Raw genomic sequence first — 142,546 nt, 5'->3', positions numbered from 1 at the left:
CAGTGCAGAGAGATGGAAGGTATCAGCTTGTTGCAGAGAGATGGAAGGTATCAGTGCAGAGAGATGGAAGGTATCAGCTTGCTGCAGAGAGATGGAAGGTATCAGCTTGCTGCAGAGAGATGGAAGGTATCAGCTTGCTGCAGAGAGATGGAAGGTATCAGCTTGCTGCAGAGAGATGGAAGGTATCAGTGCAGAGAGATGGAAGGTATCAGCTTGCTGCAGAGAGATGGAAGGTATCAGTGCAGAGAGATGGAAGGTATCAGCTTGCTGCAGAGAGATGGAAGGTATCAGCTTGTTGCAGAGAGATGGAAGGTATCAGCTTGCTGCAGAGAGATGGAAGGTATCAGCTGGCTGCAGAGAGATGGAAGGTATCAGCTTGCTGCAGAGAGATGGAAGGTATCAGCTTGCTGCAGAGAGATGGAAGGTATCAGCTTGTTGCAGAGAGATGGAAGGTATCAGCTTGCTGCAGAGAGATGGAAGGTATCAGCTTGCTGCAGAGAGATGGAAGGTATCAGCTTGCTGCAGAGAGATGGAAGGTATCAGCTTGCTGCAGAGAGATGGAAGGTATCAGCTGGCTGCAGAGAGATGGAAGGTATCAGCTTGCTGCAGAGAGATGGAAGGTATCAGCTTGCTGCAGAGATATGGAAGGTATCAGTGCAGGGAGATGGAAGGTATCAGCTTGTTGCAGAGAGATGGAAGGTATCAGTGCAGGGAGATGGAAGGTATCAGTGCAGAGAGATGGAAGGTATCAGTGCAGAGAGATGGAAGGTATCAGCTTGTTGCAGAGAGATGGAAGGTATCAGTGCAGAGAGATGGAAGGTATCAGCTTGCTGCAGAGAGATGGAAGGTATCAGCTTGCTGCAGAGAGATGGAAGGTATCAGCTTGCTGCAGAGAGATGGAAGGTATCAGCTTGCTGCAGAGAGATGGAAGGTATCAGTGCAGAGAGATGGAAGGTATCAGCTTGCTGCAGAGAGATGGAAGGTATCAGTGCAGAGAGATGGAAGGTATCAGCTTGCTGCAGAGAGATGGAAGGTATCAGCTTGCTGCAGAGAGATGGAAGGTATCAGCTTGCTGCAGAGAGATGGAAGGTATCAGCTGGCTGCAGAGAGATGGAAGGTATCAGCTTGCTGCAGAGAGATGGAAGGTATCAGCTTGCTGCAGAGAGATGGAAGGTATCAGCTTGTTGCAGAGAGATGGAAGGTATCAGCTTGCTGCAGAGAGATGGAAGGTATCAGCTTGCTGCAGAGAGATGGAAGGTATCAGCTTGCTGCAGAGAGATGGAAGGTATCAGCTTGCTGCAGAGAGATGGAAGGTATCAGCTGGCTGCAGAGAGATGGAAGGTATCAGCTTGCTGCAGAGAGATGGAAGGTATCAGTGCAGGGAGATGGAAGGTATCAATGCAGAGAGATGGGAGGTATCAGCTTGCTGCAGAGAGATGGAAGATATAAGTGCAGAGAGATGGAAGGTATCAGCTTGCTGCAGAGAGATGGAAGGTATCAGCTTGCTGCAGAGAGATGGAAGGTATCAGTGCAGGGAGATGGGAGGTATCAGCTTGCAGCAGAGAGATGGAAGGTATCAGCTTGCTGCAGAGAGATGGGAGGTATCAGCTTGCAGCAGAGAGATGGGAGGTATCAGCTTGCAGCAGAGAGATGGGAGGTATCAGCTTGCAGCAGAGAGATGGAAGGTATCAGCTTGCTGCAGAGAGATGGAAGGTATCAGCTTGCTGCAGAGAGATGGAAGGTATCAGTGCAGAGAGATGGAAGGTATCAGCTTGCTGCAGAGAGATGGAAGGTATCAGCTTGCTGCAGAGAGATGGAAGGTATCAGCTTGCTGCAGAGAGAGGGAAGGTATCAGCTTGCTGCAGAGAGATGGGAGGTATCAGCTTGCTGCAGAGAGATGGAAGGTATCAGCTTGCTGCAGAGAGATGGAAGGTATCAGTGCAGGGAGATGGAAGGTATCAGCTTGTTGCAGAGAGATGGAAGGTATCAGTGCAGGGAGATGGAAGGTATCAGTGCAGAGAGATGGAAGGTATCAGTGCAGAGAGATGGAAGGTATCAGCTTGCTGCAGAGAGATGGAAGGTATCAGTGCAGAGAGATGGAAGGTATCAGCTTGCTGCAGAGAGATGGAAGGTATCAGCTTGCTGCAGAGAGATGGAAGGTATCAGCTTGCTGCAGAGAGATGGAAGGTATCAGCTTGCTGCAGAGAGATGGAAGGTATCAGCTTGCTGCAGAGAGATGGAAGGTATCAGCTTGCTGCAGAGAGATGGAAGGTATCAGCTTGCTGCAGAGAGATGGAAGGTATCAGCTTGCTGCAGAGAGATGGAAGGTATCAGCTGGCTGCAGAGAGATGGAAGGTATCAGCTGGCTGCAGAGAGATGGAAGGTATCAGCTTGCTGCAGAGAGATGGGAGGTATCAGCTTGCTGCAGAGAGATGGAAGGTATCAGCTTGCTGCAGAGAGATGGAAGGTATCAGTGCAGAGAGATGGAAGGTATCAGCTTGCTGCAGAGAGATGGAAGGTATCAGCTTGCTGCAGAGAGATGGAAGGTATCAGCTTGCTGCAGAGAGATGGAAGGTATCAGTGCAGAGAGATGGAAGGTATCAGTGCAGAGAGATGGAAGGTATCAGTGCAGAGAGATGGAAGGTATCAGCTTGCTGCAGAGAGATGGAAGGTATCAGCTTGCTGCAGAGAGATGGAAAGTATCAGTGCAGAGAGATGGAAGGTATCAGCTGGCTGCAGAGAGATGGAAGGTATCAGCTTGCTGCAGAGAGATGGGAGGTATCAGCTTGCTGCAGAGAGATGGAAGGTATCAGCTGGCTGCAGAGAGATGGAAGGTATCAGCTTGCTGCAGAGAGATGGAAGGTATCAGCTTGCTGCAGAGAGATGGAAGGTATCAGCTTGCTGCAGAGAGATGGAAGGTATCAGCTGGCTGCAGAGAGATGGAAGGTATCAGCTTGCTGCAGAGAGATGGAAGGTATCAGCTTGCTGCAGAGAGATGGAAGGTATCAGCTTGCTGCAGAGAGATGGAAGGTATCAGCTTGCTGCAGAGAGATGGAAGGTATCAGCTTGCTGCAGAGAGATGGAAGGTATCAGCTGGCTGCAGAGAGATGGAAGGTATCAGCTGGCTGCAGAGAGATGGAAGGTATCAGCTGGCTGCAGAGAGATGGAAGGTATCAGCTGGCTGCAGAGAGATGGAAGGTATCAGCTTGCTGCAGAGAGATGGGAGGTATCAGCTTGCTGCAGAGAGATGGAAGGTATCAGCTTGCTGCAGAGAGATGGAAGGTATCAGTGCAGAGAGATGGAAGGTATCAGCTTGCTGCAGAGAGATGGAAGGTATCAGCTTGCTGCAGAGAGATGGAAGGTATCAGTGCAGAGAGATGGAAGGTATCAGTGCAGAGAGATGGAAGGTATCAGTGCAGAGAGATGGAAGGTATCAGCTTGCTGCAAGGAGATGGAAGGTATCAGTGCAGAGAGATGGAAGGTATCAGCTGGCTGCAGAGAGATGGAAGGTATCAGCTTGCTGCAGAGAGATGGAAGGTATCAGCTTGCTGCAGAGAGATGGAAGGTATCAGTGCAGGGAGATGGAAGGTATCAATGCAGAGAGATGGGAGGTATCAGCTTGCTGCAGAGAGATGGAAGGTATCAGTGCAGAGATAGAAGGTATCAGTCCATGGACTACAGTCTGCTGAGAGCAGTGAAGAAAGATTGTGTTCAGTAAACCAACTGCCAGGGATCTGACACACCATGTTGTAGAATGTGGTGGTACGGGTTTGTCTGCATTCGTTAGTATGGAGCTAGATTTACCCCAACCAACCAGCCATGCACACTGAAAGAACCAGTCATGCACACTGACAGAACCAGCCATGCACACTGACAGAACCAGTCATGCACACTGAAAGAACCAGCCATGCACTCTGAAAGAACCAGCCATGCACACTGAAAGAACCAGCCATGCACTCTCTGAAAGAACCAGCCATGCACTCTGAAAGAACCAGCCATGCACTCTGAAAGAACCAGCCATGCACACTCTGAAAGAACCAGCCATGCACTCTGAAAGAACCAGCCATGCACTCTGAAAGAACCAGCCATGCACACTCTGAAAGAACCAGCCATGCACACTGAAAGAACCAGCCATGCACACTGAAAGAACCAGCCATGCACACTGAAAGAACCAGCCATGCACACTGAAAGAACCAGCCATGCACACTCTGAAAGAACCAGCCATGCACACTGAAAGAACCAGCCATGCACACTCTGAAAGAACCAGCCATGCACACTGAAAGAACCAGCCATGCACACTGAAAGAACCAGCCATGCACACTCTGAAAGAACCAGCCATGCACTCTGAAAGAACCAGCCATGCACACTGAAAGAACCATGCGACTTCTTTATATGCATATTGGTAGGTTTTGACCCTAAATTACTTTGAAAACATTAATCTATCTCTCCTCCCACTCTCTCTCCCTCTCTTCTCCCTCCCTCTCCATCTCTCTCTCTGCCTCTCTCTTCTCTTCTCTCTCCATCTCTCTCTCTCTCTTCTCTCTCTCTCTCTTCTCGATCTCTTTCTTCTCTTTCTCTCTCTCTCTCTCCTCTCTCCTCTTCTCTCTCTTCTCCCTCTCTCTTCTCCCTCTCTCTCTTTCTTCTCTTTCTCTCTCTCTCTTCTCTTCTCTCTCTCTTCTCTTTCTCTCTCTCTCCCCCCAGTAACACCAATGCTAAGAAGTTGGAGACAGAACTCCAGACTCTACGGGACAGTAATGCTCGGCTGGTAGACGCGCTAACGGAGTCCTCCGCTAACGTAGAGATCTGGAAGAAACAACTTAACACCTGCAAGGAGGAGAGCGACACGCTGAGGGAAAAGGTACTATAGAGGAGCCTACGTAGAGCTGTCTATATAGACACTATAGAGGACCCTACATAGAGCTATCTATATATAGACACTATAGAGGACCCTACATAGCTCTATCTACATAACTCTATGTAGGGTCCTCTATAGTGTGTCTATGTAGATAGCTCTATGTAGGGTCCTCTATAGTGTCTATATATAGATAGCTCCATGTAGGGTCCTCTATAGTGTCTCTGTAGATAGACACTATAGAGGACCCTATATAGAGCTAGCCTCCCAGGTTTTGTATTGAAGTCAATGTAGCCAGAGGAGGATAGAAGCTAGCTGTCCTCCGGCTACACCATGGTGCTACTCTACAGAGTGCTGTTGAGACTACTGTAGAAAATGGTGTGTTTTAATCAGTTATTTGGTGACCTGAATATATTTACTATAGTTTTATCTAAAAAGGATTATGTTTTGTAATGTTTTACTCATTTTATTTGTATGAAATTCACTGAGTAGGATGAGGAGCCTCCACTGATATACACATCAATCCAGAAAATGATCCTGCTGATATCAGGGGAGGGTTCTAAGAGTTCCTAACAAGGATCTCTCCTCCTGCTCCTCTCTCTCCTCCTGCTCCTCTCTCTCCTCCTGCTCCTCTCGCTCCTCCTGCTCCTCCTCCTCCTCCCTCCACCACTTGCTCCTCTCTCTCCTCCTGCTCCTCTCTCCTCCTACTCTCTCTCTCTGCTCCTCCTCCTCCTCCTCTCTCTCCTCCTCCTCCTCTCTCTTCTTGCTCCTCTCTCTCCTCCTCCTCCACTCTCCTCCTGCTCTATATTTCTCTCTCCTGTAGATAGCAGAGTTGGAGTCTCAGTGTGAAAAGGCCAACGTGGAGAAGGAGAGGAACTCTAAGCTGACTGTACGAGTTCAGGAGCTGGAGACGGAGCTGCAGGACAAGGAACAGGTGGACACACACACACACACACACAGGATCACTTATGCGCTCACACACACAAAACTCCTACAGACACACACACAGTCTCATATGACTAGCCTGTAGTTTTGCTGACAGACTATATGCAAATATAACCCCATTATCCCTAAGGGACATGTTATCTCTCTCTCTCCCCTCTGCCTGTCTCTCTCCCCCTCTGTCTGTCTCTCTCCCCCTCTGCCTGTCTCTCTCCCCCTCTGCCTGTCTCTCTCCCCCTCTGCCTGTCTCTCTCCCCCTCTACCTGTCTCTCTCCCCCTCTCTCTTTCCCCCTCTACCTGTCTCTCTCCCCCCTCTCTCTCTCCCCCTCTACCTGTCTCTTTCCCCCTCTACCTCTCTCCCCCCTCTCTCTCTCTCCCCCTCTACCTGTCTCTTTCCCCCTCTACCTGTCTCTTTCCCCCTCTACCTGTCTCTTTCCCACTCTCTCTCTCTCCCTCTCTACCTGTCTCTCTCCCCCTCTACTTGTCTCTCTCCCCCTCTACCTGTCTCTTTCCCCCTCTACCTGTCTCTCCCCCTCTACATGTCTCTTTCCCCCTCTACCTGTCTCTCCCTCTCTACCTATCTCTTTCCCACTCTCTCTCTCCCCCTCTCTCTCTCCCTCTCTACCTATCTCTTTCCCACTCTCTCTCTCCCCCTCTCTCTCCACCCCTCCTCTCTACCTTTCTCTGTCCCTAAGGAGGGGATTATTATCCAATAGAAGGTGGATATTGTTGTGGGACCTTTGATGTCAGAACAATTTTCTGCTGAAGTATTACTCTCTCTCTTCCTCCGCTCTCTCTCTCTCTCAGCTCTCAGCTCTCTCTCTCTCTCAGCTCTCAGCTCTCTCGCTCTCTCAGCTCTCTCAGCTCTCTCTCAGCTCTCTCTCAGCTCTCTCTCTCTCTCTCAGCTGTCTCTCTCTCTCTCCCTCAGCTCTCTCAGCTCTCTCTCAGCTCTCTCTCAGCTCTCTCTCAGCTCTCTCTCAGCTCTCAAATCAATTTCAGTTCAAAGGAATTTATTGGCATGAGAAACATTTCCATTTCCACAGCATGTGAAATAAACTCTCTCTCTCCTCTCTCTCTCTCCTCTCTCTGTGTGTAATGTCACATCAATACCAAGTATCCATCAGTTTATAGGTCTTCTTCTTGTTGAGAACACTCAGAGAAAAGGGGGAAAAATGTGTATTATTCCTAATATTTCCTGCATATAGAAAATGTCTCTGGTAGTGTCAGCTCTGACTCTATACCCGGTGTTATATCAGACCATGTTAATAATGTTACTGTAGTCAGTCTAAATTATACCAGGAACCCCAGGCACTGGGTCTGACTCTATACCCGGTCATTCTACATGATACCAGGAACCCCAGGCATTGGGTCTGACTCTATACCCGGTCATTCTACATGATACCAGGAACCCCAGGCACTGGGTCTGACTCTATACCCGGTCATTCTACATGATAAAAGGAACCCCAGGCACTGGGTCTGACTCTATACCTGGTCATTCTAAATGATACCAGGAACCCCAGGCACTGGGTCTGACTCTATACCCGGTCATTCTAAATGATACCAGGAACCCCAGGCACTGGGTCTGACTCTATACCCGGTCATTCTAAATGATACCAGGAACCCCAGGCACTGGGTCTGACTCTATACCCGGTCATTCTACATGATACCAGGAACCCCAGGCACTGGGTCTGACTCTATACCCGGTCGTGTTATATCAGACCATGTTAATAATGTTACTGTAGTCATTCTACATGATACCAGGAACCCCAGGCACTGGGTCTGACTCTATACCTGGTCATTCTAAATGATACCAGGAACCCCAGGCACTGGGTCTGACTCTATACCCGGTCATTCTACATGATACCAGGAACCCCAGGCAATGGGTCTGACTCTATACCCGGTCATTCTACATGATACCAGGAACCCCAGGCACTGGGTCTGACTCTATACCTGGTGTTATATCAGACCATGTTAATGTTATTGTAGTCATTCTAAATGATACCAGGAACCTCAGGCACTGGGTCTGACTCTATACCCGGTCATTCTACATGATAAAAGGAACCCCAGGCACTGGGTCTGACTCTATACCCGGTCATTCTAAATGATACCAGGAACCCCAGGCACTGGGTCTGACTCTATACCCGGTCATTCTAAATGATACCAGGAACCCCAGGCACTGGGTCTGACTCTATACCCGGTCATTCTACATGATACCAGGAACCCCAGGCACTGGGTCTGACTCTATACCCGGTCATTCTAAATGATACCAGGAACCCCCGGCACTGGGTCTGACTCTATACCCGGTCATTCTACATGATACCAGGAACCCCAGGCACTGGGTCTGACTCTATACCTGGTCATTCTAAATGATACCAGGAACCCCAGGCACTGGGTCTGACTCTATACCCGGTCATTCTAAATGATACCAGGAACCCCAGGCACTGGGTCTGACTCTATACCCGGTCGTGTTATATCAGACCATGTTAATAATGTTACTGTAGTCATTCTACATGATACCAGGAACCCCAGGCACTGGGTCTGACTCTATACCCGGTCATTCTAAATGATACCAGGAACCCCAGGCACTGGGTCTGCCAGTAACATCGTCCCCATGTCACTTCTGACCAGCTGCCAAGCAACTGCGGCCCCAAGATGGCTGGTTTCTACGCACCCTGACAGTCATTCCATTTCGTCCCAATGGGGCTTTGAGCCGGCATGGCCGCGGTGATGGATCAATACTGATTCTGCCTGCAGACACATTTCATTAGCTGGAACCATGTTTCCATCCACAGTTATGCCAGTAAAGAGTCACACTGTATATAAAACGCTGTGATGGAAATAGGACATTTGGGGAACGATTGTATAAATGCAGACAAATCATTTGTTCATTGGATCTTTTAGGTGGGATCTTTCTGTGTCTATAAAATGAATGGAGGTGGAAACGCCTTTATAGAATAACCATCAGAATAACCATCAGAATAACCATCATAATAACCATCAGAATAACCATCAGAATAAAATAATAACCATCAGAATAACCATCAGAATAACCATCAGAATAACCATCATAATAACCATCAGAATAAAATAATAACCATCAGAATAACCATCAGAATAACCATCATAATAACCAGCAGAATAACCATCAGAATAATAATAACCATCAGAATAACCATCAGAATAACCATCAGAATAAAATAATAACCATCAGAATAACCATCGGAATAACCATCATAATAACCATCAGAATAACCATCATAATAACCATCAGAATAATAATAACCATCAGAATAACCATCAGAATAACCATCATAATAACCATCATAATAAAATAATAACCATCAGAATAACCACCAGAATAACCATCATAATAACGATCGTAATAACCATCAGAATAATAATAACCATCAGAATAACCATCATAATAACCATCAGAATAACCATCAGAATAACCATCAGAATAACCATCAGAATAACCATCAGAATAAAATAATAACCATCATAATAACCATCAGAATAAAATAATAACCATAATAATAACCATCAGAATAACCATCAGAATAAAATAATAACCATCAGAATAACCATCATAATAACCATCAGAATAACCATCAGAATAAAATAATAACCATCATAATAACCATCAGAATAACCATCAGAATAACCATCAGAATAATAATAACCATAATAATAACCATCTGAATAAAATAATAACCATCATAATAACCATCAGAATAAAATAATAACCATCATAATAACCATCAGAATAACCATCAGAATAACCATCAGAATAACCATCAGAATAACCTTCATAATATAATAATAACCATCAGAATAACCATCAGAATAACCATCATAATAACCATCAGAATAAACTTCGTAATATAATAATAACCATCAGAATAACCATCAGAATAACCATCAGAATAACCATCAGAATAACCATCATAATAACCATCATAATAACCATCAGAATAAAATAATAACCATCATAATAACCATCAGAATAAAATAATAACCATCAGAATAACCATCAGAATAAAATAATAACCATCATAATAACCATCAGAATAACCATCATAATAACCATCAGAATAACCATCAGAATAACCATCAGAATAAAATAATAACCATCATAATAACCATCAGAATAAAATAATAACCATAATAATAACCATCAGAATAACCATCAGAATAAAATAATAACCATCAGAATAACCATCATAATAACCATCATAATAACCATCAGAATAAAATAATAACCATCATAATAGCCATCAGAATAACCATCAGAATAACCATCAGAATAATAATAACCATAATAATAACCATCTGAATAAAATAATAACCATCATAATAACCATCAGAATAAAATAATAACCATCATAATAACCATCAGAATAACCATCAGAATAACCATCAGAATAACCATCAGAATAACCATCAGAATAATAATAACCATAATAATAACCATCAGAATAACCATCAGAATAACCATCAGAATAACCATCAAAATAACCATCAAAATAACCATCATAATAACCACCAGAATAACCATCAGAATAACCATCAGAATAACCATCATAATAACCATCAGAATCATAATAACCATAATAATAACCATCAGAATAACCATCAGAATAACCATCAGAATAACCATCATAATAACCATCAGAATAACCATCATAATAACCATCATAATCATAATAACCATAATAATAACCATCAGAATAACCATCAGAATAACCATCAGAATAACCATAATAATAACCATCAGAATAACCATCAGAATAACCATAATAATAACCATCAGAATAACCATCAGAATAACCATCAGAATAACCATCATAATAACCATCATAATAAAATAATAACCATCATAATAACCATCATAATAATAATAACCATAATAACCATCATAATAAAATAATAACCATCATTTTGAAGTAAACTTGGGAGTCTCACGCCGCGATATGGTGTGTGGTCCTCCCACTACGATCCTGGAAACGGCACAGTTTACTAGGCTACAGATTAAATGACTTCACAGTTTATTGGGCTACAGATTAAATTACTTCACAGTTTACTAGACTACAGATTAAATGACTTCACAGTTTATTGGGCTACAGATTAAATGACTTCACAGTTTATTGGGCTACAGATTAAATGACTTCACAGTTTACTAGGCTACAGATTAAATGACTTCACAGTTTATTGGGCTACAGATTAAATGACTTCACAGTTTACTAGGCTACAGATTAAATGACTTCACAGTTTACTAGACTACAGATTAAATGACTTCACAGTTTACTAGGCTACAGATTAAATGACTTCACAGTTTATTGGGCTACAGATTAAATGACTTCACAGTTTATTGGGCTACAGATTAAATGACTTCACAGTTTACTAGACTACAGATTAAATGACTTCACAGTTTACTAGGCTACAGATTAAATGACTTCACAGTTTATTAGGCTACAGATTAAATGACTTCACAGTTTACTAGGCTACAGATTAAATGACTTCACAGTTTACTAGGCTACAGATTAAATGACTTCACAGTTTACTAGGCTACAGATTAAATGACTTCACAGTTTACTAGGCTACAGATTAAATGACTTCACAGTTTATTGGGCTACAGATTAAATGACTTCACAGTTTACTAGGCTACAGATTAAATGACTTCACAGTTTATTGGGCTACAGATTAAATGACTTCACAGTTTACTAGGCTACAGATTAAATGACTTCACAGTTTACTAGGCTACAGATTAAATGACTTGCAGCATGATGAATTTCACAGGTTGGTGACAGTAGACAGTGATGGTTCTTTCCAATAAATATTGAGGGTGAGATGATGGTTGATGCTTTGTCATTGCAGTTTCACAAATAAAAAATATTCTGTCTCTTCTCCATAATAACGTCATCATGTAGACTAGCCTCCCTGTATCTGCCTGCTATTGGCTGCGACATGAGCTGGAGAAGGCAACACTTTTTTATTCGGCACATGGAAATGTTTAGGTTGCACTACGTCATCACGCACTGATCTTTATCGGCACCAAGTCAGTTTGCTGGGAAAAATGTGCATATTTTCATTATTAATATTCTCATGAAAACATGTCACCAAATGGATGGAAACTGCTCTTTCTACCCCCCCCCCCCCCCCCTCCTGACCTGCCTGGTTTCTCTCCCCTCCCTGCCCCGGATCCCTCTAATCTCCCACTCTAGAGCTGATGGTCTGTCTGGTTTCTGTCTCTTGGTCACTCCCTCTCTTGTTCTTGCTCTTTCTCTCCACCCTACTCTCTCTCTCTCTCTCATCCTCTCTCTCTCTCTCTCTCTCCACCCTACTCTCTCTCTCTCTCTCTCTCTCCACCCTACTCTCTATCTCTCTCTCTCTCTCTCTCGCTCTGTCTCCCTCCCTCTTGCTCTCTCTGTCTGTCTCTGTCTCTCTGTCTCCCTCCCTCTTGCTCTCTCTCTCTCTCTCTCTCTCTCTCTCTTCAAAATCAAATCAAATCAAATTTATTTATATAGCCCTTCGTACATCAGCTGATATCTCAAAGTGCTGTACAGAAACCCAGCCTAAAACCCCAAACAGCAAGCAATGTAGGTGTAGAAGCACGGTGGCTAGGAAAAACTCCCTAGAAAGGCCAAAACCTAGAGAGGAACCAGGCTATGTGGGGTGGCCAGTCCTCTTCTGGCTGTGCCGGGTGGAGATTATAACAGAACATGGCCATGCTCTCTCCCTCTGTCTCCCTCTCTCTCTCCCTCAGCATGTTTCCCTGACATGCTCTAGACAGGGGGTTTATTCAGCCGTGTGTGTGACTATTAGAAACCTGTTGGTTTGGGCAGTGAATCACCCTGACAAAGACTTTAAAGCTGAAACCAGTTTTGATTTACACCTTGGATTTACTTCCTTCTGTTGATCCTGTTTTCATCATCGTTTCATGAACCCTGGTTGAACTGAGAGGTACAGCGAATGACAGAGAGACGGCGACGGAGCCTGTCTGATACACACACACACACACACACACACACACACACACACACACAGCCCAGGTGCTTTTGCTGTAATTGGGTCCTTTCCTCTGTGTCCTGCTGGGTCAGATGAACAGTCTGACAGATCAGACTCCTGCTAAGTGGTCTCCTCTCTCTCTCTCTCTCTGAATGGAGAGATGATTATGCTAACCAGGAGTGGCTGTGATGATGTCTCTAGGGTGGTGTAGTTCCTCTCTCTCTCTCTCTCTGAATGGAGAGAAGATTATACTAACCAGGAGTGGCTGTGATGATGTCTCTAGGGTGGTGTAGTTCCTCTCTCTCTCTCTCTCTGAATGGAGAGATGATTATGCTAACTAGGAGTGGCTGTGATGATGTCTCTAGGGTGGTGTAGTTCCTCTCTCTCTCTCTCTGAATGGAGAGATGATTATGCTAACCAGGAGTGGCTGTGATGATGTCTCTAGGGTGGTGTAGTACCTCTCTCTCTCTCTGAATGGAGAGATGATTATGCTAACCAGGAGTGGCTGTAATGATGTCTCTAGGGTGGTGTAGGTCCTCTCTCTCTCTCTCTCTCTCTCTCTCTCTCTCTGAATGGAGAGATGATTATGCTAACCAGGAGTGGCTGTGATGATGTCTCTAGGGTGGTGTAGTGCCTCTCTCTCTCTCTCTCTGAATGGAGAGATGATTAACCAGGAGTGACTGTGATGATGTCTCTAGGGTGGTGTCATCCTGTAAAGACAGGAGATGACATCATGATTACTCTGAGAAATAATATGTAATCTTCACGGCTAGTTTAGAAGCATCATGATAGTCTGTAATCTTCACAGCTCATTTAGAAGCATCGTGATAGTCTGTAATCTTCACAGCTAGTTTAGAAGCATCATGATAGTCTGTAATCTTCACGGCTAGTTTAGAAGCATCACACTTCTGTAATCTATAATTTAGCCCAAACAACTACCCTACTGTATTTATTTATTTAGCTCCTTTGCACCCCATTATTTTTATTTCTACTTTGCACATTCTTCCACTGCAAATCTACCATTCCAGTGTTTTACTTGCTATATTGTATTTACTTTGCCACCATGGCCTTTTTTTTGCCTTTTCCTCCCTTATCTCACCTAATTTGCTCACATCGTATATAGACTTATTTTTCTACTGTATTATTGACTGTATGTTTGTTTAACTGTTGTTTGTGTTGCGCTGCTTTGCTTTATCTTGGCCAGGTCGGGTGGCGGAGGCAGGGGGGTCGGGTGGCGGAGGCAGGGGGGTCGGGTGGCGGAGGCAGGGGGGTCGGGTGGCGGAGGCAGGGGGGTCGGGTGGCGGAGGCAGGGGGGTCGGGTGGCGGAGGCAGGGGGTGGAGGGCTGAGACGGGGTGGAGGGGTTGGGGGTACAGTAGAACTGTTGAGGACTGAGGTACAGTAGGACTGATGAGGACTGAGGTACAGTAGGACTGATGAGGACTGAGGTACAGTAGGACTGATGAGGACTGAGGTACAGGAGGACTGAGGTACAGGAGGACTGATGAGGACTGAGGTACAGGAGGACTGATGAGGACTGAGGTACAGTAGGACTGAGGAGGACTGAGGTACAGTAGGACTGATGAGGAGTGAGGTACAGTAGGACTGATGAGGAGTGAGGTACAGTAGGACTGATGAGGAGTGAGGTACAGTAAGACGGAGGTACAGGAGGACTGATGAGGACTGAGGTACAGGAGGTCTGATGAGGACTGAGGTACAGTAGGACTGATGAGGACTGAGGTACAGGAGGTCTGATGAGGACTGAGGTACAGGAGGACTGATGAGGACTGAGGTACAGTAGGACTGATGAGGACTGAGGTACAGGAGGTCTGATGAGGACTGAGGTACAGGAGGACTGATGAGGACTGAGGTACAGGAGGACTGATGAGGAAAGGTACAGTAGGACTGATGAGGACTGAGGTACAGGAGGTCTGATGAGGACTGAGGTACAGGAGGTCTGATGAGGACTGAGGTACAGGAGGACTGATGAGGACTGAGGTACAGGAGGACTGATGAGGACTGAGGTACAGTAGGACTGACGAGGATATTAATATGTGATGTGTGTTCCTTCCAGGAACTGGAGAACCTGAGGAAGCAAGCAGAGATCATCCCTCAACTCATGGCAGAGTGTGAGAGCATCACAGAGAAACTACAGGTACTTGAAGCCTAACCCATACACCCTAAACACTAACCCCTCAACTCATGGCAGAGTGTGAGCGCATCACAGAGAAACTACAGGCACTTGAAGCCAATAAGCTGGAACTGTGAGTCTCTCTCTCGCTCTCGCTCTCGCTCTCGCTCTCTCTCTCTCTGCAGATCCAGATTGTTCCATTACATTATACACACACACCTATTGTTTGTTGTTATTGTTACTGGGTTTATTCTGAATATTCCACATGGTTCTGTATGAATAACAGGTCCATTCGTGTTCTATTTACAACTATGATGAGGATACTGTATATCATGTTCAATGGTTGCTGTGATCCACACTGTTATTAACATGTTGTATTGTCTCCTAGAGAATAGACTGGAGTGGAGAGTTACATTCTCACCAATGGAGACTAGTTGGATCACAGTTCTGTTGGATCACAGTTCTATTTAATCACAGTTCTATTTAATCACAGTTCTGTTGGATCACAGTTCTGTTGGATCACAGTTCTATTTAATCACAGTTCTATTTAATCACAGTTCTGTTGGATCACAGTTCTATTTAATCACAGTTCTATTGAATCACAGTTCTGTTGGATCACAGTTCTGTTGGATCACAGTTCTATTTAATCACAGTTCTGTTGAATCACAGTTCTGTTGGATCACAGTTCTGTTGGATCACAGTTCTGTTGAATCACAGTTCTATTGAATCACAGTTCTGTTGGATCACAGTTCTGTTGGATCACAGTTCTATTGAATCACAGTTCTGTTGAATCACAGTTCTGTTGGATCACAGTTCTGTTGGATCACAGTTCTGTTGAATCACAGTTCTATTTAATCACAGTTCTGTTGGATCACAGTTCTGTTGAATCACAGTTCTATTTAATCACAGTTCTATTGAATCACAGTTCTGTTGAATCACAGTTCTGTTGGATCACAGTTCTGTTGGATCACAGTTCTATTTAATCACAGTTCTGTTGAATCACAGTTCTGTTGGATCACAGTTCTGTTGGATCACAGTTCTATTTAATCACAGTTCTGTTGAATCACAGTTCTGTTGGATCACAGTTCTGTTGGATCACAGTTCTGTTGGATCACAGTTCTATTTAATCACAGTTCTGTTGGATCACAGTTCTGTTGGATCACAGTTCTATTTAATCACAGTTCTGTTGGATCACAGTTCCATTTGAATCACAGTTCTATTTGAATCACAGTTCTATTGAATCACAGTTCTATTTGAATCACAGTTCTATTTGAATCACAGTTCTATTTGAATCACAGTTCCATTGAATCACAGTTCTATTTGAATCACAGTTCTATTTGAATCACAGTTCTATTTGAATCACAGTTCTATTTGAATCACAGTTCTATTTGAATCACAGTTCTATTTGAATCACAGTTCTATTTGAATCACAGTTCTATTTGAATCACAGTTCTATTTGAATCACAGTTCTATTTGAATCACAGTTCTATTTGAATCACAGTTCTATTGAATCACAGTTCTATTTGAATCACAGTTCTATTTGAATCACAGTTCTCATTGAATCACAGTTCTATTTGAATCACAGTTCTATTTGAATCACAGTTCTATTGAATCACAGTTCTATTTGAATCACAGTTCTATTTGAATCACAGTTCTATTGAATCACAGTATTGTAATTACAGATCTCTCCTCTTGAATATGATGAACATTCTTCTCATAAAGACATGGGATGCAACCCAAATGGCAACCTATTCCCTTTATAGTTTTTTATAGTATTGGGGCGGCAGGGTAGCCTAGTGGTTAGAGTGGAGGGGCGGCAGGGTAGCCTAGTGGTTAGAGTGGAGGGGCGGCAGGGTAGCCTAGTGGTTAGAGCATTGGACTAGTAACCGGAAGGTTGCAAGTTCAAACCTGAACAGGGAGTTAACCCGCTGTTCCTAGGCCGTCATTGAAAATAAGACTGACATGCCTAGTTAAATAAAGATTTTTTATAATATAAATTATAAATAAAATAGTGCACTACTTTAGTCCAGACCCCTATGGGCCGTGGTCAAAAGGAGTGCACTATAAAGGGTGCCTTAGCAGAAACAGCTGAAGTTGTCAGATATTGGTAATGGCTGGATGGGAGAGATCCAATGGCATGTTGACAGATATTGGTAATGGCTGGATGGGAGAGATCCAACAGCATGTTGACAGCATGTTGACAGATATTGGTTATGGCTGGCTGGGAGAGATCCATCAGCATGTTGACAGATATTGGTTATGGCTGGCTGGGAGGGATCCAACAGCATGTTGATAGATATTGGTTATGGCTGGCTGGGAGGGATCCAACAGCATGTTGACAGATAGGAAACACCACCTGTACGTTTAACCATTTATTAGAAAAGATTACAATGCATGTCTAGGAGCTAGGACTCTGCTCCTTCAGGGTAGCTCCCTGCCAGAACCAAGCGTTCGGGCTCTGCTCCTTCAGGGTGGCTCACTGCCAGAACCAACCGTTAGGACTCTGCTCCTTCAGGGTAGCTCACTGCCAGAACCAAGCGTTAGGAGTTAGGACTCTGCTCCTTCAGGGTAGCTCACTGCCAGAACCAAGCGTTAGGACTCTGCTCCTTCAGGGTAGCTCACTGCCAGAACCAAACGTTAGGACTCTGCCAGAACCAAGCGTTAGGAGTTAGGACTCTGCTCCTTCAGGGCAGCTCACTGCCAGAACCAAGCGTTAGGACTGCTCCTTCAGGGTAGCTCACTGCCAGAACCAAGTGTTAGGAGTTAGGACTCTGCTCCTTCAGAGTAGCTCACTGCCAGAACCAAACGTTAGGACTTAGGACTCTGCTCCTTCAGGGTAGCTCACTGCCAGAACCAAGCATTGGGATTCTGCTCCTTCAGGGTAGCTCACTGCCAGAACCAAGCATTAGGAGCTAGGACTCTGCTCCTTCAGGGTAGCTCACTGCCAGAACCAAGAGTTAGGAGCTAGGACTCTGCTCCTTCAGGGTAGCTCACTGCCAGAACCAAGCGTTAGGAGTTAGGACTCTGCTCCTTCAGGGCAGCTCACTGCCAGAACCAAGCGTTAGGACTCTGCTCCTTCAGGGTAGCTCACTGCCAGAACCAAGCGTTAGGAGTTAGGACTCTGCTCCTTCAGGGTAGCTCACTGCCAGAACCAAGCGTTAGGACTCTGCTCCTTCAGGGTAGCTCACTGCCAGAACCAAACGTTAGGACTCTGCTCCTTCAGGTTAGCTCACTGCCAGAACCAAGCATTAGGATTCTGCTCCTTCAGGGTAGCTCACTGCCAGAACCAAACGTTAGGAGTTAGGACTCTGCTCCTTCAGGGTAGCTCACTGCCAGAACCAAGCATTAGGATTCTGCTCCTTCAGGGTAGCTCACTGCCAGAACCAAGCGTTAGGAGCTAGGACTCTGCTCCTTCAGGGTAGCTCACTGCCAGAACCAAGCGTTAGGACTCTGCTCCTTCAGGGTAGCTCACTGCCAGAACCAAACGTTAGGACTCTGCCAGAACCAAGCGTTAGGAGTTAGGACTCTGCTCCTTCAGGGCAGCTCACTGCCAGAACCAAGCGTTAGGACTGCTCCTTCAGGGTAGCTCACTGCCAGAACCAAGTGTTAGGAGTTAGGACTCTGCTCCTTCAGAGTAGCTCACTGCCAGAACCAAACGTTAGGACTTAGGACTCTGCTCCTTCAGGGTAGCTCACTGCCAGAACCAAGCATTGGGATTCTGCTCCTTCAGGGTAGCTCACTGCCAGAACCAAGCATTAGGAGCTAGGACTCTGCTCCTTCAGGGTAGCTCACTGCCAGAACCAAGAGTTAGGAGCTAGGACTCTGCTCCTTCAGGGTAGCTCACTGCCAGAACCAAGCGTTAGGAGTTAGGACTCTGCTCCTTCAGGGCAGCTCACTGCCAGAACCAAGCGTTAGGACTCTGCTCCTTCAGGGTAGCTCACTGCCAGAACCAAGCGTTAGGAGTTAGGACTCTGCTCCTTCAGGGTAGCTCACTGCCAGAACCAAGCGTTAGGACTCTGCTCCTTCAGGGTAGCTCACTGCCAGAACCAAACGTTAGGACTCTGCTCCTTCAGGTTAGCTCACTGCCAGAACCAAGCATTAGGATTCTGCTCCTTCAGGGTAGCTCACTGCCAGAACCAAACGTTAGGAGTTAGGACTCTGCTCCTTCAGGGTAGCTCACTGCCAGAACCAAGCATTAGGATTCTGCTCCTTCAGGGTAGCTCACTGCCAGAACCAAGCGTTAGGAGCTAGGACTCTGCTCCTTCAGGGTAGCTCACTGCCAGAACCAAGCATTAGGAGCTAGGACTCTGCTCCTTCAGGGTAGCTCACTGCCAGAACCAAGCGTTAGGAGTTAGGACTCTGCTCCTTCAGGGCAGCTCACTGCCAGAACCAAGCGTTAGGACTCTGCTCCTTCAGGGTAGCTCACTGCCAGAACCAAGCGTTAGGACTCTGCTCCTTAAGGGTGGCTCACTGCCAGAACCAAGCGTTAGGAGTTAGGACTCTGCTCCTTCAGGGTGGCTCACTGCCAGAACCAAGCGTTAGGAGTTAGGACTCTGCTCCTTCAGGGTAGCTCACTGCCAGAGCCAAGCGTTAGGAGTTAGGACTCTGCTCCTTCAGGGTAGCTCACTGCCAGAACCAAGCGTTAGGACTCTGCTCCTTCAGGGTAGCTCACTGCCAGAACCAAACGTTAGGACTCTGCTCCTTCAGGGTAGCTCACTGCCAGAACCAAGCGTTAGGAGTTAGGACTCTGCTCCTTCAGGGTAGCTCACTGCCAGAACCAAGCGTTAGGAGTTAGGACTCTGCTCCTTCAGGGTAGCTCACTGCCAGAACCAAGCATTAGGAGTTAGGACTCTGCTCCTTCAGGGTGGCTCACTGCCAGAACCAAGCGTTAGGAGTTAGGATTCTGCTCCTTCAGGGTAGCTCACTGCCAGAACCAAGCGTCATATGAAGATGATAATATAACAACAGGCAGAGAGGACGATATGCTCTATCAAATCCCCCAAGCCAGGCGATGAACTATATGAAGTCAGAATGCGTTGTTTAATAGACCAGGTCATTCTACCATACAGGACTGACAACTAGTCAATGTGTGAATACTGTGTGTAGTGTGAGCTAATGCAGCCATATGATTATTACACATATGATGCCCTCGAAGAGGCAAGATGAGATGTCATCTTGGTACATGGGAAATATAATTGTATGTACCGTCCTGCCATAGTGACACACTGCCAGGTGCCCTCGAAGAGGCAAGATTAGATGTCATCTTGGTACATGGGAAATATAATTGTATGTACCGTCCTGCCATAGTGACACACTGCCGGGTGCCCTCGAAGAGGCAAGATTAGATGTCATCTTGGTACATGAGAATATTTGACCTATGAACCCAGCCAGCAAAGTAAATGCAGCGCCGGTGTTATATACTGCATCAGATGTGATGCAGAACAGAAGCAACATAGCTACTGGAACGTTAGGCTGACACAATCATGATCATATTAGCACTACTGATGGAACTAATGTAGGCTCCACACTCAGAATTCCAGTACCGATAGAACTAATGTAGGCTCCACACTCAGAATTCCAGTACTGATAGAACTAATGTAGGCTCCACACTCAGAATTCCAGTACTGATGGAACTAATGTAGGCTCCACACTCAGAATTCCAATACTGACGGAACTAATGTAGGCTCCACACTCAGAATTCCAGTACTGATGGACTAATGTAGGCTCCACACTCAGAATTCCAATACTGACGGAACTAATGTAGGCTCCACACTCAGAATTCCAGTACTGATAGAACTAATGTAGGATCCACACTCAGAATTCCAGTACTGATAGAACTAATGTAGGCTCCACACTCAGAATTCCAGTACTGATAGAACCAATGTAGGCTCCACACTCAGAATTCCAATACTGACGGAACTAATGTAGGCTCCACACTCAGAATTCCAGTACTGATGGAACTAATGTAGGCTCCACACTCAGAATTCCAGTACTGATGGAACTAATGTAGGCTCCACACTCAGAATTCCAGTACTGATAGAACTAATGTAGGCTCCACACTCAGAATTCCAGTACTGATGAAACTAATGTAGGCTTCACACTCAGAATTACAATACTGACGGAACTAATGTAGGCTCCACACTCAGAATTCCAGTACTGATGGAACTAATGTAGGCTCCACACTCAGAATTCCAGTACTGATGGAACTAATGTAGGCTCCACACTCAGAATTCCAGTACTGATAGAACTCATGTAGGCTCCACACTCAGAATTCCAGTACTGATGGAACTAATGTAGGCTCCACACTCAGAATTCCAGTACTGATAGAACTAATGTAGGCTCCACACTCAGAATTCCAGTACTGATAGAACTAATGTAGGCTCCACACTCAAGCAGTAGAGGATTATGGCTCATAATCCGTGACCGGTTTGAGAAGCCGTGTCGATGCAGGACTGGGCGGCCCATAGCTCAGTCCTGGCCCTCAAGCGCTGACGAAGGAACAAGAGCCGTGACGAGTTCCAGGATCTTGTCATTGGTTGCCAGCATCAGTGTTGAACAGGGGTTAGCCAGGTGCCGCCCGTGCTCAGCATGCAGGTAGCGTAACAGGAAATTGAGGACCAGGCAGTGCTAGTTCTTGTTATGACGAATGATGTTCCATTGCTAATTCTTCATCGCTGAGTGCATAAGTGCTGTTTACGTGTAAGTGTCCATAATACAATATCATGCTAGATTAAAGGGACTGAAGAACCCATAAAAGCCATCAAACAGACCGCCTCTAGCAAAGGTTAATGTAAAGCCAGCACCATTGCCTTAAGTGAACTCAAACTTGTGCTACTGAGAGAGGAGAGAGATAGTCTTGATATGCATGTTGGTCTCTGTGGTGTGGTAGCTGGTCTCCAGTAGAGACAGATCTGTCAACCAGGTGAAAGAGTTATGGCACGTTCAGATAGTAGAACAGGGGTATTGAACTCTGACCCTACGAGGTCCAGACTACTTCTGGTTGTCTGTCGTACCTAATAATTATTTGCTCCCATCTGGTGTTCTAGGTCTAAATCAGTCCCTGATTAGAGGGGAAGAATGAAAAGTAAAAGAGCAGTGTGACTGGCTTGGAGGGCCAGGTTTAGAATATCGGAGGGCCAGGTTTAGAATATCGGAGGGCCAGGTTTAGAATATCGGAGGGCCAGGTTTAGAATATCGGAGGGCCAGGTTTAGAATTTGATTTGTTTTTAGTCATTTTAAAGTATATTGAGTTAGGATTGGCCTCCCGAGTGGCACAACATCACAGTGCTAGAGGCATCACTACAGACTCGGGTTCGATCGCGGGCTGTATCACAACCGGCTGTGATCGGGAATCCCATAGTGCGGTGCACAACTGACCCAGCGTCGTCAGGGTTAGGGGAGGGTTTGGACTGGGACATTTACTTTGCTCATTGCGCTCTAGCGACTCCTTGTGGCGAGCCGCGCACCTGCAGGCTGGCCTCAATCGTCAGGTGAACGGTGTTTCCTCCGACACATTGGTGCGGCTGGCTTCTGGGTTAAGTGGGCAGGTGTTAAGAAGCGCGGTTTGATGGGCCATGTTTCGGAGGATGCATGAGTCGACCTTCGCCTCCCGAGCCTGTTGGGGAGTTGCAGCAATGAGACAAGATTTGGGGGAGAATTAATTTTGAATTGAACCCCCTGCGGGCCTGATTTTGAGAAACAAGATTCTCTGGTCTGATGAAACCAAGATTGAACTCTTTGGCCTGAATGCCAAGCATCACATCTGGAGGAATCCTGGAACCATACCTACGGTGAAGCATGGTGGTGGCAGCATCATGCTGTAGGGATGTTTTTCAGTGGCAGGGACTGTGAGACTAGTCAGGATCGAGGGAAAGATAAACAGAGCAAAGTACAAAGATATCCTTGATGAAAACCTGCTCCAGAGCACTCAGGACCTCAGACTGGGGCGAAGGTTCACCTTCCAACAGGACAACGACCCCAAGCACACAGCCAAGACAACGAAGGAGTGGCTTCAGGACAAATCTCTGAATGTCCTTGAGTGCTCCAGCCAGAGCCCAGACTTGAACCCGATCGAACATCTCTGGAGAGACCTGCAAATAGCTGTGCAGCAACGCTCCCCATCCAACCTGACAGAGCTAGAAAGGATCAGCAGAGAAGAATGGGAGAAACTCCCCAAATACAGGTCTGCCAAGCTTGTAGCGTCATACCCAAGAAGACACATGGCTGTAATCGCTGAGTAAAGGGTCAGAATACTTAAGTAAATGTGATATTTTATTTTTTATAAATTAGCAAACATTTCTAAAAACCTATTTTTGCTTTGTCATTATGGGATATTGTGTATAGATGGATGATGGGGGGGGGGGGGGGGGAAGTATTTAATACATTTTAGAGTACGGCTGTAACATAACAAAATGTGGGAAAAGTCAAGGGGTCTGAATACTTTCCGAAGGCCCTGTACATGATATATCTAAACAGACTTGTTTCTGTTTAGACTGCTGCTGCAGACCAGAGTATAACAGGGTAAGGCTGTATCGAGGGCCACGCTGTATGGATAGTATATATTTGTGGTTCTGATGTGAGCTCTATGTATCGGTAGTGACAAGGTAATACTACGTGTTTCTGAATGAGATGTGAAACTGTATGTATCGGTAGTGACAAGGTAGCGTGTTTCTGAATGAGATGTGAAACTGTATGTATCGGTAGTGACAAGGTAACGTGTTTCTGAATGAGATGTGAAACTGTATGTATCGGTAGTGACAAGGTAACGTGTTTCTGAATGAGATGTGAAACTGTATGTATCGGTAGTGACAAGGTAACGTGTTTCTGAATGAGATGTGAAACTGTATGTATCGGTAGTGACAAGGTAACGTGTTTCTGAATGAGATGTGAAACTGTATGTATCGGTAGTGACAAGGTAATACTACGTGTTTCTGAATGAGATGTGAAACTGTATGTATCGGTAGTGACAAGGTAACGTGTTTCTGAATGAGATGTGAAACTGTATGTGTCGGTAGTGACAAGGTAACGTGTTTCTGAATGAGATGTGAAACTCTATGTATCGGTAGTGATGCCATGTGGATAGTAGCTGTGTTGTTGTTCTGATGTGATCTATGTGTCGGTAGTGATGCCATGTGGATAGTAGCTGTGTTGTTGTTCTGATGTGATCTCTATGTATCAGTAGTGATGCCATGTGGATAGTAGCTGTGTTGTTGTTCTGATGTGATCTCTATGTATCAGTAGTGATGCCATGTGGATAGTAGCTGTGTTGTTGTGGTTCTGATGTGATCTCTATGTGTCGGTAGTGATACCGTGTGGATAGTAGCTGTGTTGTTGTTGTTCTGATGTGATCTCTATGTATCAGTAGTGATGCCATGTGGATAGTAGCTGTGTTGTTGTGGTTCTGATGTGATCTATGTATCAGTAGTGATGCCATGTGGATAGTAGCTGTGTTGTTGTGGTTCTGATGTGATCTCTATGTGTCGGTAGTGATACCGTGTGGATAGTAGCTGTGTTGTTGTGGTTCTGATGTGATCTATGTGTCGGTAGTGATGCCATGTGGATAGTAGCTGTGTTGTTGTGGTTCTGATGTGATCTCTATGTATCAGTAGTGATGCCATGTGGATAGTAGCTGTGTTGTTGTGGTTCTGATGTGATCTATGTGAGTAGTGAAGCTATATCAGTAATGATGATGATAGATAGATTTTGTTGTAAACTCACCTCCCTCGATCATCTGACAGCCTCACAGCGTATTTCCTCAGCCAAGCTGTCATCGGTGCGGTGCCATGTAGACCGACTATGGAGGGGAATAAAACCAACAATGACATGCCTCAAATTCTTCAGCTTCAGGTCCAACCTGGCTAGATAGAGTAGGGAGGGGAATAAAACCAACAATGATATGCCTCAAATTCTTCAGCTTCAGGTCCAACCCGGCTAGATAGAGTAGGGAGGGGAATAAAACCAACAATGACTTGGCTCTGATGCCTCCTCTCCCTTTAGACACAATGGACACAATCAGAGAACCCCTCAGCAAGCTATTAGACATAGACTCAAATAGCACTGACATTCCTGTTCAAAGCAATATTCACTAGTGGTTGTCATGACAGAATAGCTCAGAACAACACTGAGCAGCGCAGAATGCTGCTCTCTTCTCTGTCAGACACATGCAGCAACAATGGTAACAACCATCGTGATGATCACACGTTAGCATCTGCACCATATTGGATGTATTGTATCACACTAAAGCTTCATGGTCTGAAGGGGTTATATCCATTCTATTAACTCTAGCTCTATACCAGACAGTATCAGTAGTGTCTGGTCCAGTGGTCTCTATTTAAAGCAGGTTATATCCATTCTATTACCTCTAGCTCTATACCAAACAGTGTCTGGTCCAGTGGTCTCTCTATTTAAAGCAGGTTATATCCATTCTATTAACTCTAGCTCTATACCAGACAGTATCAGTATTGTCTGGTCCAGTGGTCTCTCTATTTAAAGCAGGTTATATCCATTCTATTAACTCTAGCTCTATACCAGACAGTATCAGTATTGTCTGGTCCAGTGGTCTCTCTATTTAAAGCAGGTTATATCCATTCTATTAACTCTAGCTCTATACCAGACAGTATCAGTATTGTCTGGTCCAGTGGTCTCTCTATTTAAAGCAGGTCTCCCACACAGTGATCAGGTTTCAACAGTCAGCTGAGAAATGCCACCAGGCACCAGTTTAGACCTCCTATTTTAGCCCTCTCGCTCTCTCTCTCCCTCCCGCTCTCTCTCCCCCTCTCGCTTGCTCGCTCCCTCCGCCTCTCGCTCGCTCCCTCCGCCTCTCGCTCGCTCCCTCCGCCTCTCCCCCGCTCCCCCTTTCGTTCTCTCTCCCCCTGTTCTCTCCCCCTCCATATTCTCCCAAGCTAATAAACTTTCTAAATTAGCGACTAATATACGTTATTGTCTCTTATCTGTAGGCTGAGGTGAAAGTTATAGATATTTACAACATTATGGCAGTATCTAACTTCATATTTCCAATCTCTTTAGACAGCTGAGGTGAATTTAAAACGTTATTATATCAGTCATCTAACTCCATAATCTCTGTGTCTTTAGGCTGCTGAGGTGAAGAGCAAGGACCTGGAGGATAGGATGGAGGGTCTTCAGGCCGACATCGAGGACAGCCAGTCCAAGCAGGGCAACATGAAGGGAGAGCTGAAGAAGTTCATGGACGTCCTGGATGGGAAGATTGATGAGCTGCACGAGTTCAGGCAGGGCCTGTCCAAGCTAGGGGTGGATAACTGAGGGAGGAAGAGACAGAGGAGAGGAGAGAGGGATGGAGGGATGACCGGTTAGAGATGGAGGTTTTATAAATACCTTCAGGACAGGACTCTGTGGCGCCACGCCCCCAAAGTGGAGACCACACTGAACCAATCAGCTGTAAACACACTACACAGTACAGTACAGAGAGGGAGGGATGGGGAGAAAGAGGGGGGGGGGGGGGGGGGTGAGAGAGGCCAGGGCAGGCAGGGGATCACCTGATGGTTCCATCTGGTGTATCAGTCAGTCAGTGTTCTGGAACTAGAACCTAGAGTCTTCTCTCTGGTTACTGCTCTGTCTCTGTGGGGGGGAAGACAGGTTCCAGTTCTAGAACAGGTGACAGGTTCTATAGTTCTGTCTGTTATTTCTACAGGCTGAACTAAGAGGGAAGAAAGGGTTTAAAAAGGGCTACATGTATTTAAACTACAGCTAATGCAGTACAACCACAGATAAGTAATGATCCCACACTATCCTACTGGTCTCTTTATGACGTGAGGGAAATATAGAAGATATATATACTTTTCAAGACCTGTCTTTATATTGTGGCTTCATGTCGATCTCAGGTGTGTTTAAAGACAGTTTGTTACTTGTTAGTTAATATGCGAATACACGACAAATACATGACACGGCGGTGTCATCAAGTGCCTCAGGAGAACCGGCCAAACTAGACGGATGATGACCATGCATCACCATAGTAACGCACTAATTAAATATTGCTATGAAAATTTAAAATGTTTAAACCATTATTTAAGGAATCCTAGTAATGTGACAACCACAACAGGACAACCACCACAACAACAACAGCCAACACAACAACAACAACAATGACCACAACAGGACAACAACGACCATAACAGGACAACAATGACTACAACAGGACAACAATGACTACAACAGGACAACAACAACCACAACAGGACAACAACAACACAACGACAACAACAGGACAACAACAACAACAGGACAACATCAACAACAGAACAATAACAACAACAGGACAATAACATCAACAACACGACGACAACAACGACAGGACAATAACATCAACAACACGACGACAACAACGACAGGACAATAACATCAACAACAGGACGACAACAGCAACAGAACAACAGGACAATAACATCAACAACACGACGACGACAACAACAACAACACGATAACAACAACAGGACAAAATGAGAAGAAGAGGAGAAAAAAGGAGGAAAATCTTGTTTGAAAAAAGTAGTTCTGTTTGATGACGTCATAATGACGATGACGTCATAATGACGATGACGTCATAATGACGATGACGTCATAATGACGATGACCGTGAAAGGGAATGAACAGATGTGGTGGTTTAATAACAGAAGTTTCAAGGAGTTAAAGGGTTTCGGTAAAACGTGAACGTTTTGAATCAGCAGTCATTCTGCAGCACTGTAATGTAATGCGCATAAGAAATGGAGACGAGGCTCCTTTTTAGAAATGTGAATAGATATGAAACCAGGACTTTATAGTCCGAGGAGGCAGAGAAACCCGAAACTATGCTAGACAACCCATTTGCAACGAGTGCAATGTTTTAATGAGGATTTTGCATGTGTAACACTTCATATTTTCTTTCTGTCAGTTTTCTAGAACAAAAGTACGAAGTTAAAATCTGTTGTTCATATAGGATATGTGCTTCCTCCACTACTTTGGTCTGTTTGTTTTATTAGTATGGTCAGTGGGGATATATTAGGGGGGACTTGGTTGTTGCTGCTGGGTGGGTGAACTATAAACTAGGAACTATGGGAAAGAATACTTTATGAGAACAACACATGAGCTGGGCCTTTAAATCAACCCTGTGAGATCTCTTTAGTTTGACTTATTTATGAGAACAACACATGAGCTGGGCTTTTAAATCAACCCTGTGAGATCTCTTTAGTTTGACTTATTTATGAGAACAACACATGACCTGGGCTTTTAAATCAACCCTGTGAGATCTCTTTAGTTTGACTTATTTATGAGAACAACACATGACCTGGGCTTTTCAATCAACCCTGTGAGATCTCTCTAGTTTGACTTATTTTGATGATTTTCTTTGTGTTTGTGCCTATCACATTTAGTCTCTCTCTCTCTCTCTCTCTCTCTGTCTCTCTCTGTCTCTCTCTGTCTCTGTCTCTGTCTCTGTCTCTCTCTCTCTCTATGGAAGTGGCCCCAGTATATATGACAACATTACCTTAATGTGTGGATGTTTCTCTACAGATATATTATATGTACCCATTTTTCTGGGCTCAACTTTTATATAATATAATATTTTGGGAGCGGGTATGGTGTGATGATATTATATAGTCCCTCCGTTTAACAACAAAACGCACCCAGAAGTCTACCTTTTACAGAACGCAGTCATGATGAATTCTATTTGAATATTGTACTACAGACACATCTTGTTGTGGGACATCTGTGAGTAACACCATGATACTGGTGGATAGATTTCTATGACTTGTTTTGAGAAATGTTTTCACAAGATGGGAGTGTGTCTACGGACGGACTGTATAACTTTCCCCTGTTCCTCATGTAACCACGACGTCCTCTGTGTGTACAGACTTCCAATAGGCTGAACCTGATCCATATAGCACCTTCTCCTTCCTGTCAATCAAAATGACTCCACTTCTGTGACTCCTGGTCAATATTGTACCATATAGAATTGACAGTTGTTAAAATATAGTTTAATTACAAATATGTGGTCTGTGACTCTTCTGTCTCCATACATTTCAACAAGGCACTGAATCATGTTGTTTTACGCACTGACGAATCATGCTGTGTCATCTGGTCATTGTGAAGCTAGCCTGATCCCAGATCTGTTTTTGTGGTCAGTGTTTCTTCTCTCTCCATACATTTCAACAAGGCACTGAAGCATATTGTTTACTTAATAAGGCTCGAGGAGGTGCGGTATACGACACAACGCGGAGTGCCTGGATACAGCCATGAGCCGTGGTATATTGGTCATATATCACAAACCCCGAGGTGCCTTATTGATATTATTTATTTTTATTGATTTATTTCACCTTTATTTAACCAGGTAGGCTAGTAGAGAACACCTTTATTTAACCAGGTAGGCTAGTTGAGAACAAGTTCTCATAAACAACTATGACCTGACCAAGATGAAGCAAAGCAGTGCGACACAAACAACAACACAGAGTTACACATGGAGTAAACAAACATACAGTCAATAACACAATAGAAAAGTGTATATATACAGTGTGTGGTAATGAGGTAAGATAAGGGAGGTAAGGCAATAAATAGGCCGTAGGGGCGAAGTAATTACAATTTAGCATTTAAACACTGGAGTGATAGATCTGCAGAAGATTAATGTGCAAGTAGAGATACTGGGGTGCAAAGGACCAAAAATAAATAAATAAATATGGGGATGAAGTAGTTGGGTGGGCTATTTACAGATGGGCTGTGTACAGGTGCAATGATCTGTAAGCTGCTCTGACAGCTGGTGCTTAAAGTTAGTGAGGGAGATATGAGTCTCCAGCTTCAGTGATTTTTGCTCTTCGTTCCAGTCATTGGCAGCAGAGAACTGGAAGGAAAGGCGGCCAAAGGAAGAATTGGTTTTGGGGGTGACCAGTGAGATATACCTGCTGGAGCGCATGCTACGAGTGGGTGCTGCTATGGTGACAAGTGAGCTGAGATAAGGCGGGGCTTTACCTAGCAAAGACTTATAGATGACCTTGAGCCAGTGGGTTTGGCGACGAATATGAAGCGAGGGCCAGCCAACGAGAGCATACAGGTCGCAGTGGTGGGTAGTATATAGGGCTTTGGTGACAAAACGGATGGCACTGAGATAGACTGCATCCAATTTGCAGAGTAGAGTGTTGGAGTCTGTTTTGTAAATGACATCGCCAAAGTCGAGGATCTGTAGGATAATCAGTTTTACGAGGGTATGTTTGGCAGCATGAGTGAAGGACGCTTTGATGTGGAATAGGAAGCCAATTTCTAGATTTAATTTTGGATTGGAGATGCTTGTCCGTACACATCACGGACAAACTGAATTGGTCCACCCACACAGACAGCGTTGTGAAGAAGGTGCAGCAGCCTCAGGAGGATGAAGAAAGTCGGCTTGTCACCAAAAGCACTCACAAACTTCTACAGATGCACAATCGAGAGCATCCTGTCGGGCTGTATCACCGCCTGGTACGGCAACTGCTCCGCCCACAACCGTAAGGCTCTCCAGGGGGTAGTGAGGTCTGCACAACGCATCACCGGGGGCAAACTTCCTGCCCTCCAGGACACCTACACCACCCGATGTCACAGGAAGGCCATAAAGATCATCAAGGACAACAACCACCCGAGCCTCTGCCTGTTCACCCTGTGTGGGTGGACCAATTCAGTTTGTCTGTGATGTGTATGCCGAGGAACTTAAAACTTGCTACCCTCTCCACTACTGTTCCATCGATGTGGATAGGGGGGTGTTCCCTCTGCTGTTTCCTGAAGTCCACAATCATCTCCTTAGTTTTGTTGACATTGAGTGTGAGGTTATTTTCCTGACACCACACTCAGAGGGCCCTCACCTCCTCCCTGTAGGCCGTCTCGTCGTTGTTGGTAATCAAGCCTACCACTGTTGTGGAAGGCGAGGCGAGGTCAGTACAGGTGCATCAAAGCAGGGACCGAGAGACTGAAAAACAGCTTCTATCTCAAGGCCATCAGACTGTTAAACAGCCACGACTAACATTGAGTGGCTGCTGCCAACATACTGACTCAACTCCAGCCACTTTAATAATGGAAATTGATGTAAAAAATGTATCACTAGCCACTTTAAACAATGCTACTTAATATAATGTTTACATACCCTATATTACTCATCTCATATGTATATACTGTACTCGAAACCATCTACTGCATCTTGCCTATGCCGTTCTGTACCATCACTCATTCATATATCTTTATGTACATATTCTTTATCCCTTTGTAGTTGTGGAATTGTTAGTTAGATTACTCATGGTTATTACTGCATTGTCGGAACTAGAAGCACAAGCATTTCGCTACACTCGAATTAACATCTGCTAACCATGTGTATGTGACAAATAAAATTTGATTTGATTTGAGTGAGTCTTAAATGTGAGTCTGGAAGGAGAGTTTACAGTCTAACCAGACACCAAGGTATTTGTAGTTGTCCACATATTCTAAGTCAGAACCGTCCAGAGTAGTGATGCTGGACAGGCGGGCAGGTGCTGGTAGCGATCGGTTGAAGAGCATGCATTTAGTTTAACTTGCATTTATGAGCAGTTGGAGGCCACGGAAGGAGTGTTGTATGGCATTGAAGCTTGCCTGGAGGGTTGTTAACACAGAGTCCAAAGAAGGGCCAGAAATATACAGAATGGTGTCGTCTGCGTAGAGGTGGATCAGAGACTCACCAGCAGCAAGAGCGACATCATTGATGTATACAGAGAAGAGAGTTGACCCGAGAATTTAACCCTGTGGCACCCCCATAGAGACTGCCAGAGGTCCGGACAACAGGCCCTCCGATTTGACACACTGAACTGTCTGAAAAGTAGTTGGTGAACCAGGCAAGGCAGTCATTTGAGAAACCAAGGCTGTTGAGTCTGCCAATAAGAATGTGGTGATTGACAGAGTCGAAAGCCTTGGCCAGGTCGATGAATACGGCTGCACAGTATTGTCTTTTATCGATGGTGGTTATGATATCGTTTAGGACCTTGAGGGTGGCTGTGTTGCACCGCAGCAGCTTTCCAATCTTTGAAGATCTCCGACGATACGAAAGAGAGGTTGAACAGGCTATAAACTGGTTACCAACGTAATTAGAGCAGTAAAAATACATGTTTTGTCATACCCGTGGTATACGGTCTGATATGATGACCACGGCTGTCAGCCAATCAGCATTCAGGGTTCAACCCACCGAGTTTATAAAGACGAACTAATCATTCTGTGTCATCTGGTCATTGTGAAGCTAGCCTGATCCCAGATCTGTTTGTGTTGTCTTGCAAACGGATCAACTCTGAAATCTAACCAGCTAGTGTAGGTTTCTCCAACTCTGGTCTTACTGCTGGGATAGAACAACAGGCTGCCTACCTGGAAGCTCTCCAGGAAAATGGAAACTGACAACTCAGCTTCTCTCTAACACAGCTTGGTACCGCTGTACGGTATCTGTCTGTAACACAGCTTGGTACCGCTGCACGGTATCTGTCTAACACAGCTTGGTACTGCTGCACGGTATCTGTCTGTAACACAGCTTGGTACCGCTGCACGGTATCTGTCTGTAACACAGCTTGGTACCACTGCACGGTATCTGTCTGTAACACAGCTTGGTACCACTGCACGGTATCTGTCTGTAACACAGCTTGGTACCACTGCACGGTATCTGTCTGTAACACAGCTTGGTCCCGCTGTACGGTATCTGTCTGTAACACAGCTTGGTCCCGCAGCATGGTATCTGTCTAACACAGCTTGGTACCGCTGCACGGTATCTGTCTGTAACACAGCTTGGTACCGCTGCACGGTATCTGTCTGTAACACAGCTTGGTACCGCTGCACGGTATCTGTCTGTAACACAGCTTGGTACCGCTGCACGGTATCTGTCTAACACAGCTTGGTACCGCTGCACGGTATCTGTCTGTAACACAGCTTGGTACCGCTGCACGGTATCTGTCTGTAACACAGCTTGGTACCGCTGCACGGTATCTGTCTGTAACACAGCTTGGTACCGCTGCACGGTATCTGTCTGTAACACAGCTTGGTACCGCTGCACGGTATCTGTCTAACACAGCTTGGTACTGCTGCACGGTATCTGTCTGTAACACAGCTTGGTACCGCTGCACGGTATCTGTCTGTAAACACAGCTTGGTACCGCTGCACGGTATCTGTCTAACACAGCTTGGTACTGCTGCACGGTATCTGTCTGTAACACAGCTTGGTACCGCTGCACGGTATCTGTCTGTAACACAGCTTGGTACCGCTGCACGGTATCTGTCTGTAACACAGCTTGGTACCGCTGCACGGTATCTGTCTAACACAGCTTGGTACCGCTGCACGGTATCTGTCTGTAACACAGCTTGGTACTGCTGCACGGTATCTGTCTAACACAGCTTGGTACCACAGCACGGTATCTGTCTGTAACACAGCTTGGTACCACTGCACGGTATCTGTCTGTAACACAGCTTGGTACCGCTGCACGGTATCTGTCTGTAACACAGCTTGGTACCGCTGCACGGTATCTGTCTAACACAGCTTGGTACTGCTGCACGGTATCTGTCTGTAACACAGCTTGGTACTGCTGCACGGTATCTGTCTGTAACACAGCTTGGTACTGCTGCACGGTATCTGTCTAACACAGCTTGGTACCACAGCACGGTATCTGTCTGTAACACAGCTTGGTACTGCTGCACGGTATCTGTCTGTAACACAGCTTGGTACTGCTGCACGGTATCTGTCTAACACAGCTTGGTACCGCTGCACGGTATCTGTCTGTAACACAGCTTGGTACCGCTGCACGGTATCTGTCTGTAACACAGCTTGGTACCACTGCACGGTATCTGTCTGTAACACAGCTTGGTACCACTGCACGGTATCTGTCTGTAACACAGCTTGGTACCGCTGCACGGTATCTGTCTAACACAGCTTGGTACCACAGCACGGTATCTGTCTGTAACACAGCTTGGTACCACTGCACGGTATCTGTCTGTAACACAGCTTGGTACCACTGCACGGTATCTGTCTGTAACACAGCTTGGTACCACTGCACGGTATCTGTCTGTAACACAGCTTGGTACCACTGCACGGTATCTGTCTGTAACACAGCTTGGTACCGCTGCACGGTATCTGTCTGTAACACAGCTTGGTACTGCTGCACGGTATCTGTCTAACACAGCTTGGTACCACAGCACGGTATCTGTCTGTAACACAGCTTGGTACCACTGCACGGTATCTGTCTGTAACACAGCTTGGTACCACTGCACGGTATCTGTCTGTAACACAGCTTGGTACCGCTGCACGGTATCTGTCTAACACAGCTTGGTACTGCTGCACGGTATCTGTCTGTAACACAGCTTGGTACCGCTGCACGGTATCTGTCTGTAAACACAGCTTGGTACCGCTGCACGGTATCTGTCTAACACAGCTTGGTACTGCTGCACGGTATCTGTCTGTAACACAGCTTGGTACCACTGCACGGTATCTGTCTGTAACACAGCTTGGTACCACTGCACGGTATCTGTCTGTAACACAGCTTGGTACCGCTGCACGGTATCTGTCTGTAACACAGCTTGGTACCGCTGCACGGTATCTGTCTGTAACACAGCTTGGTCCCGCTGCACGGTATCTGTCTAATACAGCTTAACCACCTACCATCTCCCAGCAGACCAACAGTGTTCTCTCTAGTACTGGACTGTCTGTCTGACTGGCTCCTATCAACCTCCTCTCTAGGATAGAGAAAGTGGGAGTTTGGACTGAACTCTGTGCTCCCAGGGATGTTTCTCAATACGTTTCCTGTGGCTTCCTCTCCCTCTCCTCCTGTGAGTGTTAGTGCAAGAAAGACAAGGGTTCATCTCAAGTCTTCAGTAGCTTCCTCTACCTTTCCCTCCTCCCCCTTGTCTCTCACCAGGGCAGTCGCTTTCACTCATCCAGTTCTTTCACAGACTGATACAGGTAGAGAAGGTGAGGATCATTCAGGTAGAGGAGGTGATGATCATTCAGGTAGAGAAGGTGAGGATCATTCAGGTAGAGAAGGTGAGGATCATTCAGGTAGAGGAGGTGATATTCATTCAGGTAGAGAAGGTGAGGATCATTCAGGTAGAGGATCATTCAGGTAGAGGAGGTGAGGGTCCTTCAGGTAGAGGATCATTCAGGTAGAGAAGGTGAGGATCCATATTAGATTACTGGACGCGGCTCCTAGCTACTCCCCCACGTCTTCTCATCGTGGAAATGGTTGCAGTGGTGGAATCAGCGGAAAGGTTGCCTAGGCAACTTGATCCACTCACTCGCGTATTGATTTAACTCTTGTTGTAAAGTGGCTATGTGGAAATTATTGACTGTCGTACAGACACCCCTGTCCAGGGATCTCTCCCCCCCCTTCTCCACGCTCTCCCTCTTTCTCTCTCCCTTTCTCTGCTCCCTCTCTTGGATATATTTAATTAGCTCTGAAAATCAATCATCCTTTCACAACAAGTTAGACTCATGGATGTTTTGTTTCCCCTCATATAACCTTGTATTGCACCCAACACTCCAACATGCAAGGAGAGGTCAGCTGTGGTTGTGTTGTCATGGCAAATGTGTAGGAGGTCAACTGAACAGTTCTAGAACATAGAATCCTTTTTTTATGTTATTGCTTCACCAACACTTCCTGGGAGGGGAGTGATGCATTGTGGTTATGTTCTAAGCAAAGAGTATTTGAAATAGAAATTGCAGCACACCAGTAATATTTTATGCTCCATGTTTTTTTTCCAAATATTGATTTTATTTATTCCTCCAATGCAGCTGGATTTACATAATAAACTTCCTGGTCTGGCGACCAAATATTAAGATTGCTCTTTCCATGACAGACTCACCAAGTGAATCCAGGTCAAAGCTATGATCCCTCATTGATGTCACTTGTTAAATCCACTTCAATCGGTGTAGATGCAGGGGAGGAGACGGGTTAAAGAAGGATTTATAAGCCTTGAGACATTCATTGTGTATGTGTGCCATTCAGGGGGTGAAGGGGCATTGTGTATGTGTTGCCATTCAGGGGTGAAGGGGCATTGTGTATGTGTTGCCATTCAGGGGGTGACGGGGCAAGACAAACCGTTTAAGTGCCTTTAAACGGGGTATACTAGTAGATGCGCACAGGTTTGTGTCAAGAACTGCAATGCTGCTGGGTTTTTCAGGCTCAACAGTTTACTGTGTGTATCAAGAATGATACACCAGGTGGTAGTGGTGGTGATAGTAGTAGTGGTGGTGGTGATAGTGGTGGTGGTGGTGATAGTAGTAGTAGTGGTGGTGATCGTGGTGGTGGTGATAGTAGTAGTAGTAGTAGTGGTGGTGGTGGTGATAGTAGTAGTGGTGGTGATAGTAGTAGTGGTGGTGGTGATAGTAGCGGTGGTGGTGGTATTATTATTCGACCATGCTGGTCATTTATGAACATTTGAACATCTTGACCATGTTCTGTTATAATCTCCACCCGGCACAGCCAGAAGAGGACTGGCCACCCCACATAGCCTGGTTCCTCTCTAGGTTTCTTCCTAGGTTTTGGCCTTTCTAGGGAGTTTTTCCTAGCCACCGTGCTTCTACACCTGCATTGCTTGCTGTTTGGGGTTTTAGGCTGGGTTTCTGTACAGCACTTTGAGATATCAGCTGATGTACGAAGGGCTATATAAATAAATTTGATTTGATTTTGATTTGGTGATAGTAGTAGTGGTGGTGGTGGTGGTGATAATAGTAGTGGTGGTGGTGATAGTAGTAGTGGTGATAGTAGTAGTGGTGATAGTAGTAGTGGTGGTGGTGGTGATGATAATAGTAGTGGTGGTGGTGATAGTAGTAGTGGTGGTGGTGGTGGTGATAATAGTAGTGGTGGTGGTGATAGTAGTAGTGGTGGTGGTGGTGGTGATAGTAGTAGTGGTGATAGTGATAGTAGTAGTGGTGATAGTGATAGTAGTAGTGGTGATAGTAGTAGTGGTGATAGTAGTAGTGGTGGTGGTGGTGATGATAGTAGTAGTAGTGGTGGTGGTGATAGTAGTAGTGGTGGTGGTGGTGGTGATAGTAGTGGTGGGGGTGGTGATAGTAGTGGTGGTGGTGATAGTAGTAGTAGTGGTGGTGGTAGTAGTGGTGATATTAGTAGTAGTAGTGGTGATAGTAGTAGTGGTGATAGTAGTAGTGGTGATAGTGATAGTAGTAGTGGTGGTGGTAGTAGTAGTGGTGGTGGTGGTAGTAGTAGTGGTCGTGGTGGTGCTGATACTAGTAGTAGTAGTGGTGGTGATAGTGGTGGTGGTGATAGTAGTAGTGGTGGTAATGGTGATAGTGATAGTAGTAGTGATGGTGGTGGTGGTAGTAGTGGTGGTGATAGTAGTAGTGGTGATTATAGTAGTGGTGGTAGTAGTAGTGGTGATGGTGATAGTAGTAGTGGTAGTCGTGGTGATAGTAGTATTTGGTGGTGGTGGTGGAGATGGTAGTAGTGGTGGTGGTAGTAGTAGTGGTGATGGTGGTGGTGGTAGAGGTGGGTTAGCCTGAATACAGTAATGTTTACATCCCACTTACTGACACTATCAGTAGATATAATGTAGACTAGTGTTTTCCTCGCTAGGCCCATTGTTACTAATTACACTCTCATTGACCCCTGACCTCTCCTATTCATGCCATGACTTTCACACATAACCTACACCAGCAGCGAACTCTCTTTTTAGTGGTCTGTCTCTCTCTCCTCCCCCTCTTTCTACAGTATCTATGTGTGATGGCTGGTGTGTGGGCGACTTGGTAAAACAGGATTGTGTGTGTGTGTGTGTGTATGTGGTTGATTGCAGAGACGGCACTGTGGCCTAGCTACCGTCGAGACTTGCCGTTGCCATAGTTACGACGGCAGCCGGGATTTCTCATTGACGCTAGCTCGGTCGGGGTTTGCCCGACACCTGCGGCGAGTTCCTCTCGAGGTGTGTGTGTGTGTGTCCCCCTTCTGTCACCCAGAGGTGCCAGGATATCACCAGGAGTCATGTGTACACACACACACATACACAGTTAACAGCTAAGAGGATGTAGCGAGGCACAGAGCAGTAGTGCCCTGCTGTAAGTAAGATGTTACTGAATAGCATTACCCTACGGATACTGTGGCACTCGCTTTGTCTAGGGGTCCTAGTCCTAGTTACATGGTCTGTAACCTGAGTGAACATGTGTCTAGGGGTCCTAGTCCTAGTTACATGGTCTGTAACCTGAGTGAACATGTGTCTAGGGGTCCTAGTTACATGGTCTGTAACCTGAGTGAACATGTGTCTAGGGGTCCTAGTCCTAGTTACATGGTCTGTAACCTGAGTGAACATGTGTCTAGGGGTCCTAGTTACATGGTGTGTAACCTGAGTGAACATGTGTCTAGGGGTCAAATCAAATCAAATGTATTTATATAGCCCTTCTTACATCAGCTGATATCTCAAAGTGCTGTACAGAAACCCAGCCTAAAACCACAAACAGCAAGCAATGCAGATGTAGAAGCAATGTGGCTAGGAAAAACTCCCTAGAAAGGCCAAAACCTAGGAAGAAACCTAGAGAGGAACCAGGCTATGTGGAGTGGCCAGTCCTCTTCTGGCTGTGCCGGGTGGAGATTATAACAGAACATGGCCAAGATGTTCAAATGTTCATAAATGACCAGCATGGTCAAATAATAATAATCACAGGCAGAACAGTTGAAACTGGAGCAGCAGCACGGCCAGGTGGACTGGGGACAGTAAGGAGTCATCATGCCAGGTAGTCCTGAGGCATGGTCCTAGGGCTCAGGTCCTCCGAGAGAGCGAAAGAGAGAATTAGAGAGAGCATACTTAAATTCACACAGGACAACGGATAGGACAGGAGAAGTACTCCAGATATAACAAACTGACCCTAGCCCCCCGACACAAACTACTGCAGCATAAATACTGGAGGCTGAGACAGGAGGGGTCAGGAGACACTGTGGCCCCACCCAATGACACCCCCGGACAGGGCCAAACAGGAAGGATACCACTAGAGGGATATCTTCAACCACCAACTTACCATCTTGAGACAAGGCCGAGTATAGCCCACAAAGATCTCCGCCACGGCACAATCCAAGGGGGGGCGCCAACCCAGACAGGAAGATCACATCAGTGACTCAACCCACTCAAGTGACGCACCCCTCCTAGGGACGGTATGAAAGAGCCCTAGTAAGCCAGTGACTCAGCCCCTGTAATAGGGTTAGAGGCAGAGAATCCCAGTGGAAAGAGGGGAACCGGCCAGGCAGAGACAACAAGGGCGGTTCGTTGCTCCAGAGCCTTTCCGTTCACCTTCCCACTCCTGGGCCAGACTACACTCAATCATATGACCCACTGAAGAGATGAGTCTTCAGTAAAGCAACATTACCTCTCCTCGGTCCAGGGAGACAGCAACCTCACCTCTCCTCGGTCCAGGGAGACAGCAACCTCACCTCTCCTCGGTCCAGGGAGACAGCAACCTCACCTCTCCTCGGTCCAGGGAGACAGCAACCTCACCTCTCCTCGGTCCAGGGAGACAGCAACCTCACCTCTCCTCGGTCCAGGGAGACAGCAACCTCACCTCTCCTCGGTCCAGGGAGACAGCTACCTCACCTCTACTCGGTTCAGGGAGACAGCAACATTACCTCTCCTCGGTTCAGGGAGACAGCAACCTCACCTCTCCTCGGTCCAGGGAGACAGCAACATTACCTCTCCTCGGTCCACGGAGACAGCAACCTCACCTCTCCTCGGTTCAGGGAGACAGCAACCTCACCTCTCCTCGGTCCAGGGAGACAGCAACCTCACCTCTCCTCGGTCCAGGGAGACAGCAACATTACCTCTCCTCGGTCCACGGAGACAGCAACCTCACCTCTCCTCGGTCCACGGAGACAGCAACCTCACCTCTCCTCGGTTCAGGGAGACAGCAACCTCACCTCTCCTCGGTTCAGGGAGACAGCAAGCTCACCTCTCCTCGGTCCAGGGAGACAGCAACCTCACCTCTCCTCGGTCCAGGGAGACAGCAACCTCACCTCACCTCGTTCCAGGGAGACAGCAACCTCACCTCTCCTCGGTTCAGGGAGACAGCAACCTCACCTCTCCTCGGTTCAGGGAGACAGCAACCTCACCTCTCCTCGGTCCAGGGAGACAGCAACATTACCTCTCCTCGGTCCAGGGAGACAGCAACCTCACCTCTCCTCGGTCCAGGGAGACAGCAACCTCACCTCTCCTCGGTCCAGGGAGACAGCAACCTCACCTCTCCTCGGTTCAGGGAGACAGCAACCTCACCTCTCCTCGGTTCAGGGAGACAGCAACCTCACCTCTCCTCGGTTCAGGGAGACAGCAACCTCACCTCTCCTCAGTTCAGGGAGACAGCAACCTCACCTCACCTCGTTCCAGGGAGACAGCAACCTCACCTCTCCTCGGTTCAGGGAGACAGCAACCTCACCTCTCCTCGGTTCAGGGAGACAGCAACCTCACCTCTCCTCGGTCCAGGGAGACAGCAACATTACCTCTCCTCGGTCCAGGGAGACAGCAACCTCACCTCTCCTCGGTCCAGGGAGACAGCAACCTCACCTCTCCTCGGTCCAGGGAGACAGCAACCTCTCCTCTCCTCGGTTCAGGGAGACAGCAACCTCACCTCTCCTCGGTTCAGGGAGACAGCAACCTTACCTCTCCTCGGTCCAGGGAGACAGCAACCTCACCTCTCCTCGGTCCAGGGAGACAGCAACCTCACCTCTCCTCGGTTCAGGGAGACAGCAACCTTACCTCACCTCGGTCCTGGGAGACAGCAACCTCACCTCTCCTCGGTCCTGGGAGACAGCAACCTTACCTCACCTTGGTCCGGGAGACAGCAACCTCACCTCTCCTCGGTCCAGGGAGACAGCAACCTTACCTCACCTTGGTCCGGGAGACTAGTCCAAGCAGATTAGTTCAAAATGGTGACCAATATATACATAAAAACCAAAAGGCCCAACTAAAGAGGTTAAGGTCTTTATTCAATCGGATCCGCTTTAGGAAAAATCCACACAGCGGTTGTTTTTGTCGGTGTCTCAGTGGGAACTGGGTTAGAGCTGTCAAATCCACTAGTGGCTCCTGCCATATACCTAAAGCGGACGTAGCCATTGGCTGCACGGTGTCACATGTACAGAAATCCCATGCAGTCTTGTTTACAAATTGGAACATGAGCTGTCATCTACACCTGTTGAATGACATTTCTATATAACCTACACTTTTCTCACTCTGATTATTCTAACGTGGGTGTGGCTTCGTGACAATGATCAAGAGCAGCTTGCTCACCGATTTGACGGCTCCAACACCCCCAGTTAACACGTGATCTGATTGAACCTAGGCCTTACTAACAAAGCCCAGATCAGAGGCTTCTGGCCTCCTCTCTCTCCAGAACTGACGATCACCCTAATTGTCAGCACCGGTCTCCTTATCAACCAGGCTCAGCATCCGGACAACGTTGCTGCTGCCCCCTGGAGGATGGAGTGTATCCTGTAACACTAACCCCCCCCCATATCACAGTAATGATATGTGTATCCTGGATAGTGTGTTGGTCTATGTCCTAACCCTAACCCCCCCCCCCCCCCCCCCCCATATCACAGTAATGATATGTGTATCCTGGGTAGTGTGTTGGTCTATGTCTTAACCCCCCCCCTCCATATCACAGTAATGATATGTGTATCCTGGATAGTGTGTTGGTCTATGTCCTAACCCCCCTCTCCATATCACAGTAATCCTGGATAGTGCGCTTGTCTATGTCCTAACCCCCCCCCCTCCATATCACAGTAATGATATGTGTATCCTGGATAGTGTGTTTGTCTATGTCCTAACCCCCCCCCCCCCTCCATATCACAGTAATGATATGTGTATCCTGGATAGTGTGTTGGTCTATGTCCTAACCCCCCTCTCCATATCACAGTAATCCTGGATAGTGCGCTTGTCTATGTCCTAACCCCCCCCCCTCCATATCACAGTAATGATATGTGTATCCTGGATAGTGTGTTTGTCTATGTCCTACCCCCCCCCCCTCCATATCACAGTAATGACATGTGTATCCTGGATAGTGTGTTTGTCTATGTCCTACCCCCCCCCCCCCCCCCCCCCCCCCGCATCACAGTAATCCTGGATAGTGTGTTTGTCTATGTCCTAACCCCCCCCCCCCTCCTCCATATCACAGTAATGATATGTGTATCCTGGATAGTGTGTTGGTCTATGTCCTAACACTAAGCAGTAATGATATGTGGAAACTGGAATGATCAATTATTAGTGTGTTTCCCCCATTATAAAGAGAATCTCTCCTGGACAAAACAGTTGTAAAAGTGTCCTACAGAAACCTTACTCAACAACAGTTTATTGGTGAACGACAGCTCGTAATAACTTACAGGTCCCCAAGGCACTTGAGCATAATGACACAACGTTCTCTCTTTAAAATAACACTTACCAGTCGAATGGAAACTGGGTTTGACAGTTTACAATAAAATAATTAAAATCAGTGCACTGGCACTCGTTCATACATCTGGCCATGTTCCAGGCCACCTACATCGCAGTCGCGCACCAAATCTTACATAGTCAATCACTCCTTTCTAGGGAGTTTTTCCTAGCCACCGTGCTTCTACACCTGCATTGCTTGCTGTTTGGGGTTTTAGGCTGGGTTTCTGTACAGCACTTTGAGATATCAGCTGATGTACGAAGGGCTATATAAATAAATTGATTTGATTTGGTTCATTTGTCTAAAAGACGCTGCTTTTGCAGGGCAGTCTGGAACACGGCCTTTTGCATCTCCATGACAACCCGGTCAAACCAAGTGCCATGTAATAACGTAGCATCATTAGAAATACTAGGGTGAAGTTGGGCCCCCTAGACACTGACCCAAGGCCAGTTTTAGATTATTCCCCCTAATGGTTAAAGGTTGGGATTGGGGGGGAGAGAGGAGGCTGATCCTAGGGACTGTTGTGCCTACAGGGGTCAACTTCATCCTACTGTTTTAGTTCATGGTGGTAAACTGGGTAAAGCTCTATTCTGTTCATGAAGGGCAGAGGTCATACTTAAAGGGTTATTTTATCGTCACGGCGATTAATATGGCGTTGTAGGACACAGACTGCACAGTCGTCAACATTTCATTTTTCCTCATCAAAGTAAATGTGCCGGAGTTGGCAACACGAGCTCCTGTTCATTCGTAGATAAAAGCATGAAGCAGAAACAAACAGATAAATGATTTCACCTTCAATGGTTTGTCAGTTATGCTATGCAGGGCGGACACCAGTTCCAACTGGCGCTAGACAAACAAAACATTAAGGGAGATTGTAGTGTAACATGATGACAAACTGAACCGCGTTACACGGTAAGGTCTACCACCTGTTCTATTTGAACACGCTGCAGGGGCCTGCAACCATAGATACAATCTATTCCATTCTATTTCTAGGTCTCTCTCTCTCTCACTCTCACACTCACTCAAGTCCTCAGGCTTGTTTGCAAACGGAAGACTAGACAAGCGTACAAACAAGAATTCATGAAAATCTGGAATCGGTGGGAGCTTTTTAGCCAGATAACAGCTAGTTTCAAAGCTTGGTGAAAAAGAGGCTGTAGCCTTGAACCGTGGTAACAGGTGGTGGATATTTGGGCACAGTGCTTTAGTTAAACATTTACAGGGTGTTTAAGATACGATCTCTTCTCTATGGATCAAGTTTTACGTCAAACAGTAAACCTGCATAATCACACGACTAAACCATTGGCAACATAGTTAACCTATTGATTAGTACGTGTGTGTGTGTGTCTATACAGTGGGGAGAACAAGTATTTGATCCACTGCTGATTTTGCAGGTTTTCCTACTTACAAAGCATGTAGAGGTCTGTAATTTTTTTATCATAGGTGCACTTCAACTGTGAGAGACGGAATCTAAAACAAATATCACATTGTATGATTTTTAAGTAATTCATTTGCATTTTATTGCATGACATAAGTATATCTACATCTTCTCCCCGCTGTATAGACACACACACACACACACACACAACGGCTGTTTTATGGATGTGTCCGTGCGCGTCCGAGTGTCTGTCTGTCCGTGCATACGTCTCCTCTCAGCTGTCCCACTCAGCCGAGGGCGTGTTGTCCCCTCCTCTCTCCTCATCTTCATCATCCGAGTCGGAGGAGACCTTCTTCATCCTCTGCATGGCTGCCTTGATGCTCCTCTGTAGATCCGTGTCCCTGCTGTCCTGGGGCAGGGGCACCGCTGGGACCACCTGGAGGGGACATCACAGAGCAGGGTCATCAAGTTAGCCAGTGGGACCGGTTCAGAGGGCTACCCATCGTTTCAAGTGTTTGTCACGTGCACTACTACTAGTGTTTGTCACGTGCACTACTACTAGTGTTTGTCACGTGCACTACTACTAATGTTTGTCACGTGCACTACTACAGTGTTTGTCACGTGCACTACTACAGTGTTTGTCACGTGCACTACAACTCCTTTCTGGGACAGTTCCAGGGTCAGTAGCTATATACAGGGTCAGTTCCAGGGTCAGTAGCTATATACAGGGACAGTTCCAGGGTCAGTAGCTATATACAGGGACAGTTCCAGGGTCAGTACCTATATACAGGGTCAGTAGTTATATACAGGGTCAGTAGTTATATACAGGGACAGTAGCTATATACATGGACAGTTCCAGGGTCAGTAGCTATATACAGGGTCAGTTCCAGGGTCAGTAGCTATATACAGGGACAGTTCCAGGGTCAGTAGCTATATACAGGGACAGTTCCAAGGTCAGTAGTTATATACAGGGACAGTTCCAGGGTCAGTACCTATATACAGGGTCAGTAGTTATATACAGGGACAGTAGCTATATACATGGACAGTTCCAGGGTCAGTAGCTATATACAGGGACAGTTCCAGGGTCAGTAGCTATATACAGGGACAGTTCCAAGGTCAGTAGTTATATAAAGGGACAGTTCCAGGGTCAGTACCTATATACAGGGTCAGTAGTTATATACAGGGACAGTAGCTATATACATGGACAGTTCCAGGGTCAGTAGCTATATACAGGGACAGTTCCAGGGTCAGTAGGTATATACAGGGACAGTTCCAGGGTCAGTAGCTATATACAGGGACAGTTCCAGGGTTAGTACCTATATACAGGGTCAGTAGCTATTTACAGTGACATTTCCAGTACCATATTTAAAATAGAGCCCCACAGTGCAGTTGTGAACACTTAAAATAAGGGCTGTCTTAAGTGTAGGTGTACCCTGTACCCTGGGTGTACCCTGTACCCTCGGTGTACCCAGTCTTAAGTGTAGGTGTACCCTGGGTGTACCCTGTACCCTCAGTGTACCCAGTCTTAAGTGTAGGTGTACCCTGTACCCTGGGTGTACCCTGTACCCTCGGTGTACCCAGTCTTAAGTGTAGGTGTACCCTGGGATGGCGTTCTGATAACCAAGTCTCTCTCAGACAAGGTGATTGTTATCAATATATTCATCTTCATTTACTCTCAGATTCTAAAATGCTAATTAGCATCAAAATACACATCATGCAAAACTACAAATCCCTGCAGGTCGTCTCTGACACCTTTACTAGCAGGTATAGATCCTGTAGGTCATCTCTGACACCTTTACTAGCAGGTATTGATCCTGCAGGTCGTCTCTGACACCTTTACTAACAGGTATTGATCCTGTAGGTCGTCCTGACACCTTTACTAGCAGGTATTGATCCTGCAGGTCGTCCTGACACCTTTACTAGCAGGTATTGATCCTGTAGGTCGTCTCTGACACCTTTACTAGCAGGTATTGATCCTGCAGGTCGTCTCTGACACCTTTACTAACAGGTATTGATCCTGTAGGTCGTCCTGACACCTTTACTAGCAGGTATTGATCCTGTAGGTCGTCTCTGACACCTTTACTAGCAGGTATTGATCCTGCAGGTCGTCTCTGACACCTTTACTAGCAGGTATTGATCCTGCAGGTCGTCCTGACACCTTTACTAGCAGGTATTGATCCTGCAGGTCGTCCTGACACCTTTACTAACAGGTATTGATCCTGCAGGTCGTCCTGACACCTTTACTAGCAGGTATTGATCCTGCAGGTCGTCTCTGACACCTTTACTAACAGGTATTGATACTGTAGGTCATCTCTATCTGAAACCTTTACTAACAGGTATAGATCCTGTAGGTCATCTCTATCTGACACCTTTACTAGCAGGTATTGATCCTGTAGGTCGTCTCTGACACCTTTACTAGCAGGTATTGATCCTGTAGGTCATCTCTGACACCTTTACTAGCAGGTATTGATCCTGTAGGTCGTCTCTGACACCTTTACTAACAGGTATTGATCCTGTAGGTCATCTCTATCTGACACCTTTACTAACAGGTATTGATCCTGTAGGTCATCTCTATCTGACACCTTTACTAGCAGGTATTGATCCTGCAGGTCGTCTCTGACATCTTTACTAACAGGTATTGATCCTGTAGGTCGTCTCTATCTGACACCTTTACTAGCAGGTATAGATCCTGCAGGTCGTCTCTATCTGACACCTTTACTAGCAGGTATTGATCCTGCAGGTCGTCCTGACACCTTTACTAGCAGGTATTGATCCTGTAGGTCGTCTCTATCTGACACCTTTACTAGCAGGTATTGATCCTGCAGGTCGTCTCTGACACCTTTACTAGCAGGTATTGATCCTGTAGGTCATCTCTATCTGACACCTTTACTAGCAGGTATTGATCCTGCAGGTCGTCTCTGACACCTTTACTAGCAGGTATTGATCCTGTAGGTCATCTCTATCTGACACCTTTACTAGCAGGTATTGATCCTGCAGGTCGTCTCTGACACCTTTACTAGCAGGTATTGATCCTGCAGGTCATCTCTGACACATTTACTAGCAGGTATTGATCCTGTAGGTCGTCTCTGACACCTTTACTAGCAGGTATTGATCCTGTAGGTCATCTCTGACACCTTTACTAGCAGGTATTGATCCTGTAGGTCATCTCTATCTGACACCTTTACTAGCAGGTATTGATCCTGCAGGTCGTCTCTGACATCTTTACTAGCAGGTATTGATCCTGCAGGTCGTCTCTATCTGACACCTTTACTAGCAGGTATTGATCCTGTAGGTCATCTCTGACACCTTTACTAGCAGGTATTGATCCTGTAGGTCGTCTCTGACACCTTTACTAGCAGGTATTGATCCTGTAGGTCATCTCTGACACCTTTACTAGCAGGTATTGATCCTGTAGGTCATCTCTGACACCTTTACTAGCAGGTATGGATCCTGTAGGTCATCTCTGACACCTTTACTAGCAGGTATTGATCCTGTAGGTCATCTCTGACACCTTTACTAGCAGGTATTGATCCTGTAGGTCATCTCTATCTGACACCTTTACTAGCAGGTATTGATCCTGTAGGTCATCTCTATCTGACACCTTTACTAGCAGGTATTGATCCTGCAGGTAGTCTCTATCTGACACCTTTACTAGCAGGTATTGATCCTGTAGGTCATCTCTATCTGACACCTTTACTAGCAGGTATTGATCCTGCAGGTCATCTCTGACACCTTTACTAGCAGGTATTGATCCTGTAGGTCATGTCTATCTGACACCTTTACTAGCAGGTTTTGATCCTGCAGGTCGTCTCTGACATCTTTACTAGCAGGTATTGATCCTGCAGGTCGTCTCTATCTGACATCTTTACTAGCAGGTACTGATCCTGTAGGTCATCTCTGACACCTTTACTAGCAGGTATTGATCCTGTAGGTCATCTCTGACACCTTTACTAGCAGGTATTGATCCTGTAGGTCATCTCTGACACCTTTACTAGCAGGTATTGATCCTGTAGGTCATCTCTGACACCTTTACTAGCAGGTATGGATCCTGTAGGTCATCTGACACCTTTACTAGCAGGTATTGATCCTGTAGGTCATCTCTGACACCTTTACTAGCAGGTATTGATCCTGTAGGTCATCTCTATCTGACACCTTTACTAGCAGGTATTGATCCTGTAGGTCGTCTCTATCTGACACCTTTACTAGCAGGTATTGATCCTGCAGGTCGTCTCTATCTGACACCTTTACTAGCAGGTATTGATCCTGTAGGTCGTCTCTGACGCCTTTACTAGCAGGTATTGATCCTGTAGGTCGTCTCTATCTGACACCTTTACTAGCAGGTATTGATCCTGTAGGTCGTCTCTGACACCTTTACTAGCAGGTATTGATCCTGTAGGTCGTCTCTATCTGACACCTTTACTAGCAGGTATTGATCCTGTAGGTCGTCTCTATCTGACACCTTTACTAGCAGGTATTGATCCTGTAGGTCGTCTCTGACACCTTTACTAGCAGGTATTGATCCTGTAGGTCGTCTCTATCTGACACCTTTACTAGCAGGTATTGATCCTGTAGGTCGTCTCTGACACCTTTACTAGCAGGTATTGATCCTGCAGGTTGAGGGGGGGTGTAATCGGTCCAGAGGGGTTCCTATAGAAGTCATGTAGCAGGGGGTGTAATCGGTCCAGAGGGGTTCCTATAGAAGTCATGTAGCAGGGGGTGTAATCGGTCCAGAGGGGTTCCTATAGAAGTCATGTAGCAGGGGGTGTAATCGGTCCAGAGGGGTTCCTATAGAAGTCATGTAGAGGGTTGTGGCTAACTCCTGCACATTGTCATTGATGTGATGTAACATAGCTTCATGGCTAACTCCTGCACATTGTCATTGATGTGATGTAATAGCTTCATAGCTAACTCCTGTACATTGTCATTAAAGTGATGTAACAGCTTCATGGCTAAGTAACATAGCTAACTCCTACACATTGTCATTAAAGTGATGTAACAGCTTCATGGCTAACTCCTACACATTGTCATTAAAGTGATGTAACAGCTTCATGGCTAACTCCTGTACATTGTCATTAAAGTGATGTAACAGCTTCATGGCTAACTCCTGTACATTGTCATTAATGTAACAGCTTCATGGCTAACTCCTGCACATTGTCATTAATGTAACAGCTTCATGGCTAACTCCTGTACATTGTCATTAATGTGATGTAACAGCTTCATGGCTAACTCCTGCACATTGTCATTAAAGTGATGTAACAGCTTCATGGCTAACTCCTGTACATTGTCATTAATGTGATGTAACAGCTTCATGGCTAACTCCTGCACATTGTCATTAAAGTGATGTAACAGCTTCATGGCTAACTCCTGTACATTGTCATTAATATGATGTAACAGCTTCATGGCTAACTCCTGCACATTGTCATTGATGTGATGTAATAGCTTCATGGCTAACTCCTGCACATTGTCATTAAAGTGATGTAACAGCTTCATGGCTAACTCCTGCACATTGTCATTGATGTGATGTAACAGCTTCATGGCTAACTCCTGTACATTGTCATTAAAGTGATGTAACAGCTTCATGGCTAAGTAACATAGCTAACTCCTACACATTGTCATTAAAGTGATGTAACAGCTTCATGGCTAACTCCTGTACATTGTCATTAATGTAACAGCTTCATGGCTAACTCCTGCACATTGTCATTAATATGATGTGATGTAACAGCTTCATGGCTAACTCCTGCACATTGTCATTAAAGTGATGTAACAGCTTCATGGCTAACTCCTACACATTGTCATTAATGACAATGTGATGCCTGATGCTGACCTTGCGTAGTTTGACCCCAAGTCTGATGGCAGACATTATGTTATCCCTGAGGTCGCCCCCGGAGGGCGCCAGGCCGGGACCAGGAGGGGCAAGGGGCTGGACACGACGCAGCCTGACCTGACCACGCTGTAATGATGCCAACACCTCGTCCATAGAACCTGGAGGGAGAAGGAGCAGGGGAAGACAGGTGGGAGAGAGAGAGAAGAAGTAGGGGAAGAAAGGTGGGAGAGAGAGACAAGGGGGGGAGAAGAAGTAGGGGAAGAAAGGTGGGGAGAGAGAGACAAGAGAGAGAGAGGGGGTGGGAGAGAGAGAGACAAGAGAGAGAGAGGGGGGGAGAAGAAGTAGGGGAAGAAAGGTGGGAGAGAGAAACAAGAGAGAGAGAGAAGAAGTAGGGGAAGAAAGGTGGGAGAGAGAGAGACAGAGAGAGAGAGAGAGAAGAAGTAGGGGAAGAAAAGTGGGAGAGAGAGAGACAAGAGGAAGAAAGGTAGGAGAGAGAGAGGGGGGGAGAAGAAGTAGGGGAAGAAAGGTGGGAGAGAGAGAAACAAGAGAGAGAGAAGAAGTAGGGGAAGAAAGGTGGGAGAGAGAGAGACGAGAGAGGGGGGGAGGAGAAGTAGGGGAAGAAAGGTGGGAGAGAGAGAGAGAAGAAGTAGGGGAAGAAAGGTGGGAGAGAGAGAGGGATAGAGAAGAAGCAGGGGAAGAAAGGTGGGAGAGAGAGAGGGGGGGAGAAGAAGTAGGGGAAGAAAGGTGGGAGAGAGCGAAACGAGAGAGAGCAAGAGAGAGAGAGAGAGAAGAAGTAGGGGAAGAAAGGTGGGAGAGAGAGACAAGAGAGAGGGGGGGAGAAGAAGTAGGGGAAGAAAGGTGGGAGAGAGAAACGAGAGAGAGCGAGAGAGAGGGATAGAGAAGAAGCAGGGGAAGAAAGGTGGGAGAGAGAGAAACGAGAGAGAGAGAGAAGAAGTAGGGGAAGAAAGGTGGGAGAGAGAGAAACGAGAGAGAGAGAGAGAGAGAGAGAGAGAGAGAGAGGAATGGAGAAGAAGTGGGAGAGAGAGAAGAGAGGAATGGAGAAGAAGAGTGGGAGAGAGAGGTGGGAGAGAGAGAGGGGGAGGGAGAAGGAGCAGGGGAAGAAAGGTGGGAGAGAGAAACGAGAGAGAGAGAGAGGAATGGAGAAGAAAAGTGGGAGAGAGAGGTGGGAGAGAGAGAGGTGGGAGAGAGAGAGGGGGAGGGAGAAGAAGCAGGGGAAGAAAGGTGGGAGAGAGAGAAACGAGAGAGAGGGAGGGAGAAAGGCAGGGGAAGAAAGGTGAGAGAGAGGGGGAGGGAGAAGAAGCAGGGGAAGAAAGGTGGGAGAGAGAAATGAGAGAGAGGGGGAGGGAGAAAGGCAGGGGAAGAAAGGTGAGAGAGAGAAATGAGAGAGAGGGGGAGGGAGAAAGGCAGGGGAAGAAAGGTGGGAGAGAGAAATGAGAGAGAGGGGGAGGGAGAAAGGCAGGGGAAGAAAGGTGAGAGAGAGGGGGAGGGAGAAGAAGCAGGGGAAGAAAGGTGGGAGAGAGAAATGAGAGAGAGGGGGAGGGAGAAAGGCAAGGGAAGAAAGGTGGGAGAGAGAGCAGATATGGAAAGAGAGTAGAAGCTGTCAAGAGAGCTGTCACAAGGTGCAGCTACAGTAGAAACTTGTAGAAGACAGAGAGTTTCCCTTTTTACAACAGTAGGATAAATAATGAGCCGGGACAAGTAGCTACTGCATCAGAAACAGACCGTCACTGGAAGGTGGATCATCCTCACCTAGGTTCTGCTTCAGGGTCATTTTGGCAGGGAAGGGTGCAGCCTCTCTCTCACTGAGAGGCATAGGGGAGTCCCCTACCTCTGTCTTACAGGGGGTGAGGGCAGGGAGGGGTGGAGGGGGAGGAGGTGGGGGTAGGGGAGGAGGAGGAGGAGGAGGGGGAGGAGGAGAGGAGGTCTGAGGTGGGGGTACAGCTGTAGTGGGAGGTGTAGTTGGCAGAGGCGAAGGAGGAGGGAGAGGAGGAGTGAAGATTTGGACGGGGATGTCTTTAGGTTTGAGTTTCCTGGGGGTCTTTCTGGGGGCGGCCCCATTAGATGAAGAGGAGGGGCCGATGCTAACGATTGACAGAGGCTGGGGGAGGTCGGAACACTGCGGCTCCCTGGCAGCCATCTTGGATCGTGGAGTCTTCAGGACGTAACTTCCCTGTCGCTTCTACAGGAAAGACAGCAGGAAAACACTTCAGCAACACATCCTTCCCTTTAGTCCCTCCATCCATGAGAGGATAAGTGATGGGTTGACTGATTACCTCTCTGAAGGAGCGGAGTCTGCTCAGGGTTCTCTCTCTCTCCTGGTCCATCCACTCCTTCCTCCTCTCTTCATCCTCTCTCCTCTTCTCTCTCTTCTGGAGGGACACGGAGAGAAATAAGACAAGACTGGTGGAATCAACTGAGATAGTTACCTCACTGCTTTAGTAACATTTTAGGTAGCTATAGAAGAGACCGAAACAGAGAGAGAGACACAGGGAGAGAGAGACAGAGAGAGAGACGGAGAGACAGAGAGAGAGAGAGACAGAGATACAGAGAGAGCGACAGAGAGAGAGAGAGAGAGATCATGTAAACTGAGGATGGTGTCTCCAGTGTGGGTGTTTCCGTGGGTGGGTTTGCCCTCGTTACTATGGTAACTCACCAGGGCTACTCCGCGGTGCTGGGTAAAGGGATCCTTTAAGAGCGTGTGTGCATGTTGTCATGGTAACTCACCAGGGCTACTCCGTGGTGCTGGGTAACGGGATCCTTTATGAGCGTGTGTGCATGTTGTCATGGTAACTCACCAGGGCTACTCCGTGGTGCTGGGTAAAGTGAGTGGAGCTGTGCTGGGCCAGACGGTGCTTCTGCTCGTTAGCCTCCACACACTGATCCTGTAACACCACACACCATGTTACACACACACCATGTTACAACACACACACCATGTTACAACACACACACCATGTTACAACACACACACCACGTTACACACAATACAGACACCACGTTACAACACAGACACCACGTCACAACACAACACAGACACCACGTTACAACACAACACAGACACCACGTTACAACACAACACAGACACCACGTTACAACACAACACAGACACCACAACACAGACACCACGTTACACACAATACAGCCACCACGTTACAACACAGACACCACGTTACAACACAACACAACACAGACACCACGTTACAACACAACACAGACACCACATTACAACACAGACACCACATTACAACACAACACAGACACCACGTTACAACACAACACAACACAGACACCACGTTACAACACAGACACCACGTTACAACAACACAGACACCACATTACAACACAACAGACACCACGTTACAACACAGACACCACATTACACCACAACACAGACACCACGTTACAACAAAACAGACACCACATTACAATACAGACACCACATTACAACACAGACACCACGTTACAACACAGACACCACGTTACAACACAGACACCACGTTACAACACAGACACCACGTTACAACATGAGGCGTTAAGATAGAACAGTCTAAATGTTTAGGAGGAACTTTATTACAGGTTTGTCAGGAAGGGGCACACCCCCTGGTACCTTCTTGTTGTGGAGGTAGGTTAACACACACCCCCTGGTACCTTCTCACTGTGGAGGTAGGTTAACACACACACCCCCTGGTACCTTCTTGTTGTGGAGGTAGGTTCAAACACACACACACACCCCCCAGGGTACCTTCTTGTTGCGGAGGTATGCGCGGCGGGCACATATGTTCCCTCTCTTGGCTTCCAGCTGCTGTAGGCGTCGCCCCAGGTGATTGACAGGTGAGTGGGTGGGGTCTAAAGGTGCAGCTGTCTGTGATAGGCTTTGGAGCTCCTCTGGATCCTCACACACATCATAATACACCACCTCCTCTTTCAGCTCTGAAACACACACCATAACACACCACCTCCTCTTTCAGCTCTGAAACACACACTATAACACACCACCTCCTCTTTCAGCTCTGAAACACACACTATAATACACCACCTCCTCTTTCAGCTCTGAAACACACACCATAACACACCACCTCCTCTTTCAGCTCTGAAACACACACCATAACACACCACCTCCTCTTTCAGCTCTGAAACACACACCATAACACACCACCTCCTCTTTCAGCTCTGAAACACACACCATAATACACCACCTCCTCTTTCAGCTCTGAAACACACACTATAATACACCACCTCCTCTTTCAGCTCTGAAACACACACCATAACACACCACCTCCTCTTTCAGCTCTGAAACACACACCATAACACACCACCTCCTCTTTCAGCTCTGAAACACACACCATAATACACCACCTCCTCTTTCAGCTCTGAAACACACACTATAATACACCACCTCCTCTTTCAGCTCTGAAACACACACTATAATACACCACCTCCTCTTTCAGCTCTGAAACACACACCATAATACACCACCTCCTCTTTCAGCTCTGAAACACACACTATAATACACCACCTCCTCTTTCAGCTCTGAAACACACACTATAATACACCACCTCCTCTTTCAGCTCTGAAACACACACCATAACACACCACCTCCTCTTTCAGCTCTGAAACACACACTATAATACACCACCTCCTCTTTCAGCTCTGAAACACACACTATAATACACCACCTCCTCTTTCAGCTCTGAAACACACACTATAATACACCACCTCCTCTTTCAGCTCTGAAACACACACTATAATACACCACCTCCTCTTTCAGCTCTGAAACACACACCATAACACACCACCTCCTCTTTCAGCTCTGAAACACACACTATAATACACCACCTCCTCTTTCAGCTCTGAAACCTTCTACAAATCTCTGTAGACACAATCTGATAAGCAGACATCTGTCGCTTCCCATCTCCTCTTCCTCTGTTGCTCCCTCTCTCCTTCTCCTTTCTCCCCCTCTCCCTCCCCCCGCACTCCTCTCTCTGTCGCTCCTTCTCTCCCTCCCCCCACTGTCGCTCCTTCTCTCCCTCCCCCCTCCTGTCTCTCTCCCCCTCCCCCCCACTCTGTTGCTCCTTCCCTCCCCAGTCTCTCCTTCACTCCCTCCCCCCGTCGCTCCATCTCTCCCTCCCCCCACTCTGTCACTCCTTCCTCCTCTGCAGCTCCTTCTCTCCCTCCCTCCACACTCCTCCTTGTCACTCCTTCTCTCCCTCCCCCCGCACTCCTCCCTGTCGCTCCTTCTCTCCCTCCCCCCACCGTCGCTCCTTCTCTCCCTCCCCCTCCTCCTCCATCGCTCCTTCTCTCCCTCCCCCCACACTCCTCCCTGTCGCTCCTTCTCTCCCTCCCCCCACCGTCGCTCCTTCTCTCCCTCCCCCCTCCTCCTCCATCGCTCCTTCTCTCCCTCCCCCCACACTCCTCCCTGTCGCTCCTTCTCTCCCTCCCCCCACCGTCGCTCCTTCTCTCCCTCCCCCCTCCTCCTCCTCCATCGCTCCTTCTCTCCCTCCCCCCACACTCCTCCCTCTCTCCCTCCCCCCACTCCTCCCTGTCGCTCCTTCTCTCCCTCCCCCTTCTCCTCTATCGCTCCTTCTCTCCCTCCCCCCACACTCCTCCCTGTCGCTCCTTCTGTCGCGCCTTCTCTCCCTCCCCCCGCACTCCTCCCTGTCGCTCCTTCTGTCCCTCCCTCCACCGTCGCTCCTTCTCTCCCTCCCCCCTCCTCCTCCATCGCTCCTTCTCTCCCTCCCCCCACACTCCTCCCTGTCGCTCCTTCTCTCCCTCCCCCCACCGTCGCTCCTTCTCTCCCTCCCCCCTCCTCCTCCATCGCTCCTTCTCTCCCTCCCCCCACACTCCTCCCTGTCTCTCCCTCCCCCTTCTCCTCTATCGCTCCTTCTCTCCCTCCCCCCACTCCTCCCTGTCGCTCCTTCTCTCCCTCCCCCTTCTCCTCTATCGCTCCTTCTCTCCCTCCCCCACACTCCTCCCTGTCGCTCCTTCTCTCCCTCACCCCAATGTCGCTCCTTCACTCCCCCTCTCCTGTCTCTCCCTCCCCCCTCTATCGCTCCTTCTCTCCCTCCCCCCTCTATCGCTCCTTCTCTCCCTCCCCCTCTATCACTCCTCTCTCTATTTTGCTCCCACTCTTTCACCCTCCTCTTTTCTTTTGCTTTCTCTCTCTCTTTTCATCGGGGAAGAACAATGAAGTGGTAGGGGGGTTGCTGCCTTCCTCTCTCATGTTATAAAAAATACATCTAGACTCTAGAGCCAAGTACTGGAAGCCCTGCCAAGGATGGCAGACAGAAACACACACACACCCTTGGAAACAAACAGTCTTTTCCCCATGGGCAGTAATTAAGGGATTCACATGCAGAAAATCTGCTTTTGTGACATGATTTGTCATCCAGTGACGCAGCAGAAGTAGATATCGATCTAGGGACAGTGGAGGATGCCACGCTGCTCTCCTCCAGACCCTCCTAGCTGCCCCCCCCCCCTTTTAGAGCAGCTCTCCACACCCTCTCAGCACCCTCTCACAGAAATCTGATGTCAACATGTCGGACTGTGAGACTGGCATCTTCAGTCATTTGGAAAAAAAAAACGTTGAACATTTTGCATTGCATTTTGAAAAATCTAAATGTATAGATCTGTGTGTGTGTGTGTGTGTGTGTGTGTGTGTGTGTGTGTGTGTGTGTAACCTACCTTTCATCTGGCGTCGCAGGGTGTCGATCTGAGCGACCAATAGGAGCTCTTCGTTCTTGAGGATCTCAAACTTGGCATCGTAGAGTTCTAGCTGAGCCTCATAGTACTGCATCTCTAGGTTATCTACCGTCTCTGGTCCCCTCTGGTCCTGGCCAGACAGACCTCCCATCTAGGATACAATATAGAACACTATGGTTATAACACTACATAACATAGTACTGAAGCTCTAGATTGTCTCTGGTCCCCTCTGGTCCTGGCCAGACAGACCTCCCATCTAGGATACAATAGAGAACACTATGGTTATAACAGCTCCAGTAAAAGAAATCCCAGAACCACACGGGGGGACCTAGTGAATGACCTGCAGAGAGCTGGGACCAAAGTAACAAAGCCTACCATCAGTAACACACTACGCCGCCAGGGACTCAAATCCCCCTGCTTAAGCCAGTACATGTCCAGGCCCGTCTGAAGTTTGTTAGAGAGGATTTGGATGATCCAGAAGAAGATTGGGAGAATGTCATATGGTCAGATGAAACCAAAATATAACTTTTTGGTAAAAACTCAACTCGTCGTGTTTGGAGGACAAAGAATGCTGAATTGCATCCAACGAACACCATACCTACTGTGAAGCATGGGGGTGGAAACATCATGCTTCGGGGCTGTTTTTCTGCAAAGGGACCAGGACGACTGATCCGTGTAAAGGAAAGAATGAATGGGGCCATGTATCGTGAGATTTTGAGTGAAAACCTCCTTCCATCAGCAAGGGCATTGAAGATGAAACGTGGCTGGGTCTTTCAGCATGACAATGATCCCAAACACACCGCCCGGGCAACGAAGGAGTGGCTGTGTAAGAAGCATTTCAAGGTCCTGGAGTGGCCTAGCCAGTCTCCAGACCTCAACCCCATAGAAAATCTTTGGAGGGAGTTGAAAGTCTGTGTTGCCCAGCAACAGCCCCAAAACATCACTGCTCTAGAGGAGATCTGCATGGAGGAATGGGCCAAAATACCAGCAACAGTGTGTGAAAACCTTGTGAAGACTTACAGAAAACGTTTGACAACAAAGGGTATATAACAAAGTATTGAGATAAACTTTTGTTATTGACCAAATACTTATTTTCCACCATAATTTGCAAATAAATTCATAAAAAATCCTACAATGTGATTTTCTGGATTTTTGTTTCTCATTTTGTCTGTCACAGTTGAAGTGTACCTATGATGAAAATGACAGGCCTCTCTCATCTTTTATAGTGGGAGAACTTGCACAATTGGTGGCTGACTAAATAGTTTTTTGCCCCACTGTATGTTTCTGCATATCGATGTTGGATGAAAAGCTCTGATCTCCAAAATATAAACTTTTCAGGAAATGGAAAAAAACGGTTCTATTTTCCCATTTAAGAAACACAGAGTTCTGAAAGTTGAGATGCTATTTTCTTGTTCCTAGAGTTGTGAGATGTTCAGAATCCAGACTAGTGTTGGTAGTTGACACACGTAGACATACAGCTGGAGGGGTAGCGGTCTGTCTGTCTGGGGAATTCTCTGTTCACACTCAGCTCTATAGACAGATCAAAGACCCGGAAAGAGAGAGCGACAGAGCTACAGACACAGCTACAGACAGAGACACAGCTACAGACAGAGACAGAGCTACAGACAGAGCTACAGACAGAGACAGAGCTACAGACACAGCTACCGACACATCTTCAGACAGAGCTACCGACAGAGCTACAGCTACAGACAGAGACCGAGCTACAGACGCAGCTACAGACACCCCCAGGGAATCTGATCAGATAGGAATACCAATCCAGAGAATGGCCTTTTAAAACACACACACACACTACCTTCTCTCTGATGGTGTGTTTCTTGCGGTGCAGACACATCTCAGTTGCTCTCATGTGTTGCAGGGTCTCTTTAGCCAGCAGGAAACGCAGCTTCTCCAGTCTAGGAGCTGCTGAGGCCCAGGAGGCCTGACCAAAACCACGCTTATCCTCCCCCATCACACGTAGCATACCTGGTCACACAGATCAACCACACAGACAGGTACATTTGGCACAGGGTTTGTTTCCTCTATATACAGCTGAGAGGGTCTGTGGAGAGCTGCTCTAAAGGAGGAGGGGGGGCAGCTGAGAGGGTCTGTGGAGAGCTGCTATAAGGGGGGGCAGCTGAGAGGGTCTGGAGAGCTGCTCTAAAAGGGGGGGGGGGGGGGCAGCTGAGAGGGTCTGTGGAGAGCTGCTATAAGGGGGAGGCAGCTGAGAGGGTCTGTGGAGAGCTGCTATAAGGGGGAGGCAGCTGAGAGGGTCTGTGGAGAGCTGCTATAAGGGGGGGGCAGCTGAGAGGGTCTGTGGAGAGCTGCTCTAAAGGAGGAGGGTGGGGCAGCTGAAAGGGTCTATGGAGAGCTGCTATAAGCGGGGGGGCAGCTGAGAGGGTCTGGAGAGCTGCTCTAAAAGGGGGGGGCAGCTGAGAGGGTCTGTGGAGAGCTGCTATAAGGGGGGGGGCAGCTGAGAGGGTCTGTGGAGAGCTGCTATAAGCGGGGGGCAGCTGAGAGGGTCTGGAGAGCTGCTCTAAGAGGGGGGGGGGGGCAGCTGAGAGGGTCTGTGGAGAGCTGCTATAAGGGGGGGGGGCAGCTGAGAGGGTCTGTGGAGAGCTGCTCTAAAAGGGGGGGGGCAGCTGAGAGGGTCTGTGGAGAGCTGCTATAAGGGGGGGGCAGCTGAGAGGGTCTGTGGAGAGCTGCTATAAGGGGGGGCAGCTGAGAGGGTCTGTGGAGAGCTGCTATAAGGGGGATCTTAATGCTTCATACACACACACTCTCTCTCTCTCTCTCTCTCTCTCTCTCTCTACCTCCAAGGGCTTTGGATGTTTCTATGAAGTAGCTGACTGTGATGTCCTGTATGGAGGAGACTGCATCCTCTCCTCTCCTCCTCCACTCCTCTGCCTCTCTCTCCAGTGCTGCTATCCTCTTAGGACCCAACTCCTCCTCATCCAGAGACTTCTGATAGGGGCCAGGAGAGAACAGAAGAAAGGCTTTACATTCTAGAACAGCCACATCGGGGGGGAGGGGTTAGAACAGCGACATGGGGGGGGGGGGGTTAGAACAGCGACATCGGGGGGAGGGGGGTTAGAACAGCGACATCGGGGGGGAGGGGTTAGAACAGCGACATGGGGGGGTTAGAACAGCGACATCGGGGGGAGGGGGGTTAGAACAGCGACATCGGGGGGAGGGGATTAGAACAGCGACATCAGGGGGGGTAGAACAGCGACATCAGGGGGGTTAGAACAGCGACATCGGGGGGGGGGGGATTAGAACAGCGACATTGGGAGGGGGGGATTAGAACAGCGACATCAAGGGGGGGGTAGAACAGCGACATCAGGGCAGCGACATCAGGGGGGGTAGAACAGCGACATGGGGGGGGTTAGAACAGCGACATAAAACACAGTAAGAGGGACACAGACATACACTACATGGTCAAAAGTATGTGGACACCTGCTCGTTGAACATCTCATTCCAAAATCATGGGCATTAATATGGAGTTGGTCCCCCCTTTGCTGCTATAACAGCCTCCACTCTTCTGGGAAGGCTTTCCACTAGATGTTGGAACATTGCTGCGGGGGACTTGCTTCCATTCAGCCACAAGAGTGTTAGTGAGGTCGGGCACTGATGTTGGGCGATTAGGCCTGGCTCGCAGTCGCCGTCCTAATTCATCACAAAGGTGTTCGATTGGGTTGAGGTCAGGGCTCCTGTGCAGGCCAGTCAAGTTCTTCCACACCAATTTCGACCATCCATTTCTGTATGGACCTCGCTTTGTGCACTGGGGGCGTTGTCATGCTGAAACAGGAAATGGCTTTGCCAAACATTTTGCTAGAATGTCATTGTATGCTGTAGTGTTAAGATTTCCCTCACTGGAACTAAGGGGCCAAAACCATGAAAAACAGCTCCAGAACATTATTCCTCCCCCACCAAACTTTACAGTTGCATTCGGGCTAGCGTTAGCGTTAGCCCGATAGCGTTCTCCTGGCATCCCCCAAACCCAGATTGGTCCGTCGGATTGCCAGATGGTGAAGCGTGATTCATCACTCCAGAGAAAGCGTTTCCACTGCTCCACAGTCCAATGGCGGCGAGCTTTACACCCCTCCAGCCGACGCTTGGCATTACCCACTGTGATCTTAGGCTTATGTGTGCGGCTGCTCGGCCATGGAAACCCATTTCATGAAGCTCACGATGAATAGTTTATTGTGCCGACGTTGCTTCCAGAGGCAGTTTGGAACTTGGTAGTGAGTGTTGCAACCGAGGACAGACAATTTTTACTCGCTTCAGCACTCAGCGGTCCCATTCTGTGAGCTTGTGTGGCCTTTGACGAACTGACTTGTTGGAAAGGTGGCATCCTATGACGATGCCACGTTGAAAGTCACTGAGATCTTCAGTAAGGCCGTTCTACTGACAACGTTTGTCTATGGAGATTGCGTGGCTGTGTGTTTTTTTTCGATTTTATACACGTGTCAGCAATGGGTGTGGCTGAAATACCCGAATCCACTAATTTAAAAGGTGTCCACATAATTTTGTTTACATGTTGTGTAAGGGTTTAGGACAAAACCACTGAAAGTCTGGGTGTCTCAAAACCACGATGAAACAACACAGCTTTTCCCCTTCACGTTTCAAAAAGAGAAATGAGCCGTATTCACAAATTAGTTGATTTGGGCACAAAAATGACATGAACATGATAATAGAATTCAAAATGTTGATTATTTGACTTCTGTGAACGTGACAGAGAAATGTGTCTTTGACCTCAGCTTGGTGACAGAGACCAGAGCAGTTGGATTCTGGCTGTATTCCGCCTTGTATCAAAAACTCATGAGCAGACGGTGTGTCTCTGGTTCACGCCAAATTACAATCAATCAGTGTGTGTGTGTGTGTGTGTGTGTACGAGCGTGGGTTTCTGCGTAGTGTGAGTCGGCGTAGTGTGTGTGTGTATGTGTGTGTGTGTCTCTCCGCCTACCAGTATCTTCATCTGGTAGAGCCCTGCCAGTTCTCTCATGTCTCTGAAGGGAGGGGTGTGTGTGTGTGTGTGTGTGTGTGTGTCTCACTCCACCTACCAGTATCTCCATCTTGTAGAGCCCTGCCAGTTCTCTCATGTCTCTGAAGGGAGAGGTGTGTGTGTGTGTCTCCACCTACCAGTATCTACATCTTGTAGAGCCCTGCCAGTTCTCTCATATCTCTGAAGGGGGAGGGTGTGTGTGTGTGTGTGTCTCTCTCCACCTACCAGTATCTCCATCTTGTAGAGCCCTGCCAGTTCTCTCATGTCTCTGAAGGGTTGCAGCAGGTACTGGTAGAAGGTGGTTGCTACGGTGACCAGGTCCTGGTAGGCTAAGTCCTCCTCGTGGTAGATCTGTAGCAGTAGAATCATTCTGTCTGCACCTCCATGACTCTGAAGGATCTGTCAATCAATCAATACATTCTATTATATTAGGCTAATCAATCAAATTATATTGACACGAAACAGACTAGCGTATTACAGTATCTCACGTTTTTAAAAAAAAATACAAAACATTTATTTGTCAGGTGATTGGCCAGTTCACTTTATGACCTGTGGAACAAACTCCGGCCAACGTCAGGTGAAGAAGTTAAAGTCCAAAGTCACTGACCTGTATGAAGTCCTTTATGTACCAATGAACAACATCCCAAAACTATCCCTTAAGTCTTCTCCCAGAGCTAGGCTAATGCCTTTAGCTCAGTGAACTAACACAGTCCTGTAGCCCACAGATGACCATGGCCTGGTTACTGTTCGTTATGATGACAGACAGATATATAGGTCTTGTTTTATTTATCTCTGAAGATCTATTCCACCACGATTTAGTGTCCCACTGTTCTGGATCTATTCCACCAAGACTTAGTGTCCCACTGTTCTGGATCTATTCTACCACGATTTAGTGTCCCACTGTTCTGGATCTATTCCACCAAGACTTTGATGTGGACTTAGTGTCCCACTGTTCTGGATCTATTCCACCAAGACTTTGATGTGGACTTAGTGTCCCACTGTTCTGGATCTATTCCACCAAGACTTTGATGTGGACTTAGTGTCCCACTGTTCTGGATCTATTCTACCACGATTTGATGTGGACTTAGTGTCCCACTGTTCTGGATCTATTCCACCACGACTTGATGTGGACTTAGTGTCCCACTATTCTGGATCTATTCTACCATGACTTGATGTGGACTTAGTGTCCCACTGTTCTGGATCTATTCTACTACGACTTAGTGTCCCACTGTTCTGGATCTATTCCACCACGACTTGATGTGGACTTAGTGTCCCACTATTCTGGATCTATTCTACCATGACTTAGTGTCCCAGTGTTCTGGATCTATTCCACCATGACTTGATGTGGACTTAGTGTCCGACTATTCTGGATCTATTCTACCATGACTTAGTGTCCCAGTGTTCTGGATCTATTCTACTACGACTTAGTGTCCCACTGTTCTGGATCTATTCCACCATGACTTGATGTGGACTTAGTGTCCCACTATTCTGGATCTATTCTACTACGACTTAGTGTCCCACTGTTCTGGATCTATTCCACCATGACTTGATGTGGACTTAGTGTCCCACTATTCTGGATCTATTCTACTACGACTTAGTGTCCCACTGTTCTGGATCTATTCCACCATGACTTGATGTGGACTTAGTGTCCCACTATTCTGGATCTATTCTACTACGACTTAGTGTCCCACTGTTTTGCTCTAACAAAGAAGAACGGAGCATTCCTTCCTAGCTTGCATGCAGGAAGGTGTTACCGAAGGACATTTACATGTCTGAAGCAGAAGACAATGCTACCGGTCAAAAGGACCCTCCTGAAGTGAAGCTGCTCGGACCCTGAACTGCTGTTTCTGAAGACGGTCTACAGTGACTACAGTCCCGTCCAGTTAACACTTCTTTTGTCTGATCCAGAATCAAGGGAGTTCAAGGGAGAATTATGTAGGGCTTCCGAGCCCCCGAATGTGACTCATTACGCTTTATGTAAAAGGTTGTATTGTCTTCTCAGGAATTCAGCCTTCTCTGTGCTGCTCTCAACCATCCTCATTCTGTCAAACCTCTGTGAAGCTGTCATTACATCCTGTAGGTCTGATATCTAATTGGAGGTTAACTTTACAGTAATGCTATTGGTCAACTCTTGGGGCCTTTTAGGAAATGACCCCCTCTCTTCTCTCTCTCTCTCCCTGTCTGATCTAGAATAATGCCTTGTCATGTTAGTATTGTGTTCATTCTTCAGCTGTATGCCTTGGTGGTGAATCCATTCTTTAGACAGAGTAATTACATATCTGCCTTTGATATGGACAATTAGTATTCCTTTCTCGACCTTTATGACAGTGACTTACTGGGTTTGTAATACTCTGTGTGTGTGTGTGTGTGCGTACAAGAGGTGTCACTACAGTCCCTGGTTCGAATCCAGGCTGAATCACATCCGGCCGTGATTGGGAGTCCCATAGGGCGGCGGACAATTGGCCCAGCGTCGTCCGGGTTTGGCCGGTGTAGGCTGTCATTGTAAATAAGAATTTGTTCTTAGCTGACAATAAATAAACATATGGGTCAAAGCTTTCCTTAATTTTGGGTCAGTCAGTGGTCAGGTATTCTGCCACTGTGTACTCTCTGTTTAGGGCCAAATAGCATTCCTTAATTTTGGGTCAGTCAGTGGACAGGTATTCTGCCACTGTGTACTCTCTGTTTAGGGCCAAATAGCATTCCTTAATTTTGGGTCAGTCAGTGGACAGGTATTCTGCCACTGTGTACTCTCTGTTTAGGGCCAAATAGCATTCCTTAATTTTGGGTCAGTCAGTTGACAGGTATTCTGCCACTGTGTACTCTCTGTTTAGGGCCAAATAGCATTCCTTAAGTTTGGGTCAGTCACAGTGGTCAGGTATTCTGCCACTGTGTACTCTCTGTTTAGGGCCAAATAGCATTCCTTAAGTTTGGGTCAGTCACAGTGGTCAGGTATTCTGCCACTGTGTACTCTCTGTTTAGGGCCAAATAGCATTCCTTAAGTTTGGGTCAGTCACAGTGGTCAGGTATTCTGCCACTGTGTACTCTCTGTTTAGGGCCAAATAGCATTCCTTAAGTTTGGGTCAGTCAGTGGTCAGGTATTCTGCCACTGTGTACTCTCTGTTTAGGGCCAAATAGCATTCCTTAATTTTGGGTCAGTCACAGTGGTCAGGTATTCTGCCACTGTGTACTCTCTGTTTAGGGCCAAATACCATTCCTTAATTTTGGGTCAGTCACAGTGGTCAGGTATTCTGCCACTGTGTACTCTCTGTTTAGGGCCAAATAGCATTCCTTAAGTTTGGGTCAGTCAGTGGTCAGGTATTCTGCCACTGTGTACTCTCTGTTTAGGGCCAAATAGCATTCCTTAATTTTGGGTCAGTCAGTGGTCAGGTATTCTGCCACTGTGTACTCTCTGTTTAGGGCCAAATAGCATTCCTTAAGTTTGGGTCAGTCAGTGGTCAGGTATTCTGCCACTGTGTACTCTCTGTTTAGGGCCAAATAGCATTCCTTAAGTTTGGGTCAGTCAGTGGTCAGGTATTCTGCCACTGTGTACTCTCTGTTTAGGGCCAAATAGCATTCCTTAATTTTGGGTCAGTCAGTGGTCAGGTATTCTGCCACTGTGTACTCTCTGTTTAGGGTCAAATAGCATTCCTTAATTTTGGGTCAGTCAGTGGTCAGGTATTCTGCCACTGTGTACTCTCTGTTTAGGGCCAAATAGCATTCCTTAAGTTTGGGTCAGTCAGTGGTCAGGTATTCTGCCACTGTGTACTCTCTGTTTAGGGCCAAATAGCATTCCTTAAGTTTGGGTCAGTCAGTGGTCAGGTATTCTGCCACTGTGTACTCTCTGTTTAGGGCCAAATAGCATTCCTTAAGTTTGGGTCAGTCAGTGGTCAGGTATTCTGCCACTGTGTACTCTCTGTTTAGGGCCAAATAGCTTTCCTTGAGTTTGGGTCAGTCACAGTGGTCAGGTATTCTGCCGCTGTGTACTCTCTGTTTAGGGCCAAATAGCATTCTAGTTTGCTCAGTTTTATTGTTAATTCTTTCCAATGTGTCAAGTAATTATATTTTTGTTTTCTCATGATTTGGTTGGGTCTAATTGTGCTGTTGTCCTGGGGCTCTGTGGGGTGTGTTTGTGTTTGTGAACAGAGTCCCAGGACCAGCTTGCTGAGGGGACTCTTCTCCAGGTTCATCTCTCTGTAGGTGATGGTTTGTTACGAAGGTTTGGGAATCGCTTCCTTTAAGCATCTCTTTTCTGGATTTGGATAATTAGCAGGTATCATCCTAATTCTACTCTGCATGCATTATTTGGGGTATTCTTACAGAATTCTGCATGCAGAGTCTGAATTGCCATTTTGTTTTATCTTGGTTGGTGAGTGTGCCCCAGACTTAACAACCATAAAGGGCAATTGGTTCTAGAAATTATTAAAGTATTTTTTAGCCAGATCCTAATAATTGGGATGTTGAATTTTGTTCCTTTTCATGGCATAGAAGGCCCTTCTTGCCTTGTCTCTCAGATCGTTCTCTCTCTCTCCCTCTTAAACATCTCCACTCTCTTGCCAAACTAATCCAGCCTCGGTGCTCACCTCACACCCACAGGATTAGAGCAGCATGGTACAGGGAATAAGGAGAGAAGAGTACATTTTGTTCTGCCTTTGAAACATCTTGGTTGTTGTGTATACAGACACTGTACAGGCCTATATTCCTGCACAGGGTTGTGCATGGATAATAGGGAGAGAGAAATCAAATCAAATGTTCTTTGTCACATACGCCGAATACAGCAGGTTACCGGGAAATGCTTACTTACAATACCTTAACCAATAATGCAGTTAAAAAATTAGAGTTAATAAAATATGTACTAAATAAACTATATATATATATATAATTTTTTAAGTAACAATAAAACGACATAACAATAACGAGGCTATATACAGGGGGCACCGGTATTGAGTCAGTGTGCGGGGGTACAGGTTAGTCGAGGTCATTTGTACACAGGTAAAGTGACTGCATAGATAATAAACAGCGAGAAGCAGCAAGTGTAAAAACGAAGTCGTGTTTCTGCCGTTTGAACGTCTTTATAAAGCCTATCTGCTTTAACACAGTTCATACCATGGCATTGTTGAATACTTGTCTCTGATTGGCTTGAAGACCATTCTAGAGCGTGCATTATTTTCCTATAACGCACGGTAATATCAGCACAGTAGAATTCAATGTTCTTACTTGCATGTTCTACTGAGATACTTTTTGAAAACAAAAGTCAAATTGGATGGCAATTTATGAGAATTCAGTTTGGGAAAATGACACTGTGAAACAGTAGGCTACCGGGATCAGTAACCGAAACCCCCGAGCTGACGAGGTAAAAATGTGCCCCTGTTCCCCGGTAGGCTGTCATTGTAAATAAGAATTTGTTTTTAACTGACTTGCCTAGTTAAATTAAAATAATTATCCTAAAACTACTGTCAACATAGAAACAGAGAATGAATGACAGGCTAATGTCCCTGTTTCTAGCCAAGACCTCAGGGGAGAACGCCTTGCAGGGTGATAACAACATGAGTAACAGGAATGAAGCCGGACTGGATAATCAACGGATTGGTCATGTTTTCCTTCTCACGTGGTGTCATATTTCGCAACAATAGTGACGACAGTGACACTGCATCTTTATTAAAACCCCTATGTGAACCAGGGTGGAAGGGCATCTATCCCAGTGTCATGAGGAGATTTAAAATGCCTAAATGTTGGACAGACATTTTTAGGGTTTACTCACAGTGACTTGATTACTGGATAGTGGGGGCATCGGTAAACAGAGTAGACTACCGGTATGCCTCATGGGAGCCCCCTGAGACTGCAGGCTTTTGTTCCAGCCCATCAATGTAGCCTACTCCTGATTCAAATGAGCAAGGGCGTAGGCCTAGTGATTGGTTAGTGCTGGGTTGGAACAAAAGTTTGCAACCCATGTGGCTGGACCAGGATTGAAGAACAGTGACAGGCCACAGCTTGTATAGATCACTAATTCAAATTGGCCTAAACTGAACCACTGTATCAGCAAAACATTTACATAATGTACTGACAAATCATATTAAAAAAATAATCACTCTAAAATGGTTAAATATCACCTTTCTAAGGTGATCCTTAGCCCTGGTGACCTCATCCTGCATGGTTTTCCTCTTGAACTCCTGCATGTTCTCAAAGTACTCCTCGACATCTCGCTCGTCCTGCGGGAAAAGCGAGTCTAGCACTATCTTCCTGCCACAGATATCGATCGCAGTGCTGAAGTACTTCTCCAGCTGACGGCAAGGTGTATCCAGATCTCTCTCTTGATCATCTTGGTTGAACGTCCGATTGCTACCGAGAAAGATCATGTCCCAAATGTTACCCTCCTTGAAGTCCGACAGGTCGGGGAAATAGGGTGCGACGACATCCCCGACCCCTGTAAACTGACGGTGGACATTTTTTAAGTCGTTAACAGAGAAGAGTCCGGCCCAGCTGGTTTCGGTTTCGCAGACAGCAAGCTGGTCTTTGCGCTTCTGTCGCTGGAGAGTTCTGTTGTGACAGGTGACCGCGAACTTGGACTCGATCACATTCCACTGAACGATAAAACCGAGTTTGAACGTCTCGTTTTCTTCGAATATGTTCGTTTTGATGGCGACCCAGCCGTCCAAGCTGTCCAAACGTTCGCAGTCTATGCTATTCATTTTTTTTGTGTGGTAAACATGTAGCTAGCTAGCTAGCGAACTAAAACTTGTATTCCTCTGCCTTGTTTACAACGTCGGCCATTTGTAACGATGACGTAGTATTTCCTGCGGCGTTCTCTTTACCTTCAACTTTGACCTTTCCGTCACATGCTCAGGGGGAATTCCACAGCCAATTTCATTCGCTACACTGTATCAGGGATTTATGCCAAGAGATTTGAATATTCAATACAATGTGTCACCTTCAAGAAAATAATGACCACATTCACAATCAAATACTATTGGATTAAATACAATATTATCACTCTTATTAGGCGACTAAAGGCAGATTTTGGCACTAAGTCAAAATACCCATGCTGACACTTGATCTCTGTGCATAACAGTTGGGGTTCCTGCTATATTTGTCACGAACTGTATTTGCTTTGCTTGGTTAGCCTGTCAAAAACACTGTCAATGGTCGCCCTGAATCGACGTTGCTGGGGGAGTTATTGAATAATTTCTCACCAAGGTAAACTTAACCAGTGTTTTTGAATTGTTAGTAACTAGGCTATAATAACTGATATGTCTAGTCATAATTATAGCAAATAAATAGGAAACTCCAGCATAGTTTAAATGGTGTGTTTGAGTTTATGTGTACAGCATGCCGGATCCATGTTTTAACAGAGGTTCCAGGATGTTGTTTATGTGTACAGCCTGCCTGGTCCATGTTTTGACAGAGGTTCCAGGATGTTGTTTATGTGTACAGCCTGCCTGATCCATGTTTTGACAGAGGTCCAGGATGTTGTTTATGTGTACAGCCTGCCTGGTCCATGTTTTGACAAAGGTCCAGGATGTTGTTTGTGTGTACAGCCTGCCTGATCCATGTTTTGACAAGAGGTCCAGGATGTTAGAGAAGCAAACCCTCCTTTAACTGTCATCACTGTGTACAGTTCTTTCTGAACAAGTGTTTGTTCTAAACATTTAAGACTATGAATCATACGTGTTTTGATTGCAAATAATGAACTCTTTGCATGGCTTCCATAAGAAAACAAATTGAATATTTATACTTATTTTTAAAGGTACATAAAGCATATACATTAACACAAGTGAATGACTGGTTGGTTAATGTTGGGTGAATAGAACATCAAAATATTTGACAATACCTAACTCCAGTGGGATCCTGGTCCTCTGTGGAAAAATGTTAATCTGACATGTTTTATTTGATTGCCCTGTCCACTACAGTACCTCCACCACAGTATCTGCACCACAGTATCTCCACCACAGTATCTCCACCACAGTATCTGCACCACAGTATCTGCACCACAGTATCTCCACCACAGTATCTGCACCACAGTATCTCCACCACAGTATCTGCACCACAGTATCTCCACCACAGTATCTCCACCACAGTATCTCCACCACAGTATCTGCACCACAGTATCTGCACCACAGTATCTCCACCACAGTATCTGCACCACAGTATCTCCACCACAGTATCTGCACCACAGTATCTCCACCACAGTATCTCCACCACAGTACCTCCACCACAGTATCTCCACCACAGTATCTCCACCACAGTACCTCCACCACAGTACCTCCACCACAGTATCTCCACCACAGTACCTCCACCACAGTATCTCCACCACAGTATCTCCACCACAGTACCTCCACCACAGTATCTCACCACAGTATCTCCATCACAGTATCTCCATCACAGTATCTCCACCACAGTATCTCCATCACAGTATCTCCACCACAGTATCTCCACCACAGTATCTCCACCACAGTCCCTCCACCACAGTACCTCCACCCTCCTCCTCCCATCATGGACCTGTATGAGGTCTTCACAGGAAGCAGGCTGGATGTCATCACTGAGGAGGTGCTGAGTGGAGACGAGGAGCGTGGGGAGGAGCACCAGGAGGAGGTGAAGGAGGAGGAGGTGAACAGGGATCTCCCTACCAAAGAGGCCTTCGTAGTGGTGTCAGAGAGAACAGAGACTAGAGAGTTGTCCTCTACCATCCAGCGTTTCTCCACAGATACCAACGACTCTCTGAGGTCCGTAATACAACACCTGCTTTATTGGTCCATTTGCACAGATATTATTTTTTTGGTTTGATGCTGTCACAGTACCCAACCTGATACACAACACAAACATCCCAGGCTGACAGGGGTACTTAGGGGTAAAGTGCCTTGCTCAAGGGCACAACTGTAGTAGGTAGTGTACAGAATCCTCCGGCTTCCGGCTCACTCCCTGAAGATTCCCCTTGCGGGCAGGGGTTCAGGGGTTCGAACCGGCAAACCTCTGGTTACTGGCCCGCCTCTCAAACCTCAAGGCTACTGCCACCAAGGTGTCTAATGCACTATGTATATAATCTTTGCATGACATGACGCACGCATCAATCATTTAATAATGGATACAATAAAGTGATCATCATCAGGTTTGAGGCGTATGTCCCGTCTTCAGATGAGGATGGAACTCCATCACCTGACAGCTCTGTGGACGGACACGATGACGTGTTTGAGGAGCACAAGGAGTCGGAGGTAAGGGGAGGGTGTGTGTTGTGTCGGAGATAAGGGGAATGTGTGTGTTGTGTCGGAGGTAAGGGGAATGTGTGTGTTGTGTCGGAGGTAAGGGGAATGTGTGTGTTGAGTTGGAGGTAGGGGAAGGTGTGTGTTGTGTCGGAGGAAAGGGGAATGTGTGTGTTGAGTCGGAGGTAGGGGAAGGTGTGTGTTGTGTCGGAGGTAGGGTGGGGTGTGTGTGTTGTGTCGGAGGTAGGGTGGGGTGTGTGTGTTGTGTCGGAGGTAGGGTGGGGTGTGTGTGTTGTGTCGGAGGTAAGGGGAAGGTGTGTGTTGTGTCGGAGGAAGGGGGAGGGTGTGTGTTGAATCGGAGGTAAGGGGAATGTGTGTGTTGTGTCGGAGGAAGGGGAGGGTGTGTGTTGTGTCGGAGGAAGGGGAGGGTTTGTGTTGTGTCGGAGGAAGGGTGGGGTGTGTGTGTTGAGTCGGAGGTAGGGGAGGGTGTGTGTGTTGAGTCGGAGGAAGGGTGGGGTGTGTGTGTTGTGTCGGAGGTAGGGGAAGGTGTGTGTTGTGTCAGAGGAAGGGGAGGGTGTGTGTGTTGAGTCGGAGGAAGGGTGGGGTGTGTGTTGAGTCGGAGGAAGGGTGGGGTGTGTGTGTTGAGTCGGAGGTAGGATGGGGTGTGTGTGTGTTGAGTCGGAGGTAGGGGAAGGTGTGTGTTGTGTCGGAGGAAGGGGGGTAGTGTGTTGAGTCGGAGGAAGGGTGGGGTGTGTGTTGAGTCAGAGAAAGGGGAAGGTGTATGTGTTAATTCCATGTGAATATACCCTTGATCTAGCCTGAGTGCCAGTCTGTGTGTGCTCTCCTGACAACTTCTACAGGCAGATTTGCACTCAGGCGAACCTTGACCCTCTCTGTAAGAGTTCATTTCTGCTGTGCCTTCAGGACAAGGTGAATAACATCAGGACTAAGCTGGAGGAGAAGGTGGTGGAGATGGAGAACTTTGCAGGACATCTAGAAGAGATCTTCCTCACTGTGGAGGTACAACAACCACTATTACTGACACAACAACTACTATTACTGACACAACAACCACTATTACTGACACAACAACCACTATTACTGACACAACAACCACTATTACTAGCACAACCATTATTACTGACACAACAACTACTATTACTGACACAACAACCACTATTACTGACACAACAACCACTATTACTGACACAACAACCACTATTACTAGCACAACCATTATTACTGACACAACAACTACTATTACTGACACAACAACCACTATTACTGACACAGCCACTATTACTGACACAACAACCACTATCACTGACACAACAACCACTATCACTGACACAACAACCACTATTACTGACACAACCATTATTACTGACACAACAACTACTATTACTGACACAACAACCACTATTACTGACACAACAACCACTATTACTGACACAACAACCACTATCACTGACACAACAACCACTATCACTGACACAACAACCACTATTACTGACACAACCATTATTACTGACACAACAACTACTATTACTGACACAACCATTATTACTGACACAACAACTACTATTACTGACACAACAACCACTATTACTGACACAGCCACTATTACTGACACAACAACCACTACTACTGACACAACAACCACTACTACTGACACAACAACTACTACTACTGACACAACCACTACTACTGACACAACAACTACTACTACTGACACAACAACTACTACTACTGACACAACCACTACTACTGACACAACAACCACTACTACTGACACAACAACCACTATTACTGACATACAACCACTATTACTGACACAACAACCACTATTACTGACACAACCACTATTACTGACACAACAACCACTATCACTGACACAACAACCACTATTACTGACACAACCATTATTACTGACACAACAACTACTATTACTGACACAACAACCACTATTACTGACACAGCCACTACTACTGACACAACAACTACTACTACTGACACAACAACTACTACTACTGACACAACAACTACTACTACTGACACAACCACTACTACTGACACAACAACCACAGTACACATAACAAAGACACATCCACGGGTTTTCAACCATGGATCTGTGAGCCCCGTTTGGGAGCCCCTGATCATCGCTTCATGAAGCGTCTCATGTCTTTCAGGAGAATTTTGGTCGTCAGGAGCAACACCTGGAGCAGCACTGCAACGATGTTCTACAGACGTTGTCCCATCGTTACGACGAGCGAGCCGCTGCTCTGGGGGAGGAGAAGAAGAAGAAGTTGGAGGCCTTGTACACTCAGCTGCTGGGCTGCGGACGCACCCTGGACGCATCCAAGGACCTGATTGAGACCGCCCAGGAACTGTACCGCACCGAGGACAAACGACTCTTTCTACAGGTCTGTTGTGGTGGGTCGGTCGGCACAATGACTTATTCAAGATTAAATCATTGAATTTAGCTTTATAACTTGCAATAACTTTGAAACGTTTAAAAGTTTACGATAACTTTGTTTTGCTCGGAGTTGTGTTTTTTGTTTGTCACACCATTCTGGGTAAACCCGAGAGACTGTTGGGAGTGAAAAGCCCAGGAGGCCGTTCCTGAGATACTGGAACCGGCACACCTGGCAATGACGATTACCACGTTAAAATGTGCTTCGGTCACTCGTTCAGCCCATTCTAACGTTCAATCGAATAGTAACTGAATGCCTCAATGCCTGTCTGCCTGCTTTATATAGGAAGCCACGGCAACGTGACTCACTTTCTGTAGGAGCGAACCATTTTCGCGAGCAGGGTGGTGTGGTGTACCTAATAAACTGGCCACTGAGTGTATATTCTGTGGTCTTTGTGATGTTTTAATCTGCCAGTTAAAGGTTTTATGAACCTTAAAATGTTAATGACCACTGGAGGAGTTGACTTTTGATGTTGTGAACTTTCCCTTGACAGGCTGTTATGCCCACCATGAAGAGGTAAAGTACTGAACGGAGATTAACACTGCTGACTGAGAATACAACTATACTATACTATACTGTAAGGAGACTAACATTGCTAGCCTGAGAGTATAACCGAACTAGCCTGGTTCCAGATCCATTTTATATTTTATCCTGGTTCCAGATCCATTTTATCCTGGTTCCAGATCCATTTTATCCTGGTTCTAGATCCATTTTATCCTGGTTCCAGATCCATTTTATCCTGGTTCCAGATCCATTTTATCCTGGTTCCAGATCCATTTTATCCTGGTTCTAGATCCATTTTATCCTGGTTCTAGATCCATTTTATCCTGGTTCCAGATCCATTTCAGCCTGGTTCTAGATCCATTTTATCCTGGTTCCAGATCTGTTTGTTCTCTTGCCAACACGCTTGATCCATTTGTGTTATCTTGTTGCTTGACCATGACCATAGGAGTTGGCAAGGCACACAGAGATCTGGGACCAGGCTATAACAAAACTACGATAAGTGTTTGATCCATTTGTGTTATCTTGTTGCTTGACCATGACCATAGGAGTTGGCAAGGCACACAGAGATCTGGGACCAGGCTATAACAAAACTACGATAAGTGTTTGATCCATTTGTGTTATCTTGTTGCTTGACCATGACCATAGGAGTTGGCAAGGCACACAGATATCTGGGACCAGGCTATAACAAAACTACAATAAGTGTTTGTTTACAACTGCATGGTAGTGAGTGTGGTTAATAACAGTGTAATCGTGTGATTTGCTGTGAACCGTGTAACAGCCTGATTAGGAGTGTTTCATGAGGATAATATATCAGGTTATGTTTGTCGTGAACGCACATTCTGAAACCAAAATAGCTTCCGATCCTAATTAGCCAACTAATTCAAACTAATTTAAACTAAGCAGTATAATGAATGTGTTTGTTGTTGAATAGGGTTTGTTGCCGTAGCTTATAGCATGACGACGCATGATGCTACATCCCAATGTTCATTTTCAGTGTCGTTTTAGGTGGGCTCTGTTCAGAAGGTTGCGACGTTACAAAACATTCGGATAGAAATCAATTTTGTAAGAACAGGTATGATTTTTCGTGGTGTAGAATCGGGCATCTTGTCAGTTCTATTCATTCCATTTCTATATGCAACGTTCTGAACGTTTCACCTCACTGAATACAGGTCTGTTTGTCCAATCAGAATGGAGAAGTTTGCTGACAGGTGTTTTGTTTGTCCAATCACAATCAAGGAGTTTGCTGACTTGGGTGCGTTTTGTCCAATCAGAATCAAGGTTTTTGCTGATTGATGTTTTGTTTTCCTAATCAGAATTGAGGAATTTGCGAAGGAGAAGCCTGACCTGACGCTGGTGACCCCTCTGGAGTTTGACATGCCCCTCGCTGACCTGTCAGACGTCAAGACCATGATGGACTCCATCAACATCGTACCAGGTCTGATCAATCAATCAACCCATCCTTCCATACACCCACCCACCCATCCATCACAGGAGGTTGGTGGCATCTTAATTGGGGAGGACAGGCTCGTGGTAATGACTGGAGAGGAATTAGTGGAATGGTATCAAACACACCCAACACATGGATTCTATTCCATTCTCTCCGTTCCAGACGTTATTAAGAGCCGTCCTCCCCTCAGCAGTCTCCACTGCCATCCATCCATTCATCCATTCGTCCATTCATCCATCCATTCACCCATCAATCCATCCATCCATCCATCCATCATCCATCCATCCATTCATCCATCCATCCATCCATCCATTCGTCCATTCATCCATCCATCCATCCATCCATTCGTCCATCCATCCATCCATCCATCCATTCGTCCATTCATCCATCCATTCACCCATCAATCCATCCATCCATCCATCCATCATCCATCCATCCATTCATCCATCCATCCATCCATCCATTCGTCCATCCATCCATCCATCCATCCATTCGTCCATTCATCCATCCATCCATCCATCCATCCATCCATCCATCCATCCATCCATTCGTCCATTCATCCATCCATTTGTCAAAACATTTTTATTCAAGTTTTTTTACATCCCCCTCTGATCACATAATTCTATTGTTAAAACCGGTTTATTCAGAATAACGTAGTACATTTAATGTACAGACATTTCCATCCCATGATTTTTGGCCTCGGTTGATACATCTGAGATTTTTATTAACAAACTTGTGGTCGTGATTGGGAGTCCCATAGGGCGGCGCTGGTTTGGCCGGGGTAGGCCGTCATTGTAAATAAGAATTAGTTCTTAACTGACTTACCTCGTTAATTAAATAAAGGTTAAATATTATTATTATATATATATTTTTAAATGCAATTAGATTTAGGCCATGGATGGGCAACTGGTCAATTTACAAAGTCTAAAATAAAAAAGATACATTTTTTGTATTTTGGGTGGGGGACTCAAACATTTCTCTCCATCCTATGCCAAAATGTCTAGAATTGCAGGAAATAAGAAGTAAACCTGCAAATGTTTCTCTTCGCCCCATGGCAATATGAGTAGAATTGCATGAAATGTGTTATACATTTGCAAAATGTTCTCCCCGCCTCATGGCAAAATGTGTAGATTTACCGCATTCTTGTTTTAAAACGGCAAAATGTTCTCTACGCCCCATGGCAAAATGTGTAGATTTACAAGATTCTTGTTTTAAAACGGCAAAATGTTCTCTACGCCCCATGGCAAAATGTGTAGATTTACAAGATTCTTGTTTTAAAACGGCAAAATGTTCTCCCCGCCCCATGGCAAAATGTGTAGATTTGCCGCATTCTTGTTTTAAAACGGCAAAATGTTCTCTACGCCTCATGCCAAAATGTGTAGATTTGCCGCATTCTTGTTTTAAAACGGAAAAATGTTCTCTACGCCTCATGCCAAAATGTGTAGATTTACAGGAACTTTACTCTAAAACGTTTTCTCTCCGTTGTCAAGAGGGGGGGGGGGCCGCTAAAATGTTTATTTTCTGGCAAGGTAGGGGTATGGATGTGGGTACGCAGACCCGCGAGCCACTGCAAGGCCCCCCATGATGAGTTCAGATTTTTTGTGTGGCCCCCACCTCCATCAAAGTTGCCCATCCCTGATTTTAGACCAAGAGTATGAGCGTGGAACAGAGTAGAGCAGAGCCCCAGAGAAATCCTTCCAGTCTCCAAACTCTACCTTTTATATAAATGGAGGTTATCTAGGGGAGTTGGGTTGCTTAGAAACAAATGATTTTGATGCAAAAAGTGATTTCATTTCTCTGAGTATTTAATTACATTGGGCCACTGGAGTGACGAGTCAGGCACTTTTGAGTGATGCTTTCATTCTGCTGAAGTTTGACTGAGTCAATGACTGTGTCCCAAATGGCACCCTATTCCCCATATAGAACACTACGTTGGACCAGAGCCTATTTGTCAAAAGCAGTGCACTACATAGGGAATACAGACAATCTTCATGCTGCTTCTGTAGTTAATGATTATAGAGGCTGGCTGTGATGTCAGTCCGTCTTGAAGAGAGATGATGGCTGTGATGTCAGTCTGTCTGAAGAGAGATTATGGCTGTGATGTCAGTCTGTCTGAAGAGAGATTATGGCTGTGATGTCAGTCTGTCTTGAAGAGAGATTATGGCTGTGATGTCAGTCTGTCTTGAAGAGAGATTATGGCTGTGATGTCAGTCTGTCTTGAAGAGAGATTATGGCTGTGATGTCAGTCTGTCTTGAAGAGAGATTATGGCTGTGATGTCAGTCTGTCTTGAAGAGAGATTATGGCTGTGATGTCAGTCTGTCTTGAAGAGAGATTATGGCTGTGATGTCAGTCTGTCTTGAAGAGAGATTATGGCTGTGATGTCAGTCTGTCTGAAGAGAGATTATGGCTGTGATGTCAGTCTGTCTTGAAGAGAGATTATGGCTGTGATGTCAGTCTGTCTTGAAGAGAGATTATGGCTGTGATGTCAGTCTGTCTTGAAGAGAGATTATGGCTGTGATGTCAGTCTGTCTGAAGAGAGATTATGGCTGTGATGTCAGTCTGTCTTGAAGAGAGATTATGGCTGTGATGTCAGTCTGTCTTGAAGAGAGATTATGGCTGTGATGTCAGTCTGTCTTGAAGAGAGATTATGGCTGTGATGTCAGTCTGTCTTGGAGAGAGATTATGGCTGTGATGTCAGTCTGTCTTGAAGAGAGATTATGGCTGTGATGTCAGTCTGTCTTGAAGAGAGATGATGGCTGTGATGTCAGTCTGTCTTGAAGAGAGATTATGGCTGTGATGTCAGTCTGTCTTGAAGAGAGATTATGGCTGTGATGTCAGTCTGTCTTGAAGAGAGATGATGGCTGTGATGTCAGTCTGTCTGAAGATAGATTATGGCTGTGATGTCAGTCTGCCTTGGAGAGCCCTGTTCCCTATATACTGTTGACCAGGGCCCTGTTCCCTATATAGTGTTGACCAGGGCCCTGTTCCCTATATAGTGTTGACCAGGGCCCTGTTCCCTATATAGTGTTGACCAGGGCCCTGTTCCCTATATAGTGTTGACCAGGGCCCTGTTCCCTATATACTGTTGACCAGGGCCCCGTTCCCTATATAGTGTTGACCAGGGCCCTGTTCCCTAAATAGTGTTGACCAGGGTCCTTAAGGATCTAGTCCAAGGTACTGCACTACAGTAGGGTGTCATTAGAACCGGTCTGTGACGTGTGTCTATCTTTGATCCACTTGGTGACTCACCTCAGACAGCTTTGTTTTGTTTCCCAGAATCTCTGATTCCACGGAAGGACACACATTTGAGAGAAGTTTCAAAATGTTTTAAAAATCCTGTAATAAAATAGTCTTAATCAAGTCCTTTGTGTTTAAAATTGTCTGTGGGGAGAGGCAGTGTGGAAATCAATAGAATAGAGACTTAGTTTTATGTTGTCACAGTCACTAAGAAAAAGGCAGTGTGGAAATCAATGGAATAGAGACTTAGTTTTATGTTGTCACAGTCACTAAGAAAAAGGCAGTGTGGAAATCAATGGAATAGAGACTTAGTTTCATGTTGTCACTTAGAAAAGTGTCAAGACCATGAAATAAACCTCTGTGGAGGAAAATAAAACATCAATGCAGTACAACCTAATTCACATACAGCTATTCCTCTCTCTCTGTAATGTCACAATCATGGTTCATTCCAGCCCCATCTGCCCCGGTCATCAACCCCCAGGTGTCTAACTCGGCCACGCGGACGTCTCTGCGTGTGTGCTGGAGCCTGTTCTCAGACGACTCTGTGGAATACTACGAGCTCTACTACAGACCTGTCCTGGAGGACACGCCGGCTGTAGACAGCACCAAGGGGCCTGACGGTAGCAACTAGTACAACCACCACCAGTACAACTTAGAATCAGGATGTAGAATCAGGACAGAGAATCTGAACTTAGAATCAGGACAGAGAATCAGAACGTAGAATCAGAATGTAGAATCAGAACGTAGAATCAGAATGTAGAATCAGAATGTAGAATCAGAACATAGAATCAGAATGTAGAATCAGAATGTAGAATCAGGACAGAGAATCAGAATGTAGAATCAGAATGTAGAATCAGGACCTAGAATCTGAACTTAGAATCAGGACAGAGAATCAGAATGTAGAATCAGGACCTAGAATCTGAACTTAGAATCAGGACAGAGAATCATAACGTAGAATCAGAATGTAGAATCAGAATGTAGAATCAGGACAGAGAATCAGAACGTAGAATTAGAATGTAGAATCAGAACATAGAATCAGAATGTAGAATCAGGACAGAGAATCAGAATGTAGAATCAGGACAGAGAATCAGAATGTAGAATCAGAATGTAGAATCAGGACAGAGAATCAGAATGTAGAATCAGAATGTAGAATCAGAATGTAGCATCAGGACAGAGAATCAGAATGTAGAATCAGAATGTAGCATCAGGACAGAGAATCAGAATGTAGAATCAGAATGTAGAATCAGAATGTAGAATCAGGACCTAGAATCTGAACGTAGAATCAGGACATAGAATCAGAATGTAGAATCAGAATGTAGAATCAGAATGTAGAATACGAATGTAGAATCAGGACAGAGAATCAGAATGTAGAATCAGAATGTAGCATCAGGACAGAGAATCAGAATGTAGAATCAGAATGTAGAATCAAGGACCTAGAATCTGAACATAGAATTAGGACATAGAATATGAATATAGATTCAGAACATAACATAGAATCAGAACATAGAATATGAATATAGATTCAGAACATAACATAGACAGACATTCCAGTTGAATATTTCATGACATTATGGACCAACACTGAGATAATATATTGGGTGTACTATTTGGAATGTGCAATCTCTCTCTAAGAGGATTAATTTAATCTAATTTAATCAACTATTCCCCTATGAGGGAGACCATGGTTACTTTACTTAGGCTTTAATAAGGCTTTATAATGCATTGTTGTAAATGATTGAAGTGAGTTTCTCTCCTCCTCAGTGTCTAATGTGAAGGTAAAGGAAACCCACTGTAGTGTAGGAGAGCTGCTGCCTAACGTGCAGTATGAGTTCTGGGTCACAGCTACCAATACGACAGGCATCAGCCCTGCCAGTGAGAAGGCTGTCTACGTGACAGGTAAAACCCTGGACCTGTTACAGGGAACACCTCTTTCAAACTGACTAACAGTGGCTTTCAATAGGAATGTGTCAGTGGAAGGCACAACTGAATACAATGGGCTGCACTATGCTCTCTCTCACCTCTTTTTCCTGCTCTCTCTCACCTCTTTTTCCCTCTCTCTCTCACCTCTTTTTCCTGCTCTCTCTCTCCCTTCCTACCTCTTTAAACCCCCTTTATCTCTCTCTCTCCCTACCTCTTTAACCCCCCTGTATCTCTCTCTCTCCCTACCTCTTTAATCCCCCTGTATCTCCCTCTCTCTCTCTCTCTCCCTACCTCTTTAATCCCCCTGTATCTCCCTCTCTCTCTCTCTCTCCCTACCTCTTTAATCCCCCTGTATCTCTCTCCCTCCCTACCTCTTTAATCCCCCTGTATCTCCCTCTCTCTCTCTCTCTCTCTCCCTACCTCTTTAATCCCCCTGTATCTCCCTCTCTCTCTCTCTCTCTCTCTCTCTCTCTCTCTCTCTCTCTCCCTACCTCTTTAATCCCCCTGTATCTCTCTCTCTCCCTACCTCTTTAATCCCCCTGTATCTCTCTCTCTCTCTCTCTCTCTCTCTCTCTCTCTCTCTCTCTCTCTCTCTCTACCTACCTCTTTAATCCCCCTGTATCTCTCTCTCTCTCTCTCTCCCTACCTCTTTAATCCCCCTGTATCTCCCTCTCTCTCTCTCTCTCTCTCTCTCTCCCTACCTCTTTAATCCCCCTGTATCTCCCTCTCTCTCTCTCTCTCTCTCTCTCTCCCTACCTCTTTAATCCCCCTGTATCTCCCTCTCTCTCTCTCTCTCTCTCTCTCTCCCTACCTCTTTAATCCCCCTGTATCTCTCTCTCTCCCTACCTCTTTAATCCCCCTGTATCTCTCTCTCTCCCTACCTCTTTAATCCCCCTGTATCTCCCCCTCTCTCTCTCTCTCTCTCTCCCTACCTCTTTAATCCCCCTGTATCTCCCTCTCTCTCTCTCTCTCCCTACCTCTTTAATCCCCCTGTATCTCCCTCTCTCTCTCTCTCTCTCTCTCTCTCTCTCTCTCTCTCTCTCTCTACCTCTTTAATCCCCCTGTATCTCTCTCTCTCCCTACCTCTTTAATCCCCCTGTATCTCCCTCTCTCTCTCTCTCTCTCTCTCCCTACCTCTTTAATCCCTCTGTATCTCCCTCTCTCTCTCCCTACCTCTTTAATCCCCCTGTATCTCCCTCTCTCTCTCTCTCTCTCTCTCTCTCTCTCTCTCTCTCTACCTCTTTAATCCAACTGTATCTCCCTCTCTCTCTCTCTCTCTCCCTACCTCTTTAATCCCCCTGTATCTCCCTCTCTCTCTCTCCCTACCTCTTTAATCCCCCTGTATCTCCCTCTCTCTCTCTCCCTCCCTACCTCTTTAATCCCCCTGTATCTCTCTCCCTCCCTACCTCTTTAATCCCCCTGTATCTCCCTCTCTCTCTCTCTCCCTCCCTACCTCTTTAATCCCCCTGTATCTCTCTCCCTCCCTACCTCTTTCATCCCCCTGTATCTCCCTCTCTCTCTCTCTCTCTCCCTCCCTACCTCTTTAATCCCCCTGTATCTCTCTCCCTCCCTACCTCTTTAATCCCCCTGTATCTCTCTCTCTCTCCCTCCCTACCTCTTTAATCCCCCTGTATCTCTCTCTCCCTACCTCTTCAATCCCCCTGTATCTCTCTCTCTCCCTACCTCTTTAATCCCCCTGTATCTCTCTCCCTCCCTACCTCTTTAATCCCCCTGTATCTCCCTCTCTCTCTCTCTCTACCTCTTTAATCCCCCTGTATCTCTCTCTCTCTCCCTACCTCTTTAATCCCCCTGTATCTCTCTCTCTCTCTCTCTCTCTCTCTCCCTACCTCTTTAATCCCCCTGTATCTCTCTCCCTACCTCTTTAATCCCCCTATCTCCCTCCCTCCCTCCCTCCCTCCCTCTTTAATCCCCCTGTATCTCCCTCTCTCTGTCTCTCTCTCCCTCCCTACCTCTTTAATCCCCCTGTATCTCCCTCTCTCTCTCTCTCTCCCTACCTCTTTAATCCCCCTGTATCTCCCTCTCTCTCTCTCTCTCCCTCCCTACCTCTTTAATCCCCCTGTATCTCCCTCTCTGTCTCTCTCTCCCTCCCTACCTCTTTAATCCCCCTGTATATCCCTCTCTCTGTCTCTCTCTCCCTCCCTACCTCTTTAATCCCCCTGTATCTCCCTCTCTCTCTCTCTCTCTCTCTCCCTCCCTACCTCTTTAATCCCCCTGTATCTCCCTCTCTCTCTCTCTCTCTCTCTCCCTCTCCCTCCCTACCTCTTTAATCCCCCTGTATCTCCCCCTCTCTCTATCACTCTCTCTCTCCCTACCTCTTTAATCCCCCTGTATCTCTCTCCCTCCCTACCTCTTTAATCCCCCTGTATCTCCCTCTCTCTCTCCTTCCCTACCTCTTTAATCCCCCTGTATCTCCCTCTCTCTGTCTCTCTCTCCCTCCCTATGTCTTTAATCCCCCTGTATCTCCCTCTCTCTCTCCTTCCCTACCTCTTTAATCCCCCTGTATCTCCCTCTCTCTGTCTCTCTCTCCCTCCCTATGTCTTTAATCCCCCTGTATCTCCCTCTCTCTCTCTCCCTCCCTACCTCTTTAATCCCCTGTATCTCCCTCTCTCTCTCTCTCTCCCTCCCTACCTCTTTAATCCCCCTGTATATCCCCTCTCTCTCTCTCTCTCTCTCCCTACCTCTTTAATCCCCCTGTATCTCCCTCTCTCTCTCCCTCCCTACCTCTTTAATCCCCCTGTATCTCCCTCTCTCTCTCTCTCTCCCTCCCTACCTCTTTAATCCCCCTGTATCTCCCACTCTCTCTCTCCCTCCCTACCTCTTTAATCCCCCTGTATCTCCCTCTCTCTCTCTCCCTACCTCTTTAATCCCCCTGTATCTCCCTCTCTCTCGCTCCCTCTTCTCCTCCCCGTCCAGTCCCATCTCCACCAGTCATCAGACAGAGGGAGTGTAGCAGTTGTCCGGAAGCCGCTCTGATTCGCTGGGAGTCAGGAAACACCAACCCAGTCGACTCCTACACCGTAGAGCTGATTGAGACAGGCACTGATGGACAGAGTGGGGTCACTGAGTAAGAATTAACGCACATGCACTCTCACACCCCCCCACACACTCACACCCCCACACACATGCACACTCACCCCCCCACACAAATACACACTCACACCCCCACACCCCCACACACTCACACCCCCACACACATGCACTCTCACACCCCCATACGCCTGCAAGCACACACATACACACTCACACATAAACACACACACAGAAGTTTCAATATAAAATGCACATTTTAATTCACTTCCTATATTGACTAAACTGAAAAAACGTTGACATCAATTCTATTCCCCATTGGCTCTCTCTGCAGGTCTGTAATGTGATTGGTTCTCCCTGCATGTCTGTAATGTGATTGGTTCTCCCTGCAGGTCTGTAATGTGATTGGTTCTCCCTGCAGGTCTGTAATGTGATTGGTTCTCCCTGCAGGTCTGTAATGTGATTGGTTCTCCCTGCAGGTCCATCGTGGCTGTTCCTACCTGTGAGAGTCTGTAATGTGATTGGTTCTCCCTGCAGGTCCATCGTGGCTGTTCCTACCTGTGAGAGTCTGTAATGTGATTGGTTCTCCCTGCAGGTCCATCGTGGCTGTTCCTACCTGTGAGAGTCTGTAATGTGATTGGTTCTCCCTGCAGGTCCATCGTGGCTGTTCCTACCTGTGAGAGTCTGTAATGTGATTGGTTCTCCCTGCAGGTCCATCGTGGCTGTTCCTACCTGTGAGAGTCTGTAATGTGATTGGTTCTCCCTGCAGGTCCATCGTGGCTGTTCCTACCTGTGAGAGTCTGATCCAGCTGGAGTCAGGAAGACAGTACCTCATCTACGTCAGAGCTGTCAACATCGGAGGACCCAGTGACAGGAGCCAGGCTTTTACTGTCTCTACTACAGGTGAGAGGAGACCCCCATGTCCTGACACTGTAGTATGTTTAGTTCAGTGTTTTACTGTCTCTACTACAGGTGAGAGGAGACCCCCATGTCCTGATACTGTAGTATGTTTAGTTCAGTGTTTTACTGTCTCTACTACAGGTGAGAGGAGAGACCCCCATGTCCTGATACTGTAGTATGTTTAGTTGATGTTGTTCAAATATTATTCTGTCTCATAGCACCTTTATAGTTGTCAAGACCAAACAGTGAGGTTGTTACTGTGTGTTTTATAGATGTCAAGGCCAGACAGTGAGGTTGTTAATGTGTGTTTTATAGTTGTCTAGGCCAGACAGTGAGGTTGTTAATGTGTGTTTTATAGTTGTCTAGGCCAGACAGTGAGGTTGTTACTGTGTGTTTTATAGTTGTCAAGGCCAGACAGTGAGGTTGTTACTGTGTGTTTTATAGTTGTCAAGGCCAGACAGTGAGGTTGTTACTGTGTGTTTTATAGTTGTCAAGGCCAGACAGTGAGGTTGTTACTGTGTGTTTTATAGTTGTCAAGGCCAGACAGTGAGGTTGTTACTGTGTGTTTTATAGTTGTCAAGGCCAGACAGTGAGGTTGTTACTGTGTGTTGTATAGTTGTCAAGGCCAGACAGTGAGGTTGTTACTGTGTGTTTTATAGTTGTCAAGGCCAGACAGTGAGGTTGTTACTGTGTGTTTTATAGTTGTCAAGGCCAGACAGTGAGGTTGTTACTGTGTGTTTTATAGTTGTCAAGGCCAGACAGTGAGGTTGTTACTGTGTGTTTTATAGTTGTCAAGGCCAGACAGTGAGGTTGTTACTGTGTGTTTTATAGTTGTCAAGGCCAGACAGTGAGGTTGTTACTGTGTGTTTTATAGTTGTCAAGGCCAGACAGTGAGGTTGTTACTGTGTGTTTTATAGTTGTCAAGGCCAGACAGTGAGGTTGTTACTGTGTGTTTTATAGTTGTCAAGACCAGACAGTGAGGTTGTTACTGTGTGTTTTATAGTTGTCAAGACCAGACAGTGAGGTTGTTACTGTGTGTTTTATAGTTGTCAAGGCCAGACAGTGAGGTTGTTACTGTGTGTTTTATAGTTGTCAAGACCAGACAGAGAGGTTGTTACTGTGTGTTTTATAGATGTCAAGACCAGACAGTGAGGTTGTTACTGTGTGTTTTATAGTTGTCAAGGCCAGACAGTGAGGTTGTTACTGTGTGTTTTATAGTTGTCAAGACCAGACAGTGAGGTTGTTACTGTGTGTTTTATAGATGTCAAGACCAGACAGTGAGGTTGTTACTGTGTGTTTTATAGTTGTCAAGGCCAGACAGAGAGGTTGTTACTGTGTGTTTTATAGTTGTCAAGACCAGACAGTGAGGTTGTTACTGTGTGTTTTATAGTTGTCAAGACCAGACAGTGAGGTTGTTACTGTGTGTTTTATAGATGTCAAGGCCAGACAGTGAGGTTGTTACTGTGTGTTTTATAGTTGTCAAGGCCAGACAGTGAGGTTGTTACTGTGTGTTTTATAGTTGTCAAGGCCAGACAGTGAGGTTGTTACTGTGTGTTTTATAGATGTCAAGGCCAGACAGTGAGGTTGTTACTGTGTGTTTTATAGTTGTCAAGGCCAGACAGTGAGGTTGTTACTGTGTGTTTTATAGTTGTCAAGGCCAGACAGTGAGGTTGTTACTGTGTGTTTTATAGTTGTCAAGGCCAGACAGTGAGGTTGTTACTGTGTTTTATAGTTGTCAAGACCAGACAGTGAGGTTGTTACTGTGTGTTTTATAGTTGTCAAGGCCAGACAGTGAGGTTGTTACTGTGTGTTTTATAGTTGTCAAGACCAGACAGTGAGGTTGTTACTGTGTGTTTTATAGTTGTCAAGGCCAGACAGTGAGGTTGTTACTGTGTGTTTTATAGTTGTCAAGACCAGACAGTGAGGTTGTTACTGTGTGTTTTATAGTTGTCAAGACCAGACAGTGAGGTTGTTACTGTGTGTTTTATAGTTGTCAAGGCCAGACAGTGAGGTTGTTACTGTGTGTTTTATAGTTGTCAAGACCAGACAGTGAGGTTGTTACTGTGTGTTTTATAGTTGTCAAGGCCAGACAGTGAGGTTGTTACTGTGTGTTTTATAGTTGTCAAGACCAGACAGTGAGGTTGTTACTGTGTGTTTTATAGTTCACAAGGCCAGACAGTGAGGTTGTTACTGTGTGTTTTATAGTTGTCAAGGCCAGACAGTGAGGTTGTTACTGTGTGTTTTATAGTTGTCAAGGCCAGACAGTGAGGTTGTTACTGTGTGTTTTATAGTTGTCAAGACCAGACAGTGAGGTTGTTACTGTGTGTTTTATAGTTGTCAAGGCCAGACAGTGAGGTTGTTACTGTGTGTTTTATAGTTGTCAAGGCCAGACAGTGAGGTTGTTACTGTGTGTTTTATAGTTGTCAAGGCCAGACAGTGAGGTTGTTACTGTGTGTTTTATAGTTGTCAAGACCAGACAGTGAGGTTGTTACTGTGTGTTTTATAGTTGTCAAGGACAGACAGTGAGGTTGTTACTATGTGTTTTATAGTTGTCAAGGCCAGACAGTGAGGTTGTTACTGTGTGTTTTATAGTTGTCAAGGCCAGACAGTGAGGTTGTTACTGTGTGTTTTATAGTTGTCAAGGCCAGACAGAGAGGTTGTTACTGTGTGTTTTATAGATGTCAAGGCCAGACAGTGAGGTTGTTACTGTGTGTTTTATAGTTGTCAAGGCCAGACAGTGAGGTTGTTACTGTGTTTTATAGTTGTCAAGACCAGACAGTGAGGTTGTTACTGTGTGTTTTATAGTTGTCAAGACCAGACAGTGAGGTTGTTACTGTGTGTTTTATAGATGTCAAGGCCAGACAGTGAGGTTGTTACTGTGTGTTTTATAGTTGTCAAGACCAGACAGTGAGGTTGTTGTTACTGTGTGTTTTATAGTTGTCAAGGCCAGACAGTGAGGTTGTTACTGTGTGTTTTATAGTTGTCAAGGCCAGACAGTGAGGTTGTTACTGTGTGTTTTATAGTTGTCAAGGCCAGACAGTGAGGTTGTTACTGTGTGTTTTATAGTTGTCAAGGCCAGACAGTGAGGTTGTTACTGTGTTTTATAGTTGTCAAGGCCAGACAGTGAGGTTGTTACTGTGTGTTTTATAGTTGTCAAGGCCAGACAGTGAGGTTGTTACTGTGTGTTTTATAGTTGTCAAGGCCAGACAGTGAGGTTGTTACTGTGTGTTTTATAGTTGTCAAGGCCAGACAGTGAGGTTGTTACTGTGTGTTTTATAGTTGTCAAGGCCAGACAGTGAGGTTGTTACTGTGTGTTTTATAGTTGTCAAGGCCAGACAGTGAGGTTGTTACTGTGTGTTTTATAGATGTCAAGGCCAGACAGTGAAGTTGTTACTGTGTGTTTTATAGTTGTCAAGGCCAGACAGTGAGGTTGTTACTGTGTGTTTTATAGTTGTCAAGGCCAGACAGTGAGGTTGTTACTGTGTGTTTTATAGATGTCAAGGCCAGACAGTGAGGTTGTTACTGTGTGTTTTATAGTTGTCAAGGCCAGACAGTGAGGTTGTTACTGTGTGTTTTATAGTTCACAAGGCCAGACAGTGAGGTTGTTACTGTGTGTTTTATAGTTGTCAAGGCCAGACAGTGAGGTTGTTACTGTGTGTTTTATAGTTGTCAAGGCCAGACAGTGAGGTTGTTACTGTGTGTTTTATAGATGTCAAGGCCAGACAGTGAGGTTGTTACTGTGTGTTTTATAGTTGTCAAGGCCAGACAGTGAGGTTGTTACTGTGTGTTTTATAGATGTCAAGGCCAGACAGTGAGGTTGTTACTGTGTGTTTTATAGTTGTCAAGACCAGACAGTGAGGTTGTTACTGTGTGTTTTATAGTTGTCAAGGACAGACAGTGAGGTTGTTACTATGTGTTTTATAGTTGTCAAGGCCAGACAGTGAGGTTGTTACTGTGTGTTTTATAGTTGTCAAGGCCAGACAGTGAGGTTGTTACTGTGTGTTTTATAGTTGTCAAGGCCAGACAGAGAGGTTGTTACTGTGTGTTTTATAGATGTCAAGGCCAGACAGTGAGGTTGTTACTGTGTGTTTTATAGTTGTCAAGGCCAGACAGTGAGGTTGTTACTGTGTTTTATAGTTGTCAAGACCAGACAGTGAGGTTGTTACTGTGTGTTTTATAGTTGTCAAGACCAGACAGTGAGGTTGTTACTGTGTGTTTTATAGATGTCAAGGCCAGACAGTGAGGTTGTTACTGTGTGTTTTATAGTTGTCAAGACCAGACAGTGAGGTTGTTGTTACTGTGTGTTTTATAGTTGTCAAGGCCAGACAGTGAGGTTGTTACTGTGTGTTTTATAGTTGTCAAGGCCAGACAGTGAGGTTGTTACTGTGTGTTTTATAGTTGTCAAGGCCAGACAGTGAGGTTGTTACTGTGTGTTTTATAGTTGTCAAGGCCAGACAGTGAGGTTGTTACTGTGTTTTATAGTTGTCAAGGCCAGACAGTGAGGTTGTTACTGTGTGTTTTATAGTTGTCAAGGCCAGACAGTGAGGTTGTTACTGTGTGTTTTATAGTTGTCAAGGCCAGACAGTGAGGTTGTTACTGTGTGTTTTATAGTTGTCAAGGCCAGACAGTGAGGTTGTTACTGTGTGTTTTATAGTTGTCAAGGCCAGACAGTGAGGTTGTTACTGTGTGTTTTATAGTTGTCAAGGCCAGACAGTGAGGTTGTTACTGTGTGTTTTATAGATGTCAAGGCCAGACAGTGAAGTTGTTACTGTGTGTTTTATAGTTGTCAAGGCCAGACAGTGAGGTTGTTACTGTGTGTTTTATAGTTGTCAAGGCCAGACAGTGAGGTTGTTACTGTGTGTTTTATAGATGTCAAGGCCAGACAGTGAGGTTGTTACTGTGTGTTTTATAGTTGTCAAGGCCAGACAGTGAGGTTGTTACTGTGTGTTTTATAGTTCACAAGGCCAGACAGTGAGGTTGTTACTGTGTGTTTTATAGTTGTCAAGGCCAGACAGTGAGGTTGTTACTGTGTGTTTTATAGTTGTCAAGGCCAGACAGTGAGGTTGTTACTGTGTGTTTTATAGATGTCAAGGCCAGACAGTGAGGTTGTTACTGTGTGTTTTATAGTTGTCAAGGCCAGACAGTGAGGTTGTTACTGTGTGTTTTATAGATGTCAAGGCCAGACAGTGAGGTTGTTACTGTGTGTTTTATAGTTGTCAAGGCCAGACAGTGAGGTTGTTACTGTGTGTTTTATAGTTGTCAAGGCCAGACAGTGAGGTTGTTACTGTGTGTTTTATAGTTGTCAAGGCCAGACAGTGAGGTTGTTACTGTGTTTTATAGTTGTCAAGGCCAGACAGTGAGGTTGTTACTGTGTGTTTTATAGTTGTCAAGGCCAGACAGTGAGGTTGTTACTGTGTGTTTTATAGTTGTCAAGGCCAGACAGTGAGGTTGTTACTGTGTTTTATAGTTGTCAAGACCAGACAGTGAGGTTGTTACTGTGTGTTTTATAGTTGTCAAGGCCAGACAGTGAGGTTGTTACTGTGTGTTTTATAGTTGTCAAGGCCAGACAGTGAGGTTGTTACTGTGTGTTTTATAGTTGTCAAGGCCAGACAGTGAGGTTGTTACTGTGTTTTATAGTTGTCAAGACCAGACAGTGAGGTTGTTACTGTGTGTTTTATAGTTGTCAAGGCCAGACAGTGAGGTTGTTACTGTGTTTTATAGTTGTCAAGACCAGACAGTGAGGTTGTTACTGTGTGTTTTATAGTTGTCAAGGCCAGACAGTGAGGTTGTTACTGTGTGTTTTATAGTTGTCAAGGCCAGACAGTGAGGTTGTTACTGTGTGTTTTATAGTTGTCAAGGCCAGACAGTGAGGTTGTTACTGTGTGTTTTATAGTTGTCAAGGCCAGACAGTGAGGTTGTTACTGTGTGTTTTATAGTTGTCAAGGCCAGACAGTGAGGTTGTTACTGTGTGTTTTATAGTTGTCAAGACCAGACAGTGAGGTTGTTACTGTGTGTTTTATAGATGTCAAGGCCAGACAGTGAGGTTGTTACTGTGTGTTTTATAGTTGTCAAGGCCAGACAGTGAGGTTGTTACTGTGTGTTTTATAGTTGTCAAGGCCAGACAGTGAGGTTGTTACTGTGTGTTTTATAGATGTCAAGGCCAGACAGTGAGGTTGTTACTGTGTGTTTTATAGTTGTCAAGGCCAGACAGTGAGGTTGTTACTGTGTGTTTTATAGTTGTCAAGGCCAGACAGTGAGGTTGTTACTGTGTGTTTTATAGTTGTCAAGGCCAGACAGTGAGGTTGTTACTGTGTGTTTTATAGTTGTCAAGGCCAGACAGTGAGGTTGTTACTGTGTGTTTTATAGTTGTCAAGGCCAGACAGTGAGGTTGTTACTGTGTGTTTTATAGTTGTCAAGGCCAGACAGTGAGGTTGTTACTGTGTGTTTTATAGTTGTCAAGACCAGACAGTGAGGTTGTTACTGTGTGTTTTATAGTTGTCAAGGCCAGACAGTGAGGTTGTTACTGTGTGTTTTATAGATGTCAAGGCCAGACAGTGAGGTTGTTACTGTGTGTTTTATAGTTGTCAAGGCCAGACAGTGAGGTTGTTACTGTGTGTTTTATAGATGTCAAGGCCAGACAGTGAGGTTGTTACTGTGTGTTTTATAGTTCACAAGGCCAGACAGTGAGGTTGTTACTGTGTGTTTTATAGTTGTCAAGGCCAGACAGTGAGGTTGTTACTGTGTGTTTTATAGTTGTCAAGGCCAGACAGTGAGGTTGTTACTGTGTGTTTTATAGTTGTCAAGGCCAGACAGTGAGGTTGTTACTGTGTGTTTTATAGTTGTCAAGGCCAGACAGTGAGGTTGTTACTGTGTGTTTTATAGTTGTCAAGGCCAGACAGTGAGGTTGTTACTGTGTGTTTTATAGTTGTCAAGGCCAGACAGTGAGGTTGTTACTGTGTGTTTTATAGTTGTCAAGGCCAGACAGTGAGGTTGTTACTGTGTGTTTTATAGATGTCAAGGCCAGACAGTGAGGTTGTTACTGTGTGTTTTATAGTTCACAAGGCCAGACAGTGAGGTTGTTACTGTGTGTTTTATAGTTGTCAAGGCCAGACAGTGAGGTTGTTACTGTGTGTTTTATAGTTGTCAAGGCCAGACAGTGAGGTTGTTACTGTGTGTTTTATAGTTGTCAAGGCCAGACAGTGAGGTTGTTACTGTGTGTTTTATAGTTGTCAAGGCCAGACAGTGAGGTTGTTACTGTGTGTTTTATAGTTGTCAAGGCCAGACAGTGAGGTTGTTACTGTGTGTTTTATAGTTGTCAAGGCCAGACAGTGAGGTTGTTACTGTGTGTTTTATAGTTGTCAAGGCCAGACAGTGAGGTTGTTACTGTGTGTTTTATAGTTGTCAAGACCAGACAGTGAGGTTGTTACTGTGTGTTTTATAGTTGTCAAGGCCAGACAGTGAGGTTGTTACTGTGTGTTTTATAGTTGTCAAGGCCAGACAGTGAGGTTGTTACTGTGTGTTTTATAGTTGTCAAGGCCAGACAGTGAGGTTGTTACTGTGTGTTTTATAGTTGTCAAGGCCAGACAGTGAGGTTGTTACTGTGTGTTTTATAGTTGTCAAGGCCAGACAGTGAGGTTGTTACTGTGTGTTTTATAGATGTCAAGGCCAGACAGTGAGGTTGTTACTGTGTGTTTTATAGTTCACAAGGCCAGACAGTGAGGTTGTTACTGTGTGTTTTATAGTTGTCAAGGCCAGACAGTGAGGTTGTTACTGTGTGTTTTATAGTTGTCAAGGCCAGACAGTGAGGTTGTTACTGTGTGTTTTATAGTTGTCAAGGCCAGACAGTGAGGTTGTTACTGTGTGTTTTATAGTTGTCAAGACCAGACAGTGAGGTTGTTACTGTGTGTTTTATAGTTGTCAAGGCCAGACAGTGAGGTTGTTACTGTGTGTTTTATAGATGTCAAGGCCAGACAGTGAGGTTGTTACTGTGTGTTTTATAGTTGTCAAGGCCAGACAGTGAGGTTGTTACTGTGTGTTTTATAGTTGTCAAGGCCAGACAGTGAGGTTGTTACTGTGTGTTTTATAGTTGTCAAGGCCAGACAGTGAGGTTGTTACTGTGTGTTTTATAGTTGTCAAGGCCAGACAGTGAGGTTGTTACTGTGTGTTTTATAGTTGTCAAGGCCAGACAGTGAGGTTGTTACTGTGTGTTTTATAGTTGTCAAGGCCAGACAGTGAGGTTGTTACTGTGTGTTTTATAGTTGTCAAGACCAGACAGTGAGGTTGTTACTGTGTGTTTTATAGTTGTCAAGACCAGACAGTGAGGTTGTTACTGTGTGTTTTATAGTTGTCAAGGCCAGACAGTGAGGTTGTTACTGTGTGTTTTATAGTTGTCAAGGCCAGACAGTGAGGTTGTTACTGTGTGTTTTATAGTTGTCAAGGCCAGACAGTGAGGTTGTTACTGTGTGTTTTATAGTTGTCAAGGCCAGACAGTGAGGTTGTTACTGTGTGTTTTATAGTTGTCAAGGCCAGACAGTGAGGTTGTTACTGTGTGTTTTATAGTTGTCAAGGCCAGACAGTGAGGTTGTTACTGTGTGTTTTATAGTTGTCAAGGCCAGACAGTGAGGTTGTTACTGTGTGTTTTATAGTTGTCAAGGCCAGACAGTGAGGTTGTTACTGTGTGTTTTATAGTTGTCAAGGCCAGACAGTGAGGTTGTTACTGTGTGTTTTATAGTTGTCAAGGCCAGACAGTGAGGTTGTTACTGTGTGTTTTATAGATGTCAAGGCCAGACAGTGAGGTTGTTACTGTGTGTTTTATAGTTGTCAAGGCCAGACAGTGAGGTTGTTACTGTGTGTTTTATAGTTGTCAAGGCCAGACAGTGAGGTTGTTACTGTGTGTTTTATAGTTGTCAAGGCCAGACAGTGAGGTTGTTACTGTGTGTTTTATAGTTGTCAAGGCCAGACAGTGAGGTTGTTACTGTGTGTTTTATAGTTGTCAAGGCCAGACAGTGAGGTTGTTACTGTGTGTTTTATAGATGTCAAGGCCAGACAGTGAGGTTGTTACTGTGTGTTTTATAGTTCACAAGGCCAGACAGTGAGGTTGTTACTGTGTGTTTTATAGTTGTCAAGGCCAGACAGTGAGGTTGTTACTGTGTGTTTTATAGTTGTCAAGGCCAGACAGTGAGGTTGTTACTGTGTGTTTTATAGTTGTCAAGGCCAGACAGTGAGGTTGTTACTGTGTGTTTTATAGTTGTCAAGGCCAGACAGTGAGGTTGTTACTGTGTGTTTTATAGTTGTCAAGGCCAGACAGTGAGGTTGTTACTGTGTGTTTTATAGTTGTCAAGGCCAGACAGTGAGGTTGTTACTGTGTGTTTTATAGATGTCAAGGCCAGACAGTGAGGTTGTTACTGTGTGTTTTATAGTTCACAAGGCCAGACAGTGAGGTTGTTACTGTGTGTTTTATAGTTGTCAAGGCCAGACAGTGAGGTTGTTACTGTGTGTTTTATAGTTGTCAAGGCCAGACAGTGAGGTTGTTACTGTGTGTTTTATAGTTGTCAAGGCCAGACAGTGAGGTTGTTACTGTGTGTTTTATAGTTGTCAAGGCCAGACAGTGAGGTTGTTACTGTGTGTTTTATAGTTGTCAAGGCCAGACAGTGAGGTTGTTACTGTGTGTTTTATAGTTGTCAAGGCCAGACAGTGAGGTTGTTACTGTGTTTTATAGTTGTCAAGACCAGACAGTGAGGTTGTTACTGTGTGTTTTATAGTTGTCAAGGCCAGACAGTGAGGTTGTTACTGTGTGTTTTATAGATGTCAAGGCCAGACAGTGAGGTTGTTACTGTGTGTTTTATAGTTGTCAAGACCAGACAGTGAGGTTGTTACTGTGTGTTTTATAGTTGTCAAGGCCAGACAGTGAGGTTGTTACTGTGTGTTTTATAGTTGTCAAGACCAGACAGTGAGGTTGTTACTGTGTGTTTTATAGTTGTCAAGGCCAGACAGTGAGGTTGTTACTGTGTGTTTTATAGTTGTCAAGGCCAGACAGTGAGGTTGTTACTGTGTGTTTTATAGTTGTCAAGGCCAGACAGTGAGGTTGTTACTGTGTGTTTTATAGTTGTCAAGGCCAGACAGTGAGGTTGTTACTGTGTGTTTTATAGTTGTCAAGGCCAGACAGTGAGGTTGTTACTGTGTGTTTTATAGTTGTCAAGGCCAGACAGTGAGGTTGTTACTGTGTGTTTTATAGTTGTCAAGGCCAGACAGTGAGGTTGTTACTGTGTGTTTTATAGTTGTCAAGGCCAGACAGTGAGGTTGTTACTGTGTGTTTTATAGATGTCAAGGCCAGACAGTGAGGTTGTTACTGTGTGTTTTATAGTTGTCAAGGCCAGACAGTGAGGTTGTTACTGTGTGTTTTATAGTTGTCAAGGCCAGACAGTGAGGTTGTTACTGTGTGTTTTATAGTTGTCAAGGCCAGACAGTGAGGTTGTTACTGTGTGTTTTATAGTTGTCAAGGCCAGACAGTGAGGTTGTTACTGTGTGTTTTATAGTTGTCAAGGCCAGACAGTGAGGTTGTTACTGTGTGTTTTATAGATGTCAAGGCCAGACAGTGAGGTTGTTACTGTGTGTTTTATAGTTCACAAGGCCAGACAGTGAGGTTGTTACTGTGTGTTTTATAGTTGTCAAGGCCAGACAGTGAGGTTGTTACTGTGTGTTTTATAGTTGTCAAGGCCAGACAGTGAGGTTGTTACTGTGTGTTTTATAGTTGTCAAGGCCAGACAGTGAGGTTGTTACTGTGTGTTTTATAGTTGTCAAGGCCAGACAGTGAGGTTGTTACTGTGTGTTTTATAGTTGTCAAGGCCAGACAGTGAGGTTGTTACTGTGTGTTTTATAGTTGTCAAGGCCAGACAGTGAGGTTGTTACTGTGTGTTTTATAGATGTCAAGGCCAGACAGTGAGGTTGTTACTGTGTGTTTTATAGTTCACAAGGCCAGACAGTGAGGTTGTTACTGTGTGTTTTATAGTTGTCAAGGCCAGACAGTGAGGTTGTTACTGTGTGTTTTATAGTTGTCAAGGCCAGACAGTGAGGTTGTTACTGTGTGTTTTATAGTTGTCAAGGCCAGACAGTGAGGTTGTTACTGTGTGTTTTATAGTTGTCAAGGCCAGACAGTGAGGTTGTTACTGTGTGTTTTATAGTTGTCAAGGCCAGACAGTGAGGTTGTTACTGTGTGTTTTATAGTTGTCAAGGCCAGACAGTGAGGTTGTTACTGTGTTTTATAGTTGTCAAGACCAGACAGTGAGGTTGTTACTGTGTGTTTTATAGTTGTCAAGGCCAGACAGTGAGGTTGTTACTGTGTGTTTTATAGATGTCAAGGCCAGACAGTGAGGTTGTTACTGTGTGTTTTATAGTTGTCAAGACCAGACAGTGAGGTTGTTACTGTGTGTTTTATAGTTGTCAAGGCCAGACAGTGAGGTTGTTACTGTGTGTTTTATAGTTGTCAAGACCAGACAGTGAGGTTGTTACTGTGTGTTTTATAGTTGTCAAGGCCAGACAGTGAGGTTGTTACTGTGTGTTTTATAGTTGTCAAGGCCAGACAGTGAGGTTGTTACTGTGTGTTTTATAGTTGTCAAGGCCAGACAGTGAGGTTGTTACTGTGTGTTTTATAGTTGTCAAGGCCAGACAGTGAGGTTGTTACTGTGTGTTTTATAGTTGTCAAGGCCAGACAGTGAGGTTGTTACTGTGTGTTTTATAGTTGTCAAGACCAGACAGTGAGGTTGTTACTGTGTGTTTTATAGTTGTCAAGGCCAGACAGTGAGGTTGTTACTGTGTGTGTTATAGTTGTCAAGGCCAGACAGTGAGGTTGTTACTGTGTGTTTTATAGTTGTCAAGGCCAGACAGTGAGGTTGTTACTGTGTGTGTTATAGTTGTCAAGGCCAGACAGTGAGGTTGTTACTGTGTGTTTTATAGTTGTCAAGACCAGACAGTGAGGTTGTTACTGTGTGTTTTATAGATGTCAAGGCCAGACAGTGAGGTTGTTACTGTGTGTTTTATAGTTGTCAAGGCCAGACAGTGAGGTTGTTACTGTGTGTTTTATAGTTGTCAAGGCCAGACAGTGAGGTTGTTACTGTGTGTTTTATAGTTGTCAAGGCCAGACAGTGAGGTTGTTACTGTGTGTTTTATAGTTGTCAAGACCAGACAGTGAGGTTGTTACTGTGTGTTTTATAGTTGTCAAGGCCAGACAGTGAGGTTGTTACTGTGTGTTTTATAGTTGTCAAGACCAGACAGTGAGGTTGTTACTGTGTGTTTTATAGTTGTCAAGACCAGACAGTGAGGTTGTTACTGTGTGTTTTATAGTTGTCAAGGCCAGACAGTGAGGTTGTTACTGTGTGTTTTATAGTTGTCAAGGCCAGACAGTGAGGTTGTTACTGTGTGTTTTATAGTTGTCAAGGCCAGACAGTGAGGTTGTTACTGTGTGTTTTATAGTTGTCAAGGCCAGACAGTGAGGTTGTTACTGTGTGTTTTATAGTTGTCAAGGCCAGACAGTGAGGTTGTTACTGTGTGTTTTATAGTTGTCAAGGCCAGACAGTGAGGTTGTTACTGTGTGTTTTATAGTTGTCAAGGCCAGACAGTGAGGTTGTTACTGTGTGTTTTATAGTTGTCAAGGCCAGACAGTGAGGTTGTTACTGTGTGTTTTATAGTTGTCAAGGCCAGACAGTGAGGTTGTTACTGTGTGTTTTATAGTTGTCAAGACCAGACAGTGAGGTTGTTACTGTGTGTTTTATAGTTGTCAAGGCCAGACAGTGAGGTTGTTACTGTGTGTTTTATAGTTGTCAAGGCCAGACAGTGAGGTTGTTACCGTGTGTTTTATAGTTCACAAGGCCAGACAGTGAGGTTGTTACTGTGTGTTTTATAGTTGTCAAGACCAGACAGTGAGGTTGTTACTGTGTGTTTTATAGATGTCAAGGCCAGACAGTGAGGTTGTTACTGTGTGTTTTATAGTTGTCAAGGCCAGACAGAGAGGTTGTTACTGTGTTTTATAGTTGTCAAGGCCAGACAGTGAGGTTGTTACTGTGTGTTTTATAGTTGTCAAGGCCAGACAGTGAGGTTGTTACTGTGTGTTTTATAGTTGTCAAGACCAGACAGTGAGGTTGTTACTGTGTGTTTTATAGTTGTCAAGGCCAGACAGTGAGGTTGTTACTGTGTGTTTTATAGTTGTCAAGGCCAGACAGTGAGGTTGTTACTGTGTGTTTTATAGTTGTCAAGGCCAGACAGTGAGGTTGTTACTGTGTGTTTTATAGTTGTCAAGGCCAGACAGTGAGGTTGTTACTGTGTGTTTTATAGTTGTCAAGGCCAGACAGTGAGGTTGTTACTGTGTTTTATAGTTGTCAAGGCCAGACAGTGAGGTTGTTACTGTGTGTTTTATAGTTCACAAGGCCAGACAGTGAGGTTGTTACTGTGTGTTTTATAGTTGTCAAGGCCAGACAGTGAGGTTGTTACTGTGTGTTTTATAGTTGTCAAGGCCAGACAGTGAGGTTGTTACTGTGTGTTTTATAGTTGTCAAGACCAGACAGTGAGGTTGTTACTGTGTGTTTTATAGTTGTCAAGGCCAGACAGTGAGGTTGTTACTGTGTGTTTTATAGTTGTCAAGACCAGACAGTGAGGTTGTTACTGTGTGTTTTATAGTTGTCAAGACCAGACAGTGAGGTTGTTACTGTGTGTTTTATAGTTGTCAAGGCCAGACAGTGAGGTTGTTACTGTGTGTTTTATAGTTGTCAAGGCCAGACAGTGAGGTTGTTACTGTGTGTTTTATAGTTGTCAAGGCCAGACAGTGAGGTTGTTACTGTGTGTTTTATAGTTGTCAAGGCCAGACAGTGAGGTTGTTACTGTGTGTTTTATAGTTGTCAAGGCCAGACAGTGAGGTTGTTACTGTGTGTTTTATAGTTGTCAAGGCCAGACAGTGAGGTTGTTACTGTGTGTTTTATAGTTGTCAAGGCCAGACAGTGAGGTTGTTACTGTGTGTTTTATAGTTGTCAAGGCCAGACAGTGAGGTTGTTACTGTGTGTTTTATAGTTGTCAAGGCCAGACAGTGAGGTTGTTACTGTGTGTTTTATAGTTGTCAAGGCCAGACAGTGAGGTTGTTACTGTGTGTTTTATAGTTGTCAAGACCAGACAGTGAGGTTGTTACTGTGTGTTTTATAGTTGTCAAGGCCAGACAGTGAGGTTGTTACTGTGTGTTTTATAGTTGTCAAGGCCAGACAGTGAGGTTGTTACTGTGTGTTTTATAGTTCACAAGGCCAGACAGTGAGGTTGTTACTGTGTGTTTTATAGTTGTCAAGACCAGACAGTGAGGTTGTTACTGTGTGTTTTATAGATGTCAAGGCCAGACAGTGAGGTTGTTACTGTGTGTTTTATAGTTGTCAAGGCCAGACAGAGAGGTTGTTACTGTGTTTTATAGTTGTCAAGGCCAGACAGTGAGGTTGTTACTGTGTGTTTTATAGTTGTCAAGGCCAGACAGTGAGGTTGTTACTGTGTGTTTTATAGTTGTCAAGACCAGACAGTGAGGTTGTTACTGTGTGTTTTATAGTTGTCAAGGCCAGACAGTGAGGTTGTTACTGTGTGTTTTATAGTTGTCAAGGCCAGACAGTGAGGTTGTTACTGTGTGTTTTATAGTTGTCAAGGCCAGACAGTGAGGTTGTTACTGTGTGTTTTATAGTTGTCAAGGCCAGACAGTGAGGTTGTTACTGTGTGTTTTATAGTTGTCAAGGCCAGACAGTGAGGTTGTTACTGTGTTTTATAGTTGTCAAGGCCAGACAGTGAGGTTGTTACTGTGTGTTTTATAGTTCACAAGGCCAGACAGTGAGGTTGTTACTGTGTGTTTTATAGTTGTCAAGACCAGACAGTGAGGTTGTTACTGTGTGTTTTATAGATGTCAAGGCCAGACAGTGAGGTTGTTACTGTGTGTTTTATAGTTGTCAAGGCCAGACAGAGAGGTTGTTACTGTGTTTTATAGTTGTCAAGGCCAGACAGTGAGGTTGTTACTGTGTGTTTTATAGTTGTCAAGGCCAGACAGTGAGGTTGTTACTGTGTGTTTTATAGTTGTCAAGACCAGACAGTGAGGTTGTTACTGTGTGTTTTATAGTTGTCAAGACCAGACAGTGAGGTTGTTACTGTGTGTTTTATAGTTGTCAAGGCCAGACAGTGAGGTTGTTACTGTGTGTTTTATAGTTGTCAAGGCCAGACAGTGAGGTTGTTACTGTGTGTTTTATAGTTGTCAAGGCCAGACAGTGAGGTTGTTACTGTGTGTTTTATAGTTGTCAAGGCCAGACAGTGAGGTTGTTACTGTGTGTTTTATAGTTGTCAAGGCCAGACAGTGAGGTTGTTACTGTGTGTTTTATAGTTGTCAAGGCCAGACAGTGAGGTTGTTACTGTGTGTTTTATAGTTGTCAAGGCCAGACAGTGAGGTTGTTACTGTGTGTTTTATAGTTGTCAAGGCCAGACAGTGAGGTTGTTACTGTGTGTTTTATAGTTGTCAAGGCCAGACAGTGAGGTTGTTACTGTGTGTTTTATAGTTGTCAAGGCCAGACAGTGAGGTTGTTACTGTGTGTTTTATAGTTGTCAAGACCAGACAGTGAGGTTGTTACTGTGTGTTTTATAGTTGTCAAGGCCAGACAGTGAGGTTGTTACTGTGTGTTTTATAGTTGTCAAGGCCAGACAGTGAGGTTGTTACTGTGTGTTTTATAGTTCACAAGGCCAGACAGTGAGGTTGTTACTGTGTGTTTTATAGTTGTCAAGACCAGACAGTGAGGTTGTTACTGTGTGTTTTATAGATGTCAAGGCCAGACAGTGAGGTTGTTACTGTGTGTTTTATAGTTGTCAAGGCCAGACAGAGAGGTTGTTACTGTGTTTTATAGTTGTCAAGGCCAGACAGTGAGGTTGTTACTGTGTGTTTTATAGTTGTCAAGGCCAGACAGTGAGGTTGTTACTGTGTGTTTTATAGTTGTCAAGACCAGACAGTGAGGTTGTTACTGTGTGTTTTATAGTTGTCAAGGCCAGACAGTGAGGTTGTTACTGTGTGTTTTATAGTTGTCAAGGCCAGACAGTGAGGTTGTTACTGTGTGTTTTATAGTTGTCAAGACCAGACAGTGAGGTTGTTACTGTGTGTTTTATAGTTGTCAAGGCCAGACAGTGAGGTTGTTACTGTGTGTTTTATAGTTGTCAAGGCCAGACAGTGAGGTTGTTACTGTGTGTTTTATAGTTGTCAAGGCCAGACAGTGAGGTTGTTACTGTGTGTTTTATAGTTGTCAAGGCCAGACAGTGAGGTTGTTACTGTGTGTTTTATAGTTGTCAAGGCCAGACAGTGAGGTTGTTACTGTGTGTTTTATAGTTGTCAAGGCCAGACAGTGAGGTTGTTACTGTGTGTTTTATAGTTGTCAAGGCCAGACAGTGAGGTTGTTACTGTGTGTTTTATAGTTGTCAAGGCCAGACAGTGAGGTTGTTACTGTGTGTTTTATAGTTGTCAAGGCCAGACAGTGAGGTTGTTACTGTGTGTTTTATAGTTGTCAAGGCCAGACAGTGAGGTTGTTACTGTGTGTTTTATAGTTGTCCAAGACCAGACAGTGAGGTTGTTACTGTGTGTTTTATAGATGTCAAGGCCAGACAGTGAGGTTGTTACTGTGTGTTTTATAGTTGTCAAGGCCAGACAGTGAGGTTGTTACTGTGTTTTATAGTTGTCAAGGCCAGACAGTGAGGTTGTTACTGTGTGTTTTATAGTTGTCAAGGCCAGACAGTGAGGTTGTTACTGTGTGTTTTATAGTTGTCAAGGCCAGACAGTGAGGTTGTTACTGTGTGTTTTATAGTTGTCAAGGCCAGACAGTGAGGTTGTTACTGTGTGTTTTATAGTTGTCAAGGCCAGACAGTGAGGTTGTTACTGTGTGTTTTATAGTTGTCAAGGCCAGACAGTGAGGTTGTTACTGTGTGTTTTATAGATGTCAAGACCAGACAGTGAGGTTGTTACTGTGTGTTTTATAGTTGTCAAGGCCAGACAGTGAGGTTGTTACTGTGTGTTTTATAGTTGTCAAGGCCAGACAGTGAAGTTGTTACTGTGTGTTTTATAGTTGTCAAGGCCAGACAGTGAGGTTGTTGTTACTGTGTGTTTTATAGTTGTCAAGGCCAGACAGAGAGGTTGTTACTGTGTGTTTTATAGATGTCAAGGCCAGACAGTGAGGTTGTTACTGTGTGTTTTATAGTTGTCAAGGCCAGACAGTGAGGTTGTTACTGTGTGTTTTATAGATGTCAAGGCCAGACAGTGAGGTTGTTACTGTGTGTTTTATAGTTGTCAAGGCCAGACAGTGAGGTTGTTACTGTGTGTTTTATAGATGTCAAGACCAGACAGTGAGGTTGTTACTGTGTGTTTTATAGTTGTCAAGGCCAGACAGTGAGGTTGTTACTGTGTGTTTTATAGTTGTCAAGGCCAGACAGTGAGGTTGTTACTGTGTGTTTTATAGTTGTCAAGGCCAGACAGTGAGGTTGTTACTGTGTTTTATAGTTGTCAAGACCAGACAGTGAGGTTGTTACTGTGTGTTTTATAGTTGTCAAGGCCAGACAGTGAGGTTGTTACTGTGTGTTTTATAGTTGTCAAGGCCAGACAGTGAGGTTGTTACTGTGTGTTTTATAGTTGTCAAGGCCAGACAGTGAGGTTGTTACTGTGTTTTATAGTTGTCAAGACCAGACAGTGAGGTTGTTACTGTGTGTTTTATAGTTGTCAAGGCCAGACAGTGAGGTTGTTACTGTGTGTTTTATAGTTGTCAAGACCAGACAGTGAGGTTGTTACTGTGTGTTTTATAGTTGTCAAGGCCAGACAGTGAGGTTGTTACTGTGTGTTTTATAGTTGTCAAGACCAGACAGTGAGGTTGTTACTGTGTGTTTTATAGTTGTCAAGACCAGACAGTGAGGTTGTTACTGTGTGTTTTATAGTTGTCAAGGCCAGACAGTGAGGTTGTTACTGTGTGTTTTATAGTTGTCAAGGCCAGACAGTGAGGTTGTTACTGTGTGTTTTATAGTTGTCAAGGCCAGACAGTGAGGTTGTTACTGTGTGTTTTATAGTTGTCAAAGCCAGACAGTGAGGTTGTTACTGTGTGTTTTATAGTTGTCAAGACCAGACAGTGAGGTTGTTACTGTGTGTTTTATAGTTGTCAAGGCCAGACAGTGAGGTTGTTACTGTGTGTTTTATAGTTGTCAAGGCCAGACAGTGAGGTTGTTACTGTGTGTGTTTTATAGTTGTCAAGGCCAGACAGTGAGGTTGTTACTGTGTGTTTTATAGTTGTCAAGGCCAGACAGTGAGGTTGTTACTGTGTGTTTTATAGTTGTCAAGGCCAGACAGTGAGGTTGTTACTGTGTGTTTTATAGTTCACAAGGTCAGACAGTGAGGTTGTTACTGTGTGTTTTATAGTTGTCAAGGCCAGACAGTGAGGTTGTTACTGTGTGTTTTATAGTTGTCAAGGCCAGACAGTGAGGTTGTTACTGTGTGTTTTATAGTTGTCAAGGCCAGACAGAGAGGTTGTTACTGTGTGTTTTATAGTTGTCAAGGCCAGACAGTGAGGTTGTTACTGTGTGTTTTATAGTTGTCAAAGCCAGACAGTGAGGTTGTTACTGTGTGTTTTATAGTTGTCAAGCCCAGACAGTGAGGTTGTTACTGTGTGTTTTATAGTTGTCAAGGCCAGACAGTGAGGTTGTTACTGTGTGTTTTATAGTTGTCAAGGCCAGACAGTGAGGTTGTTACTGTGTGTTTTATAGTTGTCAAGGCCAGACAGTGAGGTTGTTACTGTGTGTTTTATAGTTGTCAAGACCAAACAGTGAGGTTGTTACTGTGTGTTTTATAGTTGTCAAGACCAGACAGTGAGGTTGTTACTGTGTGTTTTATAGTTGTCAAGACCAGACAGTGAGGTTGTTACTGTGTTTTATAGTTGTCAAGGCCAGACAGTGAGGTTGTTACTGTGTGTTTTATAGTTGTCAAGACCAAACAGTGAGGTTGTTACTGTGTGTTTTATAGTTGTCAAGGCCAGACAGTGAGGTTGTTACTGTGTGTTTTATAGTTGTCAAGCCCAGACAGTGAGGTTGTTACTGTGTGTTTTATAGTTGTCAAGACCAGACAGTGAGGTTGTTACTGTGTGTTTTATAGTTGTCAAGGCCAGACAGTGAGGTTGTTACTGTGTGTTTTATAGTTGTCAAGGCCAGACAGTGAGGTTGTTACTGTGTGTTTTATAGTTGTCAAGACCAGACAGTGAGGTTGTTACTGTGTGTTTTATAGTTGTCAAGGCCAGACAGTGAGGTTGTTACTGTGTGTTTTATAGTTGTCAAGGCCAGACAGTGAGGTTGTTACTGTGTGTTTTATAGTTGTCAAGACCAGACAGTGAGGTTGTTGTTACTGTGTGTTTTATAGTTGTCAAGGCCAGACAGTGAGGTTGTTACTGTGTGTTTTATAGTTGTCAAGGCCAGACAGTGAGGTTGTTACTGTGTGTTTTATAGTTGTCAAGACCAGACAGTGAGGTTGTTACTGTGTGTTTTATAGTTGTCAAGACCAGACAGTGAGGTTGTTACTGTGTGTTTTATAGTTGTCAAGGCCAGACAGTGAGGTTGTTACTGTGTGTTTTATAGTTGTCAAGACCAGACAGTGAGGTTGTTACTGTGTGTTTTATAGTTGTCAAGACCAGACAGTGAGGTTGTTGTTACTGTGTGTTTTATAGTTGTCAAGACCAGACAGTGAGGTTGTTGTTACTGTGTGTTTTATAGTTGTCAAGGCCAGACAGTGAGGTTGTTACTGTGTGTTTTATAGTTGTCAAGGCCAGACAGTGAGGTTGTTACTGTGTGTTTTATAGTTGTCAAGGCCAGACAGTGAGGTTGTTACTGTGTGTTTTATAGTTGTCAAGGCCAGACAGTGAGGTTGTTACTGTGTGTTTTATAGTTGTCAAGACCAGACAGTGAGGTTGTTACTGTGTGTTTTATAGTTGTCAAGGCCAGACAGTGAGGTTGTTACTGTGTGTTTTATAGTTGTCAAGGCCAGACAGTGAGGTTGTTACTGTGTGTTTTATAGTTGTCAAGGCCAGACAGTGAGGTTGTTACTGTGTGTTTTATAGTTGTCAAGGCCAGACAGTGAGGTTGTTACTGTGTGTTTTATAGTTGTCAAGACCAGACAGTGAGGTTGTTACTGTGTGTTTTATAGTTGTCAAGGCCAGACAGTGAGGTTGTTACTGTGTGTTTTATAGTTGTCAAGGCCAGACAGTGAGGTTGTTACTGTGTGTTTTATAGTTGTCAAGGCCAGACAGTGAGGTTGTTACTGTGTTTTATAGTTGTCAAGGCCAGACAGTGAGGTTGTTACTGTGTGTTTTATAGTTGTCAAGGCCAGACAGTGAGGTTGTTACTGTGTGTTTTATAGTTGTCAAGGCCAGACAGTGAGGTTGTTACTGTGTGTTTTATAGTTGTCAAGGCCAGACAGTGAGGTTGTTACTGTGTGTTTTATAGTTGTCAAGACCAGACAGTGAGGTTGTTACTGTGTGTTTTATAGTTGTCAAGGCCAGACAGTGAGGTTGTTACTGTGTGTTTTATAGTTGTCAAGGCCAGACAGTGAGGTTGTTACTGTGTGTTTTATAGTTGTCAAGGCCAGACAGTGAGGTTGTTACTGTGTGTTTTATAGTTGTCAAGGCCAGACAGTGAGGTTGTTACTGTGTGTTTTATAGTTGTCAAGGCCAGACAGTGAGGTTGTTACTGTGTGTTTTATAGTTGTCAAGGCCAGACAGTGAGGTTGTTACTGTGTGTTTTATAGTTGTCAAGGCCAGACAGTGAGGTTGTTACTGTGTGTTTTATAGTTGTCAAGGCCAGACAGTGAGGTTGTTACTGTGTGTGTTATAGTTGTCAAGGCCAGACAGTGAGGTTGTTACTGTGTGTTTTATAGTTGTCAAGACCAGACAGTGAGGTTGTTACTGTGTGTTTTATAGTTGTCAAGGCCAGACAGTGAGGTTGTTACTGTGTGTTTTATAGTTGTCAAGGCCAGACAGTGAGGTTGTTACTGTGTGTTTTATAGTTGTCAAGACCAGACAGTGAGGTTGTTACTGTGTGTTTTATAGTTGTCAAGGCCAGACAGTGAGGTTGTTACTGTGTGTTTTATAGTTGTCAAGACCAGACAGTGAGGTTGTTACTGTGTGTTTTATAGTTGTCAAGGCCAGACAGTGAGGTTGTTACTGTGTGTTTTATAGTTGTCAAGACCAGACAGTGAGGTTGTTACTGTGTGTTTTATAGTTGTCAAGGCCAGACAGTGAGGTTGTTACTGTGTGTGTAGGAACCGTCTTCCACCTGCTGCAGGACACAGCCCACCCCTGTCTGTCCATCTCTGAGGACGGCTTCTCCATGTTCTACGGAGACGAGGAGCTCCCGCTCTCCGCCATGACCTTCGACGACAACACCTTCGCCAGGTAGACAAACCAACCAGGTTTAACACCTGCTGAACACCTCAGCTAATAGAGATCTGTTAATGACATGGAGATTTACTGTAGCTTTCAAAATGAAACATCTGAAAATGGGAGTGTACTCATCCCGTGATAGTGTGGTGTGTACTGTGTGTGTGTAGATTTGTGTTGTGTGTAGTTGTGTGTAGGAGTGTGTACTGTGTAGGTGTGTGTAGATTTGTGCTGTGTGTAGTTGTTTGTAAGAGTGTGTACTGTGTGTGTGTAGATTTGTGCTGTGTGTAGTTGTTTGTAGGAGTGTGTACTGTGTGTGTGTGTAGATTTGTGCTGTGTGTAGTTGTGTGTAGGAGTGTGTACTGTGTGTGTGTAGATTTGTGTTGTGTGTAGTTGTGTGTAGGAGTGTGTACTGTGTGTGTGTGTAGATTTGTGCTGTGTGTAGTTGTGTGTAGGAGTGTGTACTGTGTGTGTGTAGATTTGTGCTGTGTGTAGTTGTGTGTAGGAGTGTGTACTGTGTGTGTGTAGATTTGTGTTGTGTGTAGGTGTGTACTGTGTTGTTGTGTGTAGATTTGTGCTGTGTGTAGTTGTGTGTAGGAGTGTGTACTGTGTAGGTGTGTGTAGATTTGTGTTGTGTGTAGCTGTGTCTCCTCCCTCTGATAGTGTATATTGTATGCGTGTGTGTTTGGTCCAGGTGTGTCTCCTCCCTCTGATAGTGTATATTGTATGCCTGTGTGTTTGGTCCAGGTGTGTAGCTGTGTAGGTGTGTGTAGGTGTCGCCTCCCTCTGATAGTGTATATTGTATGCCTGTGTGTTTGGTCCAGGTGTGTCTCCTCCCTCTGATAGTGTATATTGTATGCCTGTGTGATTGGTCCAGGTGTGTAGCTGTGTTAGGGGACCTGATCCCTGTGAGAGGCAGACATTACTGGGAGGTGGAACTGGACGAGGACACAGAGTACAGGATTGGAGTGGCCTATGAAGATACTCAGAGAAACTCCTACCTGGGAGGAGCCAACACGTCCTGGTGCATGAGACATGTCCTCACCCCATCCAGGTGAGAAACCTTAACCCATAACCTTCCTTGACCCCTAACCTATCACTAATTCTTACCTGGGAGGAGCCAACACGTCCTGGTGCATGAGACATGTCCTCACGCCATCCAGGTGAGAAACCTTAACCCATAACCTTACCTGACCCCTAACCTATCACTAATTCTTACCTGGGAGGAGCCAACACGTCCTGGTGCATGAGACATGTCCTCACCCCATCCAGGTGAGAAACCTTAACCCATAACCTTCCTTGACCCCTAACCTATCACTAATTCTTACCTGGGAGGAGCCAACATGTCCTGGTGCATGAGACATGTCCTCACCCCATCCAGGTGAGAAACCTTAACCCATAACCTTCCTTGACCCCTAACCTATCACTAATTCTTACCTGGGAGGAGCCAACATGTCCTGGTGCATGAGACATGTCCTCACCCCATCCAGGTGAGAAACCTTAACCCATAACCTTCCTTGACCCCTAACCTATCACTAACTCTTACCTGGGAGGAGCCAACACATCCTGGTGCATGGTCCCTAACCCCAGCTTAATGTCCACATCCCTGTTCAACCCTAAACTCAACCCATCCGAGTGAGAATCCCTAACCTAACCCTCTAACCTAGCTATCACTAACTGTCACCGGGAAGGAACCAACCCGTCCAGGTGAGAATCCCTAACGCTAACCTAACCCTCTAACCTAGCTATCACTAACTGTCACCGGGAAGGAACCAACCCGTCCAGGTGAGAATCCCTAACGCTAACCTAACCCTCTAACCTAGCTATCACTAACTGTTACCAGGAAGGAACCAACCTGTCCTCCCTCCAGGTAACGGACTGCTTTGATAGGTTACACAAGCGATTCTCAACCTGTTGTAATTTGTATTAATTTATTTCACCTTTATTTAACCAGGTAGGCTAGTTGAGAACACCTTTATTTAACCAGGTAGGCCAGTTGAGAACACCTTTATTTAACCAGGTAGGCTAGTTGAGAACACCTTTATTTAACCAGGTAGGCAAGTTGAGAACAAGTTCTCATTCACAACTGCGACCTGGCCAAGATAAAGCAAAGCAGTGCGACACAAACACCACAGAGTTAGTTACACATGGAATAAAACAAACATACAGTCATTAACACAGTAGAAAAAGTATATATACAGTGTGTGCAAATGAAGTAAGATTATGGAGGTTATGGGCTGTGTACAGGTGCAATGATCTGTGAGCTGCTCTGACAGCTGACGCTTAAAGTTAGAGAGGGAGATATAAGACTCCAGCTTCAGTGATTTTTGCAATTCGTTCCAGTCATTGGCAGCAAAGAACTGGAAGGAAAGGCGGTCAAAGGAGGTGTTGGCTTTGTGGATGACCAGTGAAATATACCTGCTGGAGCGCATGCTACTGGTGGGTGCTGCTATGGAGATCAGTGAGCTGAAATAAGGTGGGGCTTTACCTAGTAAAGACTTATAGATGACCTGGAGCCAGTGGGTTTGGCGACGAATATGAAGCGAGGGCCAGCCAATGAAAGCATACAGGTTGCAGTGGTGGGTAGTATATGGGGCGGCTTTGGTGACAAAACGGATGGCACTGTGAAAGACTGCATCCAATTTGCTGAGTAGAGTGTTGGAGGCTATTTTGTAAATGACATCGCCGAAGTCGAGGATCGGTAAGATAGTCAGTTTTACGATTGTTTGTTTTAGCTCCACACAATCCCATCTGAATGACCTAGTGGACATCCAGAGAAGAAGTTGATAGTTGAATCCGGTGAGGGCTGACTCCTGGCGGTGTTTTAAATTCAGCTGACTATTGGACAGACTGGGAGTTGGTAAACACTGTTCTAGAGGGCTGACTACTGGCGGTGTTTTAAATTCAGCCGACTACTGGACAGACTGGGAGTTGGTAAACATTGTTCTAGAGGGCTGACTACTGGCGGTGTTTTAAATTCAGCCGACTACTGGACAGACTGGGAGTTGGTAAACACTGTTCTAGAGAGCTGACTCCTGGCGGTGTTTTAAATTCAGCTGACTATTGGACAGACTGGGAGTTGGTAAACACTGTTCTAGAGGGCTGACTCCTGGACAGACTGGGAGTTGGTAAACACTGTTCTAGAGGGCTGACTACTGGACAGACTGGGAGTTGGTAAACACTGTTCTAGAGGGCTGACTCCTGGCGGTGTTTTAAATTCAGCTGACTCCTGGACAGACTGGGAGTTGGTAAAATACTGTTCTAGAGGGCTGACTCCTGGATAGACTGGGAGTTGTTAAACACTGTTCTAGAGGGCTGACTACTGGCGGTGTTTTAAATTCAGCTGACTCCTGGACAGACTGGGAGTTGGTAAAATACTGTTCTAGAGGGCTGACTCCTGGATAGACTGGGAGTTGGTAAACACTGTTCTAGAGGGCTGACTCCTGGATAGACTGGGAGTTGTTAAACACTGTTCTAGAGGGCTGACTCCTGGACAGACTGGGAGTTGTTAAAACACTGTTCTAGAGGGCTGACTACTGGACAGACTGAGAGTTGGTAAAACACTGTTCTAGAGGGCTGACTCCTGGCGGTGTTTTAAATTCAGCTGACTCACCACTACCACTGCATGGCTTCCCAGAGGGAAATGTATGCTTGTCTTCCCACAGGGTCCACCATTACCACACACGGTCTGAAAAGTAGGCCAGCCAAGGAGATTTTTGGTCGTTAAAATATATCTCTCCCCTTCCTGAAGCGCTTGGCTCGCTTCTTCTCACATTTCGCCTCCTAAACCTTTTCTGAGGCAGAAGTGACAAGTCAAGTTGTTTTTTATTCCTGTGAAAAAGCCCATAGAATACCGTTACCTTATAGCTGCTGTTGCCATAGCAACTCTACTATTCCTGGCACTAAACAGGCCTGTGGAACTGTCTCTTTACTAGGAGATCATTCACTGAGACATCTCAACATGAAACACCACCACCTCAAAGTGTGTGTGAGAGAGAGGAGAGAGAGAAGGGAGAGAGGAGAGAGAGAGCACATACTGCCTACGCAGAACCTGACAATACACACTTCTCATATCCCCTGCTAATCCTCTCTTTGGCAGTAAAAGGGTTTTATTTGGCCCAGTGACAGTGTTGGGTTGAGGGTGTACATACTGTCTCCCCATGGTACTGTTAGTTTAAGATATCGTGTTGGGTTGAGGATGTACATACTGTCTCCCCATGGTACTGTTAGTTTAAGATACCGTGTTGGGTTGGGGATGTACATACTGTCTCCCCATGGTACTGTTAGTTTAAGATACCGTGTTGGGTTGAGGATGTACATACTGTCTCCCCATGGTTATGTTAGTGTTGGGTTGAGGATGTACATACTGTCTCCCCATGGTTCTGTTAGTGTTGGGTTGGGGATGTACATACTGTCTCCCCATGGTTCTGTTAGTTTAAGATACCGTGTTGGGTTGAGGATGTACATACTGTCTCCCCATGGTTCTGTTAGTGTTGGGTTGAGGATGTACATACTGTCTCCCCATGGTTCTGTTAGTGTTGGGTTGGGGATGTACATACTGTCTCCCCATGGTTCTGTTAGTGTTGGGTTGGGGATGTACATACTGTCTCCCCATGGTTCTGTTAGTTTAAGATACCGTGTTGGGTTGAGGATGTACATACTGTCTCCCCATGGTTCTGTTAGTGTTGGGTTGAGGATGTACATACTGTCTCCCCATGGTTCTGTTAGTGTTGGGTTGGGGATGTACATACTGTCTCCCCATGGTACTGTTAGTTTAAGATACCGTGTTGGGTTGAGGATGTACATACTGTCTCCCCATGGTACTGTTAGTGTTGGGTTGAGGATGTACATACTGTATCCCCATGGTTCTGTTAGTGTTGAGTTGGAGATGTACATACTGTCTCCCCATGGTACTGTTAGTTTAAGATACCGTGTTGGGTTGAGGATGTACATACTGTCTCCCCATGGTTCTGTTAGTTTAAGATACCGTTATGGGTTGAGGATGTACATACTGTCTCCCCATGGTACTGTTAGTGTTGGGTTGAGGATGTACATACTGTCTCCCCATGGTTCTGTTAGTGTTGGGTTGAGGATGTACATACTGTCTCCCCATGGTTCTGTTAGTTTAAGATACCATGTTGGGTTGAGGATGTACATACTGTCTCCCCATGGTTCTGTTAGTTTAAGATACCGTGTTGGGTTGAGGATGTACACACTGTATCCCCATGGTTCTGTTAGTGTTGGGTTGAGGATGTACATACTGTCTCCCCATGGTACTGTTAGTGTTGGGTTATCCTGGTATATAGAAAGAAGTATGATGTGTAACAAGTCACATAGAACCATCATTTTCTAAATGACATTACTTCCATTCTTCCCCTCCTCCATTCTGTCGCCCCCCCCTCTCCTCCATTCTGCCGCCCCCTTCGGTCTCCCCTCTCCAGACACAAGTACGAGTTCCTCCACAGCGGCTGGAGCCCAGACATCCGGATAACGGTGAACCCTGTGAGGATAGGGCTCAGTCTGAACTATGAGAGAGGGATCCTGTCCTTCTTCAACGTGGAGCTGGAACAACACCTCTACACCTTCTACTGTAGCTTCCAACGCTACGTTCATCCCTGCTTCGCTCTGGACAACCCCGGTGCGCTCACTGTTCACACTGGGGTAGAGGCACCGGGGTACGTCCACTTGGTCTGAGTTTACCGACCATGATGTACAGGTGTCCATGGAAACGTCTTTACCTACCATGATGTACAGGTGTGTCCATGGAAACGTCTTTACCTACCATGATGTACAGGTGTGTCCATGGAAACGTCTTTACCTACCATGATGTACATTAAAAACACAGAGGACAGGTGTGTCCATGGAAACATCTTTACCTACCATGATGTACAGGTGTGTCCATGGAAACATCTTTACCTACCATGATGTACAGGTGTGTCCATGGAAACATCTTTACCTACCATGATGTACAGGTGTGTCCATGGAAACGTCTTTACCTACCATGATGTACAGGTGTGTCCATGGAAACATCTTTACCTACCATGATGTACAGGTGTGTCCATGGAAACATCTTTACCTACCATGATGTACAGGTGTGTCCATGGAAACATCTTTACCTACCATGATGTACAGGTGTGTCCATGGAAACGTCTTTATCTGATTGTTATTCTAACCCTCTGGACAACACTGCATGGTAGAGCACAATTATACTACAAAAACATGTTTATGACCCCTTTGTGTAAGTGGGTTAACAACCATATCTGAATAAAAACCATGTATATCAGTGGTTTAGACCAGGGTTTGATTGACTACCACAACATGAAACAAGATGAATGTTGTTTCCAAATCCATTTATTAATGTATTCCATGGGAACAGATTCACACCATTTTCCATTATACACAATATAACAGTAATAAAATCAGTGAATTTGTGTACTGCAGGCTCGGTCGTAGAGCAGGCTCGGTCGTGGATGGACAACTACATATGCTTTTTCAGAATTGAAATAAAAATGACCTTTCCAAATGAAAACGGTTTAATAATTATAATAACAAAGTAGCTTTATTTTGGGGTAGGGGGCAGGGCCGTAGCAATGTGACGCTCTGTCCAATGTCCAGTAGTCGATGACGGTAATAGCAGAGCAAAGCTAGACTTGGGCTGAACACTGCAACCCAGCATCTAAGTGGAATGAGGACACTGTAGGGTGGGGCTGATGGGATTAGTGAAGGGTAGTGGGCGTATGAGTTAGAGTCTTACTGCTAGGAGTCCTCTCCCTCATCAGAAGAGTCCCCACCGTAGGGTACTAGGCATGAAGGCTTCTCCACTACCTTCGTCTTCTTCACCTCCTGAGGACAATCTGTAGAAAACAAAGACGGACAGCAAGAGAGCAACACAGAGAGAGAGAGAGAGACAGAGAGGGACAGAGAGAGAGAGAGAGGGCAAAACAAGAGAGGAGCCCAGCCCATGTTTGAGTTGGTTGGATTGATCCACAGCCAGTCAGAGCAGAGGGATCACACAGACACAGGTCAGAGCAGGTCCAGGAGACATGTGGAGAGAGAACAAGGGGAAGACAAAAGAACACATACAGGAAGTGACGGTTAGCACGGCTCAGCCAATCACAGAGGAGCTGGAACAGATCGTCTCCATTACTCCACTACTGAGGGGAGAAGACATCTTTGAAAACACCACTCAACTTCATCATGGTCAAAAAGTCTGCCCATTCAGGCATCAAGTACAGTGAAGTGTGTTCCCAGTAAGAAGCGTACCCTGTGATGCAGGGGCGCTAGGTGGTAGACTGGGTGGGACCTCTGGTACTGCCGTCTCCCTGGGTCTCTTGTGTGCCACAGGGCCGAGGGTGTTGGGCGGTAGACTGGGTGGGACCTCTGGTACGGCTGTCTCCCTGGGTCTCTTGTGTGCCACAGGGCCGAGGGTTCTGGGTGGTAGACTGGGTGCGACCTCTGGTACGGCTGTCTCCCTGGGTCTCTTTCGTGCCACAGGGCCAGGGGCCAGAAACACAGGGAGAGGAGGTGGCATCAACATCCTACAGACAGAGACAAAGGAACCAGGTGGAGAAACATCAGAGGCTTCATTTAGGGCTGTGTTCAGTAGGAGCAAAATGTACGAAAACAACCCAAAACTGGTCTGAACGTGTAACAAGAAACAATGGTTCTCTTTTATTCCGTTGCGCCCTTTTGAACACGACCCCGGTGGCTGCAACATTCAGGGGCAAAACAAAACCAGAAACATTGTTAAGAGATTTAGAGCAGGAGATCTATGTCGAAACCTTTCAGCTCCTTGTCCCGACTCTTCCTCTCTCTGAGCTGGAGGTAGAGGAGGAGACTTCTCTCTCACCGGGGCCTCAGGTGAGCGGCTGGCAGGCTGAGAGGGAGGGAGACCGGTAGGACTGTTAGCAGAAGACCACTGAGCACGGTTTGAATTCCTAAAAACAACAAAAAAAAACACTTCCTGCACTTAAAGAGTAACCGCTGAGCTAACACCTCTGGGTCGGGGACGGCCTTTATTGGTTTTGCTTTAGCCAGGTTATTCAGTACACCTCTGGGTTGGGGACGGCCTTTATTGGTTTTGCTTTAGCCAGGTTGTTCAGTACACCTCTGGGTTGGGGACGGCCTTTATTGGTTTTGCTTTAGCCAGGTTATTCAGTACACCTCTGGGTCGGGGACGGCCTTTATTGGTTTTGCTTTAGCCAGGTTATTCAGTACACCTCTGGGTCGGGGACGGCCTTTATTGGTTTTGCTTTAGCCAGGTTATTCAGTACACCTCTGGGTCGGGGACGGCCTTTATTGGTTTTGCTTTAGCCAGGTTATTCAGTACACCTCTGGGTTGGGGACGGCCTTTATTGGTTTTGCTTTAGCCAGGTTATTCAGTACACCTCTGGGTTGGGGACAGCCTTTATTGGTTTTGCTTTAGCCAGGTTATTCAGTACACCTCTGGGTTGGGGACGGCCTTTATTGGTTTTGCTTTAGCCAGGTTATTCAGTACACCTCTGGGTTGGGGACGGCCTTTATTGGTTTTGCTTTAGCCAGGTTATTCAGTACACCTCTGGGTCGGGGACGGCCTTTATTGGGTTTGATTTAGCCAGGTTATTCAGTACACCTCTGGGTTGGGGACGGCCTTTATTGGTTTTGCTTTAGCCAGGTTATTCAGTACACCTCTGGGTCGGGGACGGCCTTTATTGGGTTTGATTTAGCCAGGTTATTCAGTACACCTCTGGGTCGGGGACGGCCTTTATTGGTTTTGATTTAGCCAGGTTATTCAGTACACCTCTGGGTCGGGGACGGCCTTTATTGGTTTTGATTTAGCCAGGTTATTCAGTACACCTCTGGGTTGGGGACGGCCTTTATTGGTTTTGATTTAGCCAGGTTATTCAGTACACCTCTGGGTCGGGGACGGCCTTTATTGGGTTTGATTTAGCCAGGTTATTCAGTACACCTCTGGGTTGGGGACGGCCTTTATTGGTTTTGCTTTAGCCAGGTTATTCAGTACACCTCTGGGTCGGGGACGGCCTTTATTGGTTTTGCTTTAGCCAGGTTATTCAGTACACCTCTGGGTCGGGGACGGCCTTTATTGGTTTTGCTTTAGCCAGGTTATTCAGTACACCTCTGGGTCGGGGACGGCCTTTATTGGTTTTGCTTTAGCCAGGTTATTCAGTACACCTCTGGGTCGGGGACGGCCTTTATTGGTTTTGCTTTAGCCAGGTTATTCAGTACACCTCTGGGTCGGGGACGGCCTTTATTGGTTTTGCTTTAGCCAGGTTATTCAGTACACCTCTGGGTCGGGGACGGCCTTTATTGGTTTTGATTTAGCCAGGTTATTCAGTACACCTCTGGGTCGGGGACGGCCTTTATTGGTTTTGATTTAGCCAGGTTATTCAGTACACCTCTGGGTTGGGGACGGCCTTTATTGGTTTTGATTTAGCCAGGTTATTCAGTACACCTCTGGGTCGGGGACGGCCTTTATTGGGTTTGATTTAGCCAGGTTATTCAGTACACCTCTGGGTTGGGGACGGCCTTTATTGGTTTTGCTTTAGCCAGGTTATTCAGTACACCTCTGGGTCGGGGACGGCCTTTATTGGTTTTGCTTTAGCCAGGTTATTCAGTACACCTCTGGGTCGGGGACGGCCTTTATTGGTTTTGCTTTAGCCAGGTTATTCAGTACACCTCTGGGTCGGGGACGGCCTTTATTGATTGTTATTCAGTTGACAAGCCCTTCTCTTGAAAACCATTCTCTCGCATATTTCAGCAGTTTTATCTCCGTCTCACCTGAGAGGCCCGCTCATCCTCAGTCTTTTCCTGAAAGCGCCGTTTAGGACTTCCTGTCCCTGTCTGAGGGGAGCTGGATGACGACAGGTCTGTCTCCGTCTGGTCAGTCTCCGTCTGGTCAGTTGGGTCACTGCACCCAGGGTCCTGAGACACCAAGGTCAAACCCAAACAACAGTTAGTCTAATCCCTGGGCCATCAATACACCTGGTCAGTCCTGCCCTTAAAATGGTGTAAAACTTCCTCAATACATCTGGTTAGTCCTTAAAATGGTGTTCCTCATCAATACACCTGGTCAGTCCTGCCCTTATAATGATGTCCCTCATGAATACATCTGGTCAGTCCTTATAATGGTGTCTCTCATCAATACATCTGGTCAGCCCTTATAATGGTGTCGCTCATCAATACATCTGGTCAGTCCTTAAAACGGTGTCTCTCATCAATACATCTGGTCAGTCCTTAAAATGGTGTCTCTCATCAATACATCTGGTCAGTCCTTAAAATGGTGTCCCTCATGAATACATCTGGTCAGTCCTTAAAATTGTGTCCCTCATCAATACATCTGGTCAGTCCTTAAAATGGTGTCCCTCATCAATACATCTGGTCAGTCCTTAAAATGGTGTACAACTTCATCAATACTTCTGGTTAGTCCTTAAAATGGTGTACAACTTCATCAATACATCTGGTTAGTCATTATAATGGTGTCTCTCATCAATACATCTGGTTAGTCCTTAAAACGGTGTCCCTCATCAATACATCTGGTCAGTCCTTAAAACGGTGTCCCTCATCAATACATCTGGTCAGTCCTTAAAACGGTGTCCCTCATCAATACATCTGGTCAGTCCTTAAAATGGTGTCCCTCATCAATACATCTGGTCAGTCCTTAAAATGGTGTCCCTCATCAATACATCTGGTCAGTCCTTAAAATGGTGTACAACTTCATCAATACTTCTGGTTAGTCCTTAAAATGGTGTACAACTTCATCAATACATCTGGTTAGTCATTATAATGGTGTCTCTCATCAATACATCTGGTTAGTCCTTAAAACGGTGTCCCTCATCAATACATCTGGTCAGTCCTTAAAACGGTGTCCCGCATCAATACATCTGGTCAGTCCTTAAAATGGTGTCTCTCATCAATACATCTGGTCAGTCCTTAAAACGGTGTCCCGCATCAATACATCTGGTCAGTCCTTAAAATGGTGTACAACATAATCTCCTGGCTGCTATTAACTAATGAAACTGATAGACATTTTCTAAACTGAAGTCCTGACTTCAATTTTCAGTTGAGAACCCTTTTTTTGGGGGGGGGCTTTCTTATGAGTGTCATGAGTGTCCTAAACAACTGATCCCTGTCCTGAATCCTATTTGGACAATCCACCCATGTTCCTGTCAATACATACCTGTACTGGTTTCCTAGCCACCACAAACTACTAGGCCGAGGTACTGGTTTCCTAGCCACCACGACCTACTAGGCCGAGGTACTGGTTTCCTAGCCACCACGACCTAATAGGCCGAGGTACTGGTTTCCTAGCCACTACGTACCTGTAATAGGCAGAGGTACTGGTTTCCTAGCCACTACGTAATAGGCCACGGTACTGGTTTCCTAGCCACTACGTAATAGGTCGAGGTATGGTTTCCTAGCCACTACGTAATAGGTCGAGGTACTGGTTTCCTAGCCACTACGTAATAGGTTGAGGTACTGGTTTCCTAGCCACTACGTACCTGTAATAGGCAGAGGTACTGGTTTCCTAGCCACTACGAACTACTAGGTTGAGGTACTGGTTTCCTAGCCACCACGACCTACTAGGCCGAGGTACTGGTTTCCTAGCCACTACGTAATAGGTTGAGGTACTGGTTTCCTAGCCACCACGACCTACTAGGCCGAGGTACTGGTTTCCTAGCCACCACGACCTACTAGGCCGAGGTACTGGTTTCCTAGCCACTACAACCTAATAGGCCGAGGTACTGGTTTCCTAGCCACCACGACCTACTAGGCCGAGGTACTGGTTTCCTAGCCACCACGACCTACTAGGCCGAGGTACTGGTTTCCTAGCCACTACGTACTTGTAATAGGCAGAGGTACTGGTTTCCTAGCCACTACAACCTACTAGGTCGAGGTACTGGTTTCCTAGCCACTACATACCTGTAATAGGTCGAGGTACTGGTTTCCTAGCCACTACGTAATAGGTCGAGGTACTGGTTTCTTAGCCACTACGTAATAGGTCGAGGTACTGGTTTCCTAGCCACTACGTACCTGTAATAGGTCCAGGTATGGTTTCCTAGCCACTACATACCTGTAATAGGTCGAGGTACTGGTTTCCTAGCCACTACGTACCTGTACTAGGTCGAGGTATGGTTTCCTAGCCACTACGTACCTGTAATAGGTATGGGTGTGTCTTCCTGGGACAGACAGGATACTGAACCATAGCCTGAGAAGATGGAGGGTTTGTCGACAGGTTAGATTGACTGGGCTGACCACTAGCAGCACTAGTCCAATAGCCAGAGGGTCCTGGCGGTGTGGGGTAGCTGGTAGAGGCAGCATAGCCCCCAGACAGCCCGTTACACCCTGGGTAACCACTGCTGTACCAGCCCTGGCTAGAGTAAGAGCTATTAGCTGGGTATCCATGAGCTGGGTATGCTGAAAGGGAAGTATAGGAGATCAGGGTTAATGGATGTGATTGGAAGAGATGGTCATTCACAGACAGGGTTGTTGTCTGTCTGACTGTTCTGTTTGTTGTTGTTGTGCCACTAGAGACAGAAAGAGATTCATTTACCACAGTGGCTAGTTGTGTCCGTGGTTTAAGCAAACACAGGAAGTGATTTACGGGAACGGAAACATTCGGGTCATTCTATAATATTCAAGTCATTTGAGTTGGACATGGAGTTTCCCTGTCCACGTAACCTGGCTGGTCAATTCACCTGGTCAGGTAAACTCCTGGGCCTGGCTGGTCAATTCACCTGGTCAGGTAAACTCCTGGGCCTGGCTAGTTAATTCACCTGATCAGGTAAACTCCCGGGCCTGGCTAGTTATTTCACCTGATCAGGTAAACTCCCGGGCCTGGCTAGTTATTTCACCTGATCAGGTAAACTCCTGGGTCTGGCTAGTTATTTCACCTGATCAGGTAAACTCCCGGGCCTGGCTAGTTATTTCACCTGATCAGGTAAACTCCTGGGTCTGGCTAGTTATTTCACCTGATCAGGTAAACTCCCGGGCCTGGCTAGTTATTTCACCTGATCAGGTAAACTCCTGGGCCTGGCTAGTTATTTCACCTGATCAGGTAAACTCCTGGGCCTGGCTAGTTATTTCACCTGATCAGGTAAACTCCCGGGCCTGGCTAGTTAATTCACCTGATCAGGTAAACTCCCGGGCCTGGCTAGTTATTTCACCTGATCAGGTAAACTCCCGGGCCTGGCTAGTTATTTCACCTGATCAGGTAAACTCCTGGGTCTGGCTAGTTATTTCACCTGATCAGGTAAACTCCTGGGCCTGGCTAGTTATTTCACCTGGTCAGGTAAACTCCTGGGCCTGGCTAGTTAATTCACCTGATCAGGTAAACTCCCGGGCCTGGCTAGTTATTTCACCGGATCAGGTAAACTCCTGGGCCTGGCTAGTTAATTCACCTGATCAGGTAAACTCCCGGGCCTGGCTAGTTATTTCACCTGATCGGGTAAACTCCCGGGCCTGGCTAGTTATTTCACCGGATCGGGTAAACTCCTGGGCCTGGCTAGTTATTTCACCTGATCGGGTAAACTCCTGGGCCTGACTAGTTATTTCACCTGATCGGGTAAACTCCCGGGCCTGGCTAGTTATTTCACCTGATCAGGTAAACTCCTGGGCCTGGCTAGTTATTTCACCTGATCAGTTAAACTCCTGGGTCTGGCTAGTTATTTCACCTGATCAGGTAAACTCCCGGGCCTGGCTAGTTATTTCACCTGATCAGGTAAACTCCTGGGCCTGGCTAGTTAATTCACCTGATCAGGTAAACTCCCGGGCCTGGCTAGTTATTTCACCTGATCAGGTAAACTCCCGGGCCTGGCTAGTTATTTCACCTGATCAGGTAAACTCCTGGGCCTGGCTAGTTATTTCACCTGATCAGGTAAACTCCTGGGTCTGGCTAGTTATTTCACCTGATCAGGTAAACTCCCGGGCCTGGCTAGTTATTTCACCTGATCAGGTAAACTCCTGGGTCTGGCTAGTTATTTCACCTGATCAGGTAAACTCCCGGGCCTGGCTAGTTATTTCACCTGATCAGGTAAACTCCCGGGCCTGGCTAGTTATTTCACCTGATCAGGTAAACTCCTGGGTCTGGCTAGTTATTTCACCTGATCAGGTAAACTCCCGGGCCTGGCTAGTTATTTCACCTGATCAGGTAAACTCCTGGGTCTGGCTAGTTATTTCACCTGATCAGGTAAACTCCCGGGCCTGGCTAGTTATTTCACCTGATCAGGTAAACTCCCGGGCCTGGCTAGTTATTTCACCTGATCAGGTAAACTCCCGGGCCTGGCTAGTTAATTCACCTGATCAGGTAAACTCCCGGGCCTGGCTAGTTATTTCACCTGATCAGGTAAACTCCCGGGCCTGGCTAGTTATTTCACCTGATCAGGTAAACTCCTGGGTCTGGCTAGTTATTTCACCTGATCAGGTAAACTCCTGGGCCTGGCTAGTTATTTCACCTGGTCAGGTAAACTCCTGGGCCTGGCTAGTTAATTCACCTGATCAGGTAAACTCCCGGGCCTGGCTAGTTATTTCACCGGATCAGGTAAACTCCTGGGCCTGGCTAGTTATTTCACCTGATCAGGTAAACTCCTGGGCCTGACTAGTTATTTCACCTGATCAGGTAAACTCCCGGGCCTGGCTAGTTATTTCACCTGATCAGGTAAACTCCTGGGCCTGGCTAGTTATTTCACCTGATCAGGTAAACTCCTGGGCCTGACTAGTTATTTCACCTGATCAGGTAAACTCCCGGGCCTGGCTAGTTATTTCACCTGATCAGGTAAACTCCTGGGCCTGGCTAGTTATTTCACCTGATCAGGTAAACTCCTGGGCCTGGCTAGTTATTTCACCTGATCAGGTAAACTCCTGGGTCTGGCTAGTTATTTCACCTGATCAGGTAAACTCCTGGGTCTGGCTAGTTATTTCACCTGATCAGGTAAACTCCTGGGCCTGGCTAGTTATTTCACCTGATCAGGTAAACTCCTGGGCCTGGCTAGTTATTTCACCTGATCAGGTAAACTCCTGGGTCTGGCTAGTTATTTCACCTGATCAGGTAAACTCCTGGGCCTGGCTAGTTATTTCACCTGATCAGGTAAACTCCTGGGCGTGGCTAGTTATTTCACCTGATCAGGTAAACTCCTGGGTCTGGCTAGTTATTTCACCTGATCAGGTAAACTCCTGGGCCTGGCTAGTTATTTCACCTGATCAGGTAAACTCCTGGGTCTGGCTAGTTATTTCACCTGATCAGGTAAACTCCTGGGCCTGGCTAGTTAATTCACCTGATCAGGTAAACTCCTGGGCCTGGCTAGTTAATTCACCTGATCAGGTAAACTCCCGGGCCCATATTCATAAAATGTCTTGGAGTAAGAATGCTGATCTAGGATCAGGGCCCTCCCCCCCTTGTCCATTCAAATCCCAAACTGATCCTAGATCAGCGCTCAGTACTCAGAGGCTCTTTATGAAAATGGACCCTGGTTCTATGACTGTGGTATTTTAGTTACTGCGTGTTAGTTCTGGTGTGTGAGAGAGAGAGAGAGAGGGGGGAGACTTACGTTGGGTGGAGCCGGTGGCTGTGTAGATGGACACCATGCGGCTGTGTTCAGCTCTCACCTGGACGACAGACACACAGGGAACAGGGTGACAACACTGAACTCTTTACAAAAGGGAAGAGAATAATGTTTAGAGAGTAATAAGCAGAGGAAGAAATCCTGTGAAATAAGTGTCAGACAAGCAAGTATATCAATAACTTTTAATCCCACAACATGCATGGTTTAAATAAACACGCAGAGTGAGTTGTAGAGCATGGTAGAGAATTCCACGGTTCAGTCTGTCCTGATTCAGGATGTGAGTAGGTGCAGAACACCGTAGACCCGTGTCTGTAGGTCAGGTGGTTCACGCTACTGTTTCCTATAGGAGGTGGGTATCAGTGACAACTACACACTTCAATAGTTTCACCTTCTTTAACCTCCATCGTGGGGCGTGTTCATTAGGGCACGCAAACTAAAAAAACGTTTTTTCCAAAAACATCTTTACAACAGAAAACAAAATGAGTCCAGGTTGCCTCGTTTCAGTCAGTTTTCTGTTCGGTGGCTAATGAACACAACCCACTTCAATTTTTTTTTTTTTTTATTTGTTATTTTACCTTTATTTAACTAGACAAGTCAGTTAAGAACAAATTCTTATTTTCAACTGCCTACCGGGGAACAGTGGGTTAACTGCCTGTTCAGGGGCAGAACAACAGATTTGTACCTTGTCAGCTCGGGGGTTTGAACTTGCAACCTTCCGGTTACTAGTCCAACGCTCTAACCACTAGGCTACCCTACCGCCCCATGATCCTGTACATTGGAGTCATTTAGCATACGCTCCCATCTACACTGTCTGCTTCCCTTGCTGTGTATCAAACCAAATGTTATTGGTCACATACACATGGTTAGCAGATGTTATTGGTCACATACACATGGTTAGTAGATGTTATTGGTCACATACACAGGGTTAGTAGATGTTATTGATCACATACACACGGTTAGCAGATGGTATTGATCACATACACACGGTTAGCAGATGTTATTGATCACATACACATGGTTAGCAGATGTTAATGCGAGTGTAGTGAAATGCTTGTGCTTCTAGTTCCGACAGTGCAGTAATAACCAACAAGTCATCTGGGAGGAAACACTGTGCTGACTTACAGTTTCCAACAGGCTCTCTGTGAGTTTCTTGGCAGCTTCCAGCCCCGTGGAGTAGGGATGGCTACAAGAAAAGACAACAGTGTTGAAATGGGAAGAAACCGACAACAACCCACCACCACCACCACAGCAGGGAACAACTACAAGAGGAAAGAAACTACTTCAGACCCTACGAGACGAACATACGGTTCACCAAACATCTAGGAGAGAGCAGCAGGACTGGTAGCGAGCCAACGTGTGGCGAGCAGTCTCTTCTGAATGCATACGAGCGAGTTGTAGACAATTCAACGGTTCAGTCTGTCCTGATTCAGGATGTGAGTAGGTGCAGAACACCGTAGACCGGTGTCTGGAGGTCAGGTGGTTCACTCTACTGTTTCCTATAGGAGGTGGGTATCAGTGACAACTACACACTTCGATAGTTTCACCTTCTTTAACCTCCAAATAGTTCACATGGCTTTTGTACTCATCACAGGTTGGTGTATATTGATGAGTCCACCCCCCTCTTCAATGAAAATTCTAATATCAGGGTCTGCTGAGCCCTTATAGGCCGAACCAGGGTCTGCTGAGCCCTTATAGGCCGAACCAGGGTCTGCTGAGCCCTTATAGGCCGAGCCAGTGTCTGCTGAGCCCTTATAGGCTGAGCCAGGGTCTGCTGAGCCCTTATAGGCTGAGCCAGGGTCTGCTGAGCCCTTATAGGCCGAACCAGGGTCTGCTGAGCCCATATAGGCCGAACCAGGGTCTGCTGAGCCCTTATAGGCTGGAGAAATAAAGGTGTTTGACCCGGAAGTAAAATCACTGTTACCTGATGTAGACGTAGAGTGGTTCGAAGGACTCCCGTCGCGAGGCCTGCTCTATGTACCCCGAGCCTTTCCCCCTGAGGAACACTCTGGCTCCCGTCTCTGTCTGGATGTGTCCCAGGTACATCCCTGCAGGACCCTCCACCTTCTCGTTCACATTGAACGAGGGCAGGGACTGGTCCAGACCCACAAAAATCTTGACGTGCACAAAACTCTTGACGGGGAGAGATGACAGTTACATTTGGATAATCCTGGGTCAGGTCAACACATAGTTCCAACCACCACATTACAAAACATACTTCATCTTATGGACAACAGGAAGCAGTTAGAGTAGGGAGCTGGTCAATGTCTGAACCGCTAACCTTTTAATCCAACTAAATGACTAGCTAGAGAACAGTGTTGTGAGCAGCAGCAGTAACCGTGGTGTGTCTGTAGACCAGGGTGGTTCTCTCTGCTGTGTTACTCTAGGAGGTGGGTATCAGTGAAGGTCACATGGTCTCAACTGGCCTCACCTTCATTACCTCCAGCTATGGGACATGGGCCAGATTGCAAACTGAAAAACACATTTCCCTGCTGCAAAATTGTGAAAACCCAAAGTTCCTGTGTTTTTAGAAATCCCAGTTAGAGGATTCCCAGAGTTGGGAGGGAATAAGGAGGGAGGGAATCGTCCAAGCAGGATTTCTTAAAAACCTTTCAGGGGAAAATTCTGTGAGGACCAGGGACCCCTGTATCTACCCCTTGGTGTGGCGCGGCAGGCCGGTGTCCATGTGGCACAGGAGGGTTGACACTAGGCATCCTGGGTAGGTGTGGATGTGGGGCAGTCATGGGGCGAGGGGGCTGGGGGTAGAGAGGCAGGGGGGGTATGACGGGTCTCAGCTGGGATCCTAACGCTGCAGCTGTCCTCAACACATCCTCAGAGATGATCTCCTTTATCCTCAGCACTGCCTCTGTAAAACAACACAGGAAATAGATAGACAAGAGGTCTATGAGGACTTTATCCTCAGCACTGCCCCTCTGTAAAACAACACAGGGAATAGATAGACAAGGGGGTCTATGGGGGATAATCTAGTGAGAAAAACAACAGCCAGTCAACCACATCAACCCATGGTCATCCTCTGAGATGTGTGGTCTCCACTAGGTTGTGTAATGTACAGGATCTGAGGACAATAAAGTATCTAATGCCACTGTAGACGGGAGGGTGATAGAAAGTCTACTTACTATTGACCTCCTCTTGGCTCTTCCCCTGGACGTGTAAATACAAAGGCCTTTCTCTAAATGAGAAGAGTCGGTTAGAAATCCACGTGGTCCGAGTCAACTACAGATACACACAGTAACACCAACTGCATACATACACTCCCTTTCCATGGGACTTCTCTGCACTGGTCATGTAGTGGCCTCTGGTTGAGACGACTGCACCGCTGAACTGACGGATCTGAAACAGAAAGAGAGAAACTTTTCAGTATTAGTTGGGGCCACAAATACATAAAATGTATGTAGACACGTCTTCTAAATAGAATATATTAGATATATATTATACAGAAAGGGTTGTGATTTAGGCCGGGCGATGGTATCCACCCCCCTGTTCATTCCTATAGGAGGAAAGGTCCAAGGTCCGTCCCAAATGCATTTTAAGAAGGAGCCGCCAAGTGGAACGATGCTGGAGAAGAATCAAGGAGAGATGAAAACTAAACTCAGCCCCTTTTCTTTTTACCTCTTCCTGTGTTTTCCCTTTGGTGAGCAGGTTTCTGCTGTTGATGGGCACATCGTTGATATCCACCTCCGTCACCACAGTCTCGTCTCCACTAGTGGCAGCCGACATACACAGAGGGATCTGTGGGCGACACGTTTCATATGAGTCCACATACAAACACTAAATAACTAAAGTCATTTTAGTCATACAATAGCATGCAGTTAGGTCACTGTTTAACCCTCCCGGGAAGCCACCCAGGGTTCAGGCTTTAGATCCTACTAAAGCACCTATTTGGTTGAATCAGGTTTGTTAGTACTGAGCTGGAACAAAGGCCAGGGACTCACAGTGTGCAGAAGGACTAACTGAGTCAGAGAGACTGCCTAGAGTGTTGTGAGCAGCAGCAGTAACCGTGGTGTGTCTGTAGACCAGGGTGGTTCTCTCTGCTGTGTTAGTCTAGGAGGTGGGTATCAGTGAAGGTCACATGGTCTCAACTGGCCTCACCTTCTATTACCTCCAGCTATGGGACATGGCTACATTATATTATGTGGTTGAAAACAATGACAATCATCACTGTCCCTGTTCTCAGAGACAAGTTGCACCACCGAAGGAAACCATTCTAGTCTGTGGCTTGAGCCTCTTATGACTGGCCAGGTGACCCTTAGGGCTGGATTAAATGCCTGCAACAGTGATTCCTCAGGACCATGAGAGAGTAAGAGAAAGTTACATTAACCCTTTCACTCTCACCTTGCCAGGTAGTGGTGGAGGAACCATCAGTTTCCCCTTGGCCATCAGCATAGCATTGATCTTAGCAGCCATTGCAGCAGCCATCTCCACACCTCCCCCCTGTGCTGCTGGCATCTCCCCCTGCAGTGTCTGGGGCACCATTGGGCCAGCTACAGGGTGCTGGGCTGATTGAGGGGTCGTAGTGGCCGATGTGCAAGTCTGGGCAGAGGAAGCGAAGCCTTGCATGACGTCTACCCTCGTTTTGGGCTGAGCAGGCTGATCCCATCTGCTGCTATTGGTTAGGCACCTGGATCCAATATGATGGAGAGAAATTAGACAATTCAACATAAAGTGGCTTGAAACAAAAACTAAACTGGGACGCGCTCCATATTGAGATTAGATATCTTATCCAACAGTTTGGGGTTGCCTATCATTTCATTTTAAGTGAAGATAATTTTGTAGGGCCGGGTTCGAGGGCTAGTTTGTGTTTGCAAGCTAGTTAGCGTAACACTAGTCGCGAATGCGATGCCTGCCAACACCAGTGTTCGTAGAGTTAGTAGGCCTCGGCATTCTCTTGAAAACTGTTCTGGCCTGTTCCTCTACAAATCATTTATCTTGGAGGGTAGTATCAGCAGGTAACCACAACTTTAGAGAGACCGCTTTCTTGACCCTCCACTAACTAGCGATATGTTAGGTGTCTAGTTAAACGACGTTACACAATTGTACTTAGCCAGAAACCGGTGTTGCTAACTAACGTTAGCTCAATTAGCATACCGTTTTCTAGCAACGTTAGCACGGATCAACTTTACTGCTATGGTTAAAAACATGAATATACGACTGTGGCTTGGTCATCAATTTCGGATAAACCTTTACGAAATATTCTAGTTATTACGATTGTACTTTCATACAGTGGAATAAAAACGTTATCTAGCTAGCTGTAAAACCAGCAACCTCCGCTAACGTTACTGTACTAAGGTAGGTAGCTAACATGTTAGCACGAAGCTAAAATAAAAAAAATACGTGTTCTTGCGTCCGTAACTTATTCAAAATATAAAAGTAAATGGTACTAAATAAAAAAAAAAAAGTGTAACTTACGGTGTCTGTCCAGTCATCCCAGAAGACATAGCTAGTACAGTTCAATATCCAGAGGAATGTGTGTCCTAACTAGCCACTCTACTCAGCCCTGGACACGTCCTCATTCCTCAGGACTCCGGTCCGGTCGTAAAGGCCGCCGACGGTGTCGTACAGGGCAGTCTGGATTTCCGTTCCGCTCGTAATAAAAACACCCCGGGAACTTCACACTGTCGTCAACTGCATAACACCAGAGAAAAGTCAAAGAAAAACTGACAAATCTTTCTTCTTCGTGTGGCTTTTCGGACAGACTTAGACGCTATGTTGCGTTTTGCTGCCTTTCACCGTTTGGAAAGTGCATTGCACATTTGTTCATTTTATTTATTAAAAAATATATAGTTGTCGCATAAGTATTTACCCTGGTTGTTTAAACAAGCCTACATTAATTTAGAATTACAATGTGGCTTAACAAATCACATAATACATTATATGGACATGATTTCTGAATGACAACCCCTTCCTCTGTCGCCCATATGTTCAACATCTGTAAGGCACCTCCAGTGAAGTATTGAATTTCAAGCACAGATTAAACTACAAAGACCAGGGAGCTTATCGAAAAGCCTCATAAAGAAGGGCAGTGATTGGTAGATGTGTAACAATAACAAATCAGCTCATTGAATATATCTTTAAGCATGGTCAAGTTAATAACGATGCTGTGGATGATTTATTAAACCACCCAGACATATCAAAAAAATGCAGTCGTCCCTTCTGAACTGAGCTTGCAGGACAGGAAGGAAACTGCTTTAAGGATGTCCACCATGAGGCCATTGGTAATTTTTAAAACAGCTACAGAGAAGATGGGAGAAATGGGAGAAAACTGAGGATGGATCAACAACATGGTAGTGACTCCACAATAATGACCTAAATGGCAGAGTAAAAAGAATAATCATACAAATAATACGACAAGTCTTCCAAAACGTGCATCTGTATGCAACAAGGCACTAAAGTAATACTGCAACAACAAAAAAACACGGCAAAGGAATACACTTTTTGGCCTAAATGCAAAGCCTTACGTTTTAGGGCAAATTCAACGCAATACATGAGTGAGTAACTGCCTTTTTATTCTCAAGCATGGTGGTGGCTGCATCATGTTATGGGTATGCTTTACATCGGAAAAGACTGGGGAGTTTTTCAGGACGAAAAGAAACGGGATGGAGCTAAACGCAGGCAAAATCCCAGAGGAAAACCTGCTTTAGTCTGCTTTACACTTGATACTGGGAGAGGATTTCACCTTTCAGCAGGCCAATAACCTACAACACGAGTTGCTTACCAAGAAGACAGAATGTTCTTGAGTGGCCAAGTTTCAGTTTTGAATTAAATATGCTTGACATTTTTTGGGCAAATTTGGAAAATTGCTCTCTAGCCATGATCCCTAACACCTTGACAAAGTTTGAAGAATTTTGAAAGAATAATGAGCAAATATTGCACAATACAGGTGTGCAAAGCTCTTATGAGACTTACCCAAGAAGACTCACAGCTGTAATCACTGCCAGAGGTGTTTCTAACATGTATTGACTCAGGGGGTGAATACTTATCTAATCAAGTTATATTAGTGTTTTAAGTTTTGTTCATCTTCAATTATTTTTTAGCATTTTTCTTCCACTTTGACATTACAGAGTATTTTGTGTAGATCGTTGACAATTATTTATTTTTTCACAATTAAATCCATTTTAATCCCACTTTGTAAAACATATACATTGTTTTGAAAGAAATCCAAGGGGTTGTTGACTTTCTACAGGCCCTGTATTTACACTGTAAACATACTGCTTCCCAATGGATGTCCACTGTAAGGACACGTTTCTTTACTCTAGACAAATCCTACGGGACACTACAGACACCCTGGTTCGATTCCAGGCTGAATCACAACCAGCCGTGATTGGGAGTCACGTAGGGCGGCGCAACAATTTGCCCAGCGTAGGCCGTCATTGTAAATAAGAATTGGTTCTTAACTGACTTGCCTCGTTAAATAAAGGTCAAACAAAAATAAATAAAAAATATAAAGTATCTGGATAAGGATACATGAGGTTGAGGCTGGTATTAGCACAGTACACTGAACAGAAATGTAAGCGAAACATGGAAATCAGTCAATTTAATTACATTCATTAGGCCCTAATCTATGGATTTCACATGACTGGGAATACAAATAGCATCTGTTGGTCACAGATAAGGTAGGGGGCGTGGATTAGGAAACCAGTCAGTATCTGGTGTGACCACCATTTGCCTCATACAGTACGACCCATCTCATTCGCATAGAGTTGATCAGGCTGTTGTCCCAGTCCTCTTCAATGGCTGTGCAAATTATATATATTTGTACTTTTTACCCCTTTTTTCTCCCCAATTTTGTGATATCCAATTGTTAGTTACAGTCTTGTCCCATCGCTGCAACTCCAGTATGGACTCGGGAGAGGCGAAGGTCGAGTCGAGCGCTATGAGTCCTCTGAAACACAACCCTGCCAAGCCACACTGCTTCTTGGCACAATGCCCGTTTAACCCGGAAGCCAGCTGCAGCAATGTTTCGGAGGAAACACCGTACAACTGGCGACCGTGTCAGCATGCATGCGCCTGGCCTGCCTGCCTGTGCGAAGTTGCTGAATATTGGCGGGAACTTGAACACTGCTGTACACGTCAATCCAGAGCATCCCAAACATGCTCAATGGCTGACATGTCTGGTGAGTATGCAGGCCATGGAAGAATGCAGGCCATTTTCATTTTCCAGGAATTGTGTACAGATCCTTGCGACGTGGGGCCATGTATTATCATGCTGAAACATGAGGTGATGGCGGCAGATGAATGGCACAACAATGGGCCTCAGGATCTGGTCACAGTCTCTCTGTGTCGTACACGATCTCTGTCATCTGTCCGGTACAGTTGAAACCAGGATTCATCCAGAGGAGAGCACACTTCTCCAGCGTGCCAGTGGCCATCAAAGGTGAGCATTTACCCACTGAAGGCGGTTACGATGCTGAACTGCAGTCAGGTCAAGACCCTGGTGAGGACGACGAGCACACAAGATGAGCTTCCCTGAGACGGTTTCTGACAGTTGGTGCAGAAAATCTTTGGTTGTGCAAACCTACAGTTTCATCAGCTGTCTGGGTGGCTGGTCTCAGACGACCCCGCAGGTGAAGAATCTGGATGTGGATGTCTTGGGCTGGCGTGGTTACACGTGGTCTGCGGCTGTAAGGCCGGTTGGACGTACTGCCAAATTATCTGAAACGACTTGTGGTTGAGAAATTAACATTTAATTATCTGGCAACAGCTCTGGTGGACATTCCTGCAGTCAGAATGCCAATTGCACGCTCCCTCAAAACTTGAGATATCTGTGGCATTGTATTGTGTGACAAAACTGCACATTTTAGAGTGGCCTTTTATTGTCCTCAGCACAAGGTGCATCTGTGTAATGATCATGCTGTTTAATCAGCTTCTTGACTTGCCACATCTGTCAGGTGGATGGATTATCTTGGCAAAGGAGAAATGCTCACTAACAGGGATGTAAACAAATTTGTGGACAAAATTCGAGAGAAATACGTTTTTTTGTGCGTATGGAACATTTCAGGGATCTTTTATTTCAGCTCATGTAACTTTACATGTTGCGTTTATATTTTTGTTCGGTGTATATATATCATATCAAGTATCTTGTAGAACGATATATGAGGTTAAGGCTGGTGGTACGTTTACTATACTGAACATATCAAGTATCTGGAGGCCTGAAAAAGGGGAATAGGCCCATCTGGTTTTAGAGGTTGCCTTCTTATTTGATTCGTACAGAAAAGTGTCTATTAGAAATGTCAGATATCTTGTGTTTTCTTTTCTACCGTCATTCTGCAGTTCCTCTTTCTCTCTCAGGGCGGAGCCCCTTGTCAAGACCTCTCCTGTTGCTGATCATTTGGGTGTTTTGATTTGAAATGAGGACGTGGTAAATAACCTACAGGGTGGTGATGAATCCTTACTCCTACTCAGCCATGCATTGAAGTCTACGGGAGACTATGTTAAAATGTGGCTTAAGTGGAAGTTACAGGGTTCACCTCTAAAGGAGTAGTCATTAAACAGAGAATAGAAAACTAAGTGATTATCTGGCTCAGGCCACAGTGTACTGTGCATTAGTTTGGACCGCTAGAATTAGCGTTTGTGGGTTAGCTAACATGCTATGTAGCTGACAAGTAGTAAGTAGTTGTAAAGTTGCTAATTAGCTGAAATGCTCAAGTTGTCCGTGATTTGATTAGAACACGGAACCGGTGATGTTACTACACGTTCTCGTTATACACCACCCCATCCTCCCAGATCAATTTCCTTCCTTTTGTTTTAATTAAGTAACCTTCTGTCTTATGTAACCATACTAAATATAACATGTCATACTCATTTGTGTTAACTATGTTACGTCTAGTCTATGAGACCAGGCTGAAAGGCTGGACTAAACTGAGAGAACTGAACAGAGAGAACTGGGTGGACTAAACTGAGAGAACTAAACAGAGAGAACTGGGTTGGGTTGGTAGTGAGAGTTAGCATACAGTAGAGTAGACATACATGACACAATATAAATTATATCAACTATAGAAACTGACACACTGTGTACTGTATACTCCAGCAGTAGATAGAGAGAGAGATAGAGACTCCAGCAGTAGATAGAGAGAGAGAGAGATAGAGGGAAGAGAGAGAGAGAGATAGATGAGAGAGAGAGAGATAGAGGGGGGAGAGAGAGAGATAGATGGAGAGAGAGAGGGAGAGCTAGAGGGGGAGCCAGATTGCGAGAGAGATAGACAGAGAGAGAGAGAGATAGAGGAGGAGAGAGATAGAGATTGTGATTGCTGACCAGTAAATTGTCTCGTTACTGAAAACATGGTGCAAACAGAAGTAATTGTCATTATTTTATTCTCCATTAAATCATTTCTAATTTGTTTCATTTTTTTTCCCCTCGGTGCCTTCAGACCAGAAGTAGTAGCCAATCAGAAGGAACAAACTCATTCCCTGATGTGAGTGTTTAATTCAACCTGAAAGAGTTATCAAGTTACTCATCGATCACTAATAACAAAACACATCATCATCAACCGACGTTTATGTGTTAAGGTATTTTATATATATATATACTGTTTAAATAGGAAATCATCTTAATAAGCAACATTGTTTAACATATATTAGTATCCTCATCTGAAAGCACCCTTGGGCAGAGCACCCTGGGTAAAGTGACCCCTTGTCTGCGTGTCACAAAGGATCTTGAACAAATGGCCAATAATGGGGAGGACGTTGGTCAACATCAAGTCAAAGCAAGCTGGTTTCTAGGAGACAGAGGGGGAAAAGACAGTGATAGACAATTCTGTGATCCACATCCTTAATTAATCATTATAATCATATAGCGTGTGTACCAAATGACACCCTATTCCCTATATAGTGCACTACTTTAGACCAGGGCTGGCACCCTATTCCCTATATAGTGCACTACTTTAGACCAGGGCGGGCACCCTATTCCCTACATAGTGCACTACTTTAGACCAGGGCGGGCACCCTATTCCCTGTATAGTGCACTACTTTAGACCAGGGCTGGCACCCTATTCCCTATATAGTGCACTACTTTAGACCAGGGCGGGCACCCTACTCCCAGAGATGCACCATATAGGGAATAGAGTGCAATTTAGGACACGGACAGAGTTTCTCTGTTTACAGGACTGAAATGTTTCTCTATCAACCCAACAAAACATTTCACAGCAGGTGAACCCAGATAGTTAATAAGTTGTTCTGTTATTCCTGTCACTCCAGTGTAAAATTCAGAGTCTATAAAAATATTGACATTTACTTGAACATACATTTGTTTTCTGACTGTGTTATTAAAAAACGTCCATATGTCCATATCCACTGCACAGTGGGATGTCCTGTAGCTGGGACGATGTCCTGTAGCTGGGACAATGTACTGTAGCTGGGACGATGTACTGTAGCTGGGACGATGTACTGTAGCTGGGACGATGTACTGTAGCTGGGACGATGTACTGTAGCTGGGACGATGTACTGTAGCTGGGACGATGTACTGTAGCTGGGACAATGTACTGTAGCTGGGACGATGTACTGTAGCTGGGACAATGTACTGTAGCTGGGATGATGTACTGTAGCTGGGACGATGTACTGTAGCTGGGACGATGTACTGTAGCTGGGACGATGTACTGTAGCTGGGACGATGTACTGTAGCTGGGACGATGTACTGTAGCTGGGACGATGTACTGTAGCTGGGACGATGTACTGTAGCTGGGACGATGTACTGTAGCTGGGACGATGTACTGTAGCTGGGTCGATGTACTGTAGCTGGGACGATGTACTGTAGCTGGGACGATGTACTGTAGCTGGGACGATGTACTGTAGCTGGGACGATGTACTGTAGCTAGGACGATGTACTGTAGCTGGGACGATGTACTGTAGCTGGGACGATGTACTGTAGCTGGGACGATGTACTGTAGCTGGGACGATGTACTGTAGCTGGGACGATGTACTGTAGCTGGGACGATGTACTGTAGCTGGGACGATGTACTGTAGCTCTACGATGTACTGTAGCTCTACGATGTACTGTAGCTCTACGATGTACTGTAGAAATATTGTATAAAATAAGGCAGTCTGTTTCAGTAGGATAAACCCGATACAAACATTTCTGTGAGAAAAATCATCTTTCCAGTCCAAAACATAGTTTTTCTTGTTCTCAGATTTCTGCTGTAGCGGGATGCCGTGAGTTCCTTTTTGTCGGTCAACAGCGTTTGTGAAATCCACAGACAGGTGGGGTTGCCGATGGAAACGGGGATACCTCGTCACATGTCCAACTGAATGTATTCAACTGAAATGTGACACAAACTCGCAGAGGTGATAAGACAACAACAACAACAACAGCTTATTCCAACAAGTTAAATGTCCCGATTCCCATCCATGGACTAAATCACTGAGACGTTATAGACAATTCAACTGTTGTTTTACAGTGCAATACAAAGATGTCCGTTCAAACTGATACTGTACTAAAATAAAATGTTTATAACGTTAATGTTTTCTTATGGATAATAATCCTCATCATCATCGACAAGACTGAGAGAGTTATATAATAGTATGTTATTCAGTTTTGGCTTTACTTTCTTTCATCTTTTCTTATTTTTGTTCTAATTTCTTCATCATCGTCATCATCAGATAGTTCATTAATTGATGTTACTCATTTTTTTTCCCGTTTTATAAAGAAAATATGGAAGATTTAAAACAAAATAAAAAGACCAAATGGTCTGTAGTAATGACCTGGCTATGACCAAGATGTCTGAATGTTTGTGTCTTTCACCAATGGCCTGAGGACAGTTAATTAGCTCCACCCACTGAACACCCGTGACCACACCCCCACCCACGTATGTCTCTGGATGCGTCCCAAAATGGCACCCTATTCCCTTCACAGTGCAACTACATTTGACCGGGGCCGATACGGCAATAGTGCACTACTCTTGGCACAGCCAGAAGAGGACTGGCCCCCCCACATTATAGCCTGGTTCCTCTCTAGGTTTCATCTTAGGTTTTGGCCTTTCTAGGGAGTTTTTCCTAGCCACCGTGCTTCTACACCTGCATTGCTTGCTGTTTGGGGTTTTAGGCTGGGTTTCTGTACAGCACTTTGAGATATCAGCTGATGTACGAAGGGCTATATAAATAAATTTGATTTGATTTGATTTGATTTGTTCTGGTCAACAGTAGTGCACTATAAAGGGAATAGGATGGTATATGGAACACAATTTTAGTGTTTTTAGGACGGCCTCGTGTCCCATCCCGTCGCTACAGGTCCTCTAGTGGACGAGGTGCTTCTGAACGACAAAGAAACAAAGGAAATACAGCTAGAAGACATAGTAAAAGGTCATGGTGGCAGCTGGTGGAGGTGGAGTGTAGTTCGACCTGGTGGCCACCGGGGGGCGATATAGGGATTTATCCCGTCGGAATGCCCACCACACACTGGGTAGTACGGTCTGACGTGGATTTGACATTGTTGGCCATCCCAAATGGAACCCTATTCTCTATATAAAGTGCACTTCTTATGGCCAGAGCCCCATAGACTCTTTTATCCTAAAAGTAGTGCACTATATAGGGAATAGGGTGCCATTTAGGAGGGAAAACTGTGTAATGTGACCCTGTCCCATCAGCTGATCCTCCAAACAGTTTTTCATTGGAGGTGCCTGAGACTTGAAACCACCTGACATCTCAATGTTCAGTTTGTTTGTGTGTTTCTCCGTAGCTCTAACCAACAGTGCAGTCAGTCTGCAGAGAGACAGTAACATCAGCCGGCCTCTGACTGACAGAGAGACAGAGAGAGAGAGAGAGGCAGGGGGAACCCGTGTGTGAGTACTAAGGGGATGGTACGTCCATCACCAGGTTGGCTGGGAGAAGAACAGTCCCTCACACAGCCTCCCTGGCAGCAGTAGGAGCATACAGACAAGCCCACCAGGCACTGGTAGTTTATAAGGACTCTGAGGCGCCGTGTGTCTGTCCATCCTCCATCCTCAGCTAGCGAGGGTTTATGTACGAAGCAAGAGCCTGGTGTTGCTGCAGAACGTCCGTCCGTCCGTGTGTGTTGTCTCTGTTGGACGGACATGTGGACGCTTGATGGCGTGTTACAGAAGCAGAAGAGTGAAGGCTTGGTAGCCCCTGGACGGACAGGAACCAAGGAGGGGCCCGGGGCCTGGCGTCGACCCCAGTCAGGGTGCTCCTACTCTGGGGGAGGACGCAGGCTGTGCAGCTTCCTCTCGTCCAGGCCTTTCCAATACTTGAAGTTGTTGTCCAGGTGCTGCATGAGGTTGGGAAGGTCTGCGAACGCTGGGGACAAAAGATCATTGAATGATTGATTTAGGACGGATTAAAATGAGGTTGCACAGTCAGTACCGTCAGTACCGTACAGATGTACTGACTAAGTCTCTCTGGAGAACAGCAGTCTGATAAATGACCAATATGTAAAAGGTCAAAACAGACAGGGCAGCACATGAAGGTATCTAGCAAATAACGGATTTAAGAGTAAAGGTATTCAGCATTAAATAATGATCCAGAAAGATCCTGATAGTCTATAGGCCAACAGATGTGTGGGCCTGTTGTGGACTAAACAGGAGACTATGTAGTTACAGTGGGGCAAAAAAGTATTTACTCAGCCACCAATTGTGCAAGTTCTCCCACTTAAAAAGATGAAAGAGGCCTGTAATTTTCATCATAAGTACACTTCAACTATGATAGACAAAATGAGAAAAAAAATTCTCCAGAAAATCACATTTTAGGATTTTTAATGAATTTATTTGCAAATTATGGTGGAAAATAAGTATTTGGTCAATAACAAAAGTTTATCTCAATACTTTGTTATATACCCTTTGTTGGCAATGACAGAGGTCAAACGTTTTCTGTCTTCACAAGTCTTCACAAGGTTTTCACACACTGTTGCTGGTATTTTGGCCCATTCCTCCATGCAGATCTCCTCTAGAGCAGTGATGTTTTGGGGCTGTTGCTGGGCAACACGGACTTTCAACTCCCTCCAAAGATTTTCTATGGGGTTGAGATCTGGAGACTGGCTAGGCCACTCCAGGACCTTGAAATGCTTCTTACGAAGCCACTCCTTCGTTGCTTCTTACGAAGCCACTCCTTCGTGTGTTTGGGATCATTGTCATGCTGAAAGACCCAGCCACGTTTCATCTTCAATGCCCTTGCTGATGGAAGGAGATTTTCACTCAAAATCTCACGATATATGGCCCCATTCATTCTTTCCTTTACACGGATCAGTCGTCCTGGTCCCTTTGCAGAAAAACAGCCCCAAAGCATGATGTTTCCACCCCCATGCTTCACAGTAGGTATGGTGTTCTTTGGATGCAACTCAGCATTCTTTGTCCTCCAAACACAACGAGTTGAGTTTTTACCAAAAAGTTATATTTTTGGTTTCATCTGACCATATGACATTCTCCCAATCTTCTTCTGGATCATCCAAATGCTCTCTAGCAAACTTCAGACGGGCCTGGAAATGTACTGGCTTAAGCAGGGGGACACGTCTGCCACTGCAGGATTTGAGTCCCTGGCGGCGTAGTGTGTTACTGATGGCAGGCTTTGTTACTTTGGTCCCAGCTCTCTGCGGGTCATTCACCAGGTCCCCCCCGTGTGGTTCTGGGATTTTTGCTCACCGTTCTTGTGATCATTTTGACCCCACGGGGTGAGATCTTGCGTGGAGCCCCAGATCGAGGGAGATTATCAGTGGTCTTGTATGTCTTCCATTTCCTAATATTTGCTCCCACAGTTGATTTATTCAAACCAAGCTGCTTACCTATTGCAGATTCAGTCTTCCCAGTCTACAATTTTGTTTCTTGTGTCCTTTGACAGCTCTTTGGTCTTGGCCATAGTGGAGTTTGGAGTGTGACTATTTGAGGTTGTGGACAGGTGTCTTTTATACTGATAACAAGTTCAAACAGGTGCCATTAATACAGGTAACGAGTGGAGGACAGAGGAGGCTCTTAAAGAAGAAGTTACAAGTCTGTGAGAGCCAGAAATCTTGCTTGTTTGTAGGTGACCAAATACTTATTTTCCACCATAATTTGCAAATAAATTCATAAAAAATCCTACAATGTGATTTTCTGCAAAAAATGTTCTCATTTTGTCTGTCATAGTTGAAGTGTACCTATGATGAAAATTACAGGCCTCTCTCATCTTTTTAAGTGGGAGAACTTGCACAATTGGTGGCAGACTAAATAATTTTTTGCCCCACTGTATATTGTACTGTACTGTAGACTATGTAGTTATACTGTAGACTATGTAGCTGTACTTTAGACTATGTAGCCATACTGTAGCTATACTGTAGACTATGTAGCTATGCTGTAGACTATGTAGCTATGCTGTAGACTATGTAGCTATACTGTAGACTACGTAGTTATACTGTAGACTACGTAGCTATACTGTAGACTATGTAGCTATACTGTATACTACGTAGTTATACTGCAGACTACGTAGATGTACTATAGACTACGTAGCTGTACTATAGACTACGTAGCTGTACTATAGACTACGTAGCTATACTGTAGATGCACTATAGACTACGTAGCTGTACTGTAGACTATGTAGTTATACTGTAGACTACGTAGCTGTACTATAGACTACGTAGCTGTACTATAGACTACGTAGCTGTACTATAGACTACGTAGCTGTACTATAGACTACGTAGCTGTACTATAGACTACGTAGCTGTACTATAGACTACGTAGCTATACTGTAGATGCACTATAGACTACGTAGCTGTACTGTAGACTATGTAGTTATACTGTAGACTACGTAGCTGTACTATAGACTACGTAGATGTACTATAGACTACGTAGCTGTACTGTAGACTACGTAGCTGTACTATAGACTACGTAGCTATACTGTAGATGCACTATAGACTACGTAGCTGTACTGTAGATGCACTATAGACTACGTAGCTGTACTATAGACTACGTAGCTGTACTATAGACTACGTAGATGTACTATAGACTATGTAGCTATACTGTAGACTACGTAGCTGTACTATAGACTACGTAGCTGTACTATAGACCACGTAGCTATACTGTAGCTGTACTATAGACTACGTAGCTGTACTATAGACCACGTAGCTATACTGTAGTTATACTGTAGACTACGTAGCTGTACTATAGACTATGTAGCTGTACTATAGACTACGTAGCTGTACTATAGACTACGTAGCTGTACTATAGACTACGTAGCTGTACTATAGACTACGTAGCTGTACTATAGACTACGTAGCTGTACTCTTTAGACAATAGATGGAAAACTGACAGCTGACGGTTCTGTAGGCCCGTGGACCAATTTCCAAAAATGATAGTTTTTTGTACATTATTTTTGGAACTCAAGTCGGGGTCTCAACTTCCTGTTTAGAGTTATAACAGAAGAATACACACGGTGACACTTCTTACTGTGGGTTTGTATCAACAGTTTTCCTCTTGATATGTCAGTCACTGACAGTCACTTACCCATGTCAGATAAAACACATTTAGATTGGTACATTAGTCTAGCCAGCCTTAAGGTGTTAGGGAAAGGTTGCCCGGGATGCGAGCGTCTTTGCCCCCAAAACACTGACTGTGTTAGCTGCTGAGCTGAAGCTTAGACATTAGATTCAGGGAGCTGCTGAGCTGAAGCTTAGGCATTAGATTCAGGGAGCTGCTGAGCTGAAGTTTAGGCATTAGATTCAGGGAGCTGCTGAGCTGAAGCTTAGGCATTAGATTCAGGGAGCTGCTGAGCTGAAGCTTAGGCATTAGATTCAGGGAGCTGCTGAGCTGAAGCTTAGGCATTAGATTCAGGGATCTAACAAGTCACCAAGTCCTCTGTTATATGGAGCAGATAGGGTTAACAGTCACTACCATCCCAAGCATCGAAACACTGTTAGCCCGCTGAGCTGATGCCTTAGATCAGGTAGCTAACGTAAGTCCTTACCATCCCAGGCGTCGAACATGTCTGTGATGAAGTAGTCTATGAAGGAGATCTGGGACTTAGGAATGCTGCAGGTGTTCCTGTCAAACACAGGCATGACCACCGGTAGACTCTGCCTCTTCTCCTCGTCAGTCTGAAACACACACACACACACACACACACAGTGTCTTTACTGAGTGTGTACCAATAATATTTCCTGACTGGCACAGTACATCTAATCCAAACAATCAATGAATGCTGCTCCAGTATGCTGTGTGTTTCCCATTCCACATCAGCTAACTGCTGAATGCCCAAAGGTCCTCTGTTCTACTGTATCTATTAGTGTTCCACACCGCAGCATCACGTCTCTCTCCTCTCACCACTGTCCCTGTACCTGTGCAAAGTATTCCTCTGAGATGCGTCCGGCCCATTCTATGCACAGCTCCAGCGGTCGGCACGGATTGGAGATGTCGGCACACTTGATCAGCATGCGCTTGACAAGGATCCGGTTGTCTGGGGACGTTAGGATGCCTTTGACAGACTCCTCGTCGCCGATTCCCTAAGGAGAGGGGACACGGACACGGACACACACACACACACACACACACACACACCGTCAGCTCTAGAGCACACACATGATTTTAGTTAGTTTGATTGCTAACTGTGTTAGAGTTAGTTTGATTGCTGTGTTAGACAGGGTTAGTTTGATTGCTGTGTTAGACAGAGTTAGTGTGGTTGCTGTGTTAGACAGAGTTAGTTTGATTGCTGTGTTAGACAGGGTTAGTTTGATTGCTGTGTTAGACAGGGTTAGTTTGATTGCTGTGTTAGACAGGGTTAGTTTGATTGCTGTGTTAGACAGAGTTAGTGTGGTTGCTGTGTTAGACAGAGTTAGTTTGATTGCTGTGTTAGACAGGGTTAGTTTGATTGCTGTGTTAGACAGGGTTAGTTTGATTGCTGTGTTAGACAGAGTTAGTGTGGTTGCTGTGTTAGACAGGGTTAGTTTGATTGCTGTGTTAGACAGTTAGTTTGGTTGCTGTGTTAGACAGAGTTAGTTTGATTGCTGTGTTAGACAGGGTTAGTTTGATTGCTGTGTTAGACAGGGTTAGTTTGATTGCTGTGTTAGACAGAGTTAGTGTGGTTGCTGTGTTAGACAGAGTTAGTTTGATTGCTGTGTTAGACAGGGTTAGTTTGATTGTTGTGTTAGACAGGGTTAGTTTGATTGCTGTGTTAGACAGAGTTAGTGTGGTTGCTGTGTTAGACAGGGTTAGTTTGATTGCTGTGTTAGACAGTTAGTTTGGTTGCTGTGTTAGACAGTTAGTTTGGTTGCTGTGTTAGAGTTAGTTTGGTTGCTGTGTTAGACAGAGTTAGTTTGGTTGCTGTGTTAGAGTTAGTTTGGTTGCTGTGTTAGACAGTTAGTTTGGTTGCTGTGTTAGACAGTTAGTTTGGTTGCTGTGTTAGACAGTTAGTTTGGTTGCTGTGTTAGACAGTTAGTTTGGTTGCTGTTTTAGACAGTTAGTTTGGTTGCTGTGTTAGACAGTTAGTTTGGTTGCTGTGTTAGACAGTTAGTCTGGTTGCTGTGTTAGACAGTTAGTCTGCTTGCTGTGTTAGACAGTTAGTTTGGTTGCTGTGTTAGACAGTTAGTTTGGTTGCTGTGTTAGACAGTTAGTTTGGTTGCTGTGTTAGACAGTTAGTTTGATTGCTGTGTTAGACAGTTAGTGTGGTTGCTGTGTTAGACAGTTAGTTTGGTTGCTGTGTTAGACAGGGTTAGTTTGGTTGCTGTGTTAGACAGAGTTAGTTTGGTTGCTGTGTTAGACAGTTAGTTTGGTTGCTGTGTTAGACAGTTAGTTTGGTTGCTGTGTTAGACAGTTAGTTTGGTTGCTGTGTTAGACAGTTAGTTTGGTTGCTGTGTTAGACAGTTAGTTTGGTTGCTGTGTTAGACAGTTAGTTTGGTTGCTGTGTTAGACAGTTAGTTTGGTTGCTGTGTTAGACAGAGTTAGTTTGGTTGCTGTGTTAGACAGTTAGTTTGGTTGCTGTGTTAGACAGTTAGTTTGGTTGCTGTGTTAGACAGTTAGTTTGGTTGCTGTGTTAGACAGAGTTAGTTTGGTTGCTGTGTTAGACAGTTAGTTTGGTTGCTGTGTTAGACAGAGTTAGTTTGGTTGCTGTGTTAGACAGTTAGTTTGGTTGCTGTGTTAGACAGTTAGTGTGGTTGCTGTGTTAGACAGTTAGTTTGGTTGCTGTGTTAGACAGTTAGTTTGGTTGCTGTGTTAGACAGTTAGTTTGGTTGCTGTGTTAGAGTTAGTTTGGTTGCTGTGTTAGAGTTAGTTTGGTTGCTGTGTTAGACAGTTAGTTTGGTTGCTGTGTTAGACAGTTAGTTTGGTTGCTGTGTTAGACAGTTAGTTTGGTTGCTGTGTTAGACAGTTAGTTTGGTTGCTGTGTTAGTCAGTTAGTTTGGTTGCTGTGTTAGACAGTTAGTTTGGTTGCTGTGTTAGACAGTTAGTTTGGTTGCTGTGTTAGACAGTTAGTTTGGTTGCTGTGTTAGACAGTTAGTGTGGTTGCTGTGTTAGAGTTAGTTTGGTTGCTGTGTTAGAGTTAGTTTGGTTGCTGTGTTAGACAGTTAGTTTGGTTGCTGTGTTAGACAGTTAGTTTGGTTGCTGTGTTAGACAGTTAGTTTGGTTGCTGTGTTAGACAGTTAGTTTGGTTGCTGTGTTAGACAGTTAGTTTGGTTGCTGTGTTAGACAGTTAGTTTGGTTGCTGTGTTAGACAGTTAGTTTGGTTGCTGTGTTAGACAGTTAGTTTGGTTGCTGTGTTAGACAGTTAGTTTGGTTGCTGTGTTAGACAGTTAGTTTGGTTGCTGTGTTAGACAGTTAGTTTGGTTGCTGTGTTAGACAGTTAGTTTGGTTGCTGTGTTAGAGTTAGTTTGGTTGCTGTGTTAGAGTTAGTTTGGTTGCTATGTTAGACAGCGTTTTAGTTTGAATCATGTAGTAACCAAAAAGCATTAAACAAATCAAAATATATTTTATATTTGAGATTCGTCAAAGTAGCCACCCTTTGCCTTGATGACAGCTTTACACACTCTTGGCATTCTCTCAACCAGCTTCATGAGGTAGTCACCATGACCGCCCTGGACCATGACCGCCCTGGACCCTGACCTCCCTGGACCATGACTGCCCTGGACCCTGACCGCCCTGGACCATGACCGCCCTGGACCATGACCGCCCTGGACCCTGACCGCCCTGGACCATGACCGCCCTGGACCATGACCGCCCTGGACCCTGGACCATGACCGCCCTGGACCATGACCGCCCTGGACCCTGACCGCCCTGGACCATGACCGCCCTGGACCATGACCGCCCTGGACCCTGACCGCCCTGGACCATGACCGCCCTGGACCATGACCGCCCTGGACCCTGACCGCCCTGGACCATGACCGCCCTGGACCCTGACCGCCCTGGACCATGACCGCCCTGGACCATGACCGCCCTGGACCCTGACCGCCCTGGACCATGACCGCCCTGGACCCTGACCGCCCTGGACCATGACCGCCCTGGACCCTGATTGCCCTGGACCCTGAGCGCTCTGGACCCTGACCGCCCTGGACCATGACCGCCCTGGACCCTGACCGCCCTGGACCCTGACCTCCCTGGACCCTGATTGCCCTGGACCCTGAGCGCTCTGGACCCTGACCGCCCTGGACCATGACCGCCCTGGACCCTGACCTCCCTGGACCCTGATTGCCCTGGACCCTGAGCG

General features: G+C 45.5%; 5 protein-coding genes and 2 long non-coding RNA genes across 25 annotated transcripts in view; 3 read left to right on the top strand and 4 right to left on the bottom strand.

The window, feature by feature from the left end:
- LOC118964973 overlaps window positions 1-1,791 on the top strand; it is a 6,727-nt gene extending 4,936 nt beyond the window's left edge. For 3 of the 6 annotated variants that reach the window (XR_005052294.1, XR_005052293.1, XR_005052290.1), the window contains exon 4: window positions 1,574-1,784. This is a non-coding gene — a long non-coding RNA (uncharacterized LOC118964973). Of the gene's footprint in view, window positions 1-1,573 lie in introns of all 6 variants that reach the window. The other 3 variants (XR_005052292.1, XR_005052291.1, XR_005052289.1) reach the window with 2 other exon arrangements.
- LOC110500502 (homer protein homolog 2) overlaps window positions 1-27,124 on the top strand; it is a 165,048-nt gene extending 137,924 nt beyond the window's left edge. For 2 of the 4 annotated variants that reach the window (XM_036981536.1, XM_036981535.1), the window contains exons 6-9: window positions 4,702-4,858; window positions 5,676-5,786; window positions 14,875-14,955; window positions 26,023-27,122. In XM_036981536.1, the coding sequence (XP_036837431.1) occupies window positions 4,702-4,858; window positions 5,676-5,786; window positions 14,875-14,955; window positions 26,023-26,211 (538 nt within the window). In that variant the 3' untranslated portion in view covers window positions 26,212-27,122. Of the gene's footprint in view, window positions 1-4,701; window positions 4,859-5,675; window positions 5,787-14,874; window positions 14,956-26,022 lie in introns of all 4 variants that reach the window. The other 2 variants (XM_036981534.1, XM_036981533.1) reach the window with 2 other exon arrangements.
- On the bottom strand, window positions 17,517-19,148 carry LOC118964974. The gene is made up of 3 exons (XR_005052295.1): window positions 18,984-19,148; window positions 18,134-18,945; window positions 17,517-18,095 (listed from the first exon to the last, which is right to left on the bottom strand). It is a non-coding gene; the product is annotated as an uncharacterized LOC118964974 (long non-coding RNA).
- A 15,075-nt stretch (window positions 27,125-42,199) lies between the features above and the next one.
- LOC110517107 (WASP homolog-associated protein with actin, membranes and microtubules) lies at window positions 42,200-68,001 on the bottom strand. The gene is made up of 11 exons (XM_036981524.1): window positions 67,326-68,001; window positions 61,444-61,617; window positions 59,027-59,177; window positions 58,030-58,199; window positions 56,199-56,367; window positions 53,260-53,447; window positions 52,313-52,399; window positions 51,791-51,886; window positions 51,267-51,696; window positions 49,497-49,654; window positions 42,200-44,108 (listed from the first exon to the last, which is right to left on the bottom strand). Exons 1-11 carry the CDS (start codon window positions 67,902-67,904, stop codon window positions 43,947-43,949), a joined length of 2,364 nt encoding a protein of 787 aa, XP_036837419.1. The 5' UTR covers window positions 67,905-68,001; the 3' UTR covers window positions 42,200-43,946.
- A 133-nt stretch (window positions 68,002-68,134) lies between these two features.
- LOC110518475 (fibronectin type III and SPRY domain-containing protein 2) lies at window positions 68,135-111,707 on the top strand. 7 transcript variants are annotated; one of them, XR_005052288.1, is made up of 15 exons: window positions 68,136-68,409; window positions 69,431-69,935; window positions 70,319-70,421; window positions 71,334-71,429; window positions 72,599-72,832; window positions 73,377-73,399; window positions 74,701-74,822; window positions 78,525-78,692; window positions 79,834-79,968; window positions 82,927-83,077; window positions 83,810-83,943; window positions 105,257-105,389; window positions 106,252-106,428; window positions 110,816-111,466; window positions 111,507-111,707. XR_005052288.1 is itself a non-coding variant. In XM_036981532.1 (14 exons), the coding sequence occupies exons 2-14, from the start codon at window positions 69,706-69,708 to the stop codon at window positions 111,066-111,068; spliced, it is 1,959 nt and encodes a 652-aa protein (XP_036837427.1). In that variant the 5' UTR covers window positions 68,135-68,409; window positions 69,668-69,705; the 3' UTR covers window positions 111,069-111,245. The 7 variants fall into 7 exon arrangements, 6 of the variants coding, with proteins under 6 accessions (XP_036837427.1, XP_036837426.1, XP_036837425.1 ...); XM_036981532.1 differs by lacking the exon at window positions 111,507-111,707 and having other exon boundaries at window positions 68,135-68,409; window positions 69,668-69,935; window positions 110,816-111,245; XM_036981531.1 differs by lacking the exon at window positions 111,507-111,707 and having other exon boundaries at window positions 69,654-69,935; window positions 110,816-111,245.
- Window positions 111,708-111,946: 239 nt separating this feature from the next.
- LOC110518175 (KH homology domain-containing protein 4) lies at window positions 111,947-126,633 on the bottom strand. Of its 2 annotated transcripts, XM_036981526.1 has the most exons (15): window positions 126,356-126,633; window positions 125,282-125,567; window positions 124,559-124,678; window positions 124,200-124,279; window positions 124,066-124,118; window positions 123,583-123,794; window positions 122,853-123,061; window positions 122,054-122,114; window positions 120,917-120,974; window positions 117,526-117,788; window positions 115,152-115,295; window positions 113,156-113,250; window positions 112,753-112,912; window positions 112,638-112,677; window positions 111,947-112,228 (listed from the first exon to the last, which is right to left on the bottom strand). In XM_036981526.1, the coding sequence occupies exons 1-15, from the start codon at window positions 126,382-126,384 to the stop codon at window positions 112,131-112,133; spliced, it is 1,908 nt and encodes a 635-aa protein (XP_036837421.1). In that variant the 5' UTR covers window positions 126,385-126,633; the 3' UTR covers window positions 111,947-112,130. The 2 variants fall into 2 exon arrangements, with proteins under 2 accessions (XP_036837421.1, XP_036837420.1); XM_036981525.1 differs by having other exon boundaries at window positions 112,638-112,912.
- A 6,147-nt stretch (window positions 126,634-132,780) lies between these two features.
- The window catches only part of LOC110511547 (high affinity cAMP-specific and IBMX-insensitive 3',5'-cyclic phosphodiesterase 8A), a 208,778-nt gene continuing 199,012 nt past the window's right edge, over window positions 132,781-142,546 (bottom strand). For all 4 annotated transcript variants that reach the window (XM_036981520.1, XM_036981521.1, XM_036981522.1 and 1 more), the window contains 3 exons: window positions 139,191-139,355; window positions 138,821-138,950; window positions 132,781-135,190 (listed from right to left, as the gene is read on the bottom strand). In XM_036981520.1, the coding sequence (XP_036837415.1) occupies window positions 135,084-135,190; window positions 138,821-138,950; window positions 139,191-139,355 (402 nt within the window). In that variant the 3' untranslated portion in view covers window positions 132,781-135,083. The remainder of the gene's footprint in view (window positions 135,191-138,820; window positions 138,951-139,190; window positions 139,356-142,546) is intronic.

This window comes from Oncorhynchus mykiss, chromosome 6 (assembly GCF_013265735.2).
Source record: "Oncorhynchus mykiss isolate Arlee chromosome 6, USDA_OmykA_1.1, whole genome shotgun sequence".
NCBI classification, from domain to species: Eukaryota; Metazoa; Chordata; class Actinopteri; order Salmoniformes; family Salmonidae; genus Oncorhynchus; species Oncorhynchus mykiss.
The sequence above is the reverse complement of the archived record's forward strand: the minus strand, read 5'-3'. Positions and strand labels throughout refer to the sequence as shown.

Coding starts and splice junctions, on each gene's coding strand:
- LOC110517107 (XM_036981524.1), bottom strand. CDS start 67,904: ATGAATAGCATAGACTGCGAACGTTTGGACAGCTTGGACGGCTGGGTC. Junction 59,178..61,443: donor TCTACAAGATGGAGATACTG/GTAGGTGGAGAG, acceptor GGCCCCTATCAG/AAGTCTCTGGATGAGGAGGA. Junction 44,109..49,496: donor TTGGGGTCAAACTACGCAAG/GTCAGCATCAGG, acceptor TGTCCCCTCCAG/GTGGTCCCAGCGGTGCCCCT.
- LOC110518475 (XM_036981532.1), top strand. CDS start 69,706: ATGGACCTGTATGAGGTCTTCACAGGAAGCAGGCTGGATGTCATCACT. Junction 74,823..78,524: donor CTCCATCAACATCGTACCAG/GTCTGATCAATC, acceptor GGTTCATTCCAG/CCCCATCTGCCCCGGTCATC. Junction 106,429..110,815: donor CATGTCCTCACCCCATCCAG/GTGAGAAACCTT, acceptor TCCCCTCTCCAG/ACACAAGTACGAGTTCCTCC.
- LOC110518175 (XM_036981525.1), bottom strand. CDS start 126,384: ATGTCTTCTGGGATGACTGGACAGACACC. Junction 123,062..123,582: donor CTGCCGCGCCACACCAAGGG/GTAGATACAGGG, acceptor CTCCCCGTCAAG/AGTTTTGTGCACGTCAAGAT. Junction 112,229..112,637: donor TAGCGCCCCTGCATCACAGG/GTACGCTTCTTA, acceptor TGTTTTCTACAG/ATTGTCCTCAGGAGGTGAAG.